At 38.6% G+C, this 128,303-nt stretch overlaps 11 protein-coding genes and 1 non-coding gene across 26 annotated transcripts; 5 read left to right on the top strand and 7 right to left on the bottom strand.

The window, feature by feature from the left end:
• Positions 1–4,662: 4,662 nt before the first annotated feature.
• Positions 4,663–9,448, bottom strand: LOC116247800 (zinc finger CCCH domain-containing protein 32-like). Of its 2 annotated transcripts, none has more exons than XM_031620121.2 (3): positions 8,951–9,448; positions 7,496–7,606; positions 4,663–6,824 (listed from the first exon to the last, which is right to left on the bottom strand). In XM_031620121.2, the coding sequence occupies exons 1-3, from the start codon at positions 9,059–9,061 to the stop codon at positions 4,947–4,949; spliced, it is 2,100 nt and encodes a 699-aa protein (XP_031475981.1). In that variant the 5' UTR covers positions 9,062–9,448; the 3' UTR covers positions 4,663–4,946. The 2 variants fall into 2 exon arrangements, with proteins under 2 accessions (XP_031475981.1, XP_031475982.1); XM_031620122.2 differs by lacking the exon at positions 8,951–9,448 and adding an exon at positions 8,732–8,926.
• A 1,818-nt stretch (positions 9,449–11,266) lies between these two features.
• On the bottom strand, positions 11,267–24,645 carry LOC116247799 (auxin response factor 12-like). 4 transcript variants are annotated; one of them, XR_004170912.2, is made up of 16 exons: positions 23,812–24,645; positions 23,618–23,733; positions 22,309–22,421; positions 22,053–22,151; positions 21,919–21,975; positions 21,669–21,824; positions 21,480–21,564; positions 18,323–18,413; positions 18,082–18,255; positions 17,860–17,982; positions 17,611–17,686; positions 16,032–16,185; positions 12,814–13,814; positions 12,548–12,738; positions 12,122–12,322; positions 11,267–11,603 (listed from the first exon to the last, which is right to left on the bottom strand). XR_004170912.2 is itself a non-coding variant. In XM_031620120.2 (15 exons), exons 1-14 carry the CDS (start codon positions 23,658–23,660, stop codon positions 12,193–12,195), a joined length of 2,493 nt encoding a protein of 830 aa, XP_031475980.1. In that variant the 5' UTR covers positions 23,661–24,645; the 3' UTR covers positions 11,267–11,603; positions 12,169–12,192. The 4 variants fall into 4 exon arrangements, 1 of the variants encoding a protein (XP_031475980.1); XR_004170911.2 differs by having other exon boundaries at positions 23,618–24,645; XR_004170913.2 differs by having other exon boundaries at positions 18,091–18,255; positions 23,618–24,645.
• Positions 24,646–48,696: 24,051 nt separating this feature from the next.
• Positions 48,697–54,308, bottom strand: LOC116249021 (uncharacterized). Of its 4 annotated transcripts, none has more exons than XM_031622115.2 (6): positions 54,029–54,308; positions 52,523–52,652; positions 51,419–52,114; positions 50,729–51,164; positions 50,247–50,328; positions 48,697–48,977 (listed from the first exon to the last, which is right to left on the bottom strand). In XM_031622115.2, the coding sequence occupies exons 1-6, from the start codon at positions 54,056–54,058 to the stop codon at positions 48,774–48,776; spliced, it is 1,578 nt and encodes a 525-aa protein (XP_031477975.1). In that variant the 5' UTR covers positions 54,059–54,308; the 3' UTR covers positions 48,697–48,773. The 4 variants fall into 4 exon arrangements, with proteins under 4 accessions (XP_031477975.1, XP_031477976.1, XP_031477974.1 ...); XM_031622116.2 differs by having other exon boundaries at positions 50,729–51,236; positions 52,523–52,656; positions 54,029–54,305; XM_031622114.2 differs by having other exon boundaries at positions 50,729–51,236; positions 54,029–54,305.
• Positions 54,309–61,464: 7,156 nt separating this feature from the next.
• Positions 61,465–65,537, top strand: LOC116249294 (nascent polypeptide-associated complex subunit beta-like). Its single transcript, XM_031622522.2, has 6 exons — positions 61,465–61,621; positions 62,909–62,976; positions 63,625–63,773; positions 63,883–63,939; positions 65,008–65,046; positions 65,202–65,537. The coding sequence occupies exons 2-6, from the start codon at positions 62,909–62,911 to the stop codon at positions 65,360–65,362; spliced, it is 474 nt and encodes a 157-aa protein (XP_031478382.1). The 5' UTR covers positions 61,465–61,621; the 3' UTR covers positions 65,363–65,537.
• Positions 65,538–67,155: 1,618 nt separating this feature from the next.
• TRNAL-AAG (transfer RNA leucine (anticodon AAG)) lies at positions 67,156–67,236 on the top strand. The gene has a single exon. It is a non-coding gene; the product is annotated as a tRNA-Leu (tRNA).
• Positions 67,237–68,203: 967 nt separating this feature from the next.
• Positions 68,204–72,839, bottom strand: LOC116248457 (uncharacterized). Its single transcript, XM_031621252.2, has 5 exons — positions 72,398–72,839; positions 70,651–70,773; positions 70,354–70,432; positions 69,647–69,762; positions 68,204–68,629 (listed from the first exon to the last, which is right to left on the bottom strand). Exons 1-5 carry the CDS (start codon positions 72,809–72,811, stop codon positions 68,423–68,425), a joined length of 939 nt encoding a protein of 312 aa, XP_031477112.1. The 5' UTR covers positions 72,812–72,839; the 3' UTR covers positions 68,204–68,422.
• Positions 72,840–75,711: 2,872 nt separating this feature from the next.
• On the top strand, positions 75,712–88,623 carry LOC116247693 (eukaryotic translation initiation factor 3 subunit A). The gene is made up of 14 exons (XM_031619949.2): positions 75,712–75,964; positions 76,425–76,587; positions 76,950–77,431; positions 80,233–80,448; positions 80,527–80,895; positions 80,998–81,027; positions 82,845–83,072; positions 83,153–83,314; positions 83,815–84,036; positions 84,131–84,337; positions 85,631–85,837; positions 85,932–86,012; positions 86,244–86,445; positions 87,993–88,623. Exons 2-14 carry the CDS (start codon positions 76,542–76,544, stop codon positions 88,394–88,396), a joined length of 2,856 nt encoding a protein of 951 aa, XP_031475809.1. The 5' UTR covers positions 75,712–75,964; positions 76,425–76,541; the 3' UTR covers positions 88,397–88,623.
• A 2,467-nt stretch (positions 88,624–91,090) lies between these two features.
• Positions 91,091–95,104, top strand: LOC116247362 (gibberellin 2-beta-dioxygenase 8-like). 2 transcript variants are annotated; one of them, XM_031619521.2, is made up of 4 exons: positions 91,091–91,169; positions 91,273–91,768; positions 92,983–93,304; positions 94,045–95,104. In XM_031619521.2, the coding sequence occupies exons 2-4, from the start codon at positions 91,323–91,325 to the stop codon at positions 94,273–94,275; spliced, it is 999 nt and encodes a 332-aa protein (XP_031475381.1). In that variant the 5' UTR covers positions 91,091–91,169; positions 91,273–91,322; the 3' UTR covers positions 94,276–95,104. The 2 variants fall into 2 exon arrangements, with proteins under 2 accessions (XP_031475381.1, XP_031475380.1); XM_031619520.2 differs by having other exon boundaries at positions 91,135–91,768.
• A 138-nt stretch (positions 95,105–95,242) lies between these two features.
• On the bottom strand, positions 95,243–100,764 carry LOC116247363 (uncharacterized). 4 transcript variants are annotated; one of them, XM_031619523.2, is made up of 3 exons: positions 100,354–100,764; positions 96,656–97,317; positions 95,243–95,922 (listed from the first exon to the last, which is right to left on the bottom strand). In XM_031619523.2, the coding sequence occupies exons 2-3, from the start codon at positions 97,157–97,159 to the stop codon at positions 95,509–95,511; spliced, it is 918 nt and encodes a 305-aa protein (XP_031475383.1). In that variant the 5' UTR covers positions 97,160–97,317; positions 100,354–100,764; the 3' UTR covers positions 95,243–95,508. The 4 variants fall into 4 exon arrangements, with proteins under 4 accessions (XP_031475383.1, XP_031475385.1, XP_031475384.1 ...); XM_031619525.2 differs by having other exon boundaries at positions 96,656–97,352; positions 100,547–100,764; XM_031619524.2 differs by having other exon boundaries at positions 100,547–100,764.
• Positions 100,765–102,419: 1,655 nt separating this feature from the next.
• LOC116249064 (peroxisome biogenesis protein 22-like) lies at positions 102,420–110,624 on the bottom strand. Of its 2 annotated transcripts, none has more exons than XM_031622180.2 (8): positions 110,325–110,624; positions 107,687–107,917; positions 107,554–107,601; positions 106,164–106,220; positions 105,986–106,087; positions 103,862–103,927; positions 102,998–103,099; positions 102,420–102,700 (listed from the first exon to the last, which is right to left on the bottom strand). In XM_031622180.2, the coding sequence occupies exons 1-8, from the start codon at positions 110,430–110,432 to the stop codon at positions 102,587–102,589; spliced, it is 828 nt and encodes a 275-aa protein (XP_031478040.1). In that variant the 5' UTR covers positions 110,433–110,624; the 3' UTR covers positions 102,420–102,586. The 2 variants fall into 2 exon arrangements, with proteins under 2 accessions (XP_031478040.1, XP_031478039.1); XM_031622179.2 differs by having other exon boundaries at positions 107,554–107,604; positions 110,325–110,622.
• A 2,357-nt stretch (positions 110,625–112,981) lies between these two features.
• LOC116248471 (psbQ-like protein 3, chloroplastic) lies at positions 112,982–113,932 on the top strand. 2 transcript variants are annotated; one of them, XM_031621272.2, is made up of 2 exons: positions 112,982–113,547; positions 113,626–113,932. In XM_031621272.2, exons 1-2 carry the CDS (start codon positions 113,128–113,130, stop codon positions 113,629–113,631), a joined length of 426 nt encoding a protein of 141 aa, XP_031477132.1. In that variant the 5' UTR covers positions 112,982–113,127; the 3' UTR covers positions 113,632–113,932. The 2 variants fall into 2 exon arrangements, with proteins under 2 accessions (XP_031477132.1, XP_031477131.1); XM_031621271.2 differs by having other exon boundaries at positions 112,988–113,547; positions 113,651–113,932.
• A 938-nt stretch (positions 113,933–114,870) lies between these two features.
• On the bottom strand, positions 114,871–121,762 carry LOC116249090 (uncharacterized). 2 transcript variants are annotated; one of them, XM_050076451.1, is made up of 9 exons: positions 121,342–121,762; positions 121,000–121,236; positions 120,063–120,162; positions 119,406–119,474; positions 118,055–118,172; positions 117,052–117,146; positions 115,890–115,951; positions 115,700–115,796; positions 114,871–115,494 (listed from the first exon to the last, which is right to left on the bottom strand). In XM_050076451.1, exons 2-9 carry the CDS (start codon positions 121,227–121,229, stop codon positions 115,429–115,431), a joined length of 837 nt encoding a protein of 278 aa, XP_049932408.1. In that variant the 5' UTR covers positions 121,230–121,236; positions 121,342–121,762; the 3' UTR covers positions 114,871–115,428. The 2 variants fall into 2 exon arrangements, with proteins under 2 accessions (XP_049932408.1, XP_031478077.1); XM_031622217.2 differs by having other exon boundaries at positions 121,000–121,760.
• Between the last annotated feature and the right edge of the window lie 6,541 nt (positions 121,763–128,303).

Here is a 128,303-nt window from a genome sequence, read left to right as displayed (position 1 = left end):
ATGTCCATTTAAAAAGAAAGAAATTTTGAGAAACTGGTGTAGGCAGTTGCCCACACCAGTCACCCTGTGGCTCCACCACTGTGTGGAGATGACATGACGTGTTTCATGTTTTTGCTAATAAGGCCAAAGGTTTATGGCAAAATATATGGTACGAAGGATCCTAGGTCATACCTAAGATCAACACTTAAAGATCTTTATTTTACATAATTGTATTGAGAAAATGTAAGATCGGATCTTAAATCCACCATTATCAACTCCTGATTATCTCAGATCAACGTCTATCAAATGCCTCCAAAGTTAAGGAGCCAAAGCGATTTTTCAACTTGCTAGGTCCCCTAGCTCTACCTCTGTAACCTTGTAAACTCGCATACCTAGTAGATGTGCATTGGAGGGTTCTAAACCGGGCACCAACGCGGTATGGACCCTATGGGAAGGGAGCTTTGGCTCTCACTGAGACAGTTTCACTCGAACAGGTATACAACAAGTGTCCTACATCACGCCAAATACAAGTGACAGCCAAAAAAATTAGTGACAAATTAGTTTTAATATGCATAACTTTTGAATTGAGGGGCACTAAAGTGTAAATATATTCACTTATATATGAGTTTTTTTTAAGAGGTAGGGCCTGGTTCATATGAATCTTTGTCACTAACATGTACATGAACTAACTAAACAAAATAGTTTTGACTTGGAAACTTGAGTATTTAAAGTTTCGTTTAATATTTAAATTGAGTCATACCAACTTTCAGAAGTCATTCTAGTTATAGTGTGAGTCCAATCGGGTGAATCTCGAATTGACTTGCAAAGTAAAACCAACCCTGCAGTAAAATATATGTGCTCCAGACCCAAAATCCAGAGATTATATATCTTTCTGCAAAGTTTTTTCCTTGAAGGGAAAAAAAAATGTAAAGCTGAACGAGAAGATATCAAGGACTTCAAATAGGTGTATTTTCTCTCTCCCTATTCGTAATAGGGAGGCTGTTAATATATAATATCCATGAATCATTACCCACATAACGTCCAACGGATGCACGCTAATGATGTTTTTTAACTTTTTATTATTTTAAATTGCCTTTTTGAAATTCTACACCAAAACAGAAAAGGATAAAACTGGTGTAAATGGGTCCATTTGTGTTCATATTTTACTAAGTCCAAAACCAATATATAAGATCCACAAATACAAATTGTAATTGGAACCTGATGAGGCCGGTGGAGAGTAGAACTCGAAATATGTGTAATGATACTGAACCCACTAAATAAAAATATTGAATATATATATATATATATATATATATATATACATATATATATAATAACACACATTTTTGTGTTGATGTTATGATTGCTCTCTCTCTCTCTCTCTCTCTCTCTCTCTCTCTCTCTCTCTAAGCAAAGGAAGTTACTTTAATTTCCACTTCGTCACCACCCTTGGTGTGGATGTCATTTTATTTCCCTTTTTCTCCCCTTTTATATATCTGACAATGTTTAAGGTTGATTTCTGCAAAAAAACTTTTCAAAGTCTAAGTTAGACTTTGAATCTTCAAGTTGAAAAAGGTCTGAAGCAATATTATAAGTTTCGGTTTCCATCTCGTATTTAAAAAAAAAAATGATTTGTGTCGCCACTGATCTAGATTTCTGGTATTCTTGGTAATATTTGGGTGCAGTTTCAAGAAAATAAGTCCAAATCCAAATCCAAGTCAGAACTTAATTAAATGGGACCCGATTATGTTGGACCCCGGAAAGACTGAATCAACCCAAGTTCAAACGATTTAAGCCCAACAAAACCAGGACTTGAGGTCGATCCTCCTGGAGGACTCACTTTGATTGGGATGATCTTACTGTCTGGCAAGGTCGTAAAATTTTCTGAGTTGGTTGGATATAAGCATTTGATTTCAAAGGCGAATTCGGATTTCGACCCGTAAAATTGCAATTAAACATTCAGATGTTTACCTGTAGTCAGATTGGAGGACCGCCCAAATTGATTGTCCTTGATATTGGATAAGGAAGAACTTAATCCAATTGGTCCCAATTATTAGTTTGATTTAGTGTTTTATCACAGTTGGTTGTTTCGTCCTCTTGGATCCAATACAGATCCAAAGTTTGGAATATTTAGCTGTTCTATCCAGATCGGACTCGTGTTCACTAATAATCATATCATGACAAGGAAGCTTGTTTATCTAGATCCAGAATTAGTTGACAAGAAATTTTCAATTCAATGCACATGATTCTGTGAGTTCAAAGTTTATATCCATGCTTCAAACGCTAGATCATAGCTATGTCACCTGTGTGCGGGGTGCGGGTGCGGGTGCGGGTGCGGGTGCTGGTGCCGGTGCCGGTGCGGCACATCTCAAAAAAATTAAGTGCGGCGGTGCGGTGAAGATATTTTATTAATATTAATAATATTATTATTATTATTATTAATTTTTTGTAGAAATTAAATAACATAATTAAAATTATACATTTTATGGTAGTGGAAAAAAATTAAAAAAGAAATGTTTGAAAAAAAGGCAAACAGATTGTTTTATGAAAGCCACCATTCTTTAGTCCTGTATCGTTTTTTTTGAAAGAGAAAAGAGAACAAACCATACACTTGGTTTGGATTTGGTTTCGACTCAAAACTAGATCCAACCCCCGGGTGCGGTTTGGGTGCGAGCTCATCAGCGGGTGCTGATTGGGTGCGCACCTGGAGTGCACTCGCACCCGCACCCGCAACGCGTCCGTGCGGGTGCGAGCTCAAATCAAACGCACCAGGTGACTCTGGATCATAGGCATAATTGTTATGCGAATAATCTATTGGTAGTGCCCTCCTTGCTTATCTCACCTAGGTCCCAATAAAGACCAAGACTCCAGAGGTAGGGGAATGGGGAGAAGGGACCTTTACTTTTTCTTTGAACAGTGGGTTCTTAACCTCCTGCTCACTCACCCGGGGCCCTTTTTGCTTTCTTGTACAATCACAGATATGTTCTTGTTCTTTTTTACTGTAGAACAATGTGAGTATCCGACAGATATTTTTAGGAGCATTTAGCAACATTCGTGTATTTTAATTGGCAATGACAAGGACACCAATTGGCGTGACTGTATAATACTTTCCTGCAAATAGACAGAATTTACTGTTTCAGATTCAAAGAGGTTATCAAATTGCCTACCCTTTGCCTATGATCAAGAAAAGGAATGGATCAATTTCTGTCATGCACGTTTGTTACCAGGGGAAACAAAAAATTATTAGTTAAAATGATAAGAATGCAAATTAATGAAGCTAAGGTTTTTTTATTTTTGGGGTTAACAGAATTTCACTTAGGAGCTGAGTTTTTGTTAGTTTTCATGAAACCTGAGGCACTCATTAGGAAAATGACCAAAGGTTGTATGTTTTCTGAATTATAAGAAAAAAATGCACCTTAAAATAGAAAGTTCCTTATTAAATCTTATAGAATCATCCACTGTTTTTCACTTTTAATGTTCTGTTTTCCAACATACAAGGTGATTATGAGAACCAATCTCATCAATGTCCTTTTTTTCCAAGTGGGTAGACAAAGTTGATGCGCTTCTTTTGCAGTCTTTTTCTTCCATCCCTCCTCTTTATGTCTTCCCAAAACTGGAGTTAAACCCTAGAATTTTTAAGGACACCAATATGTGGCAGTTCTCATCAACTGCTTGCCCAGCCATGTTCTGAAATAGATTGACCATCTGATGTTGGCCCCATCCAACCACTCCCAAAACAAATAGTGGGAGCCTACCAAAACAGCACAAAGTACATTGTGAATGTTCATAATGTTAAACTTGGGAACTTTTCTCCAGTTCATACCAAGAGACTCACTTTTGACCCCTTGCATCCTTCTTTCAATTTCAAGATCTTAAGTATAATTATTTAGCTAGGTGGGTGATCCTTGTGGCACTAAGTTAGCAAGACTTTTTAAGTCAGAAATTCATTCAGAGATGTCAGCAAGGAGAAAAAGATATGAAGTCTACAGCCGTGACTGACAAGCACATGGAGTGATGCGACAAAATGGGAAAAATCCATTTGGGGAGTTCCCTTTCTGTCGTGCTGGATCTGATTTCAACCTGATCTCTAATGTATTCAGCAATCTCAGGTCCAAATCTTCTATAAAGAGAGGATCAAGATCAATTGAGACTGTCAGCTTTTTCAGAGCATCATGAACTCAAACCCACAAAAATTTCCTCTCGGTTTTGCGTGTCAATATTGAGATGACGAAACCGTGGCCTTTTCCCTGAGAAAAAAGAAGAAGAAAAAGAAGTTCAGAGTATGTGAAAATGAAGTCCATTCTTATGTCAAAGGAGGTATTACTCTCTCGGTTTCCCATTTGAAGTAACCGGAGCAGCACTCTTCTTATACTAAGTTCTACAAGTCCATCTCGATATTTCAAATCTTTTGCACCCATTTTCATTACATAATCTGATTTATTCGCTCAAGTTCAATTTCCTAACCAAGACGCATGGTACCTGCAAGAGCTCAGTAGACCTGGCCAGGTGAGTTGGCTCAAAGACGGGAAGCGTAGGTCGGTCTAAATATCAGCAGTGACCCTCCTCCACCATTGGGCAGAAGTAATGAAAGATTTTCCTGCTAAATGAACGAGGAAAACAAGTTCCAAAACAAGTTCCAGTCCAGTAGCGAGAGACAGAGATGTGTCCACCGAGGATGCAATATGATGGGCAAAAGGAAATTTTAGACACATCCTTTACCATGCAAGTACATCAAAAATCCAGGAAAAAAAGGATTGAAGTGCCCAGCGACTGAACCAACCTGTCTATTTGCCTTTCAGGAGCTTGAAAGCTCCCAAGAAGTTAAAAAACCAGACACCTTTTGTAATACTTAAAGCCTGCAGATTCTGCTATTCTACAGGAGACGCAAAAAAAGGCAAGTGAAAATTTCAATAAATGAAGACGAGCCTTAATCCCATGGCTTGTGCAGCTTTGCCAAGATGGCCAGCTTATGAAAACATTACACCCAACTTCCTTGCAAAGTCATCCCCATCTTCATCCTCCAAGTATTCATCTTCTCCATCTGGATTTTCTTCCTTCCAATTTCTCCCTTCACTCCCTGCATCATCAAATTCTCCATTCACATCCAGATTTTCAGCATGCTGATCTTGTATCTCCAACACTGAACCATCTTCTACCGGGGCATTACAGTCCATTTGTAGAGGCAACCCATCATTCTGAACTGAATAGACTTCATCCCTTGAATCTAGCTTTCCTTTACTATTTTGGACGTTGTTGGGACCATGAACATCACAACAAGATTCTTTCAGGATCTCAGAAGGCTGAACCATATTCATAGGTTCAGAGGCCTCATCTGGACTTTCTATCTGGCTCTTTTCATCTGCATTCCTTGAACCACTGCTATCTACAGATACCATTGCTCGCTTTCTCTTGAGGATAACACTGAGGGGCTTCGGACCCTCAAATGAAAGCTGTGCACTGGAGTCTTGACTGGAAAACTTCCTTGGTCTTACATTCTGCTCATCTCCCTCATGCACGACTTGACTCTTCAGTATCTGTCTGTTGGATGATGCTGAACTATGCTGAGGGTAATCAGAAATCTCTCCTGTCCTGAGCGCCGCATTCGGTCTTCCCCTTGCCTTGTTATTGTGTGTTTCACGATGCACCATGGACCTGCTTGGAGATGATCTTATCCTCATTTGTCTCCTCTTAGTTTCCATGTCCAAATATCGCTCAGAAGATGGATCTTGAGAATGATTACCTGGAAACTTGATCCTGCCCTTTAGACGGCTACTTATGGAGCTTTCAACATTAGAATACTGTGCCAGCTCCTCATAAGAATGCCTGTGATATCTCTCCAACTTATCATCTCTCCTCCATAAATCACCATGACGATCTGAACCAGCACCAATTGCTGACCCATTAGCTCTTCTTTGCTTTGAGAGATGATAACGCAAATCCTGCCCATTTGTAACATCATGGCTTTCTTCTCCGAACCTCAGTATTCTTTCTTCTGAGGAAGGTCTTTCTAGACCCCAATCCATGCAAGCATGGCTTTGCTCCCGTCCATGTAGATCCTGGTTCCGCCTATATGCATCAGGAGGATCTACCTCAGACTCTTCAAACTCACCAAGAGGATCCATGCATGACGCAGTGTAGTCAAACTCCCTCATGGATTTCAAATGCCTCCTACTATGGCTTAGGGCTCCTTCTATGTCAGTATCAAAGTACTCTGCTTCTTCCACATCATCATCAACAAGAACATCAAAGCCAGGAGAAGATTCACCAAGACATTCATCAACGTCCTTTCCATTTTCGGCCTGGGCATCATTTACTTGGGATTGGTGAGTATGGTGAGTGCTTAAGGTATTTCCACCACAAACCAACATGGAAGATTGGATACACATTCTTGACTTATCACCTCCATTAATCAGCAAGTTTTTTTCTGGAGGTGAAGTAGATGCATGTCCAGCTTCAGCATTAGCTTTTACTATTGCAGGTATCTCAACTCGCTGTATGGTGTCCCCAGAAGGATTCTCTTGCTGAAGAATCGAATCCCCAGTTCCCTTCATGGTCTTCTTAATGGAGTGAGAATCTGAAGCAGGAACAGTTTCTGCTACCTGTGACGAAGTAGAATCACCTGCAGGCTGTGACCCATGCATAAAAGGACATTTATCACCCTTTAAACAAGTTCCTTTCTGGAAATAATAGCAAGGAATTTTTTGTCTGTTAGAACTGTAAGCAGGAGACTGGTAAGGACCAGGCATGTACGAAGGGAAATGTGCTAATGGTGCTGCAGGTGGTAAAGCAGGTCGAGATACACTTGAAGAAGGTGCTGCTGAATTTCCACGAAACCCATCAAGTGGCTGAAGAAAAGCAAGAGCGACCAGTTAACTAAAAACATGCATCTTCCAACTTAAAAATTAGAACACATAAACAAGGTAGCATCAGATCCTCAAAAAGACACTCATTCAAACAGAAGAGTTTACAGGATTATGAATCAAGCACTTAGTTACCAAAAGAACCAACATATACTGGGCCAATGTTTTAAAGACGGGAAAAGACACCTAGTTAATGAACTGCAGGGCCAATGCTTTAAAGACATGAGAACACACCTAGTTACTGGACTGCATAAAATGTTTGCCTATCTTGTCTCATGACCTAATACCAAATGCTAAGCGACCTGGGGGTAAACCAATGCCAAGAAAGAAGCAGGTGATTGCGGTTTTTCTATCAAATACAGACATATCAAGCTTTCTCGTTTACAGACCTAACAATTCCAGCTACCTTGCAGCCATTTAATCTGTACAAGTCAACCGAAAATTAGGCCATGAGGCAAAAGCTTCTCAGCACTCACTTTGACAACAATAATGCTAAAAGAAAATTTAATGAAGATGTATTAGTGCAGTTTGCAGATACACTGCCACAGCAACTAAGTGGTTACTTTCTTTATCAACCAAGAATATAGGCAGCAGGACGACAGTGGAAATGGACATGCATCAAAATTACCATAAAAGGAGATGAATATGAAGTTTACCGGATGCCTAAAAGCACATTTTGGATTCAAACAGTTACCATTCCGCCAAAACCAACAATCCCTGGGATTAACTCTTGCAACTTCACTATGACGAAATTCACAGTCAGCTCCCTGAGAAGAAAAGCCATCTTAGAGAAATTTCTGTGTGGTACTTAAGCAAATATTCAAAAAATAACTGAAAAGCAAGATAGGATATAAATTAAATAAAACCATTTTATAAGTTCTCGTGGGTATGAATATAGCCAGAAGCCAGCTACAGGGACAGTTCACATTCAAGACACAAAAAGAAACTATGTAACTCAATAAATCCTTTTTGTGCAGATTATAAAAGAAAAAGGTGAAGAACACAAATAAAGTTCAAGCAGACAAAAGGTAAAAAGGTACAAACTATAAGGCAAACCAGAAGGCAAAGAAAAAGCAAGACGGACAATCCATGACAATTAAAACATGAAAAGAAAGGCTAGAAGTGATCGACACAGTAACTTACTCCAGAGACGGACAAACAGGACTATTTTCTTTTTCTCAATTCAAGCTAACAACAGATGATCAAACACAAAGAACGAATGTCCAAAATTTTAAAAATTTCAGTCCCTAGAAAGGTAGACGCAGGCTATTTCAAAAATGACAACAACCACACTTTCGTGTAATCCCATTTAGGTGTTTATATTATCCAGTACCTCTTTGTCTATAATCTGGATTTAAGGCAGAGAGCCTAACGTCGCCATTTTTAACAGTAACCTTTCAGTTTAAAGAGAATGAAAGCTATTGGCAATAAAGAGTTTAAGCAACATCATGAGAACTTTGAGCACAAACCAGGCCTCCTTTACCAATACTAGGCGCAGCAACGTCACTATATTTAGCAACTGTTGATACCAATTCAACTTTCCAATTTTATATGGTAGAAATCGAACCTGAATTCAAGGTACCCATCCTACATTATTGCCAACAAAATTACAGCACCATTCATTAAACAAGGCATTTCGGATGATAGAGACGTATGCCATGCTGAAAATCAGGTAACTAATGTATCAAAGATCTATTTTTCCTTCAAAAACTTCGACCAAAGCAGGAAATAAAGAAACTCAAGAATGTGGGCAAGGCCTGATGATGATGGGTGATCACGCAAACATACTGACAGCGAAGACAATGAACGAACATAAACCTACATAAATAACTCAAATTTGCGTATTTTACGGGAAAGGAACTTAAAGGAGGATCTGTTCCCTACTGCGATACCTTAGGCATCTTGATAGCCGATCAACGGAAGATAACAGTGAGCAGATTTAACAAGAGATGAAAAGACAGAGATTTCAAGCAGCAGCTGCATCTACAGGGAAAATTACTTGAAGGATTTGAAGCATAGTCACAGCAACGTCGACATCTGACCGTAGCCGCAGTAATACAGCAAAAAAGATGTGAAAAACCCAGACATAGACAAAAAGTAGAAATTGGAACCTTGATGCATGTCAAAGGAGAAGCCAGGAAGTAGACGCAATCTGTGTTCCTCTTGTTCGCTTCCTCCTCCGAGGTAGAATGTGGGTTCGAATCACGAGAAGCTCCATCCATGATCTCTCCCTCCCTCTCTCACGCTCAAACTTCTGAGAGTCGTGGGAAGGATCAAGTCACGCGAAATGGAAGAATTTGAAGGGATTGGGAAGATGGAGGAGGAAGGCAGAGAGCATGAGCCAAGCCGTGAGGGATCAGCAACCATCTGCAGCAGATCGGGCGGCGGTAACGACGAGGAGGGAGGAGAAGGGTCTTCAGTTCTTCACTCTTTTAACGGCCGGGACAAGGAGCGATGGCGGGCCGACCAAAGTGTTCAACCGGCTTGCTTGGCTATTTCAGATCGAAGTCCGAGCTTCCGAACCTACCAACTTGGTCTCCCATTGGTATGCTCTCTCTCTCTCATATTCTCTCTCCCCCTACCTTGCTATCTCTTGTGATCATTGTCTTCTGTTTTTCCAGACTTGGTGAAATCATGTCTTCGTGTATTTAATAAGTGTTTTGATTTGGTGAGTTCTCTCTCTCTGTCTTCGCACGCACACTGTAAATGCTTGCAAAACGTGGTACACAAAATAAAGCAGAAAATATAGTTATATGAACGGGCTTTATTCATTAATGAAAATTGAGTGTACCTTTTATGTTTCTTGGACTGTAAACTGGTATATTTAACCATTGATTGACAGAAAAAACCTTAATGATGTTTCTATTGAATGTGTTTTAACAATATCTAGTATGTTTTTTTTTCTTTGTCAAACCATTAAGTGCGTCATTGCAAAGATCTTCTTTATTATCAAGGATCGTGAAGACAAATTCCACGTGCATCGATCCATCGACCTCCTAACTACTTGTGCACGGTCTCAGGTCCACACATACCAACCCCATTGCTTACCAAAACAATTCACTCGGTTGGGAAAGACGTAGAGAGAGAGAGGGAGAGATTGAGAGTTACTTACTCTTAAGAGCTGGTAAAACTCGCACTAGGGAATATATCCTACACCCGGCCTGCTTTGGAAATTAACCGAATAGTACATCTATAGTAACAGTTGGGTCCATTTCATCCTCTTTTCACAAGTCAAGCTCTTGTAAGACATGAATTTCCCAGGCATAAACAAGTTACCCCCACTATAAGGTTGTGTTGCGCAACGGTTCTCAGATCCTCCGCGGTGACTTGAGATCCCTAAGATCTTAAATTAATGGATTTATAATTGAAGACCTCCTCCCATCTGACCCTTAATCCATGGATCTAAAATTCATGCTACTAAGGTCTTATGGTTTTTTAAACTAACGATCTCTCAAAACACAACTTTTAATGCAGATTTGAGGCTATCAAATCCAACTTAAAGGCGCATGTCCCTAAAATAAAAAATCTATGAATTCATGGTTTTTAACATGTAACATGGATTAAAAATCCATTATAGAGACCCTCAGCTTATTTAAACTGAAGATTTTGAGAAACATATTTTTAATGCAGCCTCTGATCTTAGATCCAAAGGTATGAAACGCGACCAAATGACACTGTTTACAAACCCGTCCAACCAGTTCACCGCATACATTCTCAGCTTCACGAGGTTGGCTATTTACAATGCAATCTGCTCGTCAGTCGTCCCAAAATCGAAGCTACAATTGAGTGACAACCATGGCAGTTTCAGAGACGCGCAAAGTCGAAAAAAGATGGGGCTTAGTAGGGTGGGAAGTCGCTTCTGACGTGCCGCGAAGCAGTGTCTCAGACCCATTAAATTGGTGCAAAATAAAGCTTTTACATTCAAGGGTGGGATCGCTCACATAAATTCACAAAAATTACCTTGTCAGAGACACTGCACTGGAAGTGCCAGCACACCTCCATCGCACAGATACCACGGATCCAAAACCAAAGTTACAAGGACTCGCGCTGCGTCATGAAGACCACAGCAATGGTGAATCAAACACATTTGATCATGATGATCCTACCTACCCAGTACCATCTAGTCGGTAGTAGATTAATTTGAACACCAATTATAATGAGATCGACTGAGATCAACGTAGCCCACAAATTTGGGCAAGTCCCCTTTGCTCATCCAGGTTTCTGTTTAACCAGAAGTAGAACCCTTGAAAACCTGAAGTTAGGAGCGAACAATTCCGGAGATTGAAGGTGTCTAAATCCAAAATTATGTGATAAAAGACGACAATCATAAGTTCAGTAGCTTAGAAAGGACAACTTTGCCGGACGAACAGCCCAACCATGGATTCTCGAAAACTAATATGAAAAAGATTATGTAACACACACAAAGATAAGAAAAAAGGCACAGCCCTTGTAGATTCGCGTTACTAAAAATTGTGATGACTTCGCATGAAATGCCCCATTGATCGAACCACAACAGACCTGGACAGACATCATGGAAGAAGTCATGTCATGCACAGACAAGAGCATCTCATTAGTCTAACACGCGATGAAAAGCTAAAACTATTGTCAACTACTACGCTAATCAGGAGTTACAGGCAATACAAATACAGTATATTATGTGCTGCACAAGGATAACCACGAAGGTTAAGTCAGAGGTTTAGCCTTTTAACTAATAAATACTACAGAACTGTGTACGCTTCCAGAAAAGGAGAGGCATTAGTACTCCTGCAAAAGAAGAAAAACAAAGAAGGCAAAGAAAACCATTCAGTAGGAGAAATGTTATGGGAGAAGGCTAAACTTGAGGTTGAGGACAAGCAAACAGGCAAACATGATACAGTACACCCTTAAAAACGTTAAAAGTCTACTATTCCCCTTGTGAAAATGAAGCCATATGGGCTGATAGACCCCATCAGGTGTCTGTGGGACCCATTACTGTGGCTGCATTTCTATTGGACGTGACCAGGGGGGGAATTTACTGGGCAATCGGCTGCACCTCTACCTCGGTATTCTTGCATGCATGGATTCGGATGCCACCCGACGATTTCAAGGGCATGATGTAATGACATAAAATTATGTTACTTGGACTAGAACAATTCTGCGGTTACGGTTCATGTATATAAAGCAAACCACAAAGTGGTACTCGGTATACGCAGAACTTGCTTTGGGATATTCTAGAGTCCTATGTTACCAACGCAATAACCAAACAACGGTTCACCAAGAGTTCCTAATGAGAAGTCAAGTACTTGTTCATGTGTGTGTATATAGACCGTTCTTTCACAAAGGTGGGTACCCGGCCGTTCGCTGATCCTGCAGATCAAATCCCAAGAGGCCTGCTAGTGTTACTATACTCCTTGTAGCTTTCACCACTATGCTTTTGAGCACCCATTTTCTGCACGTCCTGCGGAGACAGGATCTTGATGTACCACACATTGTTAACGAATGCCCTGTAAAAGATCAAACAATGAAGTGAGTGGTCTACCCTGGCTTTCGAACCATACGAATATTGCAAAAATCAAAGCACAATGGCGGGAACCCAGCTGCCTTTAGTCACAACAAACTTAATACATCTTGGAACAACCATAACCATGGATCGAAGTTTATTATGCAGAAAGCAGATGGACTTGCCTGACCACCGGCCCAAGAAGAGAGAGAGAGAGAGAGAAACATACTCCCAAGGGTCGTCTCCCATGAGAAGCACATCGTTCTCACGGTCAACAAATACAAGCTGCCAGCCTGATCTTTGAGGGTCTTCCAGCAGGCCCTCTAGTCCAAACATTTGACTCAGTTCATTGCGTAGCTCGTGGTAGCTGCTGAACCGAGCAATGTCCAATGACCGCCCCACGCAGCCAGATTTATACACCTGCATAGTTTTCAAGAATTAATTGTTACACCTCAGCGATAAGCCAGTTAATATACGTAAGCTTTAAATTCTCACCTTCACAAATGTTTGGTTAGGTGGGTCAAGTTGCCCCGGAGTCTGGAGCAAACCTGCTGAGTCTCCCAGGCAATCATAGCCACTGGACAGAGGATTTTGGAAACCTGAGGTAGTAAACTGCATCGCTGCCATATCAGTTTGGCCTCCAACTGCTGCCAGATTGGAGACAGCATTGGAAAGGAGTAGGGATTGTGTGTCAATATTGACACCAAACAAGACATTCTGGTTCTGGGAGTCGGCAGTACAGTTTTCTGGCTCCACCTCATTTTCTCTGCCAGGAAATGGTGGGAGTGTGACGGAGTGCCTAAAGGGTTCAACTTGAGGCAATGAATTTTTGGGCACCCATGATTGCTGCTGAGGCTCAACAATGTCGGTTTGATTGGCTCTGATATTGTTCAGAAGGCGAACATTTTCATCAGCAGACAAAGGGCTCAACAAACTTTGGACGCAAGCAGGAATTAATGAAGATGAGAAGGCATTCCCTGAATCTGCAAGCAGTTGCCTTTGACCCAAGGAAGGTGAGGACAATTGCGGTTGTCGAGTAGTCGCAACCTGAAATGGCTCACTATGATTTTGCAACTGTGGTTGCTGCTGTTCATTGAACGGCTGAAGCAACTGTTGATGCAGCAGGTGATTACGAGTTTGCTCATCCAACATCGTTTGTGCTGGAAGATTGAGGTGACCTTCAAGAGGTTGTGCCGGTTGAATGATTTGTCTTGGCGCCAGAAGGTTAAGCCTGCTTGGAAACTGTGGCTGAGATTGTATGGGATTCTGAAACTGTAACATCGATTGCTTGATGGGCTCTTCACTTCTTAGTTCTGGCCATGACGCACTAGCTATGGATTGAAACTGATCTTGCTCAGTCACCAGCGGCGACAGATCAAGCCTTTGTTGCATCCAAGGGTTAAAGCCCAGACTTCTAAAATTCAAAGACTGAAAACCTTGTCCAACAGCATCCCCTCTTGACCACATAAGACCATTTCCATCATCATCCCTGTGATCTGCAAGCATTTTTATATGTTTTTCAAAAATAATAAATCGCAGTTTTTTTTTATGCTTGAAAGATATCCGTCCCTATTTTTTCTAAAGGACGCAAACTACGTTTAAAATGACTTTCTGGGAGGCCACTGACTCATTGGCCTACAGGAACAGATTTTAACTGCACCATTCATTAACCACATGTGGCCTTGATCTAAGACGCACTTGAACCTGGCAGCATATACACACAATTTACATGAGAACTAAAGCTGAACTAACATGCATATCAGGATCGTGAACATGGCAAACATTCAAGATTCTGTATATGCTGTGGTTGCTTCCAACAATTTAAATTTATGGCATACTAGCAGCTAAAATTCATAATTTGCCTTTGTAAGTACGTAATATCTCGTTCCTAGACCAGCAAGCAAATGCATCTTTTATTGAAACAAGAGGATGGCTAACAGAGACAAGGTAAATGTCCTATCAACACTTCAAGCAACTACTTTCTCTTCATTAGAAAGATTTTGTTTTTCCTCTATACCGCAGCTCTAATTTCGCTATTTCTTGTGTTCCCTTTTGCATTTTTGGTTATTTAATAGTAATCTCACATAAATGACATCACCCACAATTTGCTTCGAAAGTGCAACAGAAATAATTTGCCACTGCATGAAGTCCTTCCGATTTGAAGCTATATTTTAATTCTTCAGTGTATAGAACCTAACAGGACTATAAATGGAGAATGAATTTTGGCTTAAAAGCTCAATTTCAACCATCAAATTTTCTCCAAAAGTCACCCTTTCTATTCATCTTCAAAATCTCTTATAGGCACTAATTCACTGACAAACAAGAGGACATCAAATTGTCATAACCTTGAAGAACTTCACTCTATCCATCAGATGCAGTTTCAACCTGTTACTAGGAAGACCAATCTGTACGCAAACCCTCAAAACTCTGTTTGACTTCCATTACACGGATGCTTAATGCAACTCTATCTTTTACTTCAATGAGATCGACTACGATACTATCAAAGTGAAACGCGGGAAAATGGCATAGTCCTTTGCAAAATTGTGCTCGACGACAAAGCTGGAAACATAATGCTTTCTTCACATTGACACGCTTTTCACATGAACCACCAATTTTTCACTTAAAAAATTGCAGGGCTGTCCCATTGTTGTGCTGTTGTGATGTAACGACATAAATGACAAGAGAGTAAAGAGACAGCAAAGTAGGATGAATTGGAAAGAAAGAGCTTCGGAATAGAAAATAGTATATACTATTTTCTCTCATAAACTGACAATCCACACCACCTCTTTTCATTATCTCACAGTGAACTAAGATTGTCAGAAAGCATATATGGGTATTGCTATTGAATGTCGTCTCATCTATGGAATATACTGCCTGTATACTTTCATCAGCAAGCAATGGCATAATCCTGTCCAGGAACTCTATTCTAAACTTTAATATTACATTTTACTTCCAGCTTCCCCACCGCATAAAATTTCCTAAACTATAATCTAAAAATTTCCATTTGCCAGTGATTTTTCGCTTCCCGTTTTCGTGTGCCTCAACAGTCCAAAACTCCAAATATAGATTCCATATAACTGTAGCAAATAGCCAAATACCAATGCAATATTTCAACTACTAAGGCTAAGTACGAACTGATAGCGAGGAAAATTAAGACAATACCCATATCAAGTCAAGTCTTCATGAGTTCTATCTTCACCCTTATTACAGTTCATAAACCTTATCACGGTTCATAATATTCTCTCTGGTGTATTGATTGGTTATCTCCCAACATGAAAGTATCTTGAGAAAACCAGAAAATGCATTAACTGCTGTGTCACATGAGTGCAGGTGTGGGTGCAGCACATTCACAAAAACTTAGATGAAGGTGTTCATAAGGGTATGCATGCATGTGTAGAATAAGCTTGCATATCCATACTAGAAAGTTGAAACTACCAAGCTATTTTGCTGATAAATGTGTTTCCTTCTGCTTTGGCAATAACATTTCGATGCTTTCAAAATATCGCCAATATTTCTGAGAATGGTCATAATGCAATCAAAGACACAAACATAAAAATTCTAAAAAACTGCCCTAGAAATGTGTTCATAATTGAACAACTGTATAAATACTAAACATGCCTCCAACCCGAGGACATAATAAACAAGATATTTCAAGCATGCTTGCATTACACATTAAAGAAAATAAAGGAGACATAGTTGACGAAACTACATACATGTACCATTAAGAGATGGCATATCAGGAAGCCAAGGCCGCTTCAACCTGAGAGGAAACAATGATGGGTACATGGGGAATGTTGTCAAGGGCTCAATTTCCCATAGTGAAACCCTAGGCTGCCTCACACCTGCAGTAGACTCATCCCAACCAACCTACAAATTGAAAAAATGAGCAAACATCATCATACCAAACTCAAAGAATCTGGTGAGGAACTGAATTACACTGGCTGCCAGATTCAAGTGAAGTTACAGGTTTAGTTCATCCCAACAAATTTGATAAATCTCTTAGCCAAGTTCACTCATCTGTTACAGAATCATAGTATCAGTCTACCAAGTTAACTATTTTCTACTAAATGACATGGATGGGTCTAGGACTCGTTTCTCAGCCACTATCTGGCAGTTTCAAGTAACAACTTGGGAAATACAGCCTCTTCCTCTTCCTCCAGATAGAGAGAAGCAGTTGTTCATTCAACGCAAAGAAACAAGTGGACTTCTTCTAGTTATAACACAACGTGGCCAACCTTCCACGAAATCTTATGGAACAACAGCAAAACAAGACAGAAAAATCGTTGCAATATTTGTTGCTCATTTTACTTCACAAGTTGGAAACTGGTGAGATATGGCTATTTAACTATCAGATTTCTAAGCTACAGTCTTGGAACTAACTGATCTCCTAGACTGCTAGAAATTTAAACAGGAACGAAAACAATCCTTTTCAAATTGCTTTGAGGAGCAGAAAAGCTAAAAAGTACAACGGAGGAATGTTGATCAATAAAGAAACATCACTACGTTTAATTTTACTATGCATTAGAAAATATATCAGAATAGGCTCAGTCAAGCACAGGTTCATGAACACACAGCTAGGAATGATGAAATTCAGTTCAATCCAAAAGGACTATCAAGACTGGGGCGTGCATTAGAAAATGGCATAAAGCCTGAAGCAAATTAATCGGGAACAGCCTCAATCTTGCATCAAACCACCCAGACTAGCATCAAAATCAGCTGACATGCAGCATTGCTCAGCCAGAACAAAGATGAGCTGACATATCTGAATACCTAAATTACATGGCTGTTGGTATGCGTATTTGGAGATGGTAATCGACATTCAGGATGGGTCAGAAGAATTGTGTAAGTTTCAAATTTCTCATGATATCCCAAGTACAATTATAACAAAAAAAAAAAACTAGTCAGCATTCAAAATCACTCTGGTTTTAGTAAGAACAAAGGGCTGTCTTATCTCACCCCAGCACAACCCACAGCTACCCCAACCCTGAAAAAAAAAAAATCAAGAGTTGACACTTAGATTGAATTAGCTACACTTTTCCCAGATGCCAACCCTTCCAGGTATTACATGCTAATCCCCATAAAGCACAATTCAACAGACAAAGACAAATTGACCACATTTTGCTTATTTGACCTATATTTATAAAGTGAAAAACATAATTGCAAGAAAAAGTTTGCTCAATTGATTGTCAATTGCATCAATTGGGCTATACAGCAACTGTTAGGCATAACGATTGTTAGATATGTGCATGAAGGCTTATCCAAGATGAGCTAAAAGATTGTGGGATGAGATACCTTGACAGATCGCCAATGTGAATTTGGCCAACGAACTGGATCTAGATCACATATACCAGTGATTGTACCCATGTACCTAGACCAACCGTGATTATGATAAGTCAGTTTCACACACACAGTAAATATATATTATATACATCAACTCAAAGTGATAAAAAAACAGAACTAAATATGCAAAGTTACCACTATCAGGCCTTTTCTAAGAAGCAGCACCAAAAGAAAACAAACTGGCAGATTATCCAACATTACCTCCGGACACTTGATTCCTCTGTTTCAAAAAGCATCCGGAATCGCATCCCCACCGTCACACGCGTGTGAAAGGCTGCTTTAATATACTTCGCCAGTGGTATCACAAACTCAGAGGGGCTCGCCCTGCCAAAGATGAATTCAGGCTAAGCCACAATATGTTACTGTGGGGGGAAGGGAAGGAGGGAGGGAAGGAGTATCCATGATATACACTTCTAGAATTACTTTGTCAACCTGGGGTTGTAAAAAACAGTAAAACGGCTGTTTGTTGCGGCTGCATGAGCAGCAGCAGCCAGAAGACCAATGTGCATGCTATCACTTGATAAAACAGAAGAAGGCATTACAGTCTGTGGTCGTGCAGCTCTTCGGATCCCCAAGAGAAGCTGATTCTTCTCATTCCTGAAAAAGAATGAGATGTAATCCAGGACATAACTTCTGGACAAAAAGCGAAGCATGTGAAACATACCAGATAAAAATAACAGAATCGCCAGCAACTAGTCTTTTAGCACTCACAAACACACTCCAACCTGTTGTAAGAAGATGCCGCTTTGGCTGTCCTGCAAGATGCATGCTACATAAGTATAGGCTCACATGATACAAAACATAAGTTCACACACAGTTCGATCCCTATTCAAGCTAAGAAATAAACAATATAAAAGTTGGCTGACCAGATATGCTTTCCACAAATTTGTTCCCATTAGACATTATTCAACCATACCAACCATACCATATTTGCCAGGAATGATGATACAAAGAGCACCCCTAATATATCTAGATTAGGTTTACATCTTTTAATGGCATGTTGTGTGATACAGTAGTTTACTGTGAAAAATTTCATGACCACAAGGAACTTATTGCTCATTTCATAGCCTCAAGATCATGATAAACCTAAACGTTCACACATGGCCATCGCCTTTTGGATTACGAAAAATCCTTAGCAGACTTTGGCTTCCAGGCTTTCAGCAATTTAAAGTGGACCCCCACAAAAAGTAAGCCTGTAGATCACCTTTACAGGGTCACACTTAGAAAGAAAATGAAATTTTTAAGAACATTTTCCAGGTAAATTACATGTTTTTGTAGATTATGCCATGTGAGCACACACACATATACATATTCACACACATACATGGACATACATGTGTGTCGTTGTGTACGTGAATAGAAAGATAGGAAGAGAGAGAGAGAGAGAGATGATATTTTTTAAACTTTAATATTATTTTCAGAACAAGAGCCACCTATACATACAATGTTTTCATAATCTTGGCACTCCTAATCACTTTATTTCATGGCAGTTTTCTTTCCTTTGCTTAAACAGAAAAAGGAAGACTAGTTTATAGCATAATAAAACATGATAAGAGATAAGCATAAAAATGACAAAATAACAACGAAAAAGGCATAAAACTATATTCTGCGAATACATATATTCAAAGTTATAAAGGAAATAAACAAAAAAAAAGGCCTTGATCCTCTTAGTAATATGCAGAAAAGGTAAGCTGCTTCAAATTGATGACAAGCTTGGGTGAAGCCTTCTAACATAGGAGTCAGCTTGAATTGTGCTAGTTTTCTATGTATTACATCAAAGTTCAAACAACAAAAAAAGGAAAAATATAATGTAAAAAAGCAAAAACAGCTTGTAAGGAAACAGTTTATGGACATAACAAGAAGATAAATTAAGAGTAAAATAATAAGCAACTGCTCGTTCTAACTTGGTTCACTAAATTTAATTAGTGAGACCCATAAGGATTGATGGCAAACGTGCTCGCAAATTATTTAGTTTCACATAAGGCAAAAAGTTGGTACCCAAACTTTGATCACAATTCAGTTCACCTTCTTCTCCCCATTCTGCAACATCTTGACTTCTTCTAGGGTCTTGGAAATTTAACGCAAGTTTGAATCATCACAAGGTGACCTCTCGTGATTAATTTTCATCCATCATAATGTATTTACAGCATTGTCACAGATACTACCGTTTTCCCGAAAACAGAAAAAGAAAAATGGCAAGCAAAAGAAAAATGAAAAATGAGAAAGATGGAGATATTGTGAGAAAAACTGCCAAAATGATATTACTGTGTTCTATTATGTTATTGAGTGTTCTTTCCTTTTCTCCAGGAATAAGATTATTTTAAATTTTTGAATGTTCCTTTCATAACAATTTTGGATTTTGATCAATTTTTTACGAAAATTAGTAGAAAACTCAAACTTGCATGGTATTTATTTTTATATTTTAAATTTTTTGAATTCTAGAGATTTTCTTGAGGAAAACAAATTTTAAATTTAATAACCAATAAAAACCGGAGAACAAGAATTGTGACAAGAATTTACTTATGCAGTCACAAACATTTATCCCCTACACACAAAAGTGTCGCTTTTCTCAATGAATTGAACTTAAACTTCAAAAGATATAGATAAAAAAGACAAAAATAATTAACAAAGCAAGGTGTAATGCCAAGATCTTTTTAGCATTTTTACATATGGTTATGTACAGATACATATAAACATTTATACAAAAATTAGATCTGAACTTCTCCCAAGCCCAACAACATGAATACTGAGCCAATCTCTCTCCTCACCTTTCCCTAATCAACATCAAATAATGAGGACAAATAAAGGATGGACAAAAGCCTTGCTCTTATAATGGGTTAGACAGGATCTCTCTCCCTGAAGACAAGGAGAGACAAAGACTAAGAAGCTAAGGTTGTCAAGATTGGTCTGAGACTCTGAGTTGTTTAATCAACTTGGATCCTTCTGTCTTAATAGTGACAGTACAAGTTGTCATTGCAAACACGGCTCGTGCACTCAGCTGATGCAATTCAAGATACTTCACCCATAAAGGCCGGCATTCAAGTGAGCAACTGGCACACTTGACCATGAAGTTCGTCCAAGAAGCCCATGCACTCGAGAAGGACAACCGAGACAGTTTGCCAACCAGCCACTACATGTGCTCAATATGGCTCCTATACTTGACGGGCACTCGGAAGATGCAATTGTATCCCAACACTGTTTTGAGGCACTTGCCTGATGAGGCTTAAACAATCTGGCCAAAGAGATCCATGATGTGGCTGATGCAGCTGGGCATTATGTCTCCATGCACTTAACTGACACAGCCAAGGTACTTAGTCAATGTGGCCAAGCATAATGCAACCAGACACCTCACCTGCATTCAGGTCACTTAAATAACATGGCAAAGCACCAGTACCATGTGAAACAAACAAGGCAACTGGGCTGCGCCAACATGGCCAAAGCACCAAACTCAACGAACTTGGGACCCAGCCCGACATAGCTGGAACACTTGCCTATGTGGATAGGCACGATTTGATAAGCACGTGAGGCAATATACAGCCCAATATGGCAGTGGGTAAAAAGAGGTGCTAAGACATAACCAAGCCAAAAAACTTGTACTTTCAAGTTCCAACATACCATCATATTTTACTTTTAAACAGCATTTATTTCAAAATTTTAATATATCATGGTAACCTGAAATCATCACCATTCTCAGCGAGTGTACTTAGAAATAGGAGCAATACAGCCTATACACTCTAAAGAAACATGACTTACACCATCGTCTTGATGGCTTATGTAACCATCTCAAATCTACTACAGTTTATCAAATGAGGAAGCAGTACCTCGAAAAATGTGCCTGAACTTCCATTCAACATCATGGAGATCCCTTGCAATAAGCTCCTGAGCTGGTGGCTGCTGAGAAAAATCCTGAAAGCAAAACCAAAGTGAAGTTCCCAGCAACTCAACAATTTTACTACATAAAGACACATTAAATTGTTACACAAATTTAAGACCAAGCAGCTAAAACATACCAATGGAGGGAAGACCTTTTCAGCAGCCCTGCGAGGAACTGAAAATCCTCCATGTGTACTAGTGTCACTGGCTGTCAATGTCTTGCAAAAATAATTTGTTGGCTGTTTGCTAGGAACTCCGAGCTCAGCAGGCAGATATGTATCTTTCTGCTCTTGCTGCACAAAACAGAAGTGAAATTTAAACAAATTAATATTATCTTCACATAAAATGAGGCACAAAGTAAATACAGCGATTAGGCACAAGAGTTACCGGACTTAGAGGTTGCAAGGTCATTTGTGCATAGACTTCATCTGTCTCTACGTCTGCCTGAAATTCCAAAGCCAAATAGCTGTTATGATCCTTCATCAAGTAACTCCAGAACAATCAAAGATAAGAGGACTCACGTGCATGGTGACATCATGAAGCTGACAAATAAGTTGAGGAGGCAGACTTGGATAATTGGGGACATGATCGGTCACTTCCTTGTTGGTTGATGCAGCAATCTGAAAACAAAACACATCGCAACAAAACCCATGTCAAGGATACAAAAGACATCCAACTATCCAAGAGAATGCAGTTTCTACATTCACTCCAGAAGTGATTCTGGCCACATCTACAAACATGAGAAAAAGTAAATAACATTAAGCAGGTAAGCAACACCTGCTCGCTATGACCCTGAGGAAAGTAGACAACCCGACTCCCAATTGCAGGCAAGCAGACTAGGGGTCCAGCACATGCATGCCAAAGCTCTGAATTCAAACATTTCTTTTCACCTGCAAGGTGAGACAAATATTGATAAATTAAAATGTATACAGCAAGTCAATAACAACAGTGTACCATGTACCTAATCCTGAAAAGATAGAAAGAAAATACGTAACGAGTTTCAACCTATTATCCATGTTAGTTTATTCCATGAAGAAGAAAACCCTCAGGAAGGACCACCACTAAAATTAGCTGATTCCAAGATTGATGCTGTTCGTAACTCTGCAGTAAAAAAATATAGGGTACAATGCAATGCCCCAAAAAAGTCCAAAAGCAAGAACAGATGCAGGTGCGTGTACCTCTAACTCATGTTCCAAACCCTTGTTTGACACAAACGCTTTTGTTATTTCATCTATCAAGATCAAAACGGTACAACTCTTTTATACCACATACTAATGTGCACTTCTGAGTGTATATCTATCGTGTCACGTACAGTACTTTTGTGGCTTCGCCAATAATTCCTGCATTGTAGTGGATTTCACCACAAAGTTTATTTTATTGACTTCCGTTCAAGAGGACACACTGTTGCGACAGGCATGTAGGCCCCTGCAATAAGTTAACATAGCCATAGGGAAAGAATCCTCACTGTCTCGGTCGTGTGCCTCTACAGGCTATCTCAACAATACGATAACTGGTCTTAGACCACAAGAGATAGAAAGAAGGGAAGGTCAGGTAGCCAACGCAGGGAATCAAGACCATAAATTTGGAAACCCGCTAGATTGGTAACCTAGTGCAATATATATGTTAGTCTATGCACAGCCGTGTTGCACCCGCTCTCCGCTTTGTCCTGCAGCATGGAATTCCAGATTTTCCAAGGGAAAAATTAAAAAATAAAAAGCAAAACTATCATTATGTATGTCCTCTGCTTTACTGTTTTTTTTTCCCTTACAAAAGATGATGTTCCACAATATACACAAAAATGGAAAATGAGATTAGGTGCTTTAAGAGTAAAGACAGCGGGTCGAGAAGGAAGCCGAGCGTAAAGAAGTATGACTATCCAACACCCCGCACTTATTTTCCATTTGGAATGTCATGCTGCAGCTTGTGCTATTTAAACGTCATCGTTGTCTTAAAAAGGGGAGATCCATCCCCAAAAAAAATAAATTGAAGAGACACGAACAAAATCTTTTAGCCGATTAACACAAATACTAGTCACAGACAGCAAGAATCACGACCACTTTTACACCCGAATTGTAACGAAAAATACCTTCAGGTGACGGATGACTCATGCCAGAGGTCGACAGCCTCATTTTCGCATAAAAAACTCATGAACTACAGGAACTCCACTCCGGCAGGCCACCGACTCTGCTTTTCCCAGTTGCACTGTTTCAAATGGCAGAAGTTACTAAAATATCCTGCATTCCAGGAGTCCACAGAGAACCAGCCCCTCTTCCCGAATACCTTGCCACGAACCGATCAACAGGATCTCCTCAATTCACCATTTCCGCCACCGAGACCAAGAAAGTAGAATCTCCATACTATTCGAAGCCCCGAATTCGAGCCACGATCTCCCGTTATCCCTACGCCTAAGCCCGAACAATCACGCCAGAGGATGAGCCCACAACAAAACCAAAACCGTTCTCAACAGCCAACGACTTCCACCGCCGGAACTTGGAATTCAAAGCCCTAGCCAAATATCGGCGTCAAACACGAAGATGAACCAGGAAAAGAAGCACCGCGGACCGATTCCCGCTCAATCTCCTCGCAATCCGCCGTCCCGCACCCGTCGTTCTCAGAATTCAAAGGGACGAACAACAGCAACGACAAGGACGGAGGGAGAAAGTGAAGCCCTAAACTCTAGAGACCGAAGCTTCCCCCGGAAGCAAGCAACCCCCCCGTCAGCGAAGATCCAAACGAGAACTCGCTCAAAAACACGAACTACACCGCGAATCTTCGCACCAAACGCCCGTTCCTCGTCATCCCTTTCGGAGCTCCCGAAAAGCCACTCGGATTCACCAAAAGTTTCACACCAAAAGCGGAAAGCAAGAGCCCAGAGGAGAGCGAGAACCGAGCCCGCTCCCTTTCCCCCGCTGCCTCATCGTTCAATTCCGCAAGGAAGACGCACTTTTAGCGACGGAGACGAAATTCATCCCTCTCTCCCCCCTTCTCGATTTCTCCACTCTGCGAACCCCAAATTTTACTCTATTTCAACAAAACCAAAAAAATATACATGTTGGCAAAAGAATTCCTTTCCCTCCGCCCTCTCTCTCTCTCTCTTCCTTTCTCTCTCTGCTGTACTCCCCGTCCTTTTATACTGCTCCCTGACGAGAAAAGAGAGGGAGGGAGGGGGCCTGATACGGTTGGAGAGAGAGAGAGAGAGGGGAGGGCGTGAGTGAGTGTCAGCCACCTCCTCCTCGACCGTCCGATCGCTTCAGTACGGCCGAATCCACAGCCGTCGCTCGGACCGCATTGATGAGAGAGGGAGAAAGGCGGAGAGGGAAAAGAGAGGACGTATGGCGGATGTGACGGGGCATGTGACCTGCGGGCCCCGCCCTCGTCGGTCGCTGTCAGGGTACGGTCGGGTCCCGCCACTCGAAGAGGCGCGGGATGGTGGGCCCCGCCGGAGATGTCCGGTCTCCGGGGGGTCGAGCGCATTTTTAATCGGGTTGGATTTGGAGGGGCCGGAGAAGATCCGCGATTATCCGGACCATTAATCCGTAATCGTGATCAACGGGGCGGGCCTCGCTTTCCGCGAGCCGTGGCCCGCACGACGGAGCCGCGCCGAGGGCGGGCGCCGTGGTGGGGACAGCCTTGGGATTGCCGCACGGCTACCACGTGGAGGAGACAACTTCGGCTCGGCTCGGCTCGGCTCGGCTCGGTTCAGCCAATCGAGCCGACTCGGTTTCGCCGGGAACCGGATCGGGCGGTCGGTTGTACGGGTGACCAGGTCCTGAGGAGTCGGGAATGGTCAGGTCCGGTAAATATTTATTTCTGAAATGTAGTAAATAATTTGCATCGGTCCGACTCCTTCACTGCGTTGAAAATGACAAGACACAAGTTACCTGTGAATAAAGTATCCAATTTATTCATGTTATCCAACAAAGCTCTGATGTAGACATTAGAACTATAAAATCGGACTTTCTAAATTTATTTTTCTATTGGGTCACACTCTTTTCAATACTCTTTTTATGAAAGCGCTGTTTTATCTCGATTTTGGGTGTCATCTAAAATGGCGCTTCATGACATTTTTCTTTTGAAGCGCGATTTTTATAATGTCGTCAAGGTGCACACTTAGGTTTTGATTTTAATCTCGTCACGAACAATAAAATAGCTTGCTTTTGAATGTTATTATTTAATCAAGCGAAGAGTCATGCTTCCATTACATAAATGTACATAAAACCCTGAAAATTCAAGTTTCCATTTCACAAATGTACATAAAACTTTACTAAAAAACTGGATTTACTTTTTCTGTTTTTCTCTAAGCTTTGTGGCAAATTATTTAAACTTAATGTTCATGTGAAGTGTTTGCTTTTCTATATTGGATGATACGACATAACAACTAGTTTTGAAACTAATCCAAGTACTCTATCTAGCAAATACCAGCTGGGGGTATAGTCGTTTTTGTTGGCAGGAGATAATATCTAAGAACCAAGATGAAAGCTAATATTAGCAACTTCTTTGAACGTGGAACTATTCTCAAAACAAACTCATGAATTATACTTTTTGTATATATATATATATATACACACACACGTACAAACAAAACTTTATGTCTACTCATTAAACCCCTTTACATATACTCTTCTCATTTCTGTCATCAATCTAAAGATTAAAAGGACATTTGTATGGCTCACTTGTTCACTATATATATAAACATATATATGTAATAAAAAGCAATATAAAAACAAAATGGAGAATTTAAAATAATGAAATATATGAAAATACTGTTTGTGAATTTGAGTTTTTAAAGTAATGTAATACATGAAAACACTACACCCAAACCAATATTTATTGCTTTAAAAAGGAAAACAAAGTTTGCCCTCTCATCATCCCCATTCCACAAACACCCTCATCACTCCTCCTTTTTTGGTTCGTATTTTCTTCCTCACCAATGTATTGTGCGGACGTTGTCGGCACAAATTTCCTTTTAATTTCACATTCCTATACAAATTTTGGTCTAAAAATGTCAGGTAAGCAATTTGATGATGGAATTGACTTCCATTTCCTTTTTATCAACATTTCCATCCAAAACACCACACAGCATGATATCCACTCGTCTTAAAAGTTTTTATTTTTAAATAAGAATCTTACATATTTATTATTATATATATATATATAAGTGTGACACCAACAGATTTGAATATTTTTAAACAAGTATATCTCCAGCCAATTTTTCTGGCTCCGCCACTATTTAGAGTGATGTGTCCGCTATGATTCAACTTCCATATCAATATCCCCCACCACATTTTGCAACATAGAAAGTTTATGCAACAAGAGCTCGAAATAAAAACTAGCCACCTACCATCTCCCGCTCAATTTGTTGCATTACCGTCGTAGATGTCGTGTTTTATTTGTGGTTGCTTCCATTAAGGTTGCAAAATTAAAAGGAAAAGACTTCTTGAACTTGAGAAAGAAACATTTTTGATGAGGCTGCTTTAAAAAAATTAAGAATAATGTTCTCATAACACGTGTTTTACTATATGCTGTAATTATATCACATCGGATTTTGCATTTAAATATACATACATATAGAGTAACAACATTATGTTTATTAGAAAAAAAAAATACTTTATATAATATAAATTATATATATATATAAAAACATAATATCTTCTTATCAAAGACGATAATAATTTCAAGGGATGAAAGCGCAAATTTTATATTATGTGACTGCGAAAAACATGATGAATTTGTTTGGTTATTTTGGATTTAATATCGTTCAGGTTTTAAATTTGGCCAATCATTCCATTTCTCAGGTGCATTTATTTGCTATTTTGGGGATCGGAGCATCACTAACTAAAAACAAAAAAAATCAAAAATAAAACAAAAGCATTAAATTGTATCGTCCAAACGGGGGGCCTTCGGTGTAAATTTACTGTTAGGTCACGAGCATATACTGGTGCAATGATTTTTCTAATAAAAAAATCATGCCAAAATAAGGAAATTGCTTTTGAAGGGAATGGTACTTGTAGTGCCTACAAGTATATAAAGATATTCTCGAAGCCTTTTTTTTTTAATAATTTTATGTCAATATTGCAGCTCGATTGTTTGATACTTTTAAAAAGAAGGACGTGCTTTATATTAATTACAACACCAAACCTGATAATTGTTGCACCTATTCAAATCTGCTGAAACAAATTGTATTTTTCATGATCAAATGTTTGTTTTGCCTATAGGAAATGTTCCGGCGGCTTGGATGTTCTTGCCAGCACATGGTGCCTCGTGTTCGGCTCCTTACATGGAACCATGAGTAGGCATGAACAAAGAACTATAGCTACTCGGCCTCGACTCATTAAAGCTCGGCTCATGAATGAATTCGACTCGAGTCATTTGCTTAACGAGTCAAGCTCGAGTTCATAAGTCGACTCGTTCACATAATTGAGTTGAGTTCGAGCTCAACACATAACTGTCGAGTCGAGCTCGAGCCTTAATCGAGTTCATCAAACCTTAATCAAGTCGATATATTCAAACAAGTTTTTGAGTTTGTCGAGCGTTGAACGAGTCGAGCTCAACCTCAACACGTAACGATGAATATCAGTTTTATTCAAACGAGTTTGTCTAGTCTTAATCGAGCTCAACAAGTAATGATGAATATCAATTCTATTTAAACGAGTTTGTCGAGCCTTATTCGAGTCGAGCTCAACGCGTAATTGTCGAGTGAGTTCGAGTTGCTTCCGTCAAGCTATTATCGAGCTCGAGCTGGGTCAAGCTCGAGGTTTCATTAGTTGAGCCGAGTTGGAGCTTATTGAACTCGATCACGACCTGGCTCATGTTCACCCCTAACTAAGAGGGATATTTTCCTCATTTTCTCATCTTCATGGTAAAAAGGTTATTCTTTTTTGTAATGACAAACACTTAGGAGAATATCCAAAATTTTTTGATCGAGGGATACTTGATTCACTGACCTGGGTTTAGTGTGGGAGCACGTGGGTAAACATGGCTTCAACTTCGTATCAGCATATTTTTTGTATGAGCTGACAAATACAGTGTTGAGTGAGTATGAGAAGTATTTCATTATACCGTTCAACAAAAAGGTCGAAACCCCCACCCTTCTTTTCATTTCCTTAGAGTTTAGGCCCAATGGTACAACTATTAATTTTTCATTGTCGTGGCAGAAATATAATTTTTCAATTTTTTTTAATGTTAAATTAAAATATTTGAAATTTACTTACAAATTTTTGAAATTTTGGGGGAAAGGCCTTGACCGGCTTGTGCCTCTGCCGTTGCTTAGATTGCTTTTGGTATCAAGAGTAAGACATCTTGGTTATGCTTCAGCTTACATATTAGCGTCCATCTTTCATAATGCAAGTTGACATATCGATGATTCAAAATAAAAACTGATTGCCTATAACCAAACCTGTCGAGAAGTAGTTACCGAACTATTGCATTACCGATATTGGTGTACGTCCAAGGCACTAATATTGGTAATCAATAAGGGTTTAGATCCAAGGAGGCGGGCACGGTGGTGAGGGTTGTAGCTCTCAAATAGAGAGAAATGATTTCAATTGAATCATATATACATGCATGGTAAACAATGGATCCAATTCGAACCATTTAGATCCCTACACTTAGCATAGATGCACATTTTTTTATATATTTTTTTACATAGATTTCTTACAATTATTTATTTATTTATCTATATATGTTATGCCTTTTCAAAGATGAAAATTTTTGTAACAGCGTCCATGATAAAAAAAAAATTGACTCCACCACCCCTCCTTGACCCTGTCCATGATATGCTTTGGTTTATGCAATAAGCGAAACTAACGTGAGTCACCTTAAAGGACGTTGGATGATAAATGATTTCCAACTACCATATTTTTCAAAGAAATAATGTTATTCTGATTTTTTTAAAAATCCAAGTGAACTAAATGGTGAACAAAATCGTTCTATCGGGATGTTCCGTTTTAATAATCACCATGTACTTTTAATCAACCACCTTTTACTTAAGTAAATTAGAGTTTCGCCCTAATTGACATTAAACGGTTTAAAACTAACCTATAAAAGAAAATTGTTTCAGCGACGCATGGAAAATAAAATGTCGGTACATCGACAAAAAGCAGCCTTCACCTACACATAGCGCTATTCGTTGAAGTTGAACATTTATCGATGTCCAACACTGGGCGTTGGTAAAAGTGAAAAAAAAGCAGTCAGTATTACCGATGTGCTACGGTTCATGTATTGATGGAACTTTTCATCGTTGAAGGTTACACTGAAGTTCAGTTGAGGGCATTGATAAAAAGTATATGTATCGATATTGATTTTTTACCGACACGCGACTTTTCTCAAGTCGTTGAAACTTATCTTTATAGAAACATTAGGGAGGCAAGCATCAGGTTGATAAACTCTACTTTAATCAATGTGTGTTGACTCCAACCGTCTTGGATGTTGGTAATTTTTACCGCATTAACATCCCCAATGTTTTTTAAGTAAGCCTTTGCCGAGGTATTGTAGTGTCGGTAAAGGCTTCCCCAACTTATTTTGCCCCTGCCAAACCCTTCTTCTCATTTCTTCTTCTTCCCTCTTTTATTTTCTCTTTCATCTTCCTCCCATCGACTTTTTTTCAGCCAGCTTTTCTTCTTCATGGCGTTTTTGAACTGCTTAAGTTTGAAAAATGTAGGTTTCTCATCTCCTTTATTATTTGTATATGATTTTAAGTTATAACATGCTTGTAAGATATATAATCGATTTTTTATGACGAGATATCACCGTTTTTCGATGGTATTTGGCCAATGAAACTTTGCAATAATGTTTGACGAGTTTGGTACATTTAATTTGATATATTAATTGCATAAAATTCTCACGATTACAAAACCCTAAAATTTTGCTTAATTATGTCTTTACTAGATTCTAATGCTTGTAGCCAGATTTTAGTATCAAATTTGGATCATGTATAATTCAAGTACACTTATTTGCAATATTTGATTGGTTGTCATTTTAAATGTTTGAACGTTTTCAATCCCTAGTCTTTTAACCACCCACAAAAAGAACAACATTAATTTTTTTTTGTTACATACTTACATATACTCTCTCTCTCTCTCTCTCTCTCTCTCTCTCTATATATATATATATATATATGCATGTGCGAAATCCTTTGGCTATTCAGACTTCTCTTCAATCTTGGTTGTTTAATGTAACGATTGCATCAGGTGGTGCACTATGAATCTATGAGAGTTCAAAAGATTTATACGTCTGAAGGTGGACGGAGAAATTCAATATATATAAAGAAGGTAAAATTAAGTGGTCATTCAAACATTTATCCACTGATGTCCACCCAATATCTTACATCATGTGACTATAAGTAAACACACACCTAATGCATTTATATCGTGTGAGATGTTGTAAGAAGTTGTAGAATTTCTACATCTAAAAGGAGAAATCCAATAATATATATATATATATATATATATATATATATATATATATATATATATATATATATATATATCACAATACCGTGTCGGTAGTCAATCTTCATCCCTCTATCGGTGGGCCGCAGCTTGGCCCTTTAATTTATCGGCTAGTTTGGACATGATAAATGCTGTGTCAGCCCGTATCAGGCGTCCTGACTAAAATTTTTTAGTTTTTTATAAAATTATTATTAAAAAACAATTGTTTAAACAATAAACAACAAAAATGAATGACGGCCGGTATAAAATTATTAAAACGTTTGCGCATATTTTGGGCCAATGTAATAAGGGATTATCGCCCAACGATAAAGTAGACTTTGTATTGTCTTTTTTTTTTTGTGATTTAAGGAACACTTCTCTTTGTTTTGAGGCTTATGGTTGTTTTAAGATTTAGGTGGAGAGCCGCATATTTGTCGACTAGAATATCATGAATCCTTCTTTTTGTTTTGATGCTTATGACTGTCTTAAGAAACTGGAAAAGAGCGGTACACTTGTCAGCAAAAACATTATGTTGCAGCATAAATGAATAACACTCACATGAATCAAATTGATGCCTGAAGTTTTATCAACCTGCTAACTCAACCAGCTATACTATGTCGATCCAGATTCTTTTTGCTTTTGTGACGTTACGTTTTTGATAAAACAATAAACATGTTCAATTTTTGCATAAAATTTTGATGTGTAAGTTGAAGGAATAGGTAGCCATATGGTAACATAGTGTAGCCTTTTTTTGTTTTATGCATTTTCATAATATTGACTAAAGATAGGCCGACTCAACAGTATCTCTGAAATATTGCCGAAAAGTTGCATTGAAACTCTGGTGGTAGGGACATTTACGTAATGCCAAGTGCATCTAGCGCATTCCTAACATATTCATTATTTGGAAAAATAATTATTCCGCTTCACAGGCTGCGGCAAAGGCTCATCATGGTTAGCTGTTTTTTTTACTTCAAGTACAATTTTTTTTTTTATTTATTGTGGTTGTCGGCATAGTTATTCTTACAAAGAGGGTGGAAACATTTAATTTTTAAGTTATAATAATAAGGCGTGCATCAATTAATTTATGACTTTATTTCTTCGAGTGGCTTTGACTAGTTGTCCAAAGAGACCAGCCATGAGCCAACTTCTTCGTCATACCAACTTGACCTAGTGCAGCTAGTGCTTGACTTTTTTTGTTAAATAAGTCGAGCTCAAATTCGAGTTATACAACTTGACTTGACTAAACTCAAGTAAGCTCATGTGTGGGTAGAAGTGTTGAATGAGTTGAGCCAACTTGACTCGTAGAGATGACCCACCAGTTTGCCTGTTATTAAGCTCGAGGCGAGACAAAGTATTATGGGTCTCAAATAGAAGGTTGCACTCACAAGTTCCAGTTTGGTTTTATTCACAAGCTTAAATGAGACGAGCTTGAGCTCCAACCCTTTCTGTTGAGTCGAGCTTGAGTTGACTATAAAGCTTAGTTTTAGTTCCATCTCACGCTTGAGCTCGACTGCAGTCGACTCATTCCTCTACAGTCCTAAAGCCGGGATGACAACCATACCATACTGGATATTAAAACCCTACTACGGGTTTGTCGAGGTGCCGCTTTTGTTATGCTTCAACTTGTGCATCAGTAATCATTTTTTTGCAGCATGAGATTGATGATAATGACATTCGAAATGGAAACTAACTGCCTATCAAGCCTCGGCTGAAGCCGCTATGCCAACCCCCTTGGGGACCCCAGGAAAAGTAAAATACATTAGTTTATTTAATTCAAGAAAATAAATTATTATATAAAATTTCATGTTATATTTATTTTTTAAACAATTAGTTGTGACGACTTTTTTTTTCCAAATCCAGAATTAAAACAAAGATAGCGTTTGGGTGGTAGTGTAAAATACCGTAAGATAGCATTTGGATGACACCCTGGAAAACAGTGTCTTGTAAGAGCCAAGTTTTTTTCTTAAGTTTTTTAGAAATTAGTTTGTGAATTTTGGAGACAATAGAAAAACATGGGGGAGTAAGTTTTTCATGCTCTTTATAAAAGAACTATTTTTTGTCAAAACTGAGTTTTCGAAAAATCCAGTGAGTAGGTTTTTCGTGCTTTTTACAAAAAAATTGAGTTTTGTCAAAACTGAGTTCCCGATTATCCCAGTTTCGCCGTCAAACAAACATGTCTAAAATTGGATTTTAGAGTTAAAACACCGTTTTGCCTCCAAAAACTCAGTTTTATGATGTCACCCAAACAGCCTTTAGAATGAATCTCTCTCCTTCAAATAGTATTTTGAATGCTTATTCCACTAGCAGCTACTATTCATCTTTTATATATGATCTGCATTAATTTCTATTTGTACTTGCAATAAGAGGCATTCCAAGGAACTGAAGTGAGCCTTACAGTTTAAATTGATCATGTGAAAAGGGAGGGCTTGTATATCTCACAGGCCCCACAATCTTTTTACTTTCAAGGAAGCTCTTTCATGAACACTGTGAAGGGATTGAATTCAAGAAAGGGTTCTTTATGGCTGGTTCACATGGTTTTCCAAAAACAAATGGTTCACATAAATGTGTTGGGATTCTTGTGGCAATCTTGCAGTTCGCAACTTGAACTTTGATTGTACTCTCATTTATCTTTTCTTCTTTTATAGCTGACATTGACATCATATGTTCTTTTTGAAGGTCTTCATCTAAAATGTTTGATGATTTAAAACAGTCCTTAGACTTGGGTTTATGTTCTAGAAAATAAATTTCTCAGTTTGATAAGAATGAAATATGAAAAAAGAGAACCATTAGATTAAGAAATGCTTTGAGAGCCAAACAATTACTTTTTTTTACCTTGGAAAATTTTTCCCACCTTTTGGGGTGGAAAAAAATTTCTAAAAAGAAATTTCTGAAAACCGACCCAACAGCTACTTTTTTCATCTCAAGTTTAATGAGCAAGAAAAATTATTAAAATATTTGAATTTTATTTCCGATGCTACAGGAAATATCCTGCCATCAAACGGGCCCTTAAGTAATAGCCGAAGCTCTCTTTTTTTCTTCTCTCTTTTCCCAGGGTGTTAAGTTTGTTTTCGATGCTTAATGGTAACGCTCCCGCTGTATTTTAACTTGTATATCATTACTAATAGGTATTTAATGTAACTTATAAATGTGAACATTTTCACCCGTTTTTTTTTCTTTTTCCCTCACGTTTGTTGTTTTCAATGGTAAAGGAAAATTTAAAAAATTGAAAAATCGGCGATGTTAATTTTTTCTTGGCCTTCGCTTTGATTGTTCTTTGATCAAGAGTTATGTCGAAAAAGGCAATAGTGTTGGTTCTCAGTATTAATGTCTGTGAATATGCTTTGATCGAGAATTATGTGGAAAAGGCAACACTGTTGATTCTCAGTATTAATTTGTCTGTGAATAGTTATAAATTGGCAATAAAATACGCGAAAATGTTGCGGACATAAGCTGATTGGTGCCTGGTCAAAGTTGTTGTGTTCCGGAACTGTAGCGGAATTTTTCACGTGCATCGGCAAAAGAAACGCTCAGCGCACACAATTTTTTGCGCCTATGAATCGACGCCGTTAAACATTTAATAAGAGATGAAATGTTGCAAGAAAGATTAAAAAAAATTGTTCGAGGTTTTATTTAATAACGGATTAAAAAAAGTTGTTAAGAAAATAAAAGAGACAAAGATTGGTTGAGTTTTCACCGTCGTAGTCATAATATTCAAAACACAGTAGGCATATGGGCTGCATTTATAAAAAAAGCATTAAAACAATATATATATATATAATATTTATATAAAAATTATTTGCACATTATCACTTATATAGAGAGAGGGGAAAATGGAGACATTATAAGGCATTTTATGTTATTTTACATGCCTTTTTTCTTAATCCCATTATGTCTGAGTGAGTCTCTTTTGTGGTGTGGATCTTTCGGATTTATCGTGTTTAAGAACTACTAATTACTGTATAAATATAACACCAACAAAGCGCTACGCTTCAAGGGGTCCATTAACGTCAGCCATTGCAATGCTCCTATCAGTGGCGGAGCGGAGGAGGGCCTGCATGGGCCGTGGCCCCACCTCAATTTTTTTAAAAAAATTTACATGTAAATTTTTTAAAATTTTACTTGTCCTATATAAAAATTAAAAAAAATAACATTTCAGCCCATGTCAAAATTTAGAAACTTTAATTCGAAAAAATTGCTTGCTTCGCCCCTGCCTCTTATCTCATCGGTTGAGAGACACAACGCTCTTAGAGATCGAAACGATGAGATAAACATTTACTTTCACCAGCCCGACGGGCTTGCCTATGCTTTGTTCAACCTAGAATTACAAAAGCTATCAACTGGGTCAAAGCGACCACGACCTACCCTAATCCACTCATCCCTTGCGTTCATGCCTTAGACGACAACCTTAATGGATTGATAAAAGATAATCAAATCATTTAAAAGTACACTGCTACATCATGCATTCATATGCTCTCAAGCCAAGCCAAAATAAGCCAAGCTAAGCTAAACTAAACCGACGAGTTGAGTCGAGTCGAGTCGAGCCGAGCCGAGTCAAAATGAAAAAAAAAAAAAAGGGAACAAAAGGGCTTCATTGAATGAAGGGGGAGGGGGGGGGGGCTGACAACCATTGTTGTGTCCTCCCAACCCCCCACAGGGAGGGTTGTGCCTTCAGCAGAGCCTGACCAGAGCAGGCTCACAGGAGAGGGGAGGGGCCTCCTCCTCCACCAAATCCAAAGAAAAGTAGAGTAAAATAATAAGGGTGGGGTCAGTGTGGCTCTGATTTAGAGCAAGGTGGGGAAAGGGAACATCATGTGCAGAAGAAAGGAAAGCCTCAATTACATCACATCAGGAGAGGGTGGGTCCCACCATGGGCCCCACACCTCTTCAATCATCTCCTTCCCTCAGAATGTTGCCCCATTAAGCCCACCTAAAGCCCCCAACTAAACATATAAATTAGTCACCCTCAGCAAGAAGGAAGCGCCTGCTCATTGCCACATTCATGACTGTGACACTTCCAATAAAGAATTCACAAATAAAAAAAAAAAAAAGTGAGAATGTGAAGAGGATCAGGATTCACATTGGATGTGGGCACTGCCAAGTTGAAGTTGGGCATGAATTCAAATTATTTTTTAGTGTTCGGATTCAGATTCAGATCCGGATCAAACGAGATTTAAACCTAGAGCCATTTATCTCTCTGTCTTTTTCTTGTAACTAGATTTGGAGTAAGATTGAAACCTAGATAAGTTATGTCATATTATTATTATTATTACTAAAGGCCAAGTATTTGGTCCCCAGCATCTGAGTGTTGTCTCCTGCCTGATACAGCAAGCACTGCTAGTGTTAAGTAGAAGGATTCTAATATATGAACTGAGCATTCTCTTGTCTGAGCCCCCACAGTCTTTTTTCGGTGAGACCTGTATCTCCTGCACCTTTTAAGAATTAAAAGATACTCAAACTTCTCTATTCAAGCACTGTAACTTCTCACAGTCTCAACATGCAACTTCACTGGAGCGTCGCGAACCCGAGCCGCCCCGCGGCCGAGACGCAAGTCGGTGCGACGACTCGGTTCGCCACAAAACTATGGGTATCTTAGTCTTGTTAGTGATTCCAAATACTCTTTGAATATGTATATTTTTTGACGTTGAAATGTTAAAAAAAAACCATTCCCATATTCAACTTTCGAGCAAGATATTCAAATTTACAAACGCTTTGTTGTATAGCTCTGTGCTTGCGGTGAGGAGACATGGAAGGCTTGGCGAGGTATGAGCAGTACCGTATGCACGCGCTGGAAATCTACCAGGTCTCCCAAAAATTAATCAAGGAGGCAATTAAGGCGTATCAAATTGCAAAACAGCGCCAGAAAATGTCCCCTGGGGGCTGGACACGGGACAAGCAGATGTAATGTTATACAACTAAATTTGACTGATGGATGCATACCAGCATACCAGACCAGCCGAAGCCCGGCCGGCTGGAGAACCGGCCGAGTCAGGCCAAGCGGAACGGCGTTTGTGTCTCCTCAGCAACCTTACCAGCGGCGTCTCCAGGATGAAGAGACGCTTCAACAGAAGCTTCATCTGTGCCCCGGCGCATCCAGCTAGGTGTATTATTACCGGCCGGGCCCATATTGAGCTCGACCACGACTCTTCTGCAGTGTACAGCCCAGGGCCGGACCTACCTAGTCATTATTGAGCCTGAGCTGGTTTCGAGCTATAAGCTCTTGTCAAGTCTGGTCAAGGTTGGGCCTGCTTAAGGGCCCCATGATATGTTAATGAGGCTGGAATGAACCTGACACACATCAAGCTTGGTTCACAACTTGTGGCCTGGGTCCAGCTCTTTGGATGCCTGGCCGCTTGGGCCGACCTGAGGTTGACTGCTGTCTTGCCCAGTCCGCGACGTGCAGCCTTGGCCCGCGCTTCGGGTATACGGTCCGATGTCTACCTTAACATCAGCAGGCATCTTCGTATATATCCGACCCCTTTTTTTCTCTTTTGAGAAATACACGTAGAATTATTGAGTCCTTTATGTGTTCAAGTTGTGTATTTATGACTCAACCCTAGAACGTGTTTTTTTCCTTTTACATGAGAGTTTGAGCTGAAGTCTGTTTGTAGTAATTGTTTGTAGTAATGGTGAAAGCCTCAGGCATATTCCTTTAACCTTAAGTGTGAGTAGGTTAAAGAATCAGCATGAATTGGTGGCAAATCGATTCGATTCAAGAGTATTTATACTTTGACCAACTAGTGTATATTCAATGGTGAAATCTTACAATTTTCAGATTTTCTACCATGAGAAATGTGATTTAAATGTGGCCGGGCAGGTCATCGGATAATCAAAAGCTTTCGGTAGACCCCGGAATGTCAATGTGGCCGAACAGGAAGCGGCGGTCACGACTTCATACCCAAGCTTGTCATTAGCTAAAATCTTTAAGTGTGTACCCCCAAAGAACACCCAAGAGGTTTTTTACCAGTGCTCCGAGAGAGTTTAGGCCGGAATTTGGCTCAAAACTGGTCGCTCCGGCAGCCGGAAAAAGAACCAAATGCATTTGTTAGGGTTAATTCAAAGTCTTAAATGCCCTAAATTTAAAAGGCAAAGGCAGTCTTGAGTTGCAGCCAAGCAGATCAAGGGTGTGCAAGTCATTTAGCTTGACAGCCAAGCCCATGTGGGTGCACCATCAACAAGGGCTTCCTTTTTATCATTCCTTCATGATTTCCACTAGATAAAGAGGTCAATCCCCTTAGAAAGAGAAAAAGGTATGTGGGATGTAGCACACCACACATTGAGAAACAAATGGGACCCAGAGCCCCTTGCAGAAGCACAAAAACCATTAAATATTTCCACTGGCTTGCAGCATGGGACAAGGGCCTCAACTGTTGGGCAATAAAAACCCTAAGAGAGAGAAAGGTGGGGGCACCAAAACAGTGGTTTTCATGACTTCATCAGAATGGAATCTAAAGGCCTTGGGGCCCCCAACAAAAAAAAAAAGAAGAAAGTTTCTTGGTTTTTTTATAGCAGGCTTGAGTGAAACAGGGCTTTGGGGGAAATCTATTGAAAACTTTTGATAGATACCCAATAACCCAAATTGATCAACTTTACAGCTCTATGGCTACAAAGGAAAAAAAAAAAAAAAAAGGAAGGTGCATGAGCTTCTATGCATTGGATGCCACTTGTGAGAATAGCCAAAAACATGTGCACTCAAAATATACAGTGGAAAATCATACATTTTTGTACACTTAACCCATGGTGAAATGCCGCCGTTCGGTGGTGCGAGTGGCGTGAGCACCGCACGCCCCGAATTGTACGAATAAGGGGAAGCCAAGCAATGCGCTAGTTGATGTTCAGTGTGGGTTGTGACCCGGACACCTACACACCCTGGACCTTTAGAGTAGGGGCAAAGGGAGAGGAGCTTCGAGTCTTCGACTCTGACCTAGGTAGTTGAATTTCCTCCTGCTCATCTGAAACCCGTGGTGAAATCGCAATTAGGGGCCGTCCCGCATATGTCAAAGAACGGTTTTGGGTATTGAACTCTTGACCTACGCGAACTCAAATGTTTTAATTCTAGCCCTTTAGATGCACGGACAAAACTCTTGTTGGCAGTCATGGCAACTCTTCAGTATAAAAGGTCGTGGCAAAAAGGAAGAAGATCAAGATGCTGCCCTTAGCAGTTGTCTTTTCTGCTTGATTTGGATCCAATCTAGTGAAAAATGGCAAGGTCAGATTGGCCGCAAGAAACGTATCCTTCTAGGGTTTGGAAACAAGAGGGGATGTTCATTTCTTCAATTGTTTTTAGCTCATCAAAGGTTTCATTTGAGCTCATGAAGATTATCAATAGCATGTCCCAGTGATAGATTCGGAGTTTGAATTTTGTCTAAACTTGGTCTATTTTCATTATTGAACAACTGCTTACTTTTGTAAATGAGCCCATTTCGAGCATGGTTATACACTCACTTAACCTTGTCTCTGCAAGAGATGGGAGAAAAAAGAGAGGAGCGACGACATTAAGGAAGAAAGACATGAGTTGTATAAACTCATTCAACCAAAGTTAAACCACAGCCTGGCATGGCCGATTTCGGGGATGTTGGCCGGTGGCGTTCGATGACCGAGCCCACTTGGCTATCTAGTTCAATGAAGATTGGCAGGTTTTCGCGCTTTTGAATCCCATGAAAGTTTCCAGGTTTTGATCATTTCAAATTTCTTATATAGAAAATAGAAAGATGCTGAAGCATCTTCAGTTTTGTACCTTGGATACTTTAGGAGCAGACCAGAAGATGGGATGGGAATAGACCTCACCCATACTGGCCAATATGAAAGCAACGTTTTACTAGCGAAATTGGTCCTTTTATTTTAACCATAAACTTGCAAGGAAGAGCCAAACAACAATGCATATCTGTTGAAGCAAAACCAGCTTTAGATTCAATAGGACAGCTACCATTTAGGTAAAACTGGTTGGGCCAGAAAAAAAGGGAACTTTTGAATCCTTTAGCCACATACCAATCAATAGCAGTAACTCCATGGCTCACAACCAGGAGATTCACCTTCCAAGTCCATGGAGTTTAGGCAGAATATTGGAATCATGATCCTTTAAGAACCTAGTTGAATTAACAATCCCAGATCAGAAGAAATTATATCACTTTATAGAGATGCTGGTTAGGATCTCTTGTTTGATCCTTCTTCCTTCGTTTCAGACTAGTTTGTCAAACTATCATATCTCCTCTCTCTTCTCTCTCTCTCAATCTAGAGAGATGTATTGTGGCGTGTTTGGTTGGTGTGCTGGTGAGAGTCAAGTCATTAGTTTGATTCTCATGAGTGTTACTCTTTTAAATCGATAGTACGACACTCTAATTGATAAGTGTACTATGAGTCTATATAAGTTTTGTTGGTAAGGGCGATGTCATCAATTTGAATCTCACAATTGTTATTCTTTTAAACTAGAAATAGTGGTAGTATGACACTTTAGTTGATGAGTGTAATATGAGTCTATAAAAGTTGCCAGACAAAGAAAACAAGGAGAAGGGCTTTGCATACATCTTTTTTTTCTCTCTCTTCATATATATATATATATATATATATTTATTTATATAATCGTTTTAGTCAATAGATATTATGTGTAAAAAGATTATTCAAATCTTTCATGTACTCAATAGGATCTCCAAAAGGTGATATTTCACTAGTATAATAAATATATCAGACCATTCAGCGCGATCTCTTGACATAATAAATAGGGGCATAACCTGGGGTTGTGGGACCCATCACATTCATTCATCTTCTTTAGGTGACAGAGTGTGTCGTTTTGTTTATGGTACAAGCCCCTTCAGCTTTCTTTTTTTTTTCTTTTTTATCGAAAGTTAAAAAAGCGAGGATCCTTTTGTTTGTGTTGAATATTTTTTTCTTACCATCTACTTGTCTCGTTGCATAAGTGAGATGCTGGGTACCCACACACACACTCTCTCTCTCTATCTCTAGATCTTTCTCTCTCTGTCTCTGGATCTCTCTCTCTCTCTATCTCCACACATAAAAACAAGCACAATGATTAATGTCTTGGTAATTAGCCATCAACTTCATTGCTAAGAAACACATAGGACTGCCAGGATGTTGACATTCTATGTTCCATTAAGATTGGACATGACTTCTATCATACCAACCAAACAGTAAGATCAACTTTTTTTCACACATCAGAATTGATGGTCCATGTCTTAAGGAGATAAAATAACATAAAAACTCCCTCAGAAAGCGTGCTTCATGTGCAGACATACTCTTGTCTATGACAGCAGCAAGTAAATACTATTCTGTTGTAGCTCCCTCTTATTTTATTCACTCTTCCAGGGACACCTTAAATCCCTGTTCTTTTCTTTTTTATTCCGACTGCGTACGCTTTCCAGCCGCTTAGTTTCACCAAAAAAAGTTGATCGGCAAAAGTCAGAGCTCTTTTCTCCAACTTTCTTCACTTGATTCCAAAGTTTAAACACAGTAGAAGGGTGAAAAAAACCTTGCTTGATCGTCCTGTGCTACGGTGATAGTAATTTATACGCAGTAAAACTAATCCCAAACATGAACGATGTACCATCCAAGCGAATGATTGTTAATCTAACTCACATCGAAGGGGGTGGTAATAATTCTCATACTCAAAGGGTTTGACGTTCGAATCTCGTAGTCATTACCACATTTCTGTGTATTAAATTGAGCAGTAAGGCATTCGATGTTCAAATTTCACGATCACTGTCATGTTTTGGCGTATTATTATTTCTCTGAGATGTAGATAGTGACAAGTGTGACATTCAAGTTGAATGATGCATTGATACACAAATATATAATATTAAAAATTTTAAGGTGGTTTTATTAAATAAATATTAAAATAATTGTTGGTAGATGTGGGAATTAATTAAAAAAAATCACCAAAAAAATATCAGTAGCTTGTGTAAGCATTTTTTTTTTATTTTATCCGACTGGAGATATAAACTTTATTGAATGGACATACAAAGTTCAGAAGCTTGATGGGGCAAGCTGGTTCCTACTGGCCATTAATATTAATAACTTTTCGACAAAAAGAAAAATTTATGGTGACTTTTATGAAGCACCGGTGAACAATAAACAAGTGCCCTAAAATCACAAAGTGGCCTCCATATGTACCTGACTCGTAATTTAGGTACTTATAATTTTACGTCCTTTTGAAAAAGACCGCACGTATGCCTCGAGTGCTGGTACTCTTGAAAAGACTGGACAATGCCCTTGGAAAGCCTCCAAGTGCTGTCACCTTCGCTTCTCGTCAAAGGGCATTTTCGACCTTTCACTTCAAAAATAATGTAAACTTGGCCGTGACGCTGACAGATTGATTAAGTTATTAGGACAAAATTAAGTGAATCACTGTGTCACGTGGATATGGATGGCAACCATGACTGCTCCATATGGGTCTCCATTGCTCCTCTGAAATTATTTTTCTTCTAACATTGGAACGAGATGAGTTTTAAAACTAATTTAATTATTTAACTAGGCTTTGCGCTTTCGTTTCCTTTTATGAGGCTGGGTTCCTTGTCTTGTCTGGTTGCTAACATTGGAATCCTGACTTCCACTTTTTCATTTAAAGGGTAGTTTTGTCTTTTTACAATTCATCATTTTTTTAATTCAATATTTGGAGAAAGGCCCTTTTAATTTACCATTGAAGATATTTGTTGACAATTCTAATCCTGAACACATGGTCTCGTGTTAGGGGCCTAACATATAACTTACGGTGTCTCGTGTTAGGGGCCTAACATATAACTTGCGGCAGAACGAGATTGGGTACACTAACCCACACAAGGCATGTATCAACTTGATGACTTTTGAGGCCTTGTTAAGCCAAATCCTAGCCAGATGCATGGATCTCTTGTTCGTCACGTCATTTTGATGTGACACAACGAACTATTCGGGATATAAAACATATCTGCAGTGGCAGTAGCAATGGCGGAGGCAGAAACTTTTTAGTGAAGGGAACTAATAGATAGTGACTATAGATCATTCAAAAAATAAATTGCCATTAGAAAGTAAAATGGTTAAAGAATACCAATATGAAATCAATAAATTGCGGAAGTCCTACACTTAGAAACTGGTTATATGCACCATGGGTATAACAACCATAACATTTGGTCAATAAATCAAAGGGAAGCCCCTACTATAAAGACAAAAAAAAAGAGGGTAGTAAAAAAGTTAAAAGTCTAAAAAACATACGTTTCTTTCGAAAAATTTTAAAATACCCCAACTTTCCTTTTTTTTTCTTTTTCTTTTTTTCTTACATGTACCTGCACCACCCTAGTGCATGCAACTCACTCTCACAGCAGTTGCAGCACAGCCTGAAATTACTTGAAACTTAACCTAAATTTCAAATTTCAAGGCTGATAAGAACCAATGCATGTAGGTGATGGTATTCTTCTTTTTTTTTTTTTTTGAGATTCCTGATGCAAGACGGTAATCGAGATGTTGGTTTGAAGAATTCAATAAGGCTAAGGCCAGTCTAAATGAGGGTGTTGAATTTCAAGGGTGAACCACTTTTCACTTTGCTCTCTCTCTCTATATTCTCATGTCTCTCTCTCTATATTCTCATGTCTCTCTCTCTCTCTCTCTCTCACTTGGGCATGCACCAATTGCTTTGCAGCCTTCACATGTGGCTGTGAGAAGAGTTCTATATGCTTAAAAGTCAAGTGTTTCCATATTTCCAAAAGGGCTCACAGTGGCTTTCTCTTCCAAGGCATGGAAACAGATGAGCAATCATATTGGTTTAAAAAGAAAGTTTCAATTTCCACAGTTATCATAAAGTCCCTCCCCTTATTGCATGCAAAAAGAGCAAATGGGCAGGGTAGGAATCCACTAGGGGGGAGTCTTTTATTGCCTTGGATCTTAAATCTGAGGACTGGATTTGGCATGGGGCCCGCTCTAGATCTGTGGAAATTTTCTTGCAGACGCGTCGTTTTATGTATAAGTTCAGCAAAATAGCCTCGCTTTAACAATCTTCGGACCAGGACGTGAAAGATGGCCTCGTTTGTAGATCCCAAACCTGACCAAAGTTTTCTTTTCTTTTCTTTTAATGAGTTCATGAAGAACACTTGGATCTCAACCTTACCGGAAGTAGCAGCGAATCTTCATCTCTTAAGGATTTCTGTTTGCCCTTAAATTCTACATCAATATAGCTTTGACTTGCATCAAGAACAGCACACAGAGGTCGTCCTTTCAATACATAGCCATGGCCTGCCTCATTATCCGAGCCCCGTCTGGTCTGAGACCAAATGTACATTGCCTTCACCTTATGACGACTGGATTCTCTTTCAAGCCCAGGTGGACTGTAAATCGTGGTTACTCCTCTTGAAGTTGAGAGAAAACACGAGAGAATGAATTATTAGTTGTTTACAAACGACTTTGCAGTTGGAGAACAGTGGCGCAGGACAGGATTTGAAGCTAAAATGTTGTGGAAGTGAAAGACCTCTCAAATTAATTGGTTCCTAACGTAGTTATTCTTGTTCAAAACTGCATCGGGAGTTGGGTAAACATATGGTTATTCCATTCAACTCGAGAGTAGCGTCGGCTAGACAGCCACCTTGTACAATGTCAAGGAACAGTGCCCATAGTAATCGAACCGACAACTAGACTGTCATTGGTCCACTAACCCGACCAACTACACTACACTCCTTAGGCTCTAACATTCTCAAGTAAGCATCTTGACCAGTCTAATGGTAAAATTCAAGTTCGCCTTTTTTTTTTTGGCCAGTGGGTCATGATCTTCTTATGACACGAAACAATAACAATGATTAGAACAATAATAAGCATGTTTACCACTAAAACAAAGATGTTTGTTTATATATCATTATAAGAGGAACCTGTCTAGACATTTGGTGGGCTTATGACATAAAACCCAATCTTGGGTTGCAAAACTCTGAGTAAAATCGATCTGGACCCAACTTCGGCCCGGGCCCGAGGATGTCTTTAGCCTTGGATATTTTTCAAAAGGTAGCCGGGAACAAAGGCCGCGCCATGACCCATGAAGATATGTTAACCCATTCCAAACCTGACCTGGTTCATGTTGGGCCCATAGAGCTTCCATGCTCCACACTGGTTTCTTTCATTTCCTCTCTTTCCTTCACCAAAATGACAGGATGTGAGATCATCAGATCCAAGGTGAAACAAACACAAGGACTGGTAACACCTTTTGGGTGTAGAGAGAGAGAGAGAGAGAGAGAGAGAAGAGGGGGCCCAAGCATAATAAGTTTGGAGCCTGAATGGCCTGAGCACAGGGAAGGGCAGTGAATTGATTCCTCTCCCAATGTTTCTGAATGGCAGAGTCATCGTTTTCAAAAAGAAGTGAAGCCCATTCAATTTCCTCCGCACTGAAAAGCTGCCTAACCAGGTGCGCAGACCTCTTTTTTATCATACCATTTTTTCTGCAATGATGAATCAAATGCAACCATATATTGTAAAGCCGTAGCGAAAATGCTAATTCCTGATGTGACGCTTGTCTTTTCATACAAAGTAACTCGTGGGCTCCATCTTCATGGGGGCAGATGTCTTCTTTGTGTTGATCAATTTGCACAAAGTGTCATCCACTCCCTTTCTTTCAACCATATGTGGTTTAACAAGTCTTGGAGATGATCATTCCATGTGCATTATAATCTCGTGCCAAAGAGAGAGATGCCATTTTTTGCCAGGTGTCCAACGACCCAGTTGTTCTTGGGAACATGTCAAACATAAAAAATCACAGTTTTGCAATAATTTTCAATTAAAACATAAATAATTGTTTTGGCTGTAAAGAAGTTTGCATATTCATGTCATGTCATGAACTCCAATCGTCGCAGTGTTTACGACCTAAGTGCTTGTTGATCAAAGGCACCTCAAGTTTTTAGAGAGTCAGACGATGGCCATTTAATATTTAAGTATTGCTCACTTGGCAAACTTTAATCAAATGCCGTTCTCCAATCTCCTTCAAAATCAAGGAAATTTCTCAAAGCTACATGGTGAGTGCATGAGCTCTGCTCTACAAGTGTCTAATCGTTCATTAGTAAAAGAAAGGGATGCCTTGATTTCGACCCCTAGAATTATTCATTGTCATTGCAGCAAAAAGTAGGGACCAAATATATTCGAATTGCATAAGATATGCAATCGAACTGTTCCGGAAAATTGAATATGGAAAAAAAAAAGTCTGATATCCACTGAAGAAATCAGATCGGATTAAGAATTAGAAAATGACATCTGATGAGATTCGGATTTAAGAAATGACATCTGATCGGATTCGGATCAGATTTTGTTTTAAATCAATGTTCTATATTCAATGCGCTTTCATTTAAAAAATCAGCCATATGAATGTAAAATTCGGATTCAAATTATGAAATTAGATTTCATATTGAGATTCAGATTCATATATGACTTTTCTTCGTTTGTATTCAGACCGAATATGTGAATATAAAAGAAAAAAGAAAAAAAAAATGGATACGGCTTAAAGTATATTTGATTCGAATCTGATTCATTGACATCCTTAAGCAAAAATTCAAGTTGAATATGAATTTTTAGTTGGATCCTTGTGGGATTTAGTTGCCACCCTTGAGATTAGAACCCCGAATAATAGCTTTGTAGGTGATATCGAAAGGCCCAGTCAATTGGGATTTTCATGCTGGGGAACCTCTAATATTATGATCAACTTTGGTAGGGATGAAAGCTGCATAGAAGCGAGAAAGACACAGGCCCTTTTCCCTGCATTCTTCTAAAATATTACATATATGTGTGTTCTCCCTTCTTGACCTAAATTTCTGGCTCCATCACAGAACTGCAAGCCTGCCAAAGTGACATAGCAAATGGTTAAAAAAGAATTCGAGCAAAGAAGAAAAGGGAAGACCTGTGAATGCATACTCAAAAAGAAGGACACGCATTAGGTTTGAACCTGCATGCGAGCAATAATCGACCCATTTACTGATGAAGTATTGGCGATGCAATGGAAATGTCGATCCTGGCTTTGTGACTTTTATTTGAATTCTGAAAACTCTGCGACGAAGCCATGGTACTTGAAAATGGAATGAGTGCCTGCTTCTGCGGTCACATGCCACCTTCTTTAATAAGAATTATAAACAAAAACCAAAGAATAACTAGTCTTACCTGAGGTTAAAGTTCAGACCAGTTTACCGTTTGTTCAGACTCAGTCTGGACCATGCATTCATATCGAATAGTTATGGGCAGCCTCAGACTCTCTTATTAAACTTAAACCATATAGAAGTGACCTGAATGAATGATCTGATCATAAGAACCAGCTGCTGAATCATCAAGATCAGACATATAAATGACATTTTATAGCATTGCAGAAATTGAAAGTAATCGAAACGTCTTAAATTTGGCAAGCGAGAAGCAGTGATTAAGAATGGATTGGTCGAGTCATGTTAACCGGATGACTAACGTCGACATGAGCTCAACATCTTTAAACCATTGGCATTCAAAAGGAGATACGCGGTGTCTTAGACAAGGTGTATATTTAATCCAACGGATTAAACATCCGGGACCAAAGGTCGCCGATAGCAATTGCCTTCCTCCTTGGCTTTCTTTCCAAAGAATACTTGCTGATAAGTCTCAAGTTTTCTGAGTTCACGAAGTTCGGCAGAAGCAACTTTCATCTACGAATAATTCAACTTGAACGCGACTCGCTACACGTAAAATTTACATCACATGTGAGAGAATAATACAAGAAGGAACGATCTTGCTGGAGACTTCCCCACCGATTGAATACATGGTGAAATTTGCGTCCTGTGTGACAGAATAATACAAACTTTCTCATGTTTATATCGAACCATGTGAACCCGAAAGCCGGAGGATGACTCTCTCTCTCTAGATAGGGAGAGGGGGAAGAGGAAACAAAGTTATCGGAAACAAGCGGACTACGGTGATCATTTCGGTGGTAACTGAAGATATATGGGAAGACGCAAGATTAAATCCATTCACCCGCGTCTAATTTCTCATCAACTTGGCTTTGTAACTCTACAATTCACGAGAGATGTGGATACTAAGTGGAAAAGTCCGCTCTTTTTCATACGAATTTGAATCGTTTTCGTACCCTCCAAATGCTTCGGTCTTAGTAATAAAATCTAATCCAGGCTGCAGATGCCTGCGTTAATTTGGTCGGACAAAACCAACCCCCTCATGAGGATGAGTCACTCGTGAAATTTACCAAAAGTTAAACTAAGGGCGTGTTTGACGATGGGAGAAATCCAGGGTACCCTCCACCTGGTTCGCACACTTTTTATTATCATTATAAATTATGAAAAAAAAATAAATGAGGGAATTAACCACTAAGAAAGAATACAGAAACCCCCCAAGGAAGCCTACTGAATTGTCTGGACGATTTCACCATAGGTAAAAAAAATGCCGACCTTGAGAGGTCCAACGTTTCTCTCCTATTCGGTCTACAGAAGTCCAATCATCGCACGCTGCAAAGGAGCAGTTGATTTAACAAGATCACAGGTCTCCAAAATTTCAGTTTCATAGATTTAACATCAAGCCTCCCCTGATGACCTTTTCTTAGTGTATAAGAGATTAAAATCTCAAGTATGATTTTGGGTCAGAATTAAATCCATAGTTTGATGAGCCCTATACTTTACTATGGATATTTTGCCCCCTCAACCCAAAAAAAGGCTACATCAAACCTAAAAATTTAAGATCAAAGGCAATCAAGCTCTACGGTATGGAGTACTAATCCACCTAGTCAGAATGATAAATATGCAGACCGGAGATTGTTCGGAGCAGAAAAGATCAGCAAAGAGATAATACTTATTTTGCTAGAATTACATTTTTGTTGAAGTGTTGTCATAAATACATGAGTGAGCCTCAATGGCACCAGCCACAGAAGGAAAAAGAGGACGGAATCCGCCCAGTCCTCCGGATGTAATCTACTCGCTCAGCTGTCTTAGCAGCCTGTTGGTTTCTTTTGGCTTCTGCTACCATAAACTTTTCTTCAGCTTTGTGCCTTGCTGCAGCGAGCTTGTTCATCAGCTTTTCATGAGCAAGGCACTTCATCCTCTCAACTTCTAACTGGTAAAAAGATGAACCAGAAACTGCTTTAGCATTATGAAGGAAAAACAACAAATAGGTTGCACTCAACTTTTCATACCAGAGAAACAGAGGGGGAGAGGGAGAGAGACGATTATAGAGACAAGAAACTTTTAACGTCAGAAATTCAAAATATCATATTCACTTTGAAAAGACACGTGCAATTGTTCCAGATATCACCGCACCGCATTTAGTCAGAAGTGGAGCAACACCGATAAAAAGCCAACAAACCTTTACTGAAAACGCATGGCCAGAGTTGGCCAACATGGCAAGTTATTGTGGACTGTTTCACAGAAGAAAATATCTTAGCCTAATTAAACAAGAGACACAATGTTCATATATTCACTTGACCCACGAATATTTCATATTGTGTGTGATGGTGGGCATTGAATTCATTCTCCAAATATCCACAAAGACTTTGCATGCTATCAACTGTAAGGAATAAAGGTTTGCCAATTCATGCACAACTTTAGTGTGCAAAACGAAGGATTCCTATAAAGAAACTGCATTTACCAGACCAACCACCAAACCAATCAGCAGGCACCATGTAAACCTGGTAGCCAACATTAATAATGAGTGTGCTTAAATTTATTTTATCCACAAGGTTGAACTGCAAATTGGCGTCCAAAATAGCTGACCCCTGTCAGGCTTCCAGTCCAATGACAGTGAATAAGATTTTCCTTTTCCTGCAATCTTATATTCCTTATGACATGTTTACTGTTAGTGATTTATTCTAACTATTGTGTCTTCGAGCTGGTGAATCATATCACTCGAACAAGAATGCTAACAATGACATGCATAATCAACCAAGTGGAGGGTGTATTGGGAATTCAACCAGTTGGATAGTGATAAAGCCAACCGAGGTGCATCAATTTGAAATGACACTGATTACAGAGGGACAAGTGGATGCGCATGCTAAAGAAATATTATTGGACCTTTCTATTTTGTAGGAAGATATGATGGACAAGGCTGGCATATATTGTGTTTTAAGACTAACCTAAAAAAGTACACAACTTGAAGTGCAAGCAATGCAGGCTCTTCAAAATTAGCACGGCTGTGATTGTGAAAGCTACATATTCCCTAATAAGGAGTAGGTGCAACTTATCATGTGTGTGCCTTTGCATTTCCAGACAAGTATGTGGGTGTGAATGTGAGAAGAATTATGGTCTAAATTTGAAGATAAATTCCCAGAGAAGCTTTTGAATTCAAGGAAATAAAAAGTTCGTGTTAGAAAAGAGTCACATCAAATACCTCTATTCTCCTCATTTCTGCCTCTGCCTTTGCCTTCTCACGGTTCTCCCATGCTTGTATCTTGACCTCTTCACGTTTGTACCTGCAAGTGAGTTAATTATATCAGCATACAGCTATACTATCCCATCAAGGCAATGTGAACAGTGGAGATAATATTTATTCTTTATGACATTTTGCAATGAGCAGGCAGCAACGTTTGAGGGATTCCTGAAATCATGGTTAATCTTATATTATTTGCCTTTACCTGTTTAATTGATTTCAACAAGAATTGGTGCTCAAGTTTCATCTTCATAGTTAATCTTGCCTTATGAAAATGTAGTTCCAAAGTTCTTGACATATTGTAAAAGAAACTATTAAAATGATGACATGTAACTCCAGGAAGTAGAAAATTGATGCTTAACCATGCAGTAAAACCCTTTAAGTTTAGGCATAAAAGGAAAGTCTCAAGAACGATTCTCATTCAAAAAGTTGAGTAAAATAACCTGGCCATGAACTTTGCCTTCTCTGCTTCCTCCCAAGCTGATGCACGGGTCTCAATAACACTTTTAGGTGTCTGTTCTACATCAGTTATCTTAAGGGAGGTCGAAGCATCTTTCTCCTCCTCTTCTTTGCTAGCCCATGCAGCAATGTTCGTCTTACCAAGCTGTGCACTAAGAGCTGCTATCTCTCTTCTAGTTTTTGTCTGCAATTCTTTCTCAGATAGTCCACTTTCTGGGAGGTCCACCTGATGATCTAAAACACTAACAGATGAATTTGCAGGAGAAGATGCAGGTGCAATTCGGCCAGGAGTTGATGGCCGAGATGAAGAAGGACTTCTTGTTGGTGTTGTAGCCCTAACAGGTGTTGCAGTCCTTGAAGGTTCTTGACTAGCAATTGGAGTCATTTCTGTGCCCATATCTCTCATTGATACAGACTTTACTGTCAATGAAGGTGGAATAGAAGTAGTTGCATTACGAACAGAAACAGATGAATCATGCCTGCTGAAACTTACTGCAAAAACCAATACCATTGTTTGATGTTTTTAATGAAAGAGAAGGAAGAAATCTTAAAGAAAATATTAAAAAAGTCAGGTCTGGCCAAAAAAATATACAGCAAGATTTCCTACATATCCAAAAAACATATGATCAAATAAATCACCACCCAACACATCATAAATGAATTGCAATGCTCACTTGTTGAGTCTGGAACAGGAACCTCTGTTAGGACCAAAGCTGTAGGATATGAATCTCGAAATTTATTGACAGAGGAACAAGATTCAACCCCCAAATTAGCTGGTTCTAGTGAAGGTCCTGACACAGGTGGAGTAAAAGCAAATTTCTGCATGAGGGGCTCCCTCTTCACTTGACTGAGATCAATCTGTTTGGTATCCACCCGCTCATTTGGAACTTCTGTCACAATCTTTGCAGAAGGGCCACTGGGAATGCTAGGCTGGCGACTTCCATAAAACCAAGATTTCTTTGGAACCAAATTTTGAAATCCCTGTGGATGAGCAGTTCCTGCCTTAGATATGCTCTTCACCTGATTATCACTGGGCAATGCTGTTGGAATCCACTTCCCCGTATCATCCCACTTTGAAGGTGCTGGCTTGGAAAACGGTGACAACATAAACCGATGCTGACCAGACCTCTCAGTTCGCTGGAACTCGAAACTTGAGAGACCTCCACTTTCAAGACCACTATCATAATCAGCATTTTGATCTTCCAGTGATCTATTTGGCCTTGAACTATTCAAGTTTGTAACGTTTTCTTGATCTTGTGAGGGTGCAGTGCTATCCATTACAGGAATTGAATCTCCACATGTATCATCACCCACTAAAGTGGAATTTTCAGCGTGTACAACACCCAAATCCTTGCAGTCACTGCTGGCCCCTGTTTATTAAACAAATGAAACAAATCAATCAAGCTTCTAGACAATTAAACTGCTTCTAATGCTTGTTCAGATGAATCTCTTGCATGGATGAAGTGTCATTCAGCTTAAGCTACCATGCCTAAACATGATTACTCCAAACCCAAAACGTTGGCATGTCATCATCTGACCTAAATTGGCTACATGAAACGAAGTATAGAGTATTTTGTACTTATGCAAAAGCATCAAGCTTTTTAACACAATCTCGAACTCATCTCAAGAAACATTTTGCTTTAGGTTTCTATATGAACAGAAAACTGAAGAACAAAATGGAAGATGCTCTTAATGAGTTCAGCTTTGCAAGATGGAGAAAAGGATGAAAGAAATACTAAAACAACAAAATAATTCAGATATACAGCAAAAAGAAAAACCTTGATCCTCCAACTCGTCATTCTCATTAGGGAGTGGTGAACATGCAGTTCCAGCATTTTCCTCTTCTCTTCTTTTCTTCTGAACGTGCAGAAGCTTAAGCCTCAATTTGCTAGGGGAGACAATTCCTGACTAACTTTTCAAAACAAATAATAATTAGTAACGGGTCTTTTCGCTTATAAATATAAGTTCACAGTTCTGGCACCAAAGAAGATCTACGTTGATCGTGATCATGGTAACAACCATGACAACAAACAATAAGACGAAAACTTTTATAAACTATGGCATATTACTCATGCATGTGAAAGTCGGTTGAATTCTAGATCAAATCAAAATTTGCAAGAACCAAATAAGATGAAACAATAAGCTGATAACCGACTAAAAACGCCACTCCATAAGCACATCTCCGTCTCCTTAGCTCCATACCTTTTCCTTTCCAGTTTTTTATTTTTATTTTACACTTTCCCTGGACAAGTGCGAACAGCTTTTCACCCGAAATTAATAGTTCATACTCACAACGGGTCCCTAGAATTTGAGGTCATGGATATAAACGGACAAGAATGGAAAACTAAATTTAATAGTTCCGGAAGAAACAACCCCGAAAAGAAAATCAACATTAGCGTGAGTGGAACTCAAAATGCATTCCATCTTTTGAAATGTTCTTCGAAACACATGATGGTTGAACAAGTAGCTGCAGTAGTAATGACAGTAGTAACAGTAATCGGAAACAGCAATGGCAATACAGGGAGCATTCATATCCCATTTGAAAACCCTAACAATAGGTGAGCAGAGTTTCAGATGAGGCTACTTCTTCAACAAAGAGAGCGAGCAAATTCCCGTATATTCAAAAAATAAAAAATCGTATCCAATCGAGCAGGACTTCGGTCAAAACTTATTAAACACTTACTATTCAAATAAACGATCGGCACGAAAATCTACACTGAAGAGACCAAACCCAAGCGCGCAAATTACAGATCGGCTACTAATTACCTCACAGTCCAAGCAGAAAACCAAATGCCCCCACGTTTAAAGAAACGTGAGCCTCCAAACGAGTGAGAAGGCCGCACTTCCGATCTCCGAACCCACAGAAGACAAGAAAATGAAATGACAGCCACTGAAACGACGGGTCACGTGTCCTTTCCCAAGCATCAACAGAGAATACCAGAAAGCGCAGAATCCGGATCAGAACAGGACTTGAGCTCGAGCGATAAGAAACAAGCGTGACGATCGTACCTCTAATGCCTCAAGGAATGACGATACAGTTCCAGACAGCAAGCGGCATATTAGAGAAACTACAACGATATCTCGAGTTCGTCGACTCAATGACGAAAATCACGGAAACAGACAAGAGTTCAAAAGCTCCAGACAGAGAGTCAAGGCGAACATAAAAATCAGGAAAGAGCTCAAAAAATCCAGAGAGAACATCGGAATCACGAAGGAGACGGAGATTACTTCAAAATTGCAAGAGCTCGAGAGATTTTGAGAGAGAGAAGGAGAGAGATAGGTACCTGGATCTTCTCTATCCTTTTGTATTCCATGGAGAACCGCCTTCCAACGGAAGCTACAGAAGGAGAAGAAGCGGAGGAGAAAGAAGCACCGTCTTCTTCTTAATCAACATCATCACGGCGTCGCCATTACAGTAGAGCCATCACTCTCCAGTCTCATCACTCCCCTGACCGTCCTAGAAGGGCTCTTCCTGGCGAAGAAAATCCCCAAAAAGGCAAAAAAAAAAATGAACGACCACGAGTTACCGTCCTCGTTTATACTTGGAAGAACGAAGGGCTCCCCGCGCCCTACCGCTTGAAAAAACGCCCGCCATAATTTAAGGACGTCCCATATCGTTATTTATCGCGACGTTCAAAATGTCGAGGTAACCTTGTTGAATTTATTGATTGTTTACGAACGATACTTTCGTGTCCCTTTCGCTTTTAAATTAAAAAGCACAAATTACAGAAAGCGGCTCCCAAGATGATCTATTAATATCTCACCTCCCAACTTTTAAACTTTATCACACAGGAAGTTAACTCTTAAACAGCTGCTTGGGCAATCTTCTGATTTTATTTTCAAGAAAGCGGTGGTTTGAGGGTTAAATCTAAAACCGAAGCACTTGTCGGGCAAATTTTAAAAGTTAGGCGGCAACTTGTTAATGTACTTAACGTTTTGTTTCCGTTAGAATAAGTGAAGTGCCGGTAAAAAGCTTTTCGAGTTTACGGTAACACAAAAGGATAACTTCGTAACTTCAACGGACCTTTTCAACCTCCCCGCTATGATAGGCGGAGCACGCGGTCGTCTCCAAGCAGACCCTGTGGGGCCCCCAGTCGGCAGGTCAATAGTGGATCTGGACCTAGGTCGCCGAACTTTGTCTCGATTCCCATAGGGAACTTGGGCCACCGAGATCTGGATCCAGACACCAAATTTGATCTCTGGACTTCGTGTTGGGTCCGATGATCCGTGGCTAAACTTGGCTGGTTGGGACGGGGTCAGGGATTTCCGGTTCCGAGTCCGGGTCTTGGTTCATGAGATCTGGATCCAAACACGGGTAAATCGTCGGACCAACTTCCACGTCATCGTTCATCGGGACGCCCCAAAGGCAAAGCTTCTTTCAGGCGAAAAGTGGGACGGCGAGCCGCTCACGTGAGTCTCACGTGCGGCTGAGGATGGTACGGACGCATGACGGGGGGGGGGCAAACGGGAAACGGCAACAAGTAAACGAACCGTTGGATTTAAGAAGATTAGATTTCAGTTGGATCCAGATTTCACTGGATTTGGATCAACGATGGTTTAACTCTTTGGAATTCCAAATTCAAACATTATTTTCTTAATGAGTTCTAAATTCGACTGCCGCAATCTTTGACGTAGAAATTACAAACTTTATCAATACTCGGTCAAACCTCATTAAGCATCCAGAATTTCAGCTTCATAACAATTGAAATGCATTTCTTGCTAGAAGGGAGACTCTTTGAAAGCAAAAATAAAAGGAAAAAAGGTTCCTTTTTAAAAGATCCAGACCTTGGAACACTTTAAATTGAATTTTAACTATGTAGAAGCGTCGAGTCATACATATAAAGTGAGAGTTTTGGAAAGCAGATCTTTCGAAAAGAACCTTTATTTTAACTTCAGTGGCCCATTGGGCCGAGTGGACGGAACTAAAACACTAACTTGTATAAAAGGAGAAAGGGAAGGTTTGGCTCTCACTCCATAATGGAATACTCTTAAAGAAATAAAAACTAAATCTTGAGTAGTAGTTGTGGACAAAATAAGAATTCTCTAATTTAAGTTCATCTATCCTGTAATTCTAAGCATTCTCATAACAAGAATCAAATATTTTTCATGGGTCTGCCCTTAGCTGAATTAAAGTTTCTAAATTTTGATTGAGGTCGAAACATCGTTTTTCAAAATTTTTGTATAGAACAAGTGAAATTTTATAAATTTTACATATACATTTTAAAAAAATTTGAGGTGGAATCAAGACCCATGTGGGCCCTACTCTAGCTCTGCCCCTCGCTGCAGTCAATCTGCTTGCTTTGTTTGATTACATGCTTTCTTTTAGGCCTATAAATCTTGGTTTCAAAATCTTATTCACAAATTACATGGCTGAAGTTGTCATTGGACCAATCTATTCGCTGATTGAAAATAATTAAATATAAGCTGACAAAAGGAATACTTTTAAAACAGTTTGAAAAAAAAAAGAAAAGTCACCATCATTAAAGCCTAGTCATCAGTTTGATTCTCGTTTCTGGATCAATAGAATACAAAACTCAAAATAGATGGACCTTGTCCCTATATTTAGATCTAACCTAAGGTGTTTTTGATGGTCTAGAATTTGAGATCTTCGTGATTTGAGCACCGAAGATCAAATTATTCTCTTTGAGTATTAAATCGGATTTTTTTTCAACATAAATAAATAAAATAAGAATTGTAACAATGAATCTTAGGCCTAACCTAAAATCTTTAGTTTGATGGACTGGGCACTTTACCATCGATCATTCATCACATTAACACAAACATGTCATGTGGCATCCACATCAAATCCATGAAAATTTCAAATCCAAAGTAATAAAGTGCTCCCTAAAGTTTGAGACAAAAAAAAAAAAGTTGGCTCTCTTATGGGCATTGGGGTTTCCTCTGGCTCACTTGGATGAAGTCGCGACCAGATTATATGCTTGATCCCTAGCACAAAGTTGGATGAAGTCGTGACAGTAAATAATTGCTCAGATTATATGCTAGAGCCCTAGCACAAAGATTATTCGAAGCTCTATATGTGAGATACGCAGTAGGTGGGTGGAACTCACAAGAAAGGCGTGACATCCAAAAAGGACTTCAAACAAATGTGTAAAAATCGGTATCATCTCGATATTATTTCGCGTACGAGAGTAAATGGTTGCTTGTGAAGCGTCGACATCGAAATCTTATTAAATGTTTGAGCCCCGACATATATTTTGAGCCTTTATATGACATTCATAGCAGGCGATTGGAACTCTCAAGAAGTACACTGCACACGGGACGAGGGCTCGACTAAAAAAAGGTCGGCTTCTTAGACAGAGCCGGCGTCATCAAAGTGAATCAGCGAAAAATACTATAAAATCATTTTCAGGAAAAATAAACGAAAACATATAAAAAACATTTAAAATACACAAAAACTAAAATATTTACAAACAATTAAAAACTTATACATGGCACCCTTGAATCTAACAGTGGATATAATTATTCGCCATCTATTCCATTTTAAGCGACAATGAATTATATTGTTTTTATGCGATACATTGTATTTTTTTTATTTGATTATTAATTTGTTAGCCTTTAATTTTTTTTGTTTTTAGTTATTCGGCAACATCAAGCATCCATCAGATCTAAATATCGCTTGTGAAAATATCGATGATGCCAATACGAACTAATCAACATGAAATTTAATAAAATAATGCCATTTTTATTTATTTTAATTGCCCCAACTTAAGTTGGTGAGTTTAATTGGTGGAAGGATCTTTTTTTTTAGCAACACAAAATTTAAGCGTGTTTTCAACAATATTGAAAAGCTAGATGTGCATTTTTATTATCCTCAAATTCTTAAGCAGTTGTGAAATTTCTATCGCCAACCATAGATAGAGCGCGATCCTCATTAAACTCATTCACTTCTTTCGGCTTGAAAATCTTGTAGGCTGCACCTTTCAAGCGATCTAAATTTGGTTTAGCGATGTGGTTATATTATTAGAACTGGTTTTAATCCGACCTCTAATCCTCAATACATTTGTAACCACGGATGGAGTTAGGAATTTTTCATAAAAAGAGCCGAATTATAGTTTTGACGGCCGCCGAACCTGTCGAAAACATTTTCTACCCGAATTATAGTTTTGACGGCCGCCGAACCTGCCGGAAACATTTTCTACCCGAATTATGGTTTTGACGGCCGCCGAACCTGCCGGAAACATTTTCTACCCGAATTATAGTTTTGACGGCCGCCAAACCTGCCGAAAACATTTTCTACCGTGGATAAGTTCAATCGGAATCATGACAAAGCAAACGAGCAAGGAAGACAAAGAAGACAAGCAGAAAATCTCAATGCATATCTGTGGTACACCGACTTTTGGGCACAGCCACGTCTGTGTCTGAAAAAACAACAGGAGAGAAAAGACAGAGCATGCACAGCCACTTCTCTGCGTGTTTGATTCCTCAAGGGGGAATTTGATTGGTAGTCGAAAAGGGGGAGGTATGGCATGTGATGTGATATAATACTATTAGCCTGCGTGGGTTCGTATTATCAAGAATTTCTTTTGCCTAGATACGTCGGACCCACTTCTCTACTTGTTGAGATGCGTGTTTGACAGTTACGATGCACGATTGGCTGCTTTTGAGAAAAATTAGGGTTAGATATTTTGTTCTGGGTTTGGTTTTCTGATATCAACAGATCAGATTCGAAGAATCTGATATATATCTTTCACGATCCAATTTAACCGATATTCACATGTACACATTCAAACTAGAAACCAGTTTTTTAATTCAAGACCTAAATCTGATCCTAATCTAATTCAACTGATTATGAATCCGATTTTTAAATACACAACTGAAATTGTATTATTATATATTACGATTAATCTCACAAGATGTACAGATGTTGAAAGTATGATTCTATTTAGACTAAATCCGAGTAACTCAATCACCTGTTTTTGTAAAACCAAATCCAATTGGATGTTGTTTGATATCTCAATCCAGTACTATCATCAATCGGAGTTTGGATCATACTCCAATCCATTATCATCCCTATTACTAATGATCTCATGTATGATGATCCACCCTTGATGGCTTCTTCATTTCCCTGATCGATTGGGGTCTGAATGATCAGCACAAAAGACATTTGAAAATCAAGCTTCTCAATTCGAATCAAATCAATGGAAAATTAATTTAATTTAATGGCTGATTAAAAAGCGTCACGTGTCGACTTTTAGTTTTAAGACATTCTATTATTTTTTTTTTCAGTTTTTGTTTTTTTTTATATATATATATTCCATTCAACAGAATAAGTGACCAAAACAGCAGTCCCGCCGATTCGATTCACATGCTAATTTTTTGAATGCCATACAGACAATAAAAGGGCCCCTTGACATTATGAACAAAGTGCAAATGTTTCATTCAGCTGCCCCAAAATGGGAGTAGATTCATTAACACTTACATAAGTGTCCAACTCGAACTGACCTGTTTGAACCCATGTAACAGTTGAGATGAGATGTCGACGATTCGTTGTAATACAAACAGGACTGTATCGCTCTTTAGTGTGCAAAGTTATCTCAAGGTGAGCGGGAGAAGACCCTCACCACCCTTACAAGAGTCGAAGCGCTTCCGTTTTCTTACCTTCGGGCCTGTTTGATGGGCAAGATATTTCCTGCAGCACTGGAAATAAAATTCAAATTTTTAAAAATTTTCCTTACCCATCAAACTTGAGATTAAAACAGTTACCGTTGGGTTGGTTTTCAGGAATTTATTTACAAAAATTTTTTGGGTGGAAAAAAATTTTCAAGATGAAAAAAGTATCTTGTTGGGCTCTCAACCGTTCCTTAATCCAATGATTATATATCTTTTCATCTTTCATTCATATCAAACTGAGAAATTTATTTATTGTAACAAAAACCCAAGTCAAGCAAACAAAGGGGTTTTTGAAATCTGCATTTTGTTTATATTTCTTCAATTCCTGAAATAAGTCTCAAAACTTCTTTCCAACTTTATATTTTCAATGCATCAAATGGCCAAGGTTTAAAGTTACTCTAAAAAAAAAATGCAACATCAGCTACTTGGTTATAACCAAAATTTTTTCATATGTTGTTAAAAAAACTCTTAAGTTTTCACAGTTGATAAAATTTGGTTAGTTATTGAAATTGGGATTAATGTCACGAAAGAACTAAAATACCGTTGTTATAGACAATTTGATGTTCACTAGTTTACATTAACTTCTTCATGTGTATTTGACAGTATTGCTGTATGCTTTAACTTACTATATCCATATTTATCAGTCTTTTCAATTCATATATAAATTACTAAAGTGACTTTTTGCGAAGTTAATTAGTGCATTAATGTTGGCCCTTTTAGACGGCAAAGTGGCAATTCTTTGTTGATTTGACGGATGACTTGATGGAAATGATATTGTAGGCTTCATTAATTTTTCATATATTAAAAATAAAGAATGCGTTTATTAACAATATTTTCCCCAAGTTCATCCTTTTATGAAGCCGAGAAGGTTACGTTACGTGTCAAAAACATGACATTGTCTAAGTAAAAATGAAACATTCATCAAAATCGTTTGGCTTTGTATATTAAAGCTATTATAAAGTTTTGTTTCTCAACTTTGTGTACCCTGCCGCATATGTAGACGCTGATTTTAATTTATCGGTATTAATACAACTTTTGCTACATTCCAAGTATGGGTATGTAAATTCTAGATTTTAGATAATTTTGCGACTCGGCATTAATAAGAAATAGTTTAAAGATATTCAAAAAACAAGTGGAAAAAGGTTTATTAAAATATTAAAAAAGGGAAAAAAAAAAAGAGAACGACATGTGCCAATAACAAATCGGTAACTTTGTCAGCATAAGCTTGTTGATCATTTTATTGGAATCCATTAATTCACATCTTTTGCCAATTTGGCGGCCTCTCCAATTGTTTATGTGGTTGCATAAGAAAATTATCAAAATTTGATGCAAAAACCAGACACTTAGGTTAGAGACATTTTTTTTTTTTTGCAATCTAACATTATTGATATGATCTTAAGAATGGGTCGATGCAAAATATATACTAAGTTGATCATTTGTCATACTTTAATAGTGCTTTTATAATAAGAAAAATAAACAACTCCTATGGCATGATAATAAAAAAAATTAATGTTTTTCATTAAATAAACTTGAATCAAAACAAGTTTTATCAAAATAGTCTTTATAAATACATTAAGATGTTTACATTGCATTTAAAATAGTTTTTGAACAAAAAATCAATGGATATGGGTTTTATCCTTGACTGAAGTTTACCAACTTATACATATATATATAAATCACATATATTTGAATTGGCAAACTCAATTTAAATACTAAACTCGTTATTTAGGAAAAAAAAAATACAACCAAGCTCATATCTGAATCCAAGGTTTGGGTATTTGAGATTTCAGCATGATCCATCATGGTTCCTCTTCAGGTTTGAACCAATTATCTGAACCAGAACTGAAGTAGGAACACTTCTTTATGTAGCCAGATCGGGTCGACATGACCCAAACCCGTTGACGTAACTTGAAGCGTGGCGTTATAAATTTCTAAGAGGGTACAAACGGGTCGGGTTCGAATCGGCTTAACGCGGCGCAGGTGAAGGCAAATATGGATCAGATTGGGCAGAGACCCGGTTTGGAACCGGTAGACTGATTTGGGAGTATCTGAAACGGATCTAAGTCTGTCCAATTAGGAAAACCCGGTCCACTTCTACCACTAGCGTATGGAAACCTAGCCATCCAGCAAGAGCTCTTCTTCGTCAGTGAGCCCCTCCCCGCTCGGCGGCGTCACCTAAACCTAATCCTCTTTCTCGCTCTCCCACGCGCTCTCTCTCTTTCTCTCTTCCTCATTGTGTTTCCAAGGTATGGCTTCTGAGGAAACCTTAATCCCCTTTTTTGTTGTGTCCATCTTGCTTGTAATTCGTCGAGGATTTTGTGTGTTGATGTCATTTTCATGGATGGATCAATGGAATGTTACTTGCTCATCTGCTTCATTTCTGCATTTTTTTTCTAGGGATTTAGTGTCGGATTTAGGGTTTATTATGCAATCGGTAGTCCCTGTTCGCGTTTATCTTTTTTTTGTTCGGTTTCGTCGTTTGTGCACTTCCATTGTTTAGAGTGACTCTGTTTTTGCGTTCATTCTCTAGTTTTTCCTTTTATCGCGGAGCTTTTCTGGTTTCGGTTTTGAGGGATTGTTCGGGTGTACGAAGTTCGAAGGGCGTTTAGGTTGTGTTCTTTCGGTGCGAATTTTGGTTTATTTCGAGCTGAACTTGCGGTTGGGAGTGAATGTTGTTTCATTTGATGGGTATTCATTTGCCGAAGTTCTTCTGCCGATGCTTTACTTTTTAGTTTCCATACTTCTGAAGCTAGTTCGTTCCTCTCGGACTCTTGGTTACTGATCTTGTGTCCAGATGGAGAAGAGTGCTTAACACGTTAGTCATTATTCTTTTAGTTTGAATCATTCAGAGTCACCTACTTTGTCAAATTGTTTCGGTTAATTGTTAAGAATGTATGACATTAGTGGAGTTATCGTGGAACACTATCCAGGAGTTTCATGCTTAGTAGTGGGTTTAGTTGATCATCTTTGTGGCTTGCGTATTTGCACATGTGTGCAGCGTAATCAAACTAAACTTCTCCATTCTTAGTACGGATTGAATGTTAAATTATGACAGTGACAAGCACGTTATTAAACTTCTGATCTCAATAAGGAAATCCGTGAACTGCACTGCAGTTAGTCTATCATTACACGGATGCATGTCTTTCCTTGTGATTACCCTAGGTAGTCGTAATTTTTTTTTGTAATTTGTTATATGATTTGGTAACAGTACATTTCCTCGTAGTATATCTTTCTAAACTAGCATTTGTGGTTGCTAGGTTATCATGTACCTCTGTTTGCATGTCTGATTTTATTCATGATAGAACGTATGCTGATGCCAGTTCAGTAATAATAAATTGTTTGGTTATATGTTTCTCTGTGCTCCTTGTTATATTTTTAACATTTGTAGATATACTTTTCTTTATGTTAATGAATGACATCATGGCTGTGAAAAACTAAGCTACAAGTACTATTTAACTGCAGTCTTATGCATTGATTTCATAGAGAGGATTGCATTTGCATCAATCTAACCTCTGGAATATTATTGTTTGCAGATGAATAGGGAGAAATTAATGAAGATGGCTGGTGCTGTCCGCACCGGCGGGAAGGGTAGCATGAGAAGGTATTTGTTGTGTTTGTATTTCTGTCGGATTCTAGAAGAGTGAAGTAGGGTCACATGTGAGCTGTATGATGCATTTCATAGCCTCTGAAAGTTCTGGCATATATCTATGTAAGGGAAAAAAAATAAAGAAAAAATCCAGTTTCAAGTTACTGACATATTTCTTCTTTCCATTTTAAATTGTTGTAAGCTTATGAAAATTTGTTTCTGATTGTTGGGGAAATAAAAAAATTTTGATGGTTAATGTCACCTAGTGTGAGCACTAGTCTTCCTTCCGAATATTTTTAACATAGTACTGGTTTGGAATGTAAAGATGCATGCTGTTCCAGGAATTTGATTGTTCTTTAGTGTCAGTCTGGAGTAAAATGTTCAGTGTTTTTTATTTCAGTTGAAATTTATAGTTGGGAACTATTTTAGGTGCTCTGTTGGTTTTCATTTGCATTTAGGTGCATGGCAAATTTTATGTCCAAACTTTCGAAGGGATATTTGTGTATGTTGATATGTTCCATTTATAATGTAATGTTGAGGATATCTTTGCGTGTGGAGATTGGAGAACATTTTGTTAATTCCTTACCAGTTGCTGACATTTTTTAGTCAGTGTACATTACTTTTTAGACGAGGCCACCGACCATTTAGTGTTTTATGAACTAGAAAGAAGAAGGCCGTACATAAAACCACAACGACCGATGATAAAAGGCTTCAGAGCACCCTGAAGAGGATTGGAGTAAATGCAATCCCAGCTATTGAAGAGGTTAACATATTTAAGGATGATATTGTTATCCAGTTCTTAAATCCGAAAGGTTCTCTCTTTCTCCCTTCTCTGCTATGTATCGTACATACCTACATACATATACAGCGATTTAAGTCTTGGATGTGACTCATTGTTTTGTGCTTTTTCTCTCATTTCAGTACAAGCTTCTATTGCTGCCAATACTTGGGTGGTTAGTGGATCTCCTCAGACGAAAAGTAATGACTCTCTCTCTCTCTCTCTCTCTCTATTAATGCACACACTAGAACTGACTTCAACTTGTGGCCAAAAGCTTCCAGCTGTAATTGTGTCCTGTTTGTTAGGTTCCGAATGTTGGAATCTAGTAATAGCTATAATATCCATGGTCTGTAATCATGTTTATTGTGTTATCCGTTTGTTTTCATAGAGATTCCCCCATAGGAACTCTGTGAGCCGTGAGGCTTGGGCAGAAGAAAGGATCTTATTTTACACTAATCGAGAGTAGCCTTTTCTTCATCGACTGGTGGAGGGACCATTCCCACAGCTGTCCTGCACTTCTGTACTCTACTTCTAGACTCATTTCCTTGAGGGACTGATTTGAGCTGCCTGCTTGTTGATTTGAATTGCATCATAGAACTTGTCAAACCAATGCTAATGTTTGTAACTTCATAGCTTATTTTGTGCATGTTCTTTTCCTGGCCATCCATATACATGTGACTCCTGTACAGAATCGACAGATTGGTTAGTACAGGAAAAGTCTGCTAAGAGCCTAAGACACAAACCTTGTCATGAGCATTTTAATATGGCAAAGGAAGATAAGCTATTTTACATTTTGATATCGTATTGAAGCATCTCCACTTGTTTTAGTTGAATTGTGCTACCCATGTTGTAATTCAAACTGCTCTATAGGAAAATTCACCTTCTCCCACCTAATCCATGTCTTCTGAACTCTATGAAAGAGGCAACCAGATTGCAGATTAAGTTCAGACTACCTATTTAATCTGCTGTCAACATTGTAGAAAAATTTAGTCTGGGATTTTTTCTTTGCACCTTTGACTGAAGGATTAATTTGGAGTATCTTGGTTGCTGGGTCAGCTTATTTTGGTATAACCAGATATCCATGATTTCAGCACTTTGAGTTTGTGCAATTCTATGGTTCAAAGACCCGTTTTATGCTGTTGGTCATTTGTTGTCCTACTCGTTTTCTTTCCTCTCTCTCTTCCTCAGGCAAGCTAGTCTTAGTAGTTGCTACCAACTAACTATATTGATTTCCTTTTTTAAAATTTTTTCCCGTTTTCTTTTGCCAGAGTTACAAGATCTTCTGCCTGGGATCATCAACCAACTTGGTATGTGGTTTCTCGATTGATGCTGGTTCACTTACTTTTGCAAGTTACCTTAATACTAATGCCTTAGCTGGTTGCAGTATCCAGGCTTTGACTTTGGCATGTATCTTATTTGTCAATATATCCTCTTGATGTCTGTTACATCTAAATGTGCTCAGGACCTGACAATCTGGACAATCTGAGGAAACTTGCTGAGCAATTCCAGAAACAAGAACCTGGTGCAGCTAAGCCTGATGATGATGATGATGATGATGATGTTCCAGAACTTGTCGCAGGGCAGACATTTGAAGCTGCAGCAAATGATGGTGCAGCCTCATAGAGCATCAGGGTTTACTTGCACACCCTCCCACACTCTGTGTCTCTAGTTCTTGTTTTGCTTGTGACCATTTGAGTAGTCGTGTTTGGTGGCGATGCACTTTTGGGGAATTTTAGGTTTAAATGTGTATGAGAGATACATGATGGATGGTAATCAAGGTATAATTTTGTTTTGGTTCCTTTCTGCCGCACCTGTGTTCTTGAATCCTTGATGACTCCATTGGCTACCAATATTTATGTCAGCGGCAGAACTGCCTCCCCCAGGTTTCTGTTTTTGTCTGCCTTTAGTTTCCAGGCTGGTCGTAGACTAAGAATCTCAGTTCTTCTTGGTTTACCTAGCCCCTAATGCCTAATATTGGTTCGTACAATGATTTCGTGCCATATTTCCTACCACTGCCTCAGTTGCAGCATCCTTCCCTGCATCCTCCCGAGGTCTCTACTGTTAATTCGGTTAAATGTCATCTGCCACTTGAAGCGGGCGATCACATCATTGAAAAGCTAAATCGCCAGTGTAGCTGCATCCCTTTGTGTGTGTGTGTGTGTGCATGCGCAGGACCGAGTATTTTACGGTGCAATTCTAACTGGCTCATTCATGGATGGTTACATGACCTCCTAGTTTCGGAAGGTAGTCGTCAACCGTGTCTTCTGAAAAGGGTGAAATCATATAGCCAAATCCAATTACCAAATCATATAGTCTGTGCCTGGGGATCTTAATTTGCTACAATTCTTTCTTACCAAAAGGGAGACGATTTTCCTTTTCCTTGAATGTCAGTGTATCTGCTTTTGCATTTCTTAGGTGTCTTTTCTCCTGTATTTTAACATATCGTTCCTCTCTTCTTCGCATCAATATCATGCGGAGAATTGAGGAACTCAGGTACATCTGTATCTATGCTTCTTAACCTGTGGCTCATCAATATGATCCCTAGTTGAATACAAGCTTATTTTTAAAATTGACCTATTTTCCTGCTAAGCTGTTTGCTATATTAAAGGGAGATACTCTGAAGAGGCGGAAGCCCCTTTCCCTTCCTCTTGTCTCAGGGTTCAAAACTGACATCCATCTACTAGGATGTCATGTGTCCTCCGAGAGATGGCACCTACAAAAATTAAACTGATGACCCGATTTTCACTGCCCGTCAATCCGACCAACTGTGCTGCTCCTTGGGGCGCAAGCTGTTTGCCATCGGGCTATATTTCTTCAAATTAGTGGGAACTTTTTTATTCTTGATCCAGCTTGGGTTTTATCCAGTTGCAAACCTGTAACGCCAGATCCAGATTAGCATGGATATCTTGGACCGTGACGCGACAATTGACCGGTACTCCGCGATGGAAGTGAATTTGCCAGTTTCCTGTTATTTATATTTTTAAAAATAAAAAATTAAATAAATTTTTTTACAGTGCAAGATGTGGAACGCCCTGCCTCGTTTCATTGGTGAGCTGCGTGACGGAAAACATTATTATCTTGGACCATAATTACTGGGATTTTGTTTGGGTTTTCCATATCTCTCAAAGTTTGACCTGTTTTTAAATTGATCCATTTGTTGACAATAGCGAAAACCTTCTGATTCCACAGAAGAGACAGAAGGATGGAACCAGCGCACAGCCGGATCAATTTAATTATTTACACGATTCTCCTAGATCTAGGTAGAACAGCTGAGATCTGTTCCAGTCGAGGCAACAAAGAACATAACTGACTCAAAATACGCCGACAGTTGGATGAGGATGGGCCGTATTCCGAAGCAAGCGGGGGCCCATAAAATAAGTATATAAAGGTCTCATTTTGCCGACACATCCCATACCGTTGAGATGGCCGAGTTGGTCTAAGGCGCCAGATTAAGGTTCTGGTCCGAAAGGGCGTGGGTTCAAATCCCACTCTCAACAACTTTCGTTTAATTTTTTCGGCCAATTTTTTTTCTACCTTCATCGATTTCTTTGTTAAAGACTTCGGTAATCCTAATGTCTCTGGCCACACGAATGAGGTCGCGTTTAGGAGATAATCGAAACCAAAAAGTGTGGGTGGAGTGACAAATATGGACGTATGATTTGCACAAAATCCCATTAGAAAGGGATGCTTAAGGCTTCATTACTGCTCTATGTTTTAGAACAAAGTTTGGCTTCATTACTGCTCTATGTTTTTACAACAAAGTTTCCAGCCTTTAAACAATAGAAGCAAAAAGATTGTATCAGGGACAGCGGTAAGGTTAAAATTTTTTGTCAAATCATTATTACATGAAATGGCATTTTACTGAACATGGTCTGAAAACTAATGTAATACATTCCTGTGTTTGGTTTCTCACAATTAACAACTCTTACATCTCTTTCTAGGTGAGAGGACGATTAGCAATTACAGTCTAGAAGCATAAAGGCCTCAATCCTTTGCCTTTGGGATATGGGATTGCATCAAAAGATGGGTGGGCAATGGGCAGCCTCAACTTGACACAGTGCATACTATCTTTAACGGGTTAAGGAGTAGCACAAGAATCAAAGTAGAGATGTGCAGCAAACCCAACCCCAACCCCACTATGCTACCTCCTTATGAGGCCATCCTTTCCATTTTACAGGAACTTAGCGAAACTTTGAAGGGATAGTTTGAATTGTTTTCATTTAACCACTGGAGCGTCACACGAAGGGACGGTAAATGAAAAAAATCAAACGTAATCATATTTTTCTGTACCAGAAAGAGAACAGCACCTTGCAGAACTTTCATTTCGACCAACAATTCACAAAAAAGAGGTTTTCAAGTATCTTTCTTAGGAAAGAAAAAAAGGAACGCTGACATTTTTTTATTGCCATTACTCATAATATTTTTCATTAATTTTGCCATGGATATTTAGCACGTAAAAGGGAGGAAACTAAATGGACCGACAGCAATAAATTAGAAACGAGACATCCCCAGCAATCTCACCAAGTTTCTAGAGCTGAAGAACATATTTCTTCTTTAAATCACTTCCAAGACACCCCTGAACCATATACAAACAAGGGAAAGAGAGAGGTCTTATGCGTTCTAAAGTCAATACAAGAACGCATCCTCAAGAAAATAAGAAAACAAAAAGAAAGCATAGAGTAATCAAGAAGACTTCACGGTATTAGATCGAGCAGCAGCTCTCTCCAAAGCCTTCAATCGGTTAGCCTCCATCCGAGCCTTCTGCTCTTCTGTTATCTGCCCCTGGGCTTTTGGGTTGCTGGACTCGTTTTCAACTACAGGCTCTGATGATATCTCTGCGGTTAAATTGCGATTGATGGACACATCAAGGTCGGGAGTAGCGGTTTTTTCCTGCAATGCATAATTATCTTTCGTAAGGAAAGTTGGCTTTCATCTTGTCCAGGCAAACCATCCTTTATCTCCAGAATCCCTCACAAAGAACCATAATTACTAGTTGTTTTGACGAAAATAAGTTCTACAAGTGGATTTAACAGCGCCGAGTTTTGCATAAATCAGTCCCTGAACAACCTTTTCTTAACAGAAAATACAACTTGTTGCTTTAAAACTTCAGGGCCTATAGATGAATCGGTTCATAGAAAATCATACATGGACTGCAGATTCAGCTACTTGAAACATAAGCTTAAAAAAAGGCATCCTTGAGGTTAATTTGATGAGACCAACTTCGAAGGATGAGGTCACAAGACAAACTGTAAGGTCTCAGCCAGACTATGAACTTAGAGAAGTTAAACAGAATATGAATTGTGAAATGAAAGAACCAGATGGAACAGTTAGTTGGTTAGCCATAGAAACTAAAAAGAAAAACAGAGAACCAATTCATCATATGATGGTGTAAATGAGTGTGACTCTTGGATAGGGATGATATGTTGTAGAGAGGGGCGCAGATTGACAGATGAGTGCTATGGTTGTCATATCCACAATGGATCCAGTACAAACGAAAATGACAAACCTCACTCTGGATCCAGCCCATCACTGTCCCTGATTATGGATGTTCCTCCTTAGTCATAAGAACGGAGTCAGATCCTTTATTATTCATAAAAAATGAGTGCTATGGTTGTCATATCCACAATGGATCCAGTACAAACGAAAATGACAAACCTCACTCTGGATCCAGCCCATCACTGTCCCTGATTATGGATGTTCCTCCTTAGTCATAAGCACGGAGTCAGATCCTTTATTATTCATAAAAAATTATGACTCCTAAATACTTTGCACCTTGCAGTCAGCGTGATGTTCATACGTGCATCTATTGTCTATGATTCATAAATTTAGGCTCCATAAAGGACAGATCAAGCATCGCCCAGGTACTTACGTGCACCAATAGAAAAAGAAAAGGAAAAAGGATTATACCTCCATTGCTTGGCTGTAGATCTCATCAAACATGGTTTCATGCATCTCATCAGCATCAGTGTTTGTCAGAGGCGGATCTTCTGTGACATGAATACCTTCAGCATCCATGCCTCCATCTAAAACTCAAAGAATCAGTTAGAATGTTATCCATTGACGTGGCTTTTTCATGACAACAGTTACCGCTCAACATAATTTTTCCTCAGAATTTGGAATGCCGATGGTAACAAACATTTCTAAAGCTCTTTGGAGGTACTGAAGCAATCCCACTAAAGTGTTGGCTCCATAAAAATGTGAAGTCACAGAACCAAATGAATACTCACGAAACTCTCCTAAAAATGGGCCGACCAATCATCATATCCAATTCTTTAAACTATGGTTTCATATTTACAGATCAAAGTCACCATGAGACTGTCCAAAGAATGACCCACCATCATCATCGGTAATACTCTAGATAATGTTTTTTATGTGTAATCTTTGAGGACGCTCTCTCTCTATCTCTCCTAGTCACCTTGTTATTTCAATTTGGTGACATTTTCCTGAGATTGTTCAAACTTCAAAGTTCTCGTTAAAAATTCTTCAGAAACTTGCAAATTTTTCTCGGGCCCAATATTTTAAAATAAGTTCGGTAATTACATTGACGACTTTTATCCCCATCTTTCAAATGGTTGAGTTAACCATCAAATGTACTTTGAAAAGATATAAGATACCTTTCTCCACAGGGGCATCGTATAACTTTGTGGGATCGCCTCCATTAGCTACCCTCTCCCTTAATTCTCTAGTAACCATCTGGCAGCCAATAAAATGAAATGAAGTTAGCAGGCAAAAAAATTAGAAGAAAAAAAGAAAAACATGGAGTGTGGACATCACCTTCACAACAGGAAAAGAATGGTTCTGTAAATAAACTTACCGTGGATAGAATAACTAGTACGCACGATCTTGGACGTAATTTAAAGAACTTTGGAACGAAGTGAAGCATAAGATCAAGATGAGCTTATGGAGCATACCCTGACACGCTTCGAAGCCCCAAGACTTTCCACCTTTTCCACAAATTGTTCAAACGAATAGTAGGGCAGCAAATGGGCATGCCACTGAGCATACAAGTCAATTAAGTTTCCGAGGTCTTCCAACTGCGCAAGTAATATGAGTTAGATCTGTAGTTTTTATTCTGCATACAATAATTTATTGACATCCCTGTGTGAAATATGTCATCTGCAGGAATCATGACAGTGCTTGCACTTCCCAGTAGATGACCAAACCAAAGTGCTCAAACTTTCACGTCACACACAGACACACAGAGAGAGAGAGATCTTCTATATAGTTCATGCCTGTCTGAGCGGACCACAACACGGGAAAGGTTTTACAGCTTACATTAAAATGTGACCAAAAAGATGACATGCATAATTACTTATACAAGAGCAAATTATATCTCAAGCTCACGAGGCGCTTCCAACTTCCAAGAGTTTGAGAATCTCCCATGTTTATTAGTGACCATGAAAACTAATAAATGTTTATAAAAAAACGCCTTATAATGTTCCCAACATTGTTCATAATTTGTTATCTGTGGAAGGTATGCTTCAGGTTTGAATTCTTATCACCCGAATTTGCAATAAAGGACAATCAAACAGGCCAAGTTCCTTCTTCAGGGACCAACGAGGCATGATGGACTCTGTCCGATCAAGGCAGGGAGAGTTCACAAGCAGAGAGAAACGGTGGAATCCATGACTGGTTTTCAGTCAATAAAGGCAGGTCTTGTATGAATCACGGCATCATCGTTCGGATCATGCGAACAAAAAAGATGGTGTCTTTCCTCAACTCTAGAAATTTAATTTCAGTATCTCCTTTCTCAATTGGAGAACATGATTCGTTTCTCATAAGAAAGGCTCATAAACAACTCTCTCCAGTTTCAATTTTTCATGTTCCAAAGGTTCTTTAATTGTTGCGTTTGCATGTTTGGGGGCTGGCGCCCACTATATATATGTAGAGATAGGTACAAATTTTTCTTACTTATTGTTGACAATTCAAGTAATTCAGTCTACCCATGAAAATCCAAAGGTCAGTCCGTTTCGCTTTGGCGAGAAACTGATGTGATGCCCATCGGCTGATAGAAGCCAATTCTAACAATATAGATAACTTTTCTACTTGTAATGAAGACGACCTTCCAGCATCTCGCGTACCTTGAAACCCACGAGCTACTCATTTTTCAACCCTGCAAACCACAGTTTGCATCTTCTATTTTTCATATTCAAGTGCATGTCCAAATTCTGAGCAGTTGCTTCTGCTTCTTCTAACCCAAGAAAAAAATGATCACCGTCTGTCATGAAAATTTTCTAGGTAGAAAAAAATGACGTAGAAGTACGTCAAGTCGGGACCATTTTAGACAAAATTCAGCACCCATAAACTATATGAATCCTCATCATGGAAAAGGTTCAGATCTATAACTTAGTTAAAGGACTGGAAACTTGCCAATTTGGTTGAATCCTCGAAATCATAATTTCATGATTTTAATCAGAATTCTCTTCATTTGCGCATACAGTCATCTACTTTGGTAAATCGAACAAGCAATTGTTCTGTGTTCACGTAACTACAACGCACAATCATGTAGAGTTGCTAACTCTTGTAGCATCCAGGTCTTCGAAAAGATAAAACCCTAACAATAACGAATATTCAAGAGAGAAACAATAAATAACTCAAATTCATGAAACCGGCAAAGGAAGTTTCCCCAATTTTTCACAAATAAGTTACAACGCCTACCTCATGGCCGCGACCGCGTGGCTTAAAGGCGCGAGGGAAATGGCGGAGAATATAGCCAAGACCATCGTCGGAGAGAAGAAGCTGAGGCGTTAGCTTTGGCCTTTCCCTGGAAACCTTCTTGGGGGCCTGGCTGGGCTTCCCGATGGGCCGGGCGGCGGGTTTTCCAGAAGGATCAGAGGGTGGGCGGTTTGATGTGGACGCAGGGCAGTCTCTCGACCAGTGGCCTGGACGGCCGCACTTGAAGCAGCCAGTGGGTCGCGCCGTCTCTGGCCGAGATCCATGGGCAGTGGGATTATGAAGGGCACGGTCTCCCTCCGTCGCCGGACAGTCGCTGGACCAATGACCTGGACGCCCGCACTTGTAGCACCCCGTCGGCGCCGCTTGCCCCGGAGTTCCGGTGTTGTCCTCCCCCATTCTCTCTCTTCCCGGCGCGCCGTCTCAAAATGTGGGAACAAACAAATAGAGGGAAAATATGCTTGTTGGGCAACTTTCTGGCGGGAAGTTTTGGAAGCGTACGCTTCCCGCCTCGAAGGGTACGTCTCTAGGCGTTTTTCCACTCCACGCGCCTCGAAGCGTTCGGGCGAAAAAGTCTGATAACGAAGCGTGCGCTTTCACTTGCAGCCCTTGATGTATCGAGATGTGCGGTAAGTAAGAGCGTAACTGTTGTTAGTGACATTCTGTTTCACTTGAAACGGAGGGCATCGCTGATTATATTTGGATTTGGATTTGGATTGTGATCATGGGAGAATGCCTACCTACCATTTATGTTTGATAGTTGATACATTGACATAAAGTTAGTATGCAGATCTCGTATTCATGGATTTAAGGTTAAATTCATTTCAATTCGACTGTAAATCCATAGTTTTTTACATATAATGTGGATTTAATATTCATATTACTGAGTAGATCTTTCAAACCAACCTTTTAATACAGTCTCGGACTTAAAAGATCCAAGCCTATCAAGAACAACTCTAGAACATACTCGCTACGCATGTCCAAAACGTTTGATTATAAAGCACCATTTCACAAGGCTAAGGTCGTGTGAGGAGAGTTGTTGGATCTTAATTTAAAGGCAAAGGTTTCTCGTGCTTAGATTTACCTTTTTTATATTGACAGTCATAAACTTGAAGAAAACGTCACTTAGAGCCTTTTATTTCAAACTTTTAGTGGATATTATCTGCTGTATATAAAAATGATTTAAACTAAAACATGATTTGCATAAAATTAGTATTTTATAAACGCATTGGGATATTCATATTTTGTTTAATCAAATTTTCAAGCCAACTTAAAATGTCAGGTTTTTATCCCTTAGCCAAGGGGTCTGATATTCCAAACATATATATATATACACACTTACATAGGTTTTAATCCCTTATCCAAGCGATCTAATATTCATCATATATATATATATATGCACCAGTTTGAGGGGTTGCTACTCCCACATTTGATCAGGTGAAAAATCTAAGGGCTTCATTCAATGTGGTAGTCATCACTCTCGAGTCAAACCAGTTAGCTCGATCGTTTGACATGCTTTTGTTAACTTTTATGCCTGTAACTAGTTGTTTTAGACTCGTAGATAACTTGTTTGGATTATGGAAGGGAAAAAATATATATATGGGATGAAAGGAAACAAATATACGAAATGATGGGAATGAATTGAAATAAACAATGAACTAATGATGGAGATGAAAAAAAGGAAATTACCTTATTGGAAGTAAATTATTAAAGTTTGCTTGCAAGGAATTAGTAAGTAAAAAAAAGTAAAAAATGATGTTTGTCCAGCTACATGTAAGGAAACAACATGAACTAAGACAGTTTAAGTTTGTTTACAGTGATGCCCTTTATACTCGCTGAAAATTGTGGTTTACAACTTTATGAAATAACTTAACCAAATAATTAATATATATAGATTTAAATTACATATAAGTAATATATATATATATATATTATTTATTAAACGTGTGCCACACGAAATAAAATCACGGCATTCCTTTTTTAAAATGTTTGATCTCTAGAGCATTTCATCCAAATTACATTTTTCTTTAAAAGCTCTTTATCATGCATGCATGGTATTGGCAGGACATTCTCTAGTGTGTATACGCGTGCAGTGCGAGTATGTAATGATACTAATTCAAACATTCAATAAAAAAAGTTTCGAGTGCTAGCTTCTTCAAGTTCGAGACTATGAAAAAGTTGATTCAAAAAGTTTAAACAGTCGATTCAAGACGTGATATGTCAATTATCTTGAATCTTGCCTTAGTTATAATATGAAAATGCGTTTTGTCCAAAAAGCACGTGGGTTAGAGCGACACCAGAATTTTTTCATGAGGAAGCCGAATTAAAGTTTATAAATGGTCGAAATATTGTTTTTCAAATTTTTATATAAAACAAGTGAAAATTTTAAAACTTTACATGTAAATTAAAAAAAAAGATGTTGAAGTCGGGCCAGGCAACTGCGGGCCTACCTTGGCTCCGCCCCTGATGTTGGGTACTATGTAGGAATGGGATGAGGGGTGGGTGCTTTGACTGACAGCCATGTGTTAGGATGACATACTCCTCATGCTCGCCATGTGTTAATGACATTAATGACTATCTGAATCTACCATACAACTCCTGGTCTAGGTTACTATTGAGATCTGTTTGATAGATATGAATTCCTTATACAATGTTCATGTGACACCCTCATTTAACATAGTTTTATGAAAGCTCGACTTTATGAAAACAAGGGTTTCTAGGCTCGGTTTATGATTCATCAAAAAAACTTGTTTCTTTATTCGGAAAACTATGAGTCAGTTTTGAAGACATTCTTCAGCTGGCCACACAAATTATATAGTTTGCTCAATAGTCGGTACAATTAACTGGATTCATATGGATATGTTGTGACACGATCGAAACCTTATCGGTTTGATACAACTCCTAACTATAGGTATAAAAAAAATGGACGTGGATATGATTATCCGATCAAATTGCTTAAAAAAAGCCAGCACGAAAAACATATTGAGAACTAATTATGAAATTGAATCGAAAACCTGCACTTGAAAAATGACATTCGATGCGATCTGGATTTAGTTTTACATTATGATTATTTTAAATCTCAATCCAGTTATAAATTAAAAACCATTTAGTGGTTTGATTTGTAAAAACTTCGGATCTAAATCTGAAATAGAGGTTCAGATCCAACATCTGATGGCAAGGCAAGCGCGGCCTATTAGACATTTAAAACCTCAGATCTCAGATCTCAAATCCAGATTCTAAAGTCTGCCCCGGATCTCATATCCGAGGCAATCAAGCGCAACGTTAGGGCATAGTCTGGTGCACAAGTTCTCTTCCCCCACATCCGCAGCCACGATCGCCGCAGCCTCTCTCTTTCTCGCAAGGGCATCCGGTGTCTCTCCTCCCCATCCGCCGGAGGCCAGGATCCCGCAGCCGCAGCCGCAGCCTTTCGGGGCATCGTCTCACAAGTAGCAGTGCCTCTCTTCTTTCTCCATCTGCTGCCACGATCTCCCAGCCGCAGAGGCCCCCTCCCTGGCTCTCTTACTCCCTCTCGTGTTCCTCCTGAATCGTTGGGTACGCCCCCTCCCACTCTATCTCTCGCGGGTGCCTCCTGAATGGCTGCATATAGGCTCCCGTCGGAGTTTACCGACCTTTATCTGCCAATGTGCAGATACGATAGGGCAGAGATGATGCATAGTAACAAGCTCGGTGCATCATGTATTGGAATTGTGGTACACAATTAGAGGCAAATTCCATTTCGTGCTTTATGTAGTCCGTTGATTGCTGTGGTCAGTTGCACGGCGCTATTAGACATCTTTATCCCTTGTTGTCTTCGTTGTGAAGAGTTCCTTTCATAAAATTCGTTGAAAGAAGGGTCTTAAATATCGAAGACAAATTGTTAACAGGGATTGGTCTCTTGTCCGGTCGATAGATGGACTTTTTTAGGAATTGAATTTCTTCATCAACTTTCTGAATCGTTCTTTTAGGATTAAAAAGTTTGGCTGTTAATATATTTCAAATTATGACCAAGCAGGTGTTTGTGCGGTGGGGCTACTGTATCTGTCTGTCCTTCACTTAAATGCACGGAGGTTCCCACTTGAGCTGGTAGAGATTACGACTTCCATAAATTTTCGTTACGACTGTGGCAAACATGGCGACTTTTGCAAAGCCAGAGAATGCTCTCAAGCGTGCCGAAGGTGAGCCTTGCCAGTTTGTTATTCAATTGCATATTTAACATTGTATTGATATCCAAAGAACCCAATTGAAAAAAGGTTTTATGCCAAGGTTATTATTCTCTGCGTCATGTTGTATTCTGGTGGATATAAGATATTTTTTCTTGAAAATGCTATTCCCAGTTCAAATAATCTTCAGAAAAATAGGTGAAATAATAAATCTAGCTTGGAGTTTCATTAACTTATTGCAGGAGACTGAAAAAACAAGAGTTTTCATTTGTTTTGTGCTAGAATTGATTTCTTATTGTTTGTCAGGATGTCAGGATATGCTTGTTTGCTTGACAATTGAATATGATGAACTCATGATATCTTGTTCATCAATGCAGAACTGATAAATGTTGGCCAAAAGCAAGCAGCGTTACAAGCTCTCCATGACCTTATAACTTCGAAGAGGTATCGTGCATGGCAGAAGACACTTGAGAGGATCATGTTCAAGTATGTAGAGCTATGTGTTGACATGAGGAGGGGGAGATTCGCAAAGGACGGGTTAATCCAGTACCGTATCATATGTCAGCAAGTAAACGTTAGTTCTCTGGAGGAGGTTATTAAGTATTTTATGCAGCTTTCCACTGAACGAGCAGAGCAAGCCCAAAGCCATGCCCAGGCTCTGGAGATTGCTCTGGATGTCGATGATCTGGAAGCAGACAAGAGACCAGAGGATTTGATGCTGAGTTATGTTAGTGGGGAGAAAGGAAAAGACAGATCTGACCGTGAGCTAGTAACTCCCTGGTTCAAATTTTTGTGGGAAACATACAGAACTGTGCTCGAGATTCTAAGAAACAACTCAAAGATGGAAAATCTCTATGCAGTAAGTTATCCTGTCTAACTGCAATTTTTATTGCTTTCTAGTTTCCAGTTTGCCATGTTATTTTGTTGCTATAAAAAATATTTTTGTTCTTCATATTGCTTTTGGTCTAAGCATGTGAAACCTACAATTTTTTGTGGCAGTAATAAGTATCAAATTGTGAAGCTCTACCTGGTGCATGAGGTTATAAGGAAATTCTGTGGGGGACAATTCTTGAAAGCAGTGTTATTAGATGCGTGCGCATCACATCGCCTCATCCACTCCAACACACTATAGCGTTTGAGTGAAGTGCTGTTGACTTGATGCGTGTGCCTCACCCTTGTGTGGTACACACATCAGGCTGATAGGCGTTTCATGCCTGAGGCGTTGAAATAATTTTCTTCATTTGTTTCAATTTTTTTTGAACTTTTGGCACGTTATTTTCGTTGTTCACTTTGTTTCTTGTGTTTTTATGTGTGCCCAATTGAACAGTTGTAACTTGAAACCTGCAGTGCAAACCCTTTCTCTCTTTGTGCTTTCTTAATATTCACCCTGTAGCAGTAGATTCTTGAGAGGGCCGACGAGTTTCATAGCATCAATTACTATTGCCTGCTGGGCATTGAAATCCCCACTGCTGCCATCGAGTTCCCTCTTCAGTAACCCCTCTCTTTCTTCCTCTCTCTCCCTCTCACTGCTGCAATCGAATCCCCACAACCTGACGAGTTGCGTGTCTTGTTTTTTGTTGCTGCGTCGCCATTTTCTAGCTGCCTCATTGGCTGGAATGGCTGTCTGTTGTCTCTTTCTCAGTCTCTTTCTCTGCACGCCGTCTGCCAACTTAATGTCTGTCTGCTCCTCTTAGATTGCTAACAATAAACAAAAAGTTTTAATCTGGTGCACCTTCAGCAATATGAAAAAGGTTAGGTTATTTTTTATTAGCATCATTTTTAAATATATTTTTCAATCTTCCACATGTTTTTTTATGTGGGATCACATGTTCATCATTCATTTCATCACAAAGTTAATTGTTCTCGTTAATGGCTAACTTAAGGAGACAATGAATCAATCAACACTTCTGCCCCAAACCATACTTAGTGATATTGCCGACATATGTCAGGCTTTGGCCAGTCAACCAAAGTGTTCCCGAGTTTAACTTCATTGGATCTAAAGTAATTGGGTTTATCAATGTCACATGTATTTGGACAAGAGCTTAATCAATTTCCCTTTTTGTTTTGAAATGGTACCCGAACTGATTAGCTTAAGATGAACTTAATCAATGATAGGGTTTTAGGATCTGGTCTACATTCAGACCCAAAGCCCTTTTACACTATACTGCAAACTTAGATGTCTTTATATCTAAATCATTCTTTAATTTGATAGGGTTCGAAATGGTCCTTCACTAAATGTTCTTTAGTTTTTATATTTAAATCATTTCGTCAAATAAGTTTCCAAATGGTTTTTTTTTACTAAATGTTGGCTGGACTATCTGGGGACAAAATCTATATGGACATGACCTTTTTCATTTCTCAAACTAACTCACTGCGAATCTCCATCTTTCAGAAATATTTGTATAATGTATTTGCCTATAGTCTATATTGAATTCTTAGAAGTTGGAACTTCTAGAATGTGTTTTCTCATAGTGAGTTAAAATGAGCTACTAGTATGTTTCTTCTTAGAAGTGGAAGGCCATATTTAGCATTTATTGGGAACACCTTGTGCTGGAATCATGTTTTATATGTTGCGAACATGTGATATTATATATTAAACAATTTTTGACTTGATACTTACGCATCATCACGCGTCGCTTGACTACCCTTCGCTTCACAGGTTTAACACGTCTCTTCGCCTCAATGCACTTAACAACATTGCTTGAAAGTAATTATCCATTTATTCAACAGTTAAAACTGAACGAGTTACAAGCACATGGAAACCTATCTAAAATGCAGTCAGGTAGGAATGTAACATACGCATATTGACACGGACAGGGCCAGACACATGTGTAGACGTGGGTGTGGCTCTGGAATGCCATGCTGGGTGTGGTCTATGCTCCCATAGCTTGAGTCAGCTAACTATGGACTCAATCAACTTTAACTGTGTCCATTTATGTCTTTTCTCAAGTTTAAATAATTTAATATACATTATTTTTGGTATGTTGGTTACTTCGTTTCATTTTTCATGAATTTATGGTTCATGAATATATTGCTTGTTCTTTTGCTTGCTTAAAAGTTAAAAGCGTTATTGTCAATTCAATTTGGTGTGTGTGTATGTGTTTTTGCGGCCATGTCCCCACACCCAAATTTTTCTGAAAACATTTTGCACCTGCATCCATGTAACATAGAGGGAAACCATAAATAATAGCCAAGAATTGTGAATAACTAGATGTTAGGTTGGTGGAAATTGATTACTTTTGGATTGTAAAATGTTATCTCCTTAAAAAGTTTTTGGAGTCTATTTTTTCATAATTTCGAAACACATTCAGCTGTGCACATTTTATTATTCCATTGGTGTACTTGTTGAGCGGATTCGAGATATTGTGACGTGTCTTATGTAATTAATTTGTGATTGTGGTATTAGAGGCTTTAGCTGTGTTTTTAGCTACTTATTGAATGCTAGCTGTGTTTTTAGCTACTTATTGAATGCTAGCATTAGCACACTCTTCTTCTACTTCTGTATCTGGATCTCTTAAAAGTTGAAAGTACTTTACAATTTCCCCAATTTCTTTCAAGTTATTAACTGTTATTTTCAGGTAATATGGCATTAGACTTCATAAACAAATCGTGCATTTTTTCTTGGAACTGGTACCTAGACTTTCTCTTTTTGTTGTACAGATGACAGCTCACAGAGCTTTTCAATTCTGTAAGCAATATAAGCGAACTACTGAGTTTCGTCGCTTATGTGAAATTATAAGAAACCATTTGGCAAACTTAAACAAGTACAGAGACCAAAGGGACCGACCTGACTTGTCAGCTCCAGAGAGTTTGCAGCTTTATTTGGACACCAGGTTTGAGCAGTTGAAAGTTGCTACTGAACTTGAACTGTGGCAGGTTAGTAAGTAATGGGCTTAAGCATTTTTTAGCTGGCATTTGTTATTTGTTATGTAATTGGTGCCTTCCATTTTTCAGGAGGCTTTTCGTTCAGTTGAAGACATACATGGTCTGATGTGCATGGTCAAGAAAACTCCAAAGCCTTCATTAATGGCTGTTTATTATGCCAAGTTGACTGAAATCTTCTGGGTTTCAGAGAGCCATCTTTATCATGCCTATGCTTGGTATAAACTTTATGTACTCCAGAAAAGTTATAACAAGAACCTTACCCAAAAGGATTTGCAGTTGATGGCTTCATCGGTGTTGTTAGCTGCACTTTCAGTTGCCCCTTATGACCATAAGCATGGTGCAGCTCATTTTGAACTTGAGAATGAGAAGGAACGCAATTTCAGGATGGCCAGTCTTCTAAGTTTTAGTCTCGACCCTAAACGTGATAGCAGAGAAGTGGTTATTTTTCCTCCCTTTTCCTTCTTTTTTGGGTTTTCTGCTGTTTACTTTGTTCGATTTGCTCTCCATCTGGTTGTAACATTCAGCTTTGTATTTGAACAGCTTTCGCGGTCAGCACTTCTCTCTGAGTTGGTAAGTGCGTCTGTAACATCAATTTTTGATCATCACATTTCCTGCTATTCTAAGTTGGAGTCACTGATCTTATTGCTTGATTCTGAAGATCAAAATTCACATGATATGATCATCTTGCTATGATTTGAACATATAATTTGCATTTCATCACATTTGTAGTAAAAAATGGAGAAGACACAGGCTTAGGTGTATCAGTCTAGTTCCCTACCCAACCTTGGTTCAGCTGTTCAGGCCTGGTGCCTGTCAACACAGATAAAATTTGGACTAAAATATTAGTTTTATATATTTTGTTTAATATTTGAGGGACTACATTTCAGAGGTTTTTTGTGTTTTGACATTTGGACAGTTGAGACGACTTATTATCTATAGAAGATTAATTTACATTACACAATTTCCTAAAATAGCTGGAAAGCTGGAATTTTTCATTGAGGATGAAATGTTTTATGCTTAATTGCTACATGAAGAATATGATAGTCTAATTAATTTACTATGCTTCCTTTTTTTTTTTGGGTGGGATGGATGATGATTTGATGTTGCCATGCATTCAATAGTATACGAACATGAGCAAAATTTACTGTATTTTGTATGCTAAACTGTTAGTTTGTTTGTACCAATGGGACCACGGGGTTCAGTTTCAGCAGCACATTTTCAAGGTGCTAGTGAAAACTAATCACTCGTGCTTCATTGGCTTTGTAAGTCAAACACCTAAAGGAACGCAAGTCGAAAAATGATTTTCTATGATATCTTTGCTTCTCATACATGGGCTCATAGCGAGATTAATATTTTGTGTTTCTGAATTTTACTTTCTTTCAAAATTTATTTTGACCTATGCAGTTCTGGTTGGTTCTGGCAAAGTACTCACTGGATTTGGCCTTAAGCCTTGAGGTCAATCAAGGCTGAGCCTAGGGCTGGTTGACATGGTCTAACTGTGGTAGAGCCTTATAAAAGTAAACCATGTAGATGTTTGATTTGAACATGATAACATCTGGTTTTCCATGGTATTACCATTAGTTAAGCTAGTCACAAAAAATTGTTTTTTGAAAAAAAAAAACACTTTAAAAACGCAAAAATAAAAGTCAGCCGAAAAAGCAGCAAAAAACACGTTTTTTTGAAAAAATGCTCACGTTTTTTTCATTTTTTTATGTTTCTTGCATTTTTCACGTATTTTATACATTATTTATTTTTTCCTTTTTCTCTGTGTTTTTCACATTTTTTTACCTTTTTACTACCACATTTTAGTTTTCACATTTTACTTTGAAGATCTTCTTTTTTCAAATTGTTTTAAAATTTGCCAAGATTTTTTGAAGAAAAACAACTCTACATAGCATACCCAAGAACAACCTCGCGGTTTGAAATCCATAAACGATATTTGTGCTATGGCATAAACCTACCCTGGAACTTCTTCTTCATCCAAAGTTGAGTTTGGTTGGTGACTGTTCATCTTGGTTTTTCATCAGATTTTAGAGGTGCCTGTGTGAGATTCCTATTTCTTCTATAGATCTTACCTAATTGCTTGCTCTCAAGTTGCTTGCATAAATGTGGCATCGCATGCTCACCAATTTAACATTTTCAAATACTGGATTGGTTAGCATTTAGTTGACTCAAGTATTTATTTATTTGGGTCCTTTCTTTCTGTATCAAGTGTTTTGAAAATGTAAAGATGAAGGTTCTCTTTGTTTATGGAAATTGTCATCAGCATTCTTCTGAATGAAATTATTCTATTTGTTGCTTCCTATTTTTTTTTCTTTTTGCCGAAATTTTTGTTCATTTAGTACAAGCCACCTGGATGATTAAATTAGGATTGCCTTTGTGTTCAGGCTTCCAAGGGAGTCATAACATATGTACCACAGGAAGTCAAAGAACTTTACCATCTTTTAGAAAATGAATTCTTCCCCCTAGATCTTGCATCGAAAGTTGAGCCGTTGTTAAGCAAACTCTCAAAGCTTGGTGATAAACTTTCTTCAGCTTCTCCAGTTCCTGAGGTGCAGCTATCACAATATGTTCCTTCATTGGAAAGGCTTGCAACATTGAGAGTGCTGCAGCAGGTTTCTTATGAGATCCTCCTAATTTTTATTTTTACTTTGGTATCAGGCATTTCAAATGTAACAGGTCTTTTGCTTCTCAGGTTTCTCAGGTATACCAGACAATGAAAATTGAGGTTCTCTCGAGGATGATCCCCTTTTTCAGTTTTTCAGTTGTGGAAAGAGTTTCAGTTGATGCTGTGAAATACAATTTTGTGGCAACGAAGGTTGATCATCTGAAGGGTGTCATATCATTTGATAGCATGGTAAGAGCATTGAATTATAAATCGTCCCATTCGTGGGTGTGGAACATTCAGCGATGCATGTAAATGGACGTGGTTGTCGTCTCAGTTATCTGTACAAATTCTTTTTCGTTGAAGGAACTCATGGTTGGTTTCTGTACATTTGGTTAGCAGATCGTTCAGATGATGTCTGTATTTAGGTATCCCATTCTGGCTTGCCAGTGCAAGGGAATTAGTACTGTTCAGAATAAATAAGGATTCAATCCATCTCTCCTCCAAGAATGCCTGGTATCTTATTTACCTCCAGTAAGAACCTGGTGTTTTTTGTCTGGGTTCAAGAGTGGTTAAGTATTTTTAGAAGACATATTGAAGGATCAGTGCTTGTAAAGTAATTGTCTAAATTCAGGTGGTACTTTGGTGAACATAGAGAAGTACAGACATGTGCTGTCAGCACATTATCTGCAGCCTTTTTTAAGGAAAAATTTATGCCTAAACTGTGCTAATTGTACACTTACTGCATGCAGGACCTTGAGTCGGATAGACTTCGGAATCATCTGACAACTCTGGCAAAACGTCTAAACAAGGCAAGGAACTTAATTTATCCTTCGGAAAAGAAGGCATCCAGATTGGGTGAATCCTTGCCTGCACTAATTGAGGTTATAGACAAGGAGCACAGGAGGCTTCTTGCCCGGAAATCTATTATTGAAAAACGCAAGGAAGAACAGGAGCGCCACATGTTAGAAATGGTACCAAACCTTTCTCTCCTATTGTAGGCTATGTACCTGTGTTGGTTATCCTTTTTCTGGGGCTATTTTATTCTCACTGTTTAATTTTCTTAAGGAACGAGAAGAAGAATCAAAGAGGTTAAAACTTCAGAAGATAACTGAGGAGGCAGAACAGAAGAGGCTTGCTTCTGAGTATTCTCGGAGGGAGGAGCAGCGGATTCGTAGAGAGATAGAGGAGAGAGAACTTGAAGAAGCTCAGGCTCTACTGCAGGAAGCTGAAAAACGCAAAGGAAAGAAAGGAAAGAAGCCTGTTATTGAGGGGGTATGTTCTGTAATTCTACTTCTTGGATAATTTCATGCAGTGCATTGATAGGTATAGTTATCTAAACCAGTAAAAGAAAAGGTGGTTATGATATTCATTCTTTATTGCCTTTATATGGCCATTTTGATCATATATGGCGGCAGACTTGTATTAATCTGGTTTTGTCAGGAAACTTCTTTAACTTGACAAGAATATTCCAGAATGAAAGAAATCTATTCAATTTGTAAAAATAGTGTTGAACTGGTTTGTTGGTCATGTCTTGTGTACCATCTGTGAGGCCATTTTAGTTAATTTATAATGTAGATTAGGGATACTGTTTTGAACTGCTTGTGAAGTGCGTGTAATTCACATCTTAACCAAGTAGTATCCCTTTCTCAACTTAAGTTGATACCATATTTGGTTTCTGATGTTTTTTCTGCAATTTTTTTTGGAGAAAATTCTAGTATCAACTGCCAGTGAAATTGGATGATTCAGTCGGAATGGAAGTTGCTTTTTAATCCTTCATTTGATTTATTAAATTTAACATATGAATCAATATGCAGTTTTTTTTTTTTCTTGACATGTAATTGCTGCATCTATCTTTTCCTCTAATGACCTCCAGAAAAGCTCAAACTATCCTCTGAAACATTTTTCCGAAGCAAAACATTGAATCTGGTCTTCTGTGGCTGGTGTGGGAACAAGGGAAATGGTTATGGCCTTTTCCTGGTCGACTCTGTACTTCATTCCTAGTGTTAAAGTATAAACATGAATGAAACAGCTTTTCTAATGACTGTGTTAGTTCATTTAGAGTTGTGCTAGGGGTTCAGATGTTCACCATTGCAACTTCCTCAAATTGTGAATGGTGAGTGTGCTGAATCGTGTCATTGTTGTACTGATGAAGTGTCATCTCCCGAGATTGGTCATTTCACCTGTCTCGCTTATCAATGATGATGGGTGGTCAATGCTTGTTGTTACGTCGTTTATATCATATACCCTTGGTTATTAAATTTTGTCTTACCCAGATGATTAAGGTTATTAAGAGATTGATCTTTGCCAATATATGGATAGGTCAACCAGCCTATTGAAGTGCCTGCCTGAGAATTAGCTCCACCCTTGCTGGACTTGATTCAGACACCTATCCCAGCTTGCTGGCTTATGGGCTGTCAATTATTTGGCAAGGCAATAGCCTGGTTTACCAGTCTGTCCAGATGGATGAGCCAACAGTTTCTGTGCCAGCAATCAGATGATCTCATAATGGCCATAAGTTAAGGTGATGATCTTAAATAGACTTGTTTCTTATTTTGCTGGTTGCAGGACAAAGTGACCAAGCAAGCGCTGCTTGAGCTGGCTTTGAATGAACAACTCAAAGAACGACATGAGATGGAAAGGAAGCTGCAGAAATTGGCCAAAACAATGGACTATTTGGAGAGAGCAAAAAGGGAGGAAGAGTCACCATTGATTGAAGAAGCATATAAACAGCGCCTGAAAGATGATGAGATCTTCTTTGAACGCCAACAGAGGGTTGCTTAAAATCCTTGACTTGAATTTAGAATTGTTTATGATTCACTTATTTACTGTTGCAATATCATCTTGTCTATTTTTTGAATCTTGGCAGCAAGCTATTGAGCAGAGCAGACAGCAGCATGCAGGAGACCTTCAAGAGAAGAGTAGATTATCTAGAATGGCTGAAAACAAGGTACTCTACTCGAACCATAACTTTGATTGCAAGGAGTAATTTATATATGGAAGAATTCTTTGCAAATGGAAAAACAGTATAACCAGAGTAAAGACTGTTGCCTTATCTCTTATTCATGCTTAGAAGTATAACTTCCCTCTTGACCTCTTCAGTGACTCTTGAGAGCATCTCCATTTTGGTTTCCTCACCAGTTTGTCCTTCTGTCAGTTGATAGTTTGTTACTCGCTGCAGGAAATTTTTGAACAAGAGCTCATTGCACGCCGAAGAGATGAATTTGAACAGTTGAAGAGAGAGAGGGATGAGCGAATTGCTATGATCTTGGCAGAAAGAAGGCAGGAAAGGTTGAGACAAAGGAAGATAATATTTTACAGGCGAGAAGAAGCGGCAAGGCTGACCAGGTTGAAGGAAGAGGAGGAAGCCAGAAAACGTGAAGGTAGCCCTCTTTCTTTGCAAATACCCCATTTTGAACTGTGTCCTTGGATATCCTGATATCTCTCATGTGCTACCTACCTACTCATGTATTCATCCTGCTTAGATGTTGAATCATCTATGTTTTGGTTGATTACTTTGGGCTGTACATGCAACAGGGAAGCACGGCATTAATACCTGTTGGACCCCTGTATGAGTTTTGATGAACTTATGCCAAGAATAACATGATATGAAATTGTTTGAGAAGTCCAAACTTGTTCTGGCACTCCAGTTGTATAATGACTTCCTGCTAAGTGCCAACCATATCTTTAATGTCTCCAGAATCTCGCATAGCCATTTAGAAGTTACACTAACATGTTGAATTTCTTCTTCATTTATGTGGTTGTTTCCTTTCTCCATTCTCTTCTGCAGTTGGAGACAATTTTTTTTTTCTTACTTTCACGGGAAGTATTCCTCTATACAGTTGCTTCTTATCTTCACCATTTTAAGAGGAAGTAGCTCTACCTGTTCTTCAATTTTATGCAGTTAATTTCCAGGTATCTGGAATTCTTTCTTTTGTGGCTTGGCCTGATGCATTTGGGGAAAGTCTTTGATAGTGGGATATTAGCCTGGGCTTTTTCCTTGTCCGCATACAATCATCTTCTTCCCCTTTCTGTTGCTTCCTTCATGCCAATTTTTGGTTCTTCCTTTATCCAATTTTTGTTGTTTTTGCCTTTTGGAGATGCTTTTGTGGATGCTGTTTCACCCAAAAATTTTGAACTCATGGCTGGTTGATTGCCATTTCCTGAGTCATAGACACCCACTGCTAACCTCTTCTGCTTGGATTCACACCAAGGAAACCCTCTTCCTGGGTTACCCAAAGGATACACACCCAGGCATCAAACTTCTAATCTCCAACTTAAAGGTCTGAAAGCTACCATGTGCAGTAAAGGTCTAAAAGCTACCATGTGCAGCAAGGTCAATTGGAGGTCTTGTTAGCTCTGGTTCATAATCTGCATGTGAAGCTGACAATTATGTTCCTGGCCCGTTAAACCCACATCCCTTTAGGTCTTTATGAGAAGCTTTGTGATGAGTAAAAATGGCAAGTTGGATTAAATTCCTAAGGCCACTTGCGCTTTCTCTGTCAGTTGTCAGTGAGCTTTGAGGATAGGCATGGTTCCAAACTTTGATAAAGCAGGTGCTGGAAATTAAATTAGGACTTTTGTACAACTATTTCTGATTCAAGCAATTCCTCTATTGTTTTTTTGCTGGATAGGTAAACAATCCAATCCTGCAGCATGATTGATCTTTCTGACAAAGTCATACCTGGATAAGGTTTTGAACTTGTTGTAATTTTTGAGTTGTGAACAACTTTTGGTGGTTGGAAATTCTGGCCTGCACCACTTTTTTTTGTGTTTTTCCTGACAACGAGAAACGTTATTTAGGGACTTGGTATTAAGCATTGTCACAGCAATCTATGCACGCTGTGTGTCTAAATTCTATCTGCACAGAGTGGTAGCTGTACTGTGTTCTCTATGCATTTGTGGCTGATAAATTGATATTTTTTCTCAGAGGCAGAAAGAAAACGACGTGAAGAAGCTGAACGTAGGGCAAAGCTGGATGAGATTGCGGAGAAACAACGGCAAAGAGAGAGGGAACTTGAGGAAAAAGAAAGGTTGCAAAAGGAGGCTTCACTTGCTAGAACAACTGATGAACCTAGGCATCCTAGGCCACAAGTACCGGTTGCAAAACCAGTAGAAACTGCTGCTGCAGCTGCTGGTCCAACGCCAGGCAAGTACGTTCCCAAGTTTCGGCTTCAGCAGCCAACTGATGGTGGTGGTGCAGCACCACCACCCGAACCAGATAGGTGGGGTCGTACAGATGATCGGCCACCTCGTACAGATGATCGGCGTTCATCATTCTCCAGCTATGGGTCGCGGTCTTCATCTTCATGGTCCTCGTCCAAGCGGTATTAGTAAGAGGGCTGGCTTATTACCACCAGTCCGCATGTGAATCACTGGTGCCTGAAGTTTTGAAAGTCGGATAAATGGTTTGCCTGGGTTTTGCTTTTAGTTGTACTCCTTTTTGTTGAGAGAACAGGTCCTACATGTAACCACTGGTACCTCTTGGATAAACCGATTCTTTGTTTTCTCTTGGAGGTGAACTATTTATTTTCAATTATTTTTTATTGAGTTTCGGTTAATTATCAGAAAGCTTCCCATCGTGAACTCATCTTTGTACATTCTCAGTGAGAGAATATGTTCCAATTCATGTTTCCCCATCCCTAGGGAAAAGATTACAATGATATTTTGGTCCTCCAAATCCTGATAAAATATCCCTTGTGGTCTGATGACCGACTTTAGATGATCATGTACTTTTTACCCAATGGTGCTTGGTCACGGAGCAAAAGGAGCCCCAATTATTGATTCTTGAATGCTTTCCAAGATTCTTTTGCCTTTCTTGATCTATGGGTGGGTAGGCTGCACCAGATTATGTCAAGAGATGCACCTTGTGCATCGACACGTGGACCTTTCAGCTTGAAGATCTTCTCGAGTCCAGCCAGCTAACCTGGTGGATGGGGCTGTAGTAGAATCTTCTGTCTTACAATAATGAGAGATTTTGGTTCTGTTAAGATTTGGTAGTTTTTTTTTTCCTGGAATCTTTCCCTTTAATTCTTAGCTTGAGATCGTGGCACAATTTCTTTAGCATCCATTTATGCTTGTAAAAGTTCGTTCGCATCTTAGTGGACATCCACCTATTAGATTGAACCGCAAAATGTATCTTTGCATGTTTTTTTGTTAGGTCCAACTCCCCATTTCTACTCTCGGAAGTGCTTCTCTTGTTTTGCAAAGTTGATGTCTTGCGTGCCCCGTGTTTTCTCTTATTTATCCATGTTTTGGTAGCATTTATATGATGATGAGTGTGGACGAGTTGACTTCTTTGGGAAATATTGCTTTAACATATATTTAAGATTGATCCAGAAGCGAATAGAGGGGAACTTTTTCTGTTTGGGCAGGTGCTAATGCCGACGTTGTCCTTGTCGCGTTTCTTCAGTCTTGCACTATGCCTCTTAAAATTAAGCTTTTCTACTTTCCTCTTCTCCATTGATAGAAAATGGCAGGATCAGACACTAGTGCAATATGTTGGGTAGCTTTTTATAGATGGTGCAGCTGTCTTGCCTTCTTACGGTATTTGCTTTTCTGTTGAATATCGAGCACAATTTGATGATTTGACACTTAGCTAATAACGTAAGCACGGAGTCTTTCAACACCGTCGAAAGTTGTATGTAAAAAAAAAGGCTTTTATTTTCTCTCTCACGCGGGGGTACTCACAGAGAGAGAGTTCGATTCATTTGAAGAGCAGCATTAGTCACAAGGCCTGTTTATGGTCAATGACACGAGAAGCCATACCTCTAGATTCAACACGCAACATTTGTACTTTTTTTGACTCGCTGTCTGAAGTGGTGGAGAAAAAAGGCATGGCATTATGAATAAATACTATATGGCACATGAGCCGCCGCACGACGTTGCCAATATATAATACTTTTCCGAATTCGCAATGTCACATGATAACATTCATAATGGAAAAGTTAGATTCCTTTTGCTTCTTTGGCCCCTTTCTGCTTTTCACACTCAGTCGGAACTGGAATTTCTGTTCTTTTGTTTCTCGAGATTCTTATTCCTAACGGAGACATTGGATGCTAATTGGAAAAGTATACTAGGGTGATAGGAGTATAAATCAAGAAGAGAACCAATGCCATCTATCCTTCAATCAGGCCTGCTTTCAGTGCATCCGGATGACGCTTTCGCTATGCTTCAACTTGAACTTGAATATTGGTGCACTCTTTTTACAACACAAATAGTTGATGCTTTGAGAATTCAAAATGGAAAACAGCACTAAAAGTGTTCACCAAATTATACTCGCACATAACAAACTTCTTTTTTGCGCTAGTGCAAAAGGCTTCAGCTTGTGTTTGAAACAATTCTTGTTTCTTCAACCATGAGCAAGCCGCTGGGTCGAATTTAATTAACCTCATCGTATCATGGAGTATAATGCATGGAAGGGTAAACCGACTCCATGATGTTGATGTTAAGATTCTAGATGAGATTCTGACAGCTAGTTTCCTCTGATGACTTCATCGCGTACAAGTGCATTATTTCAGGACCAACAAATAAGTGAAGGTGTAAATTATAAACCTGACAGTTAAATTTAGACTCATGTACAAATGCAAAATGATATCCAAATGTCAAACGTAATCTGATGCAAATATCCATATGAAAATGCTAAACAGAATTCGATTTCTTGTCTACTTTAGACATTTCTTATCAAATCTGATTAATCAGACTTGAACCCAGATCAGATACTGGACCATTTTTACAGCCCAGAAACGAGGGAAATTTGTGGCAGCTTCTTCTTGCCGATAAAGATGATGATATGGTAATAAATACAGTGTTATTATTCGCTTATTTCTACTGATCTCCACGTGATATGATTCGTCATTTTGGGACCATGCCCTGTCCCCTTACCAGAAAAGAGCAGTCAGTGTATTCAACACTGCCCACAAAAGCGAGCAAATTATTTAGCCATTTCCGACTCCGAAAGCACAAAAAGGAACCCTACCAATTTCCAAACTGTGTATCTTTCTTGACTGAAACGTCACTGCACACTTTCACCTTTTCCTTCCTGTCTTTTTGATCTCTCTGGCTTCTGATTTCTCAATCAACACTCTTCTTTTGACACTTGTCACAGGTACGAGCTGCATCTCATTCACTCAGTGTTCCTCTGCCTCCCACACTCGACAAGTCTCTAACAAAACTAATGTTCCTTTCCTTGTCCTTGCTGGCACATAAAGCTCTTTATATACGAGACCATGGAACAATAACAGTTGAAGAAAATCAAAACATGGGTTCTCTGGGGAACAGACTTTCTTATCCACCTTTCATTTGTCAATACAGTAAAATCTCTATGAAGTTGGTAGACAGCGAAGAAAACGCGAAGGAGTGTGAGCTGCCATTGATTGATCTGAGAGGCTTATTTGGCGAGGATAAGAAAGAAAAAATGAAATGCAGAAAGAAGATTGTCGATGCAGCTAGCAAGTGGGGCTTCTTTCAGGTTTTGAACCATGGGATAAGTCATGAGCTTCTATGCAAAATGAGGGAGGAGCAAGTTAAGATTTTTGAGCTACCATTTGAGAGAAAAGCAGATGGGAAACTCTTGAATGGTTCTTATAGATGGGGAGCACCTTCTGCAACCTCTGTGGAGCAGTTTTCATGGTCAGAAGCATTTCATATTTCTTTGCAGAAAGTTCCACAGAATAACTGCTACGGAGAGGAATTACAGTCGTTGAGGTATGGAAATTTCTTACACACCTCTTGGATGGTTCTCCTTTAGCACATCTCCCTTTTTTTCTCTCTTCACTAGCTTGCTTATTTGAACTCATCAACTCATGTTGTTACCACTCCTTCACCGTCTATACTTTGGTAATCGCACCATTCTAAATAAGCACCACAAGTAGGATCCGCGTATTCAACCGCTGCATCTCTTGCTATAAGGTGGCGTAGATGTACTGTCACGGTGATTCAAAGGACAAAAAATATACAGCTTAATCCGCGTTCTTGCGTTAACTTCCCTTCAACACAAGCCATTTTCTCTTTGGAATTACATCGAATTAATATTAAGAAAATACTCGGAGTTTACCATTTTCTTTTTCGCATATTAGTTCTTAGAGTGGATATCTGCGATTTGTTTAGTTAAAAAATAGATGAACATTTTACAAAAACACACTCAAATTATGATGAAATGTTTTGATTTCTCTTGCTTAACTGCATTACACAGAAAAAGGCAGGAAAGGTCCAACTGAAGCATGTTTTTCTAGTACTGCCAAAACATAAGCATATTGTTGTCAAACTTCAAAAATAAATAGGAGAATAATGCGATAGTGAAACATAAGTAGGTTTTCAAGTTCTCAAGAGCCAACCTTTGGGATGGCACAAAACCGTCCGGGATCTCACGCTAACGATAGTGATTGAACACAGCACTTCTCCATATTCCACAATTTCTGAAGACACTGTCCAGTCCTCAAAGTCATATTGATGACATCGTGATCCTCAGACCGGAAGGCAGTGGAGTGTCAGGCATGGTACCCCACCAATTCTGTGCTGAAACATGCTCAGGTGAAAAGTAGAAAGTGGTCTCACACTTTCAATCACATGATGCAGACAATGAGGAAGGTCCACCATTTTTTGGGGTTACCTGAGGTCCACCTGGCAGCCCTAGGGCACATCATTTCTCAAACTTTCTACCATCTCAGCAGGGAAAACACTGCTAGAAACATAAGCATTCCAGCGTCAGCAAAGGCACACAAGCACAAGTCTGCAGCTACAGGAATTTGGATGGACTTGCTTATAGATTAGAAAGTAAAAATGCATGCACAGACACACGCGCGCACACGCATACACGCACACACGCACACACAGATATGGTTGCGTGAACACTTCCAAGCAGAACTAGGAAGGACATTCAGGGCTACTAATAATGAACCTTTTCCTGTTTTCCTGTTCAGAATGGTGATGGCAGAGTTTGCAGCAGAAATGTCAGAATTAGCTATGACTTTAGCAGCAGAGCTAGCAGAGAATCTGGGCCAAAGCAAGCAGTATTTCACTGAACATTGCAATGAGAACACTTGTTTCCTTCGTCTGAATCGGTACCCACCGTGCCCCGTCTCTTCCAAAGTCTTTGGACTCATGCCTCACACAGATAGCGATTTCCTCACCATCCTCCATCAAGATGAGGTTGGGGGTTTGCAGCTGATGAAGGACTCCAAGTGGATATCTGTCAAACCGAACCCAGATGCTTTGATTGTAAACATTGGCGACCTTTTTCAGGTTTGTTCTAGAGAAACGTCTGTGTGGCATGCATAGGTACGCATAAACGCACATGCTGAGACACATGCAAAATTCACCGTCATCCTCCTATCTAGGAAGGCACATGCTCGATAGTGTGCAGAAGCACAGATATCGTCCAATAATTTAGACGCACTGCTGTATATCCAGAAGTGGGTATAAAGCAGAGAAAATGGTCATGTTCCCGTCGATAGTGACACCCGTTTCAACTTTATTGAGACCAAAAAAGAGGCAAAAATGGATGTTGTGACCATTTCAGTTATCGTTCCCGCAATTCTTAGTGATGATATTCTCTAGAATAAAGTAGCACTGTTGTATGCAGTTCCACAAAGAAGGGTATGTTTACCAAACTATTGGGATGTACGTTGATGACCGTGGTAGGTGTACATCACACCCCGACACCACCAACCGGTGCTACATTTAGCCACAAAAGAAAAAAAAAAAAGAGGAGTCGTACCAACAATTTTCACCGTCATAGCTCAGACCTAATGCTGCAATGCAGCATCTGACAGGATTCAATATGAAATTGTGGTGGCATATATTAGTATTACGGTAACTATATAGCTTCAGATGAACATCAACTGATAAATACTTAATTGTCAAAACAGCATCTGACAGGATTCAATATGAAATTGTGGTGGCATATATTAGTATTACGGTAACTATATAGCTTCAGATGAACATCAACTGATAAATACTTAATTGTCAAAATGTAATTGCAGGCGTGGAGCAATGGAGCATATAAGAGTGTTGAACACAAAGTAATGACAAATCAGAGGAAGGAAAGGTTTTCTATAGCTTACTTTCTGTGCCCATCTTATGAGTCGGTGATCAGAAGCAGTAAGGATCCTCCACTTTACAAGCAATTCACTTTTCAGGAATTCAGAGAGCAAACACAAAGGGACGTGCAAACAGTTGGTCGTAAAATTGGTCTGCCAAGGTTTCTTCTTTGACTATCAATTTATGCAAGTAAAAATGTTACAGCAATTAAAATGTGAAAGTTCATAAAGGTGGCTGGCCAATCACTTTACTCGTATAGTAGTATCTCCATAGTAAACAGAACAAGGATGTCCAAACCAGAGCGAGGGAGAGAGTAAGATGTTACACCAATTAAGCTCTAAAATGTCATAATGGTGAACTGGTCCATTATTTGCTCATACAGTGGCTTGGCCATCATTTTACTCCTACCGTTAGACGAATATAGGATGTTCAAACCAGAGAGAGCGAGAGAAAGAGAGGAGTATTCAACTGCCTATCATAAATGGGAAACAAAAGAAGACTGGCAAGACAAGCTTTTCAATTACTTTGTCAAAAGCAAATAGTAAGTTCTTTCTTACACCAACATTCACGGGGTTCACGCAAGAATATTTCACGGGAGGATCTTGCCAACAGAACCATAAATTATTAATAAGAGAGATGTGGATCAAGTATATGCACAATCATGCGCACGTACGCCAGCATACACCGATTGTCCCATATTTCCCTTGCCAGGCCAGCAATGATGTAAATCGCAGATAGACTAAAGCATCACATTCTAGTGATGACTGATGCAAAATAGGTTGGTGTGATACGTGCGTTAACATTCTTCCAATTGATTTGCAGTATATCTTACTCCAGCCATGTTTCGTGAAGGGAAAAATCAGTATTAACTAGCACAAAGTACTTCAAGTCATACCATCTGAAATTTGAACCATGGTAATGCAGACGATCTCCTGAAGAAGAAACGGCAAAATTCTAACCGTTTTACCATGTATCTCTCAATAACTGTTGCTTACTGTTATAACTGAATGGGTTTTTTACGGCAAATGGGTGGGGGGAAGTAATTACAGTTCTAATAATCTTTGTTTCAAACACAATCCCTGGTATGAAAGTCATTAATTCATTAGTTTCTTAAACAAGATAACTAAATGCCTCCCTACCTTCTAATACAATATGATATATTCATTGCTCCGCCAATAAAAGGAAAAACAAAAGCGACTGCCTCAACCAGATCTTAATACAAAAATAAGTACTAACTGGCAAATCTGGCAGGCTCTTCACAACTAGCACTCGACTTGCACATTTTCTTGAAACATCCAAAACTATGACTGACTATAGTCAGCACATGCATAATGCATCATAGTTACAGACCAAACTATCACCGTACAGAAAATTTTCTAGACATTTTTTGTGCAAGACATCAATCATCAATCCAGAAACATGGCTATCTTTTCTTTAAGACTGCCCTTCTTTTTCATTACAGGAGCCTCTTCACCCTCAACGGTTCCCTTGTTCAGATTTTCGCTGAGCTTATGGCTCTGTAGTATGTACTCCGCAAGTTCTAGCTTCTTGTGCTCCCGAGGCTTCCAAACTGCAGGACCCAAGAAAATATTTAACATGTCCTCAGCAGCGTTGCCAGTTATTACTGGAGCAGTACATTGCATATTTTCTATTGGCAGACCATCATTCACTATGCTTCTTTTCTTAATAAAATCCATGCCAATGTGACCTGCCTCTGATTTCGTCACATGTCTGGAGATCAATTGGCTTGATGAACTTTTGGATGGAAGCCCATTTCCTGCCTCTTTCTCACCATCCTTCTCAGCTTCCTCCCTGACATACTGCAGAAAGTTGACTTAGTATACCTACAAAAGTAGTAATTTTCTAATACAGCTATAGAACACTACAAGAGATGAGTGTCTACTGAACTACTTCGTAGAGGTATAGGGGAATAGAACTTTTGAGTGCTACTTCACAATTTTGGATTTTGTGCAATATATCCACAGTGAATGAGGGACATGCCATACCACATCCTGAATGTGGCAAGCATAGCATCATTTCTGTAATCCTAACCATATTTATAGATCTTTTTTTGGTTAATCAGATTTATTGCCTTTCCATGATTTTTCACCATATCCTATCCTCTCCACAAGCTTCTCATGCCTCAGTTTGCTTTATTATACATGAGTTACACAGGCTAATCTCTAGACAGTTTTCTATTGATTCTAATGCTTAGTCTTGCACATCTGATGTCCATGTTCAACTAATCTTTTCCAATTATGCAGGACACATACCTGCATATGATAGGATGCGACACCAAGATATCCTTGCCTAGCTTCCCCATTAAGCATGTGACTGAAGTTACACCAAAAGGTTCAACTGCACAAACACATGCATACAAGGCATATGTACACAGTACACATACATAGATGCACATTCATGTGCACACATATAACATAATTCTTGCTGCCTGCGTATGCACATCTCTCTGTGTGTGTGCATACAAATACACAAAAGAATCTATAAGCTTTCTAAAAGTTCATAAACTAGTTCTGAATCAAGTTGTTGGTATACCTCTTCAGCAATGGTCACCAGATCATCCAAAGACAACTCTACGTCACTGCTACAACTTTGAGATGAAGGAAGCCTTGCAGAACTATCTAAGCCGCTACAACCATATGTCTTCGATCTCCTCTTCAAGTTTTGAGCATTGTTCTCTTCTCCTGTGATCACACTCTCGCGTTTCTTCTTTCTTTCATGCACATCCTCATGTTGCTGAACTACATTTTCATTTTCAATAATTCTCTTGCTCGATTTCCTTATTCTTTTGACTGTATTTCCATTTGCATCTTTGACAGGAGGTAATACCAGATTTTTCTTTGTGCCACCTGAGACATGCTCAGATTGCTCAACTTGCTGGAGCTGTTCATCACCAACAGATACGTTGATGTCATCCCCAGCTGCTATCATAGAGGTTTTTTCTTTGCCTGCAGCTGTTATCCCCAGCATCCATGGAGGCAAACACCGTTTCCTTTCCATGGTACCTTTATTTCTGATGTCTTCAACATCAGAATCCATGTGCGTCTTGAAGATGACCTTTCAGGACTTACTATTCAGGGTGTTCCAGATACAAGAAACCTGTGCAGCACTCCTGATTTTCCAAACCATTCCAACAGACACGTCACATGAACTTCAGCAGTAGTCTTGCTTCTGTTGTTTTTATGCCTTGCTCAAGTCTGAAATCAAATGGCAAGTACAAGTACAGATTCATCTGCATGGGTGACAAGAGCAGATTGATGGCATGATATAAATAAAAAGAAGAAAGTAACCAGTGGGACCTTTTCCTTCCTTTACAATAAAAACTTTGATAGGATTTACCAAAACTTTATCAAAATGAAGTCCATAAAAGATATACAGAAACTCTCATAACCCTATAACAATCAGGTATATGAATCCAAATCCCAAGCATCAAAAAATAATAAATGGAAGAGGATATAGTATACTAAATTAATTTACATGCTAAAAGAGAAAAAAATCGTGAGAAATACTACAAGCAATTAGACATCACCTTGTGAATATGATGCTACATAACTAAGCTTTTTACAAGAATATAAGGTTATAACAATTATAGCAAAGCAAATGCAAAATAATACAATTAAAGCATATACACATGATTAACAAGCTTTTATAGCATATGTTCACAAGAGGACCAATATGATTTTATAATGATATATAATTGTGCAGGTGTCCCAAGGCATTATCAGTACAGAAGGAACAATCGCACTTGAATTCAATAATTAGGATGAACTTGACAGTTGACATAGATAATCTTCAGTTCCACCTAAACTCTCATCGCTCAAATATTTTGAACTCACCCTGCCAAAGCCCTATATCCTCCAAGGGATCAAGAAGCTTTTGCTCACTTAACCAGCAGGCAGACTAATTCCTCTGGTTCCATTGATATCTTTGAGATTGCAAGAGTCTTAGTTATTGACAAGATTTCCGAACTAGTATCCACACACGTATGTTTTACCATAATAAATTCAAACTTTTTTGTTTACTTATCATCGATAAATGAATTGGTTGGTAAGTCATACCTGACACTCATAATTCACAATTACGATGTCAATTCCAGTTGCCCAACAATCCCTAGTTATGTATTTGAACTTCTATTATGGTACTCCTTGTAATGAGAAATGGGAGCCTACTGAGACAAATTAACAGTTTCCCAGCTTTGTCAATGCCTTAATTGGATCCTACTCCATACCATTGTTGTTACTTGTTACCATAATATATGACTTCACAATCTTGAGAAATGCGAGGTTCACTTACTAAATCTGCTAACCAGATCCAGCTTTTTTCAGAGCTTCAACTATTGCTATACTTTTTGTTTACTACCACTATCATGACGGATAACTATATATTTTTGAGAAATGCCAAGTTTTCTCATTAAAGCTTAAAATCATGGAATGTTTTACAACTTTTACTTATTAAATATGTGATTACGACAATGTACACCATTGTATATAATAAATAATAAACTGTTGCTGCAGAAAGACCTTTTCAAAATTTAGAAGTCCTCTCTCTTCACATTCTTACATATTGGTCATTTCTTAATTCCTTCTTTGCAGCACCAAGATCATTCACGTAGAATTGACAACTTGACAATCAATCCGTCAACATAAAGTGCTAATACAATTATGTAGTCATTAACACATTTATAATAAGCACAAAAAAAAAAGATATTACCTACATAAATAGCCATGTTCAACAATGCAAGTCTACAACCTTTTATACCACTGCCTCCAAGATTGCCAGGCTATATATGATGACTTTTTCTTTTGCAGATATAGTTCTTGCAATCCTTTTCATTAAGTCCTTCTGGTTGGTTCATATAAATAATTGTTTCCAAATCATTATGAAAAACAAAAAAAACAAATTTTCACATCCATCAGCCCAAGTTTTATTTCATGCTAATTTATTAATGCAACAAAGAAAAGTTTGTACCGTAACTAGAGAAAATACTTCATAATAGGTAATACCTTCAATATTTGAAAGCTTTCATGCGACAAATATTTTCTCATTCAGATAGCCCTAGAAGTCTAAATAATTGAGCAGAAGTAGATGGCTTAATAAGTTTGCATGATAAATGCAAAATTATGCATGTGAAATATGATGTACCAACCAATTCATTTACTGTTGGTAGCATTTAATTATAGTAATACTCATATATGTGGCTAATAGTTGGTGAATGTTGGTTACAAATAAAGCACTTGAAAACTCAAAGACATTAATAAAATCACAGGTGTGTACTTAAGGTTCAACCAGAATTAGCTTTTTGACTAAAGAGAAAACTTTCTCTGCGACAAGGTTTAGGTACAAGAGAAAAGTACTAGTTCATGAAACACTAGTTTCACAAGACAATTATATTTGTAAATCATATTTCATATGCACACAGATTTACTACCCCAACTATTTTTAACCAAACTATTTCAACTTTCATAGTCTTTCAAAACTGGATCAGAGTTCAAACAAGTTCCTAGATAAGCCTCAGAATGACCCCTCCAGTGGATCCCTGAATAGGGTTTCTTTAAGCCTCATTAAGCATCAAATTTTCAATGGATCTTGGTGACAGAAAGTCCAAAACATCTATGAGCTTGATACGACATCCAAAACCTGATTCATAACAGTTGAACACCTAAGAACCTGCCTTCTATTTCAATTTGTTTACCTTTTAGTGAGAAGTGATCATGTGCAAACAGCATGGTCAATGTTTTCCAACCTGAGAATAACTTGGTCCAGCTATTTTCAAGTAACATTGGGGAATGGAGTACATACGTAAAGCATTCTCAATTATGGAATTGAGCCTTCAAAATAATCAATAAATTTCTCCAGCGTTATACTGAACAACATAATCTGTCTAAATGCCACGAAATTCAAGCCTCTTGATTTCGATAATGAAATTGGACAACTTTAGGAAAGAGGGCATTGAACAGAAGCCTACAGTTTGCCAAGAAAGACGCAAAAGGAGCGGTCTTAATTTTTTCGTTCTCAATCACACATATAAAAGTAGTTTTTATCAAAACAAGCCACATGCATATACTAAACAAGAGGCAAAAGAAATTTCAATCGAACATATCAAAGAATCTCGAAAGATGAACTTTCTGTGCATGAACACCAATAAAAATTGAACAATCAAAAGGAATCAACAAGCAATCCTTTAGAACAAGCATACAAATTTCAAATACGAGAACAACTATCGTTCTTCCAACCTAAAACAAGTTGATTTCAGTAGACTGCTCTCTTTCCTGTCGAGTACCCAAAACGACTCTAGCCCAAAAGGAGCAAGCACCAGTTTGAGCCACCGCAATCCATTATTACAGCATTACAGAAAAGCTCATGAAATTAAAGCACTCAAAAGAAAGGATTCATTCCTCAAAAGAACAAGAAGCTATCTAATTTCACCCGACGACATGCATCTGTGGATGTTCAGTAAGGCATCAACGGCGTTATTGAATTCTTAGGCGCAAGACACGTGCACTTCTGATTTTATACACTCGAACGCGGAGGAACACGAGCAGGGGCGCGCCAAGCGCCATCAACGAGAGAAAGTAAAAAATGTCATAATTCCGCAGAACAAATGGCGGTACTTTCGGATGCGATACGAGAATTGCCAATGTCAATCACCAAAGCAGGTCCAGTCCGCGATATTATTAATATCCTTGCCAAACTTCTGAAAGTATCGTATTTTAGTACAAAACACAGATTGACAAGTTATTAACAATTTTCCATGTAAAAATCATATAGACGAGAGAACGATTCTTGTTTTTTTCATTTAACAGCTTAGGTTACATGTAACAAAAATGGTCAAACGGAAGAAAAAAAATTGTGCATGTTTTTCGTATTTTACATATAAACTGGATGAAAGTTTTTAAATATACGCTCGGCTTTTGGTTGTGTAGCAAAGATAGGTAAAAGTTGTTGGAACATGTTTTGATTTTCATATTGCAGATTATTTATATTTCAAGATGCCTTCGTTAATTTGTATCTCGGTTACGTTCCCATGATTTTTTTTCAAGAACTTAGATCTTTATTCGAAACTGCGGACGAGAACACCGGTCGGACATCCATGTAGAGTATGCTTCTTCGATACTGCATTTACATCTGTAGAATAGCCTGATTGTAGACCAGAAATGAGTTGGTCAGAATAAAGATCGGTTGCCGTATTCCAAATCTGACATCAAAGTCGAATACTGGATCAGATTCAGATATGGTCTGACTATTCGAATTAGAATATGCAACTATCGCACACATCTATATGCTACTAGTTCAACACACATAACAGCCTCATTGCAGCATGAATGCCCGATGGAGAAGAATCATTAAGATTACTCTTCAAGAAAAAACTCAATCGAGAGGTCATAGCACAGCTGATTAGGCAGGCAACAGACCCGACGGCTGCTTATCTCATCAGTATATGCAAACTCAGTTTTGGATCCTTATAAAGCAAAAGGAAACAGAGAGACTTCATCTCTCCTATAATTGTGATGAAACATTCTGTCTGGAACCTTTTTCAAGGAAGGAAAAAAAAAAAAAGATCGGTAAGCTTAAAGGCCGTCAGTAAAACCCGTATCAACGCTGTCAGTAAAACCCAAACAAGCTTGCGTTGGTCCTTTACCACAAACACGTGCAGGTGACAGTAGTCAATAATATTGGCGTCTCATCGTCCCGTCGAAGCGATGAAGGGACCAAGGAAGTTCGCTCAAGGTATCAGCTGATATGCTGGCTGTATCGGCCGAGTTGGGTGACTCAGTATCAGCCTCTGATTTAATAAAACAACAATTTTTTTTTAATGTTTAAGCAAAAAAATATTTTGAAGTTACTAATTCAGGCCCAGACGCACTAAAAACAACAGCCCTATTCACCCAAAAAAAACAAAAACATAGGCATACTGAAGACAATGGCCAGTAGAACCGGTCACCTCAAATATCGGCCGATACTCCAACTTGAATTGCTTGCACTGACGGATTCAGCCAGCACTTCTCCCTTATTCAATAAGACGGCAAAGACAAATTTCTTTTAATATCTAAAGAAAAAAACATATATAGGACCTGAACCACAGCTGATCGTACAAGATGTAGTCCCAAGGAAAAGCAGAAGGTATTTGTATATAAGGCAAACTAAACTGATGCGTGCATGGAAAACCTTATTTTAGTTACAGGGCAGTGACTTTCACTAAGAATCGTAGTTACCACATGAAGGATGTCTTGGTTAGTCCTTGACAAGAAAGAAGTAAATGACCGGGCTGCTCAGGATCTAGCATTAGGTAAATCCAGAGTTGAAGGTAAAAGGACCAACGAATTTGCACACTATTTTACAGATGAGCTTTCTCTAGCTTACATGGGAGTACAAGAGTCCACATCCAAGTGCATACATATGAACATGGGCCTCAAAGTCAACTCAAGGATTACATGGCTAATACAAAATTATCCAGTCACAAACTACTCAATTTTGGTCCATGATTGAGAAATACTGCTCTAAACTAATTGAGCTGAAAATGTTTGGCGCCATGTAGCTTGATCCAGCCGGGGAAACATGAAGTTGGTTCCTTATGAATCGCTGGTGCAGCCACAGCAGCCAAAAAACAGTTGGTAAGATTTCAATTGAAAGACAGAAAAATAGAAAGGAAAAGGATCCTTCTATAACGAAGGTAAATTCTGCTGGTAAAGATCAAAATCGGATGATGCACAAAAATTGAGGTTGACGTGGTGTGCTAGCTTCAGCACCTCCATTTGAGCACCATTCAATTTTGATAGAACCGCTGGTGGTTCTCCAGTAGAGAGGATCGTTGTTAATACAGCTAACGAATACAGGGAAATAGGAAACTTATATGACGAAAGAGCACCAGAATCTTACAGCAAGCTGAGAGACTATCTCTGAACTTGAATCAACATGCCAATCTGGCTCAAGCTGTCTAACAAAGGATGTTCTACCATTTTCTGTGCTACAAAACAAAACCTGCAAATATATCCAATGTTGATCATCAATTTCACTAAAAGCTGCCAGCCCAGGTGCCCTTTTCTTTTCTGTTACTTCTGAAACTAACAAAATTAGCCATTGTACCAGGTTCTTCTGTTTGTATTTTGATTGTTAGGTCGTTGACAAGGCAAATAACTGTGCACAGGTGCAGTGTGTAACTTAAAATTTTCCAACATCAACATTTTGACTCTTCAAGGAACCCAGCTCAAAAAAGATAAAACCGAAGCATGGCTACATAAGCTTTGAAATTAAAGTTAAGTATAACTGCAACAAGCAGCTTTAAATAATTAATAACTTATGTGGACTTCGAAGAACATGACATGGCTAAAGTGGATTCAACTGTTCAACCGAGTAAGACATTTCGAATTAGGTACTTAATAATGTAAAAAAGCCCTAGGGTGATTAGCGTACAAGGTTAAGCCATTAAACCACTAGAATCATGACATGCTGCCATGCCACGCAGACAATGTCCTTGGTGGCCCAGTCTAAATGCCAGGTGCCTGTTTCTGTCTCTTGTTGCTCTCACTCTGGACCAGGGTAGCCCTTGAAATAGTTTGCCCTGTTCGAGACTTAAACGCAAAATCTGGAAATTGCGCAGATAACAAAGGCTAGATACGTAATCACAAACACCTAGGATAATTTTATTGTGTTAAAGTCCTTAAATCACCAGGATTCTAACACCCAAATTTGCATGACATGTAAGTAGACACAATCTTCTAAAACACCTTGTGCCAAATTTACCTTGTCCTTGTTCAGTCCGCCAGTTGTGAAAAGGCCTGCAGTTTCCAAAGCTGAAAGAACTATTTCCTGTGAAGAAAACAGTTTGATGTAAACGCCACAATAAATCAGCAAATCAAGAGAACTACGCAACGACAATATAATCCATGAACCAGCCAAATCAATTGAATTTCCAGATGAACCTTTGGTAAGTCATACATTAAAACAAAGCAAAACTGCCTTCTAAAACAGATTGTATTTTAACAGTCCATGAATGAATGACAGCACCAATTATATCATGTAAGATAAAGATGCCAGAAAGTTACAACTTACAAGTTACAACCGAAAATAGAAATATATTTAACAGCTAGAAGCTCTCCAATGTTTGAAGTATATAAAACTAGCGACAAGTAAAAATAAAAACTTAGGATCGAGGGTCTGATCTAATATGAAGCCCGCCTTAAATCCATGGTTCTAGCAAATTGCAGACTTCAGAACCATGGATTTAAGATCCCATTATCTCCGAATCCATGAATCTGACTTGCAAACAAAGGATCATGTGTCTGAAACCCAGGAGTCTAGGACCCAGGACCCAGGACCCAAACATGTCGCATACAAGGTCATCAAGTACCCTCTAAATTAAAAAACTAAACAAGCAGAACAACAAGCTAGTACAGTCATGAATTCGCATTTTATACTAAATTAATAAATAAATAGACTGAAAAAAAAAAGAGAGAGAAACATCAAGCACAAAAAAAAAAAGCATATCCAAGACAAGATAGAAAAGGAAAATTGGAAGAAAAGATATGTACTCGCAAACACCTCAACCAAGCTACAGCCAAATTTGAAGTTGAAACCAACTTGGCAAATTGGCCAAACCATGTAGAAAAAGAAATAAAATTTTGATGATTTTTCCACGCTTTTGAGGAAATGTGCAAGCTGGTGATTTCATTCTGCATATCCATCCAAAAGAAGTATGCAAATTTAAGAACTAGCCAGTGGGACAACCTCTTCAAAAGGTAGATCCACTTTCTAAGAGTTGCCTAGGAAGCAAAGGAGATAACTTGAATATGTCCTCTACCAGAAACATTTACAGGCATGTTCACCTTGAAACGACTAATATCCACCAAGTAGTTTAAAAGATTAGATGTAAAACAAGGAAAAAGGAAGAGCATGGACAATGAGAAAGTAGAATTTCAAGGTTGTAAGTTAAATGTCAGAAGCTATGTCACCGCGGTATGCCAGGTTGGCTTGCGTACCGGTACCGGTTCGCCGGTGCGGCAGTACCGGTACGTCGGTACGCGGTGGTACGTTTGGATCTGGTTTCGGGTCGAAACCAGATCCAAACCATATCATAATGAAAAAAACGCAGCGATTGCATCGTCTTCTCCGTTCTCCCTCTCCACCTCTCGAGCGTTCCAACGGCGGCTGCTGGGAGGTTCTCATTTGTCGGGCAGCGGCAGCGGCAGACAGTGACCGGCGACGGACGACCGGTTGACGGCAACGGTTTTCCGGCGGCTGTTTTGGGAGAGGAGGAAGGAAGGTGGGGAGGAAGAGGGCTGCGTGGTTGGGAGAGGAGGAAGAAAGGTGGGGAGGAAGAGGGAGACAAGGCAGCTGCGTGTTTAGGAGAGGAGGAAGGAAGGTGGGGAGGAAGAGGGAGACAGGGCAGCTGCGTGGTTGGGAGAGGAGGAAGGAAGGTGGGGAGGAAGAGGGAGACAGGGCAGCTGCGTTGGGTGGAGTTGCGATCTGGTGCTTAGTCTCAAGGGACGGGAATTGGGAATGGAAGAGGATGAACGGGTGGGATTGGATCAAGGGGGCATCTTCATCGTTGATGTCTTAAGGTCGAGGACTTAATCTTTGCCGCTCCCACCGATACACCTCATCTTTGATTTTTTTTTTTTGAATGTTTCTTTATGAGATGAGATTGGATGTAGGGAAGAATTTTGTGTTATTGATGTGATAATATTATGATTTGTTTTACTCAAAATTTATAATTTTTTTAATTAAAAAAATAATATTTTTGCCGTACAGCGTACCAAGATTAACAAAAACGCCGTACCCGTACCCGTACCAGCACCCGTACCGGTACCGCGGTGACATAGGTCAGAAGAAATATATAGATCGAAGAAGGATGAAAATGACACATACCGAACTCTCATCATCAAGGATCCTTTCCATGAGGTAAAGATCACAATACTTAGCAATTGCCAACAGAACTTCCACCACTGATGGTCTCACTGTTGCATGCTTCTGCAATAGAAAACAAGGAAAAATAAGAGTTATTTATTCATATATTCTTAAAAGGTGAAAAGTTTCATCTGCTAACCTGCAGCTCTTCTGGTGTACGCTCTTCGAGGATGACACCAAGCAGCTGACACGTCATCTGCATCAAAAGATAGATAGACAGATAAGAGATAAATCAAAGGACCTAAAACACAGAAAAGTTATGCTAAAATGAAAAAGCAGACATATCTGAAGTTAAAAAGAAAATTGCATGTATATCATTCTATAGCATGACTAACTGCAGGCGATGGCACTAAAAACAAAACCAGCCGGGTTGCTCCCTAAGCACTGCACCACATTGGCCACAGTTGTAATGGAATAATAAAGGCAAGTTACCCAGTGGGAATTTGCTGAAATGTGCACATGCATACTAAATAACTAACTGAAACTCAACAAGATATGTCTGATAATCTAATGCATAAAAGTAGTTAGTTGCTGAAATTAAGTGAATGACAAATAATTCCTAGGGCAACATAACAAGTGATGGATAGGGGCATTGAGAGAGGATTTCTAAATTCTTGCAACCAACATCCAGCCTGCCAGCTTGCAACAGTCGACAGTAATAATGGATGGGGACACAGTCTGAGGTCTCTACAAATTAAAATCCCTGAGAGGAGCTGCATGGGTGGTAAATGGCCACAAAATTAAGTAATATGCTTCTCAGCTTTTGGGCACAGAATTAAGTAATATGCTTCTCAGCTTTTGGGCAACGAAGGAGAAAGGTCAGTTTACCTTATCCTACGTATGCATGCTTAGTAGCTCAAATATTACGTTACCCTTCTTTAACAAAAGCTTGATGATGGGGGATGACAACTTGAATCCTTCCTCTCCTTATGGCAGATGTTGATATAGGGATACACAAAATGCAAACGTGATTGCAACATGGGAAAATTGCCTTTTAGAAGCAACCCATGTGACAGCATTTAGAGCATCATCACAATAATATCTCTTCGGTAATTGGGTTCTCTGACTATAATTCCCATGATGCAGCACTAAACTTCAATTTGTTGCAGAAAAAAGTTGTAGCAACACAGGTCCACAGCTAATAATGTCAACCCATGTGACAGCATTTAGAGCATCATTACAATAGTTATCTCTTGGGTAATTGGATTCTCTGACTATAATTCCCAAGATGTAGCACTAAACTTCAATTTGTTTCAGAAAAAAGTTGTAGCAACACAGGTCCATAGCTAATAACGTCGTGCATATCAAGAAAGGTTGCCATAATATTGCACTCCAATCTAGCCATTTATATGTTCAAAAGCAACAAAATAACATAATTTTTAGAGTTAATAAAATAGTTGTTATGTATTACTAAAATATTTGAGATGGGAAAAATATAACTGACTGCAAAAAGCTTCCTGGCTCCCAAAATTCTAGAGAGCACCAATGGTTTCTTTCACTAAACTTGAAGAACAGAAGTGTATTGTTACCTTTTTACCACCATTTAATTTCTTCCTTACAATTTGACCCAGGCTCAGCTGCTAAAGAAAAGAAAAAGGGTGATATGTAGGCATCAGTTGATGTACCAAATAGAAACACTGCTAACATTAAACCAAACATTACCTTCATGGGAGGATGAAATTCTTCAATTTCTGTGTGACCCATTGCATTCAAGAGATGACTCTCTTCAGAACTAGGTGCAACATTATGTGCTGGATTCTCAGCACCAATATTTGACGAAGAACCCCTTCGTTTCTGTTGCCTTCTCCGGTGTCTATCAGGGGTTTTCAAGAACTTCCATGTGAAAACTATAGCTATAGCAAGTCCCGCAAGAGCACCAATTGAACCAGCACTCTGAAAAGATTGGAACATTCTAACATATAAGGAAAATAACAGGAAAATGGAACAATGAGAGTTCATAAGATCTTTCAGAAAGCTAGCATAGAATCAGAAGCATAAAATAAGCATGAGAAAAATATGCATCCATTGCAAGAAGGAAAAAATGTATCAGTAGGATAAGAACATGACACAATCAAACTTTTATTCAAGCTATCCCCAACAAAAAAAAAGAAAGAAATGTGAGCTCGTAAAATTATAAAGACCTAATTACCTACAATATAAGGCTGGTCCAACCATCTTTTCCATAAATTATGTTCTTGAATGTTTTTGTGTAAAACTAAACACATAAGTGTAATGTACGTCAGACAGCATAGGTATCAACATACTCAACTTGTTTATTGTACACATACGATTTTATGAGAGTTTGAAACAAATGACATGATTTTTGTCTTATGAAGTCCTTTTTAGATATCCTCAAATGATGATTTTTTGTGTACATTCTACATTTTCAAACATGAAGAGATCATATCTGTGTCGTTACATGTTATGAGATAAGCTGGAATATGTGCACTAGAAACTATGAGGACTAAGCATGTTACATATGAAGTTTTTGAGTAACTTGATCGGACAACTCTCAGTAGACCACATGTAAAGACAGTTTTTTTAAAACAAAACCGTATATATTGTCCACCTTCTTGAAAAGTAAACTAACATCTTGAAACGAATGATCAAATCACATTCAACAATTTATGATAGTACTCCTAGTCCTCATATTTTTGGGTATACATACAATATACACAGAGGAATTAGATTTGGGCGTCCAAAGATCTAGCAGCCCAATGGTTGTCAAGCCATTTGTACCATATTTTGGTGGCTTTTCACAAATCCAACTGTATGGATGAATTAAGTCTATGGTTCAGAAAAAAAAAAAAAACTAAAAATTCAATCTGTAGATTTTATTTTATAAGGCTTAAAAATCCAACACTCTTAGGCTTTTCCAGGTCATAAAATCCAATCTATAGGATTCTAGTTCCTGTTACTACATTTTGGAGATTCTGACTTTACGTCTCTACGTCCAGATTTGAATAACAAAAGGCACAGACACAAACACAGTTGCCCTCCATAGCTTTCATGTTCCAAGAGCCATGTGCCTAGCCTAGAGCGCCTGTATTCACCTACTGCAACTTGACCACATTTTGATGTTGAAATCCCTTTCGCCGCACCCATCGTATTAAACATATTCACCTCACAGCTAGCTTCTATACTATTCTGTCTGCCTATATCTATCACTAAGGACAAAAGCAAGAATTCACTATGGACGTTATTGCCACTTCAAAATACTTCAAAAAAAGAAAAAGGAACAACCTTGAATTGGATTACCAACTTAAATCAGGTTTCTCGTGTAGGTTTTCCTTCACATATTCTTCCAGATACGTCAGTGTTAATGGGTGTACTCTTCCCTGAAGGTAAATTGCTGATAACTGTTCTCCAAGTTGCAGAAGAAGTCTAACTATAACATGCCCAGCATTTTCTGCATTGCTCGTAGCTGTTCACAGTTTAACGGAAGATTTTCTCTATTCCCACTACAAACAGCTGGACAATTTCTTGTCCAGCCCTGTGAACCTTTATGTGTGATGGACCTTCGATCAAGCAACGCCCTGAAAAGGCATAATCTACATATGCCATAAGGCACTCCAATCTGTTTGAAAGTTTACCTCAGTTGTGGCCTCTTTGACATAATGACTATTTGCAAGCTGGTCAATCAAAATAAGTAACACTCGGTTTTTCGGTTTTTCATGTACTATACAATGTTTTAATCCACTCATTTTTTACAATGATAGTAATGGTTCCGACTTCTAAGAGAGGTTGTTGTGCCTCATTGCCTTTTCACCATGGAAGCAGCCTTCGGTTTGAAGGATGGGGTAAAGGAAGTGGGGGGAAGGTTGAAATCCCAAGGATGCATATGAGATGCTGATAATGAAGCCACATATGCGACGACGGTGCTCCATAACCAGGTACAACCATAACACATTCGGCAGAATATGACGTGTTTGACATGGCCACATGGGTATTTCTTATCCGAGCAAGATTCTTCACACTAAACAAAAGGATCAACGCCTAAACAACAAATCTCGCTGTTAACACAATATACATGAACGCAAATCAGATAATAACAACCAGATTCTGAAAATCTGATGCCATTCAACTGGCATCCAATTTCACCATTTTGACAGAGAACAACAGTAACGAAATGGGAAAAATATATAAAATATCAACTAAAGGCACAGATCACATGTTCCATCAGCTAAATCCTTGAGTTTGCCAAGATTTCCAAGCTAAAAGATGTGAAACGGTAAGGCGAGAAGTTAACAAAGTCTGAGTTCCAGGCAAAGACGAAAATCCGAGAAGCAACCAAAAATACCTTATGGTTGGACAAGACGAGCACTAGATCGGAAATCTTGGCCGTCAAAAGAGCGTTGAATCTGTTGAAAAGGTGATGAATCTGATTGATCAAAGAGTCCGACGCCATCGAAGAGGACAGTCACAGTAGTCCGAAGGCGTGGATGGGGGAGATGGACGCTGGTTCTAGACCATCTTCGACTCCGAGAATGAGAAGAGGTGGAAAACCCCCAAATTTTTCACAAAGCAAAACGAAACGGGGGTCTACGCAGGAAACTCTTTTTTCCCCTCCCCCCTTTTCTTTTCCGCTTACATTTTTGACCGAAAGTACATACCAAAAACAAATCGTGTCACACGATGTCTCCCACATAAACGTACAAATTTGAAAATTATACTATCATAACACGTAATGTTGCAAAAAAAAAATGATATTATAAGTAAAAGTCTTAAAAAATGAGTAATCTAAGACTTTTCAATATGTAAAAGAATATGAATTGTAGAACTTGAAAATGAAAATCTTTGTTAAAATAATCAAACTAACTTTAAAAAAATCAGATGCATATGATTAATTTCTCTTCAAAAAAAAAAAAAAAAATCATGTTCAACCAAGTCAAGTCAGCTCGATACTTGTGAGAAATGACTAGCTTACTTTGTCCTTATGGATGTCAGCCTGGGTTCGAATAAGCTAAGCTCAGGGCTAACATAGTTCATGTGCCGCCTTGCCCCACTTTCAAGCTAAGGATAATGCGTTTTTATGTCAAAATCATTACTTATTACGAGATATCATGTGGCAGAGCTACGTATGAGCTTGTGTAGGCAGTTGCCCACATTTTTTTATTTATATTATTTTCTTAACATAATTTTGTTTGTTAATTGAATCAAATATTTCTTATATTTGTGTTAATCACCTATATAATCATGGTACATAGGGTAATCATGGCTTATTATGATGTTTTTAGCAATAATTTGTATGATAGTTTTAGCAGCCGTTTAAATTTTTAAGTTATCCATTAGCCAGCTGAATTAATTTCTTTTATATATATATATATATGTGTGTGTGTGTGTGTGTGTGTGTGTGCATGTGTGTGTTAGAAAAAAATAGGTGGCTACCGTACTCTCACATACCAAACTTTGGTTGGTGAAAACTGTTGAGATTGTTGGTTTTAATGAGATCAACTGTGGACATTAAGTTGAAACTATATGATGTAGATTTATTTTAAAGATTTCAAAATACATTTCAAAGGATGAGGTGGAAGAGAAAAAGAGAGACGTAAATGAGTATCCTTAATCAAAAGGCTTTGTCTTATTTGAAAGGTACTTGAAACTTTTGAAAAAAATACGTTGACTTTTATATTTGCAATTTAATTATATATATATATATATATAATTTATTATAATTCAGTATGAGAAAGTAAGAAAATCCATCAATTTAGCGATGTAACAAATTATTCTTATATTATAATTAAGTATCAGAAATTATTCATATTATATTTTATGTTTTTTAAAATCAAAATTTTCCATATGAGTGCCCTTCCTGTCTTGAAAATTTGGCCAAAACATAATTTAAGAATTTTATTTTTAATATGCATGTATTCATGCAAGTGGTTTGCGCTGTACGTGTGTATGTGAATGCATGCACATAATATGCGTAGTCTGCAACTTCGGTCATGCTTTACGAAAAAAAGTGATGAAAATCAGGTTAACAGTAAAATGCGCCTAATTTTTGCTTATTTACACATTGATGCCTAATCTTTTTAAGTTTTATAAACACACGGTTAAGTAAGAAACATAACCTTGTGTTCTTCTCTAAGAAAAAATGGCAAGGTCATGCCCTTATGCATCAAATATGATATATATTTTGTCACTCTTTACAACACAGAAAAGTAATACAGTGACATTGAGATTCAAACCTGGATTCCATTGAGTATAAACCTTAAAAATAATACAGCTCGGTATGACCAGCGACCTTGAGATTCGAACCTCAAATCCATTGAGTATAAATCTTAAAAATAATACAGCTCAGTATGACCAGTGACCTTGAGATTCGAACCTCGAATCCATTTAGTATAAACCTTAAAAATAATACAGCTCAGTATGACCAGCGACCTTGAGATTCGAACCTCGAATCCATTGAGTATAAACCTTCTTGGTTGTATTTTGGAGGTTCCAAGTCAAGATTTGGGGAAACTTTTTGTGGGATGTGGATTTGGATTTTTTTTTTTTAATTCAGATTCGTATTTGGTTCCATCACGTAAGTATTCGGTAGATGTCACCTTTAATATAGTATTCCCACTTAACTTTTTGCACAATGATATATATATGCTGATTGGATTTGAACATGAATTGGGTTATGGGTAGGATACAATAAATCCCAATCTGAATGGATTGGCATCAATATCTCCCATTTTGCTTGTGAATACATTTAATCTGATCTGGTAAATTAATTCAAATCCGATTGTTGATCAAATTCATGCAGATTCATTATGCAGTTTCATTCATGATCTCCCAACGCCATTATTTGGAGAATAGAAATAATTCAAATAATCCACTGCACAGTTCCCATGTATGTACCATTATGAACAACTTCGTTGAATGGAAGCCACCAAACAAAGATTTGTCACCATTTCGATTCAGATCGGCGAAAAAATTTTCGATTTCTCAGGAACCATGAATGAAATTAGGTCTATGGCAGATCTTAGACAGCCAAACCACATGTGCCCATCTCCACAACAAATCCATTTCAGTCTCATCCACAAGCATGGAATCATTCAGACCAAGGCTTTGGTCCCACCATTAACAAAGCTTATCTACAGACCAGCATTGGCATGGCCTCCCCACTGATCTACAAAACCAGCATGGCGTTTCTTCTTCAATCCCCATTCCTCACAAGAACTCCTTTAACGCTCACCAATTTCTCCACAAGTAGAAGAACCCTCTCTACCGTTCTCCTATCGGCGCCATGTTTCCTTTCGAGTCCCGGACGTGGGTTGTGCTTAGAATTCAAGTTCGTGGCGCCGGATCTAACGGTGGAGGAGGCACGGCCAAGAGCAAGAATCCACGCTCAGGAACTCGTCGAGCTCAAGGACTTGATCCAGTTGGAGTCGTGGAAGGAAGCTCAGAAGTCGCTGAGGTCTAGCGCCTCAAGCCTGCGGCAGGAGCTGTACACCATAATCCAGTCAATGCCCGGCAGCAGGAGGCCTCAACTCAGGAAGCTGTACTCGGACTTGTTCAACAGCGTCACCAGAGTAAGTTCTCCATTGCTGGTTTTACTGTCTCGTATCACCAATCTACGAATCAATACATCCTCAATGCGGCATTCTCAGGCTTAATGGTCATTACATCGAACAGTTGGACTACGCAGCTCGAAGCAAGGACGCCGGGCGAGTGCAGGAGTGCTATAACCAAATTGTTGCGGCACTTGATAACATTTATGCAATCATTCAGTAAGCTTTTCTTGGTCTCATTTTCAAGCACTCATGGAGCAAGGAAAATTTGTTGGACTTCCAAGAGCACACCAGATTTCCTCTATTGGTCTCGCAGAGAAGTGTTCTCCAATTCCTGGATCCTGTGTCAACGAGAGGATGCGTAATAAAGGCAATGTTCTTCCTCTAGAGAGGATACACAGTTTCAGTTTCTCTTGGTTTCACTGAACAGTTCTTCGGATCCCCTGATCATGTGCATAAAGAAAGAATTAAAAAACCAAGCTGCCCTTCATGTGGGGACTAATGGTTTGCTTTTGTGTTGTAAAATTGAGCCCGTTCGAATCGAACCGTTCAAGGGTGCGATACATCAAATCAAACATTATTAGTTACTATCGATTATTTTTAAAATGTTCTCATTTTACACAATTATGTATAAATATTGCATTTACTTCATTTTAAAAAATTATCATTCTTTTGTCGCTTCACAACTGATTTAGATGAATCGTTGAACCATTCGATTTACTGGCCGATGTGTTCCAGTTTCAGCATTTTACAGTAGTGGTTCTATTCCTGCAGGCATCAGGTCTCCTGTCAAGAGTGTTGAGGTTAAAGAAACTTCATTTAAACACAACGGCAAGCCCGATTCACTTTTTAAGAGGTCCTAACCATCATCGTGCACGAGATCACTTTTTAAGAGGTCCTAACCAGTGTTACCAATGTCATATTCACAGTATATAAAAATAACTCACTATTATTTCGTTAGACGGTAGGCAGCGAGTTTTATATTGTCCTCCCTATATTGCTTCCACGTTGCTTTGGATTTTTTGGTACATAAGTTTTTAATCTCGTCGCACATCCATGCCTATACTCTCATATCTCCGTCAATCAATCCCTAAGCAAACTTGATTTTCAATATGCTGCTTGCTGCTTATTGAGCAGGGTAAACATACATTGATGCCAATAGACCTAATGGGACTTGATGGTTTCATCAAATTGGATCTTTTCCATTTCCATGAAACCTATAATGAGCAAAACTCAACCTATTATTGCAGAAACCAGTCACTCTCACCAAAATATAAACATAGACGGTATATGAAACACCTAAGACAAAATCAAAGAAAAACAAGAAAGATGCGGCATATGCCCTTGCAGAAACTCCAGTAATTTTCCTCTTAGCAGTTGCAACTTTAGTCTGGTAGGAAAAATCAATGACAAGCACTTTATTTTCTCCAGTTTTATTCAGTATCTATAATTTCATGCCCCAAAAATTTTACATGGGCTTTTGCATGCCTCAATGAGCAGGAAACTGCGAACAAGGTTCATGTAATGTGCATGCATGCACGTGTGTGTCTCCTATGTAAGCGTGTAATACATAATTGAGGAAGCTCGAAGCAGCTCTCCTGCCATTTTTCACAAGGTCTGCAATTCTCAGCTCAATTGCCTGCACACCCTTCTTTCATCTCCATAGGTTGCTTGAAGTGAATTGCAGGATTACAGTACAGGCGCCCTTGCAATATGACATCCCAATGTCTGAACTGAAAATTATTCTTTCGATCTCTAGCAGAGTATCCATCAAGTACTTGGACTGCTAAATCAAGTCTTCTGAAGTCTCAGGTGTCTGACTGTAGGGCGAATCGTCATGGAGTGGTCAAGAATTGAGAGAAGACCTTGTTGATACAAAAAAATTCAGGATGTTGCAATGTTTCACGTGTCAAAACCATGTCTCGGAGCTGTTCTTGAGTTCACATAACCCCTTTCATAGCTTATAACCTGCAGTTTGCATATGTTACCTCAGGCACAGTTTGACCAGCACTCATCAGCTTAGAAATATTGAATGCATTTGAGATGAAACAGCGGGCAGCATATTTTGATGCCTTGTACACAATGCTTAAAAACCCAAAAGGGTGTTTTCACATAGCATGAGAGAGAGAGAGGGAGAGAGAGAGAGGAACGGAGGAAGGGAGAGAGTTTTCACCTGACTGGTATTGGGGAGAATGGTACTTGCAAGTTCTTCATTGATAGTGACCTGTAATGGAGGCATCTGACTCATTATCCCAGGCATCCCGTTCATGCTGTACATATTAAGCAGCACCGTCTACAAGTCAGAAATTACAACTAGAGGTACCAAAACCAGAATGATAAAACAGTAAAAATTGCTAACGTACTCATTGAGGATGGCCGTGATATTATTCCTGGCATGCAGGAAAAGTTCAATATTGTCTTGTACCTTAGCAAAATAAAAAGAAGATAAAATAAGATCATTTTTAGCAGCACTAATGTCTTAAAATGGGTTCATACAAAATCACCAAGAACAGTAATATCATCAATACCTATTAGAAATGTTTGAACAAATTCTGGACATGTGAAATCAGCGCAAAGTAGAATATGTGATCTATCTAAGAAAGCTTTTAGCTGGCAGAGTAGGTGTACAACACGTTTCAAGTGTTCACTAGATAAACAAACCATTCAGGTTTATCTGGCAGAGATCAAAACGTCACCAGGAACAAAGGGAATAGAGAGAAAATAAGGGCCCTAATCCACCACACTCTGCCTCTGTCCCCAATTCCCTTTAGTGACTTCATTAGAAAAATCCCTAATTGATCAGCTCTTTACACAGTGCAACCTGATACATCAACAAGTTGCATTTAGATACCTTGGTTTATAATATATGTTTAAAAAATGTGCCGTCTTTGAATAACTGAGTTTTGCCAATAAAGAAAGGCTACTTAAAGGCCTTTAAATTATTGTCTCTCTAACAAAACAAAAGGTGGCATAACTTGTTCTTAAAAGGAGTCCATGAAGGCTCAGGTCATTGCAGAGGCAGCAAGAGGAAGCCAAGTTGGCAGGTTGTCATGAGTTTGAGACGTATAGATGTAGCCCTGATTCCAAATAGCACCTGGCGTTGTAAATCACCAAACCAGAAAGTGATTCTTTTTTCCTTTTTGCGTTTTTTCCCCTTATCTGAAAAAAATAGTTGCCAATATAGCCGGATGCTTTAAGTTATATTAAGGAAACTTACAGTTTGTCCTGTGATTCTTTATCTTACGCAGGTAAGCACAGAAGAATCACATAGACAAAACTGTGGTGCGTTCAGTGGCTCTTGTGAAAGCAAACTCCCTTAACACCTGTGATTCTCAATCACTGGTGTGACTCACGCTTTTCAATAAAATCAAATCAAAATATCATGCACTAAAGAATGTACCTACATAAGAATACACACACACACACACACACACACACACACACACATATATATATATATATGAGAGAGAGAGAGATTTGGGTGACTGCAATCAAATGAAACAGTAAACAAGCCTGCATAATCACCTTGTATGCTTGAAGATTGGCAGCAATCTGGTTAAACACCTGGTTATTTTCTTCCAAAAGATGCTGGGTTGTGGTAGTCATTGTCGGAGTCATAGCTGCCAACAGAGAATTTGCTTCAAACTTTGGCAAAAGCAGATGAGTATCAACCAAAGTAATGGTCCTCACCAATATTCTGAAAATATTATTACATCACAGCAGGATTCTCCCAAAAAAGTATTTTTCAGTTTCTTCCCTCCAGATATACTTCTTTTTTTCATATCTTAGAGTTTTTATTTCTTCCTTTTGTACTGTTTAGTATAAAGTTTCCATTGTGATACCCTACAGAGGAGCTTCTTCATCTTTTCTTGCATATGTTTTGGTTTTGTTTTTATATATTTTGTACTTAGAATATACTGACATTTTCCTAAATACTTAAGTTTTCACCTCGTCAAGCGATAAAGCATTTGTGAATACGGTTATAACATGCAGCCCAGAGGAGCAATGTCAATGGCTTCACAACTGTTTCTGTAGCTTCTTCACCTGCAGAACTTGGGAACCGATACTAGGATCTCCAAACACAAAAACAGAAAAAAAGAATCTTATGTGTTAGGAGCCTTGAAAGTTATGACAAGTGTGGAGTGTGGACTGTCAAAATTTGAAGCCCCTATGGAAACCTCCATGTCATCAATATCAGGTGAGACAGGCACATGGATCATCTGTATTGTCTCTAGCCACTAGGCCATTCAAAGAACTCTCTCTCTCTCTCTCTCTCTCTCTCTCGTCAAAATCTGAAACCAGTCTGGGTCTATCTTGGGTCCAACCTGACTCGCATTCCATATGCACACCTGTGTTTTACTTTATGTGCTTCCAAGTTACAGTAATATTGAAATTTAGACATGGCGACAGAAACATTTAAAAACCAGTAAGCTTTGACAACATTGCCACATGACCAGAGAAATCATATACTACAAATTTGATGCACACAATAGCACTAGCTCAATTGAATCTGAAGATTATAACCTACCTTGACTTGATAATGCATTGCCGTTGGCTATCTGATGCACCATGAAAGGATATGTACCCAAGTTCAGCTGTGGGACTGGACATATATTAGCCCTACTAGAGGACTCTATGGTCTTCTCCTGAAAGAATTTAGCAGTTAAAGATCTGAAATACAATTTAACTGCATGTACAACATTTATACAGAACACTTAATAACCAGCAGGAGCAACATAGAACATATCTCTAAATTAAAAGTGTCTATACGACATGAACCATGCGTATTCCATTGCTACGGTCTGGAAAGCTCCTATTTTCAACCTTCAAAGCTTCAAACTAATTCCAACATGTTTATCATGGGCATGGCTCTATTCGCCACTTGCTAAGTGCCAATGCCATGTCCAATATTATGACTTGATAAGTCCTAGGCCATGAAGATCCTAGTTTACTAGAAAAGTGTTGAATTTATATCCTCTTCAATAATTAGTCTTCACTCTCAAGATAGTACAGATAAGAGAAGGTCTGAAGGAAAATTTTCAGAAGGTTACATGCATCACTCAGATCAGCTCTATGCAGACAAAGCAGTATAGGTTTAAACTTATAAATACATTGTACCAAAGAAGACTCTCCTCTCACTCTGCACACACAGACAGTCACACACATATGCACATACATAGTGGAAAAGCTCCAACATCCAAGATTAGTGACCTCGGAGTTCATGTTAAGCTGAAGCTTTGGATCTTGTTACCCCTCATCAAAATGCCAGTTTGTTCGGCTCGTACAGAACCAGAAAGCACTTTGTCAACAATGGGTGCCCATCCTGACCCATTTCAAATCATGTACTTTGGTCCAGGATGGGTAGTACCCATCTCTGGACAGTAGGTAGTGCTCTCTCTGGATCTGAATAGCAGAACTGGTGCAATACTGGTGTTCACAACTCGACACCAACTCCCCCCAAACCATCATAAAAAAGAAGTTGTGAAAATGAAAGTTGTGCTCTGTCAATGATTTCTCTGTGTGTGTGTGTGTGTGTGTGTATATGTAAGAGAGAGAGGGAGAGAGAGAGAGTTGTAATTTTGAAAATATGACTTTAAACATGAATAACCAATTTATCCCAGCTCAAGGGCATGAATTTAGATACAATGAGAGATGGAAGCTAGTTAAGCATGGTTATGGGTGAAAACTCATTTACCATGACATCTCTCTCCCTCTCTCTCTCTCTCTCTCTCTCTCTATATATATATATATATATATATATATATATATATATATATATATATATATATAGTTGTCATGTTTCCTTTAAAAACTATTTGCACAAAGTCAATGAGTATGTAACACGGAGACCCAAATGGAAACGGTATTGAGCCATTTACCTTTCTATCTCTAAGCTTCTTCCCTGAATAACAGTCTTCTAGCTTCCTCCGCTTTCCACTTTCCTTTCTCTGTGGAAAAGCCATGTCCAATCATCAGTCATAAGGGAAGAATTCAAGACCTTGAAACTGAGAGACTGATGGACTTTAGGCATGCGTGTCTTCACAGACTCACAGTATCCAGAAAATGATTGCAAATAAAATTACTTCGTCAAACATGACACATTACGACATCAACCAACAATCTATTACTGATATTTTGAAAATCTCAAGATACTCAGGGTTCTAATACAACGAGACAACAACCCTCTGAGATTTCACAGAATTATGGAAAGAAATTTCAGTACTGTCAACTATTCTGCATTGTAGTAAGCTCATGGTCTATCCTTTTTTATTTTCATTGTACTGCCAACAAAACTAATCCGTGTAGAATTCATGCACCTAAACAAGATAATGCAAACAGATTGGCAGGGCAAAGAATGCTCTCAAATTAGAACAGAAAATACAATGAAGATTCCAGACACAAGGAAAGAAAATAATTTCAAGCTCTGGACCCATTTTGCTTCTAGCCAATTGACAATCAGACGAGCAATCCTGTAGCAAACACAACGCTCGTTGCTACTTGTGCAGAACAAAAGGAAATTGAAAAGAAAAACTCACTGTCATCCAACGACACCTAAGGGCAACATCCCGAACAGTCTTTTCTCTCAATTCAGAAGCAATCTTGACGTACTTCATGATATTAGGTTCACCCGCATACCTGAAAAGAGAATTAAAAAAAAAAAAGAAAAAACATCAAGGAATATGAGTATACATCTATACACCTGAAAACAACAAGAAAGAGTTGCCAAAGGTAAACAAAGCTGTTCCGTGGAGAACCAAAGCAAATGTTAAGAAGCAGCGTGGAGCGACCCGAGAAACGCTCATGAAGCACTTAGAAATAATAGATGGACTATGGATTTGGCTTCAAAAGACAGCAGAAAATAGATGGTCAACTTTATTCAAGCAGCACCACCAAAACGTACAGGCAGTAGGAAGGTTTTAACTGTCATGAAGTTGAAGGGGATCAACTACATCCCATAAAGCGAAGAAAAATCATAGTGGTATTTCCGTCCTGTATCTGAATGAAGGGGACTTGATTTTGTAAGCCACCATGGAAATTCTCACCGAAAAAATATTTACGGAATACATGAAAAGATCCACGCTAGTAATGGAAGAGCAGTAAAAAGAGTTGCCGAATTTCTGAAGTTAACTACTAAAGGGACAACACTTAAAAACGACAACAGTACGACCTACAGAAAGAAAAATAAACAACATAGAGTAAAACATGGTAAGTACATGCCGAAAGCAGCTAATAAACAAATTTCATAAAAACGAACAGACAAAATATGCACGGGGAAAGCGGGTCAAAAAACTGAGCGTCAGCCCACACCGCCACCCCTTGGAGCAATGAGATTCAAGGAAAGATTTGTGCCCAGCAAATACGACAAAACGATGAGTACCAACATGACCAAATAGCAAGAAATCAAAGAAATCAACGAACTGGGGTTAGAGAGAGAGAGAGAGAGAGAGGGTAGGGGAGGGGGGGAGAGAGTACTTCATTAGCCCTTTCTCCAGTATGGACTGCTCTTCAGGTGACCAATCCACAGCCAAGCCGGTGTCGTGCTTGAGAGCAGAGAACGCTTCCCCGAACCCTCCGGTGTCCGGCGAGTGGATCCCGGAGGAGCTACTGATGGCCCCGGTCTGAAAGGAGATAGCGTGGCGATTATACGCCGCCGGGGGGATGAGCGTCCCCTGATGAAACCCCATATTGGAATTCGTCGCCATTTACCTTCTACCTCCTCATGAGAGAGAAAGAAGGGAGAGAGGGAGATCAAGGTAAGGCTAGATTTCTAATCTCGAAAGACAGAAAGGGAGGATAGAGTGAACGAGGTACGACCTGATACTGTGAAAAGCAGGATATGGGTATCTCTCTTCCTCCTACACGAAACTCAGAAGGTGAAAGCAGACCAAGAGAAAAGATAGAGGAAGAGAGAGATACAGAGCAAAGATAGGCAACGCATTCTTTCTCGAAGAATAAATTCTACCACAGCGGCGAGAGAGAGAGAAAGAGAGAGAATTGAAGGAAAGAGCGAAGGAATTGCTGGTGATTGTTGTGTGAGAGAGGGAGGGAGAGATTGACAAATACTTGGTATTGGTTGAGAAAGTAGTTAAGAGGGGAAACTGGTCCAAATGTGAGATGTGAGAGAGAGAGGGAAACCGACTTGGAATTCAGCAACAGTGCAGATCCCAAAGACGCATTTGATGCCGTTAATTATTTGTGATCAAATGTACCGAGAAGACGTAAACCTCTTTTCTCCTCGCCTTTTCACTTTTTATCTCTCTCTCATTCATTAGATCGTCATGAAAGAAAAACCTGATATGAATCATAACCTGGAAGGTTGAAGGAAGAAAGTAACTGTTCTCTCTCTCTCTTTTACCTCTCCATTAATTTATTAATGGAAACCGCTTCCAGATGAAGTTGACTAACATCCGAGTAGTTCCATCTAACAACTTTTCTTTAGCCTCAAAAGATAAAAGACATTACCAGACGCTTTTCTTCGATTAAGCTTCAAACGTGGTCCACGAACAATGTAGTTGACCGTTGCTTAGTCAGAAGAAGTGATTAAAACGATCTGGGTCATGAATAAGATTGACATAGCATGACCAAAAATTAGATATTCTCTGATAAAAGCAAAAAAAAAAAAAAAAAATCAAATTCAAATGCACTCAAATAAAAACTATATGTTGAATTAATAGTTCAAGTCCTGTCGACCTTTAGCAACAAAAATTCTAAAAGTTGAATACGAGACCATCGAGTTGAAGAAGCCAAGAAATCAATCTCCGAGGTGCCTTTCGATTGACGTACTTTACTTATATTTAGTCCCCTCGATTCAACTGGCTATTAAAAAGTGGCAGCCTTTTTGTAAAATTTACGAGCCAAGTAACCTTTTTTAAATTGCTCTTATCAAAATGAATTTATAAACCCAAACTACAATATTGCCCTTCTGTCTTGTTTATTATATACAGACCACTTGGGTAAGGACAAAAAATATATCAATTAAAATTAATAATTAAAATAATTTTTCTGCAATCTAACCTTCTAGTTATTATTTTAAAAGTGAATTTGTGACAAACATATAGCCATTTTTTTATTTTAATGTTTTAAAATAATAAAAAAAATGAATGGCTTTTATAACGTCAAAATTTTGATAATAAAAAAAGACCACTTTTTTTTACACAAATAACTCAAACTAAATATTTATAACTACATTAAACGGTTCACATCTTGTTTAAAACACTTTTTAATACAAATTTAAGAGGCGTGGTTTTTATCCCTTACTCAAGTAGACTGATATATATATATATATACATATATATATATATATATCCTTCACTATTGAACTTCTACCCTTCTTCCCTTTATTCTTTTCTATCAATTTTAACTTTCTAGTTTCTAGTTAAGTAAATGGAGATGTTATTGCATTGGTTCTAAGGATTTATCTAAAGAGGTCACACTAGGAATATCAATTACATATTCAGATTCGACAAATATATTAATGAATATGTTAGGCATGGTCTAGTAGACTTTGACCCATGAATTATCATTTTTTAAATGAAAAAAAAAAATATGATTTTATTTGGTTGAAGATTTGGCAGATTATATTTTGTGTTTTTTCAACTCAAAACCTGTACAAAAAACCAAGGCTGTCTAAATTCGATTGGCGATTTCTTATAGAATATTCATCATATCCTAATAAATTGTTGTCTTCAAAATTATTCGATTGAGGTAAGGCCTAACCAACTGAATTATGTGTACAAGCAGCCCGTCCATCCTTAATGTTGATTGACAAAGCAATAATATTTTCTCAAAGGTGCGCACGTATGCGAGTCTCTAGTAGGACTGCATAACCAGCCGAGTCAACTTGGGCTCGACTCGAACTTGCTCGAAAAAAATCGGCTCGTGCTTGACTCATTTATAAACCAGCTGAGTTTGAGCTTACAAAGATATTCAAAATGATAAACGAGTCGAGTTCGAGTTTTAGGAACTCAGACTCGTTTATACTTGACTCCACTCACAAACCGGTACTCTACATAATACTACCAAAGCCGGTCATCTGTTTCAACTTTTGGGATAAAAAAAAAAATCACAAGTTACATGAGTTAAACTCTTGCATGAGTTACATGAGTTAATGCCTAAACAATTTAAATGGGTTAAACGAGACGAGATCAAGCTCGATTTTGTCGTGTAGTAGAGTCGAACTCGAGCTTGCTATAAGGAGCTCGACTCGAGTTCAAGTCGAGCTTGAGCTCAAGTTTTTTTTGCCGAGTTGAGGGCCAAGCTCGCACTCAACCTGACTCATGCGCAGCTCTAGTATCTAATTAGCATAGAATCTGATACGACGTCAAAATCCAATACAATATACTAAAAAATGACAAAACCCTTACACCAGATCTCACTTATTTGCAACCCTACTAACATGTCAGGACGCGGAGGCCTTTCACTTAGCGTATGACGTACAAAAATGGGTTTGTCCAGAGGGAGCAAGGGAGCCATAATCCCTTTGAGATTTTGAAAAAAATAAAAAATTAATATTTAACATTTTCTAGAATTTTAATTTGTCTTAAAATTTTCAGAATTTTTTTTAGCTCGTGTGAAAAAATTTTAATAGTTTTTTTCAAAAGTCTTGAACCCTCAAAAAAAAAAAAAAAAAAAAAAATTCACCACAATTGCTAGCTAGTGAAGTCGATTCCTCTAGGTGTTGAGGACAACCTTATTATATTATAAACGTGCCTATTTGTGGTCTTGAACCTTTGTCTTTGTCTTAATTGGTCTAAGCTCTCTCAAGCAGACCCACTTGTTGAGTTCTAATGCGTCTCGAGATGCGTGCTAAACCGACTCATCCAAGATTGTGCATTGTAACAAATACATTAGTATTTTAATTTTTTTTATAAAAATGTTGACATATTTTTATAATTTAAATAATATTTTGGGGTATGACAGTGCAACCTAACCATCCAATTATCTTATTCTTAAGCGTACTTTGGCTCTTAAAATGAGAGAATCTTTTGGTTTTGGTTTTGAAAGAAGATCATCTTTCCTACTAGGATGAACCTTACTTTTTCATAGTTAAAAATGGCCAAATGTAATAATTTAATGGCATTCCTTAAACTAAGTTGGTAGATACATTTGTTTTCTTATTCGACCTAAGTCTACTTTTTGTTTTCTATTTAATTTCATTTTCTACTCATTGTTTTTAATTTAAAAACATATGATCGTCATTTGATCTGATTCGAAAATGGTTTTGATCCTGATTGAGTCCGGTTCTCAATCTGTTGGAAAATCTAAATAATTGGTCCAATATCTTAAATCCAGCCTTTTTAGGATCCGTAAAGAGATCCAAGAAGGCAAAAAAGAAAATGGGTAGCAAGTGCAACGCAAGTACATAACGAGTATGTTTTAGTTAAATGCTCCACCTAACTTGGTAGTTAAAAAAGCATATTTTATGTTTAGTCTGATCAAAGGCATGTTTGATTTCTTCCATAAACCTTACTTTAACTAAAAGTTCTTGAAGTCTGCGAAAAGAATTAAGTACGAATTAGTAATTATAAATTAGAAGCATTGATATTATAAAGGAGGCTCATTAATTATAAAATTGATTAAAAAGGATGAAAGAAAGACAAACCCTTAAGCAGCAAAATCCAAGATTTCCCTCAAAAGCACCAAAGTTTCCTTTCATCACAAAGAAAAAAAAGGGGGGCCATGAGTCATTAGTCATTATAAAAGTGTTTGATAGCTTTGGATTTCCGATCTCAGGTTACATTAAAAGCTGTACTTGGTCAGTTTGTCTCGAATTTTAAATCCATGTTAGGTATATAAAAACAATGAATTTAAGGTCGGTTTGAAGGGGGGGGGGAGGGGAGCGGGTCCCATTTTAAATCCGCATATACGAAATCTAGTGATATTATGTCCATAGTGATTCCATGATGAAACAAATACACCCGAAGTAGACAGACGCTCGTTTCAAGTGGAAATATGAAGAAAAAATAAATCGTATGATGGGAAACTTTTTCCTTTTGAAAAAAAGGAATCCGTGATTTAAACTCCACGAAAAACTGTATCTCATCTTCTTTTTTTTCTGTTTGTCTCGGCTGGGATGGGAAAGAAAATCCTGATCCCGCAAACAGCAAGTTCTTTTATTTTCCACGGTGAGTATCGTTCGGTCTTAGGGCAATCCGCTGGCCTCTCTCATGCGATTGCTTCGTGTGGGCCCCACTCCATGTGCAACCCCTCTCCCTCTTTAATGCCCCTTCATCTTTCTTTTTCGTTTTGTTTTTTTGAGTTGTCTTTAGCAGGGGGCATAATTAAAGGCACGTAATTAAATAAATAAGATGGACAAACTGTTGGCAGGGACCTCCGATTATTCACCTGGTTTTCACATAGTAGAAGCTTGTTTTTTTTTTTTTTGAATTTAATAATATTTTTATTGATGTCTTATTAATGGCGGAACCAAAATGCACCAAATATTTAAAAATATTAGTTGAAAAAAAAAAAATCTTGAAAAGCTAGTGTGGGCAGTTATATGTGGCTCTGCCTCTTGTCTTCTACCAATATATTGACATGATCATCTTGGCGTGGTGATAGAAAAATATCAAAATTATCTTCACAAGGAAATACATGCAGTTTTGCGGTTAGGATCATGTAGAGCATGCAAATTAATGAGCTAGACATTTTATTCTTGCATTTTGAAAAATTTTTATTTTCTGATACTTTCATGGTAATTTGTTACACAAAATCATCCCACAAAAAAGGAGCTCGAAAATTGTCCCTCTCAAAGTAACTTACGAATGTTGGAAAATGGTAGAAGCAGTTTGATTTGTAACATTTGGCAACATGAACACTGGATTAATGTTTCATAAATATATCGTTACTCATTAATCTTTCATGAATATATCCCACAATCGAATGGATTCATAGAATTTCTATTACCAAATGCTTCATGAGGGGGTCATTTTTAACCATGTTGATAAATTTGTTTACCTAAATTAAACCTTATAGTGGCGCTTACAATTTAATTTAGTTACTTGTTTTTTTTTTTTGTCTTCTGTTACAATACCTTATATGACGTAGTCATTAAAGTATGAGTGCAAAACATAATTCGAAGATTATGGAAACTCAGTCATGAGCCATTTGACTTGATTAATTCATGTAGAACTACTTTTTGTGAGTTACCAATCAAGTTGATCGCACGACTTGTAATCAATTTTATATAAACTATGTAAAGTATGACTTTACGTAAACTTGGATGATAATTTACAAGATGCAAGTGCGAAGTTAACTTTTCAGGACATACGTATTAAAATTTTATATACAAATGTGGCTCCTTATAAACATCCACTATGTAGATGACGGCTTAAGAAAGAGCCACCTTTCGAACACATCAAGTGGGCACCTAACTGTTGGAGTAAATTCAAGAACCCGTTCATCTAAAATAAATTATTTCGTCGAGTTAGCTAGGATCATCAGCTCGTATATTGTCAAATACTGATCTTTGTTATTCTTGAAATTATGAAATATCACAAACTTTACAAAGTATATATAAACATTCGTTTTACATATTATTTTGCTTTAATTGATGAAAAAGTCAAGCAACAGATTTACTTTTTTTTTTTAATCTATTTATAAATAAATATATTATAACAATTTATAATCCAGCCAGGTCATTGAGACAACTGTTTGACAGTTGACGCTGTGATGTAGCCTTCCTTCAATTGATTCAAGTTCGAATCACACGGTTACGAATGAAGATAAAACTCTACTTTTACCTACTCTTTGACCGTGCCATCGCCTCTCGCATGGTTATATGCAGCATATTATTAGTTAATGATTAAAATACTTTTAATTTATATTAAAAGATTTTTTTATAAAAATAAAATTGAAAATAAAAGAATTATGATTCCTCTTCTTTACGGTGAGACGGTGCCAGTCGCTAACTTTCTCTCATGCTAAAAAGGGTCGTGACTCGGGAGCGGTGCTCCACGACCATCACCGGAAAACGGGAGTAGCGTCGGCCCTTGCCTGCCGGACGGCGAGGGTCGGGGGACCATGAGCTAACGTTCGGCGAGTGACAAGAGATTGGTGACGGTCAACTTAGCATCTGCCGCTGCCATCGCGTTAGACGGGACCCTCTTAATTTAATCCAAAACCCACACTTTCCAGCCGTTGGTGGCTGCCGTTTCCTCCACCAATAGGAGGCAGGGGTGCTTCAAATCTCGAACCCCCACGCAACCACGTCTCACCAACTCATTCCTTCCTGAAACAGGTGGCCATTCCTCTCTCTCTCTCTCTCTCTCCCTCTTACACACGCATGTATATAAGCAGATTTCAAAATGTGAAAGCAAACTATTATTTAAATAACAGGGCGGATGGAAACTGGAGCAGACAGATTCGATCTGCTCTTCTTCTTTTTTTCCTTCTGCCGGCTATGGCGGAGTTTGAGCTGACAGTGGAGGAGGGAGGAGGAGCTTCATGGGTACTGCTCGCAAGATCACGAGGAAGATGTTTGGGCCTTGTCCTTATTAAACTCGGATACATCTTTCAAGAAAAATTCAATAATGACTCCGTTGTCTGCAATCTTTGCTTTCTTTACTTGGAACTTCTTGTGAATCGATATTCCTTCATGAGGTGGATCTCACGGGGATACTGCGTCTGTTGTGTGTGAGAGAAGAAAAAAGAAGAAGAATGCGCCTGCCAACTAATATATGCATATATAAAGAGAGAAAGAGAGATGGATAATGAGCTAGCTAACTGGCATGCTGATGGAACATTTTGTTGCTTTATTTGGTAAAGAATAAAGAAAA

This window comes from Nymphaea colorata, chromosome 2 (assembly GCF_008831285.2).
Source record: "Nymphaea colorata isolate Beijing-Zhang1983 chromosome 2, ASM883128v2, whole genome shotgun sequence".
NCBI lineage: Eukaryota > Viridiplantae > Streptophyta > Magnoliopsida > Nymphaeales > Nymphaeaceae > Nymphaea > Nymphaea colorata.
The sequence above is the reverse complement of the archived record's forward strand: the minus strand, read 5'-3'. Positions and strand labels throughout refer to the sequence as shown.

Coding starts and splice junctions, on each gene's coding strand:
- LOC116247799 (XM_031620120.2), bottom strand. CDS start 23,660: ATGAGGCTGTCGACCTCTGGCATGAGTCATCCGTCACCTGAAG. Junction 22,422..23,617: donor GAGTCATCCGTCACCTGAAG/GTATTTTTCGTT, acceptor CTCACCTTGCAG/GTGAAAAGAAATGTTTGAAT. Junction 12,323..12,547: donor ATGGGAGACGACCCTTGGGA/GTATGTTTCTCT, acceptor GATCTTTTACAG/GGCATTCGTTAACAATGTGT.
- LOC116249294 (XM_031622522.2), top strand. CDS start 62,909: ATGAATAGGGAGAAATTAATGAAGATGGCTGGTGCTGTCCGCACCGGC. Junction 62,977..63,624: donor GGGAAGGGTAGCATGAGAAG/GTATTTGTTGTG, acceptor TTTATGAACTAG/AAAGAAGAAGGCCGTACATA. Junction 65,047..65,201: donor TGGGATCATCAACCAACTTG/GTATGTGGTTTC, acceptor AAATGTGCTCAG/GACCTGACAATCTGGACAAT.
- LOC116248457 (XM_031621252.2), bottom strand. CDS start 72,811: ATGGGGGAGGACAACACCGGAACTCCGGGGCAAGCGGCGCCGACGGGG. Junction 70,774..72,397: donor CACGCGGTCGCGGCCATGAG/GTAGGCGTTGTA, acceptor TTACTTGCGCAG/TTGGAAGACCTCGGAAACTT. Junction 70,433..70,650: donor GGGCTTCGAAGCGTGTCAGG/GTATGCTCCATA, acceptor ATTGGCTGCCAG/ATGGTTACTAGAGAATTAAG.
- LOC116247800 (XM_031620121.2), bottom strand. CDS start 9,061: ATGGATGGAGCTTCTCGTGATTCGAACCCACATTCTACCTCGGAGGAG. Junction 7,607..8,950: donor CTCCTTTGACATGCATCAAG/GTTCCAATTTCT, acceptor TTTTCTTCTCAG/GGAGCTGACTGTGAATTTCG. Junction 6,825..7,495: donor AATGTGCTTTTAGGCATCCG/GTAAACTTCATA, acceptor GCTTTTCTTCAG/CCACTTGATGGGTTTCGTGG.
- LOC116248471 (XM_031621271.2), top strand. CDS start 113,128: ATGGCCTCCCCACTGATCTACAAAACCAGCATGGCGTTTCTTCTTCAA. Junction 113,548..113,650: donor TGTTCAACAGCGTCACCAGA/GTAAGTTCTCCA, acceptor TACATCGAACAG/TTGGACTACGCAGCTCGAAG.
- LOC116247693 (XM_031619949.2), top strand. CDS start 76,542: ATGGCGACTTTTGCAAAGCCAGAGAATGCTCTCAAGCGTGCCGAAG. Junction 77,432..80,232: donor AGATGGAAAATCTCTATGCA/GTAAGTTATCCT, acceptor TTTGTTGTACAG/ATGACAGCTCACAGAGCTTT. Junction 83,315..83,814: donor TCATATCATTTGATAGCATG/GTAAGAGCATTG, acceptor TACTGCATGCAG/GACCTTGAGTCGGATAGACT.
- LOC116247363 (XM_031619522.2), bottom strand. CDS start 97,159: ATGGATTCTGATGTTGAAGACATCAGAAATAAAGGTACCATGGAAAGG. Junction 95,923..96,655: donor TGGTGACCATTGCTGAAGAG/GTATACCAACAA, acceptor AACTTTCTGCAG/TATGTCAGGGAGGAAGCTGA.
- LOC116249090 (XM_050076451.1), bottom strand. CDS start 121,229: ATGGCGACGAATTCCAATATGGGGTTTCATCAGGGGACGCTCATCCCC. Junction 118,173..119,405: donor AGAAGCTTAGAGATAGAAAG/GTAAATGGCTCA, acceptor AAATTCTTTCAG/GAGAAGACCATAGAGTCCTC. Junction 115,495..115,699: donor TTCTCCCCAATACCAGTCAG/GTGAAAACTCTC, acceptor TGCAAACTGCAG/GTTATAAGCTATGAAAGGGG.
- LOC116247362 (XM_031619520.2), top strand. CDS start 91,239: ATGTTCCTTTCCTTGTCCTTGCTGGCACATAAAGCTCTTTATATACGA. Junction 91,769..92,982: donor GAGGAATTACAGTCGTTGAG/GTATGGAAATTT, acceptor TTTCCTGTTCAG/AATGGTGATGGCAGAGTTTG. Junction 93,305..94,044: donor ACATTGGCGACCTTTTTCAG/GTTTGTTCTAGA, acceptor ATGTAATTGCAG/GCGTGGAGCAATGGAGCATA.
- LOC116249021 (XM_031622114.2), bottom strand. CDS start 54,058: ATGGAATACAAAAGGATAGAGAAGATCCAG. Junction 52,653..54,028: donor AAAGGATAGAGAAGATCCAG/GTACCTATCTCT, acceptor TTGAAAAGTTAG/TCAGGAATTGTCTCCCCTAG. Junction 52,115..52,522: donor TGACGAGTTGGAGGATCAAG/GTTTTTCTTTTT, acceptor TTTAATAAACAG/GGGCCAGCAGTGACTGCAAG.
- LOC116249064 (XM_031622179.2), bottom strand. CDS start 110,432: ATGGCGTCGGACTCTTTGATCAATCAGATTCATCACCTTTTCAACAGA. Junction 107,605..107,686: donor AATTTCATCCTCCCATGAAG/GTAATGTTTGGT, acceptor TCTTTTCTTTAG/CAGCTGAGCCTGGGTCAAAT. Junction 103,928..105,985: donor TCCTTGATGATGAGAGTTCG/GTATGTGTCATT, acceptor TTTTCTTCACAG/GAAATAGTTCTTTCAGCTTT.